This window comes from Pristiophorus japonicus, chromosome 7 (assembly GCF_044704955.1).
Source record: "Pristiophorus japonicus isolate sPriJap1 chromosome 7, sPriJap1.hap1, whole genome shotgun sequence".
Taxonomy (NCBI): Eukaryota; Metazoa; Chordata; class Chondrichthyes; family Pristiophoridae; genus Pristiophorus; species Pristiophorus japonicus.
Genome location: NC_091983.1, coordinates 225,814,186 through 225,958,364, shown reverse-complemented (window position 1 = coordinate 225,958,364; position 144,179 = coordinate 225,814,186). Strand labels below are relative to the sequence as shown.

General features: G+C 43.5%; 1 protein-coding gene across 1 annotated transcript; it reads left to right on the top strand.

Moving 5' to 3' along the window:
- The first annotated feature begins 37,832 nt into the window (after positions 1-37,832).
- LOC139267482 (EH domain-containing protein 3) lies at positions 37,833-140,057 on the top strand. The gene is made up of 6 exons (XM_070885863.1): positions 37,833-38,239; positions 43,923-44,099; positions 72,964-73,061; positions 119,292-119,704; positions 131,674-131,838; positions 134,785-140,057. Exons 1-6 carry the CDS (start codon positions 38,013-38,015, stop codon positions 135,310-135,312), a joined length of 1,608 nt encoding a protein of 535 aa, XP_070741964.1. The 5' UTR covers positions 37,833-38,012; the 3' UTR covers positions 135,313-140,057.
- Positions 140,058-144,179: the final 4,122 nt, after the last annotated feature.

Genomic DNA, 144,179 nt, shown 5'->3' with positions numbered 1-144,179 from the left:
TGTGAGGTTATCCACTTTGGTGGCAAAAACAGGAAGGCAGAATATTATCTGAATGGTGACAGATTAGGAAAAGGGGAGGTGCAACGAAACTTGGTTGTCATGGTACATCAGTCATTGAAAGTTGGCATGCAGGTACCGCAGGCGGTGAAGAAGGCAAATGGTATGTTGGCCTCCATAGCGAGAGGATTTGAGTATAGGAGCAGGGAAGTCTTACTGCAGTTGTACAGGGCCTTGGTGAGGCCACACCTTGAATATTGTGTATAGTTTTGGTCTCCTAATCTGAGGAAGGACGTTCTTGCTATTGAGGGAGTGCAGCGAAGGTTCACCAGACTGATTCCCGGGATGGCAGGACTGACATATGAAGAAAGACTGGATCGACTAGGCTTATATTCACTGGAATTTAAAAGAATGAGAGGGGATCTCATAGAAATATAGAAAATTCTGACGGGATTGGACAGGTTAGATGCAGGAAGAATGTTCCCAATGTTGGGGAAGTCTAGAACCAGGGGATACAGTCTAAGAATAAGGGTAACCATTTAGGACCAAGATGAGGAGAAACTTCTTCACTCAGAGAATTGTGAACCTGTGGAATTCTCTACCACAGAAAGTTGTTGAGGCCAGTTTGTTACATATATTCAAAAGGGAGTTGGATGTGGCCCTTACGGCTAAAGGAATCAAGGGGTATGGAGAGAAAGCAGGAATGGGATACTGAAGTTGCATGATCAGCCATGATCATATTGAATGGTGGTGCAGGTTCGAATGGCCGAATGGCCTACTCCTGCACCTATTTTCTATGTTTCAATGTTACAAGACATCATGGCAACAGCCCCGCTCCAAGCATTGGCACCTGCTCGACTATGTCATCGTTCAAGCAAGGGATCGCAAGGACGTGCACATCATCTGCACCATGACAGGAGCTGACGACTGCTGGACGGACCTCTGCCTAATCCGCTCCGTCATCAACATGAATTTTGCCCCAAAGCGACGATGGCAGTGCCACAGAAAAATCAACGCCGGGGCACTCAAAGACCCAGCTAAGACAGCCCTATACAGCCAGCGCCTCACTGCTAACCTGGTGACCCTTGATGGCCACGAGACGCAGAATGCCCACAGCCCTTTGTCTTCCCTCCAGGCCACCATAACCAGTGCCTGGTCACTCAACCAGGAACCACCAGTACTGGTTTGATGAGAATGACCAGGAAATCCAAGAGCTAATAGATCTCAAGCGCAAGACATTTCTGAACCTAAAACTACAACCCAACTCGGGAGCAGCAAAGCAGCTTTACGGGCAGCTTAAGGTCGAGGTCCAACAAAAAACCTGCGACTTAACGAGTAGATAGTGGGTGGAGAACGCACAGGAGATTCAGCAGCTGACCGACAGCCATGATGTACGAGGATTCTTCACCGCAGTCAAGTCAACCTATGGCCCAAGCACCCAAGGCCCCACCCCACTGCTGGCCAAGAATGGGGAGACACTCATCAAGGACACCGACGCAGTCAGGGCCCGCTGGAAGGAGCACTTCGAAGATCTCCTTAACTGAGACTCTGCCTTTGACATGAGTGTCCTCGACTCCATCCCGCAGCATGCTACCCACCACAATCTCAGCAAAATCCCAATCCTGCACAAGGTAGAAAAGGCCATCCGCCAGCTCAAGAACAAGGCACCGGGAGCGGATGGAATCCCCGCTGAGGCACTAAAGTATGGCATAGAGGCACTATTGGCACAAATGCATGACCTCATCTCTCTCATCTGGAAGGAGGAGAGCATGCCAGGATATCTCAGAGATGCAGTAATCGTGACCATCTTTTAAAAGGGGGACAATTCCGACTGCGGCACCTACAGAGGAATCTCCCTGTTGTCAGTCACTGGAAAGTCATCGCTAGAATACTCCTCAACCGTCTTCTCCCTGTGGCTGAGGAGCTCTTTCCGGAGTCACAGTGCAGATTCCGTCCACTACAGGATACAACGGAAATGATCTTTATGGCGTGACAACTGCAAGAGAAATGCAGGGAGCAGCACCAACCCTTGTACATGCCGATCTTTGACCTTACAAAGGCCTTTGACACTTTTAATCGCAAGGGACTATGGAGCGCCCTCCTCCGTTTCGGCTGCCACCAAAAGTTTGCCGCCTGCTCCACGATGGCATGCAAGCTGTGATCCTGACCAACAGATCCACCACAGACCCAATCAACGTCTGTAAGGGATATAGCAGGCAAAGAGCAGACAGATAGGTGGTCCGAACACAATGATGAAGGTAGTGAACTACTCAGTATTAGGAAGGTCTGAAGAATCTGTGATGATATGGATTATAATTGCCTATTGTATGTAACACTTGTTTATGTAGGTATAACACACTTATAACGGATTAAAACTGTATTGGTAATTCATCCTTAACATTAGTAACACATAACAAAATAGCAGGTCAGCAGTTACAATTTTGATTAGAAGTCTCTGAGGAAGAGATAAGAAAGCCAGTATTTTGGAACAATTACTTCAGGCATCATATAGACTATGGCAAAGTGCAAATCACGGAACAAACACAATTAACATATGATGGGAAATGGACAATTGCATGTACCACTCAGAGCCAGTCTGATAAGAGATGACAAATCAATGTAACTCCGCTGATAGTAATAAACCTATCGATGATTTTGTAGGAGGGTAGCTCCTCTCCAAATTGTACTTATACTTGAAACCTCTTGAATTTTGAAGGTTCCACGATTGAACCTTCCCTTGCATTTACTCGAAATAAAGTCAGTTGAAACTCAGGTTTCGTTTGTTTGATTCCGTGGTCATTATACGGAGGGCAAAGGGCGTAGTGTCGATTACCTCTATCAGGTAGTCCGTCCCGAGGAAGAGAAGTCTTCCTTTTGCCCCAACCTAAAGGGCAGGTGTCGACTTCCTATATCAGGTAGTCTGCCTCAAGGGAGAGAAGTCTTCCTTTTACCCTAACAACGTCCGAACCAGGGTCAAGCAGGGCTGCGTCATCGCGCCAACCCTCTTCTCGATCTTCGTTGCTGCAATGCTCCACCTCACACTCCCCGCTGGAGTGGAACTAAACTAGAGAACCAGGGGGAACCTGTTCAACCTTCGTCGCCTCCAGGCCAAATCCAAGACCGTCTCATCCTCTGTCGTTGAACTACAGTAGGCAGACGACGCTTGCGTCTGCGCACATTCAGAGGCTGAACTCCAAGTCATCGTCAACATTTTCATCGAGGCATACTAAAGATTGGGCCTTACACTAAACATCCGTAAGACAAAGGTCCTCCACTAGCCTGTCCTCGCTGAACAGCACTGCCCCAGTCATCAAGATCCACGGCGCGGCCCTGGACAACGTGGACCATTTCTCATACCTCGGGAGCCTATTATCAACAAGAGCAGACATTGATGACGAGGTTCAACGCCTCCTCCAGTGCGCCAGTGCAGCCTTCGGCCACCTGAGGAAAAGAGCTCATGGTCTACAGGACTGTAGTAATACCCACCCTCCTGTATGACTCAGAGAAATGGACCATGTACAGTAGACACCTCAAGTCGCTGGAGAAATACCACCAATGATGTCTCTGCAAGATCCTACAAATCCCCTGGGAGGACAGATGCTCCAATATTAGCATCCTTGACCAGGCCAACATCCCCAGCATCGAAGCACTGACCACACTTGATCAGCTCCGCTGGGCAGGCCACATTGTTTGCATGCCAGACACGAGACTCCCAAAGCAAGCACTCTACTCGGAACTCCTTCATGGCAAACGAGCCAAAGGTGGGCAGAGGAAATGTTTCAAGGACACCCTCAAAGCCTCCGATAAAGAGCAACATGCCCACCGACACCTGGGAGTCCCTGGCCAAAGACCACCCTAAATGGAGGAAGAGCATCTGGGAGGGCGCTGAGCACCTCGAGTCTCGTCACCAAGAGCATGCTGAAAACAAGCGCAAGCAACGGAAGGAACGTGCAGCAAACCAGACTCCCCATCCACCCTTTCGTCCAACGACTGTCTGTCCCACCTGTGACAGAGATTGTAATTCCCATTTTGGACTGTTCAGCCACCTGAGAACTCACTTTTGGAATGGAAGCAAGTCTTCCTTGATTTTGAGGGACTGCCTATGATGATACTCACCTTTCATAGAATCATAGGGCTAGACTTTCCACTTCCAGGCTAAGGCCGAAAAAAATGGGCCTTATTCCAGCGATGTGGGACCTATTGCCCGTGCTGATCGCCGGCTCAAGGCCCATTTGTTTTTTTGCGATTTTCCACTCGGCCTTACCCCAGCAATGTCAAATGGGCGATGTGATTTCTCGGCGATCTCACGATCGCCCAAAGAAAACGGAAGTGAATGAAAAAAAAAAGCTTCCCTAGCAACGCATTACTGCGTATGTGCAGGTTGATTTTTTTTTTCAAGTTGATGCTCCTTCCTGCGTTTTTGGAGGTCAGGGGTCATCACACATGCTCAGAAGCTCTGTGAGGGTCGGGGAGAGAGAGAGACAGGCGAAAGCATTTTGTGTTCTGAATAATCTCATATTAATCGATAACGGAGGCATCATTTGAAAGGAGTAGGGCCAAGCCTTTCAGCGAGGAGGCCAATGAGGCCCTGGTGAATGTTGTCAGCACCAGGTGGGAGGATCTGACACGGGGTGGGCATGGGAGGATTTGGGCAGAGATTGCCGCGTCGTCACGTCGGCATCTAATGAAGCCTGGACACCGGACCAGTGCCGCAAGTGTTGGAACAGCCGACTGGCAGCTGCAAGAGTAAGTTGAAATTTATATTTATGTATTATTTAATGATCTAAATAGTAACTAGAATCTGCAATGTTATTTGGTTACATTTAAACATAACTAAATTATGAATAAATTTATGCAACCCAGCATAAAGTTAAATGTTGTAGTGTGAAATATGCAACGTAATGCTAATTTGTAATAGAACATTTAAATCTGTCAGACTTAAATGTCTTCAATGTCTTAAATTGCCTGATCCATTTGCTTATTCTATGCAATGTCATCGTATCATTTACAGAAGAAGATCTCGATCAATAATCGGGAGCAACGCAGGACGGGCGGAGGCTCTGCCATGACGCACAGTTTAAGTGCTCACGAGAAGCTCGCGGTGGCCTTGGTGGGGCCAGAAAGCCGTTCGGTCACATCCAGTGGTGTGGCAGAACCCACCCTTGAAACATGTGAGTAATGAGAAATGTGCATTGTTCAATGTGTGAATCATTAGTAAATACTGAAAATATCGTAGTTACGCATGTAATGTTATGCAATTAAAATGTAACTTGATGTTATGCAATGTTATGCAATTACAATGTAATGTTATGCAATTATAATATAATCTGATATATAATGGTGATGTACTATAGATGTTCAAATTAGGTCATGTTAGGTCATGTTAAACCTTGTGATCATCTGTACATATGGGGTAATGGAAAGCATTGCAATGTTTTGAGTTCGAGAAAAATTGTAATGCAATGATTTGAATAGTTAATCATTGTTTATCAAATTAAAGGTCAAGTGGTCGTCGAGTCAGTGCAGTCCACTACCACTGAACCGTCTCCAACATCACAGGAGGCTGAAGAAGAGGAGCCACTGCAGACTCCTGCTGCTGTGCTTCAGCAGGAGGAGGAGGAGGAGGAGATGGAGACGGAAGAAGAAGAGATTTTTTTTGCGGGGGAAGGGGGGGGAAACAACCTGTGACCATATCGGTTGAGATGGAAGAAGCACCGGGACCAAGCGGTGTGCAGGTGGCGACGCCATGGCATGTCATATTGCAAACGCCGACCCCACGGAGATCTGGTCAGCATGGCGAGCAATCGCCTGCCTTGGAGGCCAGACAGAGAGCTTGATTTCCCTGTGCAGGGAGACGGTCGCGATTGGTCGCGACCTTATCCAGGGGTTCGAGGGATTCTCTGCGAACTGGAGCCAGTTCTCTGTGAACTGGAGCCAGTTTCCAGCATCCTGGAGCAAGTTCTGCCAGAACTTCCCCAACTGGTCTTCTGAGCAGTCACTGACTGCAAGGGAGACCTTGGAGGCTATTTGGCAGCAGACAGTCGCAACCAATGCCCGATGGCATGCGTTGCTGGCTGGACACGGCGCTGCACCCCAAGGTGTCGTGTCTGCTCGCAGCGAAACTCCGAGCACGCAAGCGAGTACAGAGGGCACAGTTCCTCCGGACTCGGAAGTAGAGCCTCAGGCTTCCGCTTCCTCTCCATTACCTCCACCACGGCAGGAAGTCTTGACATCCCACTCTGCACGACGTCTTGGTGTAGGTCTGTGTTGACCAAAACGGATGGGTGGGGTGCGAACACGGGGTGGGACAGGATCTGGAGGGAAACATGGCCGCAGGTAGGGAGGGGAAAGTCCTTTTCTATGTAGTTCACTTGTTTTAAAATGTTCATTTGCTGTTAGCAATTTATTATACTATTGTTATTGTTATTGTTATTGTTATTGTTATTGTTACTAAATTGGCCAATTGCATTCAATAGTTAAATGTTCACTTGTTCACTTTTTATCATTACTTAACTGTTCACTTTCCATTCTTTCTGAAATGGTCACTTTTTAGCGTTACTGAAATGGTAACTTGTTAGCATGACTTAAATGGTCACTTGTTGTCATGACTGAAATGGTCACTTGTTTCATCACTGAAATGGTCACTTGTTATCATCACTGAAATGGTCACTTGTTCTTTAAAATGTTCAATTTATTCTTCTTCAACGTTTTGGGGATTTTGAGGGAAGGGTGGGTTGGTACGGGGGGTGGGGGGGGTTGGAGGGAGGGTGTTGTTCATTAGTTCTTAAAAAAACATTTTTATTTTTGTTAATAAAAAAAAACTTTCTACAACTTTTTTACCTTCTCTATTATTTACATAAGTTTTACAATATACAGTTCTTCATGCAGATTTGTTTGTTTATTCTGTTTCACCACTGTAGGGGAGGACGAAAACCCCCTCATTTTACCCAGAAGGAAAAGGGCTGTGAGATCAGTCTGTGCTGTGAATTGAAACCGATACGGTTTGACCTTGGCAGAGCAGTGATTGGACGGGGGAGGACACCGGAGGGCCAATGGTGGGACAGAGTCAGCCCGAAGCATGTGGCTTTCAAGCCAATGGGAGAGCACTTGCTCGAAAACTGTGGGAGTGACCTATAGCCATTATCGGGCTATTGTCTTCCCCATGTTTACACTATGGAAGGAAATTATGTAGACCTTTTGAAAACTAGGGAACCCAAAACAAACCAAGGGCCTACACAATCGCTACAGGAGGCCAACCCAATTAACACCTACTCAAACCTTGAGTAGGTTAGAAAACCTGAATTGGAGGAAAATTATGCAGACCTTCAGAAACCAGGGAACCCAAAACAACCCAAGGGCCTACACAATGGCTACAGGAGGCCAACGCAATCAACACCCATTCAAACCTTGAGTAGGTTAACATCAGTGGAAAAAACCCGCAATAATCTAAAACTGCTGCATTTTTCAAAATCACAAAGCCCACCAATGGGAAGAATCGATTTCAGCAGGAGAGGCGGACTGGATAATCTGGCTATAAAAAGGGGTTTCTGACGTAGTGTGTGTGGTTCCCTGCCCTTGTGATCCAACAACCAGCAAGCCCTTCGACACTGAAGGAAAACCAGTGTCCGAAGACACCGAAGATAGAAGAAACAAACCACCAGACCTGCAGAAGGCGCAGTAGTGAGTATAACCTCTGGTTCCCGGAACTCCCAACTCAGTTAGGCCAGGAAAGGTGGGAGGTTGGGCATTGTACTGCTAAACTTGTGTAAAGATTTTCGTTGTGTCCGTTTAGTGGGATTTAGGGGGATTGTTTTGTTGGTGTATTGCTGTTTGTTGAGATACACCTTGTCAAATAAATTGGAAGCCTAAGTTCCTCTTGGAATCACCTTGTCTCAGTTCTATTGTATTACATCTCCTGATCGTGAGTCTTATGTCAGAACAGTGTAAGGGAAGCTAGGAGCGCCTCGAAAACGCTCAACTGTGTATCACAGGCTAGGGAAGAAGGGGTTAGGAGTGTTTGACACTCACAGGTGCCTCACAGGCTAGGCATAAGCTGTGGGGATGCACGAGTCTCAAAACCCCCTTCATAAGCTGTGGACACAGTCTCTCCAGGGGTGCTCTTGCAGCACTCAGGGTACCTCACAGACCAGGCATAAGCTGTGAAGGCAGAAGCCCAGAGAGAGGCACCCAAGGCACAACAACACTCCCTGAGAACCCCTTACACCACGGAATATCATTACATAACTTCAGTGTGTAAAAACTATTTATTAAATAATTCCACTATATCATGAGATCTATTTAGCATAGATAATGTGATAATACCTATTTACATTCCCTGTCCCAAATTTCTGAGTACAATTTGCATCAATTTTACTCTCTAAATAACTCAGAACAATTCTCTACCCTTCCTCAGAGGTTAAAATTGGCGCCCGTAGTGCCCATTTCCCTCTCTAAAGCCCTGAAAAAGCAACTATTTTTGAGCACTCTTTTGGGCCTTGCATCGGCCCAGCGAAGTGCATGCTAAGTGCTGAAACTTGAGATGGGCCTTGTGTGGGCCATCATTTGGGCGATCATCTCAGCGATCAAAGTGGAAACTTGGGGGCCTATTTTTCCGGTGATATTTTGGGCCTAGTTTCCAATTTTTGCTCAAAATGGGCGATAGAGGTCCATTTTGGGCGATAGATGGACCATAGATGGGCAATGTGAAGTGGAAAGTCTAGCCCATAGAAATTTACAGCACGGAAGGAGCCCATTTCGGCCCATCATGTCCATGCCAATCGACCAAGAGCTATCCAGACGACTCCCACATTCCAGCTTTTGGTCCGTAGCCCTGTAGGTTACATCACTTCAAGTGCACATCCAAGTATTTATTTTAATACTTTCATCAGTTTATCCACACGATCGTAGAGATCAGCTACCTTGGCCCTTGGAAAACAGAAGAAAAACAGAAGACTGCTCTCAACAGAGCCTTAACTCTACAAAGGGTGCAGTCTGTGTGCCTGATGATGGAGTCCCCGTTGCCCATTGGATTGTCCGTTGCCTCTTGTTTTTCCTTGGCTGTTCAAACGGGGACACATTTACTGCAAATGAAGGTCCCACAATGTTTCACTTTGACCCCATTTCTCTGTAACAATACCTTCAAGGTGTGCATGGTGCACACATCACATTGGAGTCATCCTCCTTTCTTTTGGGTCCTGCGGTTCGCCATCCTTCTTTTTCCAAAGAAAGCAGAAAAATAAGAGAAGCAGCAGAAGGAACAGACAGAAAAAGTAATCCTAACCCTGGAACTCCCTCATTCTCATCTCTCAGCAAATGATGCCAACACTCTGCTCAAGCCACACGCCGCAGAAGTCACGCTCCGCATTTCCAAGCCCAGACCTTTAATATATTCAGATACAAGCTCAAATTTAGGACACCTCACTGAGCCACCTGACTGCTCCCTTACCATATACAACTGTTTTCCACTACCTCTAACTACCATCGAAATTCAACCCCAAATAAACTCTATCAATCAAGATTCTTTTCTCTCAGCTAATCTCTTAACCATTTACAATACAAATAATAGATAGGACAGATAGAACAGATATTAGCCAGTATTACTATACGCTGAACACAGATGGGTGGTAGTAGGAGAATGTGCAGCAAAGAAATTAGCAAAATAAAGGGAGAGAGAGAGATTGAGCAGAGGATGAAGCAGTGAAAGGTTTGTTGATTGGCTAACGGCAATGTGAATGTTGCGAGCACTCTATGGTGGCAGCATAAGCCTACTGCTCCTAATATTCCCAGGCTGTCTCCCATCCAAGTACTAACCAAGCCTAACTTAGCTTCCAGAGATCAGACGAGATTAGGCGTCCTCAGACTAGTATGGCCATAGGCTTTTGCCTGCGGACGTTCTCTTTACTTAAAAGCCCACAGTCGCTTATTCCTTTCTGTCAGCTTATACATGAATGCAATCAAACAGCACAGAAGCATTTGTACTTCATTCTTTTCCTTTTACCCCCCTTTCCCAACTTGCTCTCTATCTCTCTTGGCACTATCTCCCCCACACTTGCACACAAACTACAAGCCCGAGCCTTCATTGCCATTCCCAAGACAGCACAGATACCTCCAAGACCTTATCTCAAACTTCAAACGCAGTCTTAGACTGTCCAACTCCTCTCGGCCACTGCCAATCACCTCCAACCCAACGTTCAGCTTTGCTCTGCAGGCAAAGCTGCTTCCCTCCCCACAGCCCTCATGTATCATCATCATAGGCAGTGACTCGGATTCGAGGATGATTTGCTTCCACACTAGAAATGAGTTCTCAGGTGACTGAAGAGTCCAATGCGGGACCGATAGTCTCTATCACAGGTAGAGCAAACGGTGGTTGAAGGAACAGGTGGTTGGGGTGCCTGGGTTGCCGCGCGCTCCTTCTGCTGTCGACGCTTGGTTTCAGCTTGCTCTTGGCGAAGAGACACGAGGTGTTCAGCACCTTCCCGGTTGCTTTTCCTCCACTTTGGGCGGTCTTGGGCCAGGGATTCCAAGGTGTCGGTGGGGATGTTACATTTTTTCAAGGAGACTTTGAGGATGTCTTTGAAGGGTTTCCTCTGTCCACCTGGGACTCGCTTGCCGTGTCGGAGCTCCGAGTAGAGCACTTGTTTTGGGAGTCTCGTGTTGGGCATGTGGATGATGTGGCCCATCCAACGAAGCTGATCGAACATGGTCAGTGCTTCAATGTTGCGGATATTGGCCTGAGCGAGGACACTGACGTTGGTGCGCCTATCCTGCCAATGGAGTTGCAGGATCTTGCGGAGACAGCGTTGGTGGTACTTCTCCAGTGTTTTGAGGTACCTGCTGTACATAGTCCATGCCTCTGAGTAATATAGGAGGGTGGGTATCACCACTGCTCTATAGACCATGAACTTGGTGCTGGGTTTGAGGTCCTGGTTTTTAAACACTCTCTTCCAAAGGCTGTCCTGGCACACTGAAGGTGGTGTTGGACCTCGTCGTCGATGTTGACAGTAGGCTCCCAAGGTATGGAAAATGGTCCACGTTGTCCAAGGCCTCGTCGTGGATTTTGATAACCAGAGGGCTGTGTGGTGGGACAAGTTCGTAGAGGACCTTTGTCTTACGGATGTTTAGTGTAAAGCCCATGCTCTCGTATGCCTCGGTGAAGGTGTTGACGATGGCTTGGAGTTCGGCCTCAGAGTGTGCGCAGATGCAGGTTTCGTCTGAATACTGTAGTTCGATGATGGAGGATGGGACGACCTTGGATCTGGCCTGGAGGTGGCAGAGATTGAACAGATTCCCGCTTGTCCTGTAACTTGGCTCCACTCCAGCGTGGAGCTTGCTCAGGGTTAGATGAAGCATTGCAGCAAGGAAGATCGAGAAGTGCGTTGGTGCGATGACACAGCCTTGCTTGACCCTGGTTCGAATGTGGAATGGGTGTGTGGTGGATCCATTAGTCAGGATCACGGCTTGCATGTCATCGTGGAGCAGATGCAGAATGGTGACAATCTTTTGAGGGCAGCCGAATCTGAGGAGGAGGCTCCATAAACCCTCACGCTTGACAGTATCGAAGACTTTTGTAAGATCGAAGAAGGCCAAGTATAGAGGTTGGTGCAGTTCCCTGCATTTCTCTTGTATCTGCCACGTGGTGAAGATCATGTGCATTGTGCCCCTTAGTGGGCAGAATCCACATTGCGATTCTGGGAGAAGCTCTTCAGCCACAGGAAGAAGGCGATTCAGGAAATATCTCCCTGCTGTTGACCACCGGGAAAGTCATCGCAAGAATTCTTCTGAATCGACTTCTTCCTGCGGCTGAAGAACTCCCTCATGCACAGCCTGGATAAAAGCAGCTGGTGGTCCCGATTTGGCCAGTGGGCTGATGGGGTAGGACATTGTTCTGCAAGCAAATGAGGCAAGGAAAGTGAGAGAAAAAGGGAGAGAGAGAGTGAGAGAGAACGAGAGAGAGACGCATAGAAATCGTAGCAACGAACAGCAAAAGGACTGCTGAATGAAGGCAACGAATGCCTCGACTGATAGGAAAAGCCTAGTGCACCTGGTATTAAAACTCCTGTCCAAGTACTAATCAGGCCTGTGTCTACTTAATATATGAACTGAGATAGGATGGGGTAGTTTGAGAGTATCATAGAATCATAGAAATTTACAGCATGGAAGGAGGCTATTTTGGCCCATCGTGTCCGCATCGGCCAACCAAGAGCAATGACGACAGGTCATCGTCCTGAAACATTAACCCTGCTTTCTCTCCACAGATGCTGCCTGACCCACTCAGATTTCCAGCATTTTCTGTTTTTATTCCAGATTCCAGCATCAGCAGTATTTTGCTTCTGGAAGAGCTATCCAACCTGATCCCACTTTCCAACTCTTGGTCCGTAGCCCTGTAGGTTATGGCACTTTAAGTGTACATCCAAGTATTTTTTAAATGTGGTGAGGTTTTCTGCCTCCACCACCCTTTCAGGCTGTGAGTTCCAGACTCCCAGAACTCTCTGGGTGAAGAAATTTCCCCTCATATCTCCTTTAAACCTCTCCCCAGTTACTTTAAATCTATCATCATCATAGGCAGTATGCCCCCTGGTTGTTGATCTGTCTGCCAAGGGAAACAGGTCCTTCCTATCCACTCTATCCAGACCCCTCAGAATTTTATACACCTCAATCAGGTCTCCCCTCAGTCTCCTCTGTTCCAAAGAAAACAGACCCAGCATCTCCAATCTTTCCTCATAGCCAAAATTCTCCAGTCCAGGCAACATTCTTGTAAATCTCCTCTGCGCCCTTTCCAGTGCAATCACATATTTCCTGTGCCATGCCTCGACTAGTAAAGGCAAGTATTCCATGCCTTCTTAACCACCTTACCTACCTTCAGGAATCTGTGAATGTGCACTCCAAGGTCCCTTTGTTCCTCTTCATTTTTCAATGTCCTACCATTTAATGTGTATTCCCTTGCCTTGTTAGACGTCCCCAAATGCATTACCTCACACTTATCTGGATTGAATTCCATTTGCCACTGTTTTTCCCACCTGACCAGTACATTGATATCTACCTGCAGTCCTCAGCTTTCTTCTTCATCATTATTTTAGTGTCATCTGCAAACTTCTTAATCATACCCTCATCATTCAAGTCCAGTCATTAATATATACCACAAAAAGTAAGGGACCCAGCACTGAGCCCTGTGGAACGCCAGTGGATACACCCATCCAGTCACAAAAACACCCATCAAGCATTACCCTTTGCTCCCTGCCTCTGAGCCAATTTTGGACCCAACTTGCCACTTTGCCCTGGATCCCATGGGCTTTTACTTTCGTGAGCAGTCTGCCATGTAGGACCTTATCAAAAGCTTTGCTAAAATCTATATACACTACATCATACATACTGCCCTCATCGACCCTCCTGGTTTCCTCCTCGAAAAATTCAATAAAGTTAGTCAGACATGACCTTCTCTTAACAAATCCATGCTGGCTGTCCTTGATTAATCCACTTCTTTCCAAATGAAGATATATCCTGTCCCTCGGGATTTTTTCCAATAATTTTACCACCACTGAGGTTAGCCTGACTGAGCTGTAATTACTCAGTCTATCCCGTTCTCCCATTTTAAACAAAGGTACAACATTAGCAGTCCTCCAGTCCTCTAGCACCACATCAGTAGCCAGGGAGGACTGGAAAATGATGGTCAGAGCAGGACCTGTGGGTACTTGTGCATGAAACACAAAAGGTTAGTATGCAGGTACAGCAAGTGATCAGGAAGGCCAATGGAATCTTGGCCTTTATTGCAAAGGGGATGGAGTATAAAAGCAGGGAAGTATTGCTACAGTTATACAGGTTATTGGTGAGGCCACACCTAGAATACTGCGTACAGTTTTGGTTTACATATTTACGAAAGGATATACTTGCTTTGGAGGCAGTTCAGAGAAGGTTCACTAGGTTGATTCCCGAGATGAGGGGGTTGACTTACGAGGAAAGGTTGGAAGGAGGTTTTAAGAGGTGCAAGAGTTGAAAGAGAGCCAACAGGTTCACTGATATGAAGCTGGAGACACTGATGGATGGTGTGAAGGACAGAAGAAGAATACTGCTTCCTGACGTGGGGAGACCTGACACACCGCCAGTACATAATGCATGGAGAGAGATTGCAGGGGAGGTGTCAGGCACCTCCATGTATGTGAGGACGCACCAGGTGCTGGCCAGTCTGCACCCGGCCCTTCCAAGATAGCAATGGATCGATGCCTCCTAGCTCTGGGGTGACGGGGATCCTTCTTCTCCTCCTGCGCCTCCTCCTCCTCAGGTAGTACTGCTGGCTCGACCTCCAGCGGCTGTCCCCTCATGATGGCCAGGTTGTGCAGCATGCAGGAGACCACGACGATTATGGAGACTCGTTGAGGAGAGTACTGCACGGTGCCACCAGATCGGTCCAGGCACCAGAATCTCTGCTTAAGGATGCCTCTGCACTGCTCAATGATGCACCTGGTGGCACAATGAGCGTCATTGTATGCAGGCTCTGGCGCTGTCCTGGGGTTCAGCAGAGGAGTGAGCAGCCACAGGGGATATCCCTTGTCCTCAAGCAGCCAACCGCAATCCTGATTCGGGCCGGTGAAGACGGCGGGCACACTGGTCTGCCACAGAATGATCGAATCATGGCTGCTGCCTCCCTTGCCCGCTGCCTGTCTGCATGGTGCTGACGGCGACACATTCTCCTGCGTGCCACCCTACTTCTGAGCAGATGTACCAGGTGTCGCCCTCCCAACACTCCTCCCATCCTCAGGGTGAACCCTGCCAAGCAACTCTCTGAGGCCACTAAAGAGTCAGACCTGAAAGTTATACAAAAGTACAGAGGTATGTGAAAACCTCTGAGCAGCACTCAGCAGGTTTAATGGAACCAAAACAATTAATAATACAATATCAAGAGATAAATACTGCGGTCCATGGAAAATGAAATAAAAACAATAATAAGTAATAAAACTTATTCAAAAGATAAATACTGCGGATGCATGCTGAAAAATGAAATAAAATCAATAGTAAGTAATAAAACTATTTACCTTCCAAAGGGCCCCAGCGATGTCACGTTCGAGCACCGCATCGAAAACCTCGAGGGGCACTGCCGGGAATAATCCTACCGTTTCCTCGGTGAATTTCGCTGTCCTGGTGGCTTTTCAGCAGCCTGCCCACTGCTTCCCTCTCCGCTGGAAACTTACCTTTACAGCGGCTTCACCACGCCCTTCCTGGCGCAGGAGAACACCGCTGAAATCCTCCCCGAGCTGAATATGGCTCGGGGAGGAAAAAGTACCCAACTGCGGCGGCCCATCGATTTTTTCAATCAACTGCCCAAACTCCCCTTCGGGGACGGTGAATTTCGGGCCCACCAGCACAGATACTGCATTGTAAGAATACAAAATAAAAAACCCTCTACATACAAGTGACAAGTATTCCCAGGTGAGGTATTGGCTGGCTTCACACACAGGTTAAGATCGGGTCAAGTTGTCACATCAAAGGCGGACCCTTATGGCATCTATCGAAGAAGCTCCCAGTAGATGGTTAGAATCTCACCTTGGCAATATCCTGGACTGATGGGATCCTCAGTAAAGTTCCTCACCTTTACAATCATTGTTGAGGCTTCTTGTTTCATCTCATCTTTGACATTGAGGGTCTTGGTCCCACCAGATCTGTTCTGTGAATCCAGCGACATTTCTCCAGTCCCAGTTAGTGTGATGATGATTCGAATCCTCTCTCTCCACCTTCCTGAGATACTGTTCACTCCATGAACATTTTAATATAAAAACTAATATTCATTCTCGAATCTGTAATTGTAACACAGTGGGACTTTTTTGTGACTATGATTATATTTAACGTGAATATATTGATAATTAATGACATTTGGTTGCCTTTACCTTAATATTAAATTGTTCTTTCCTTTCCCATATTTATATGGACTAAACTCACTCCCAGTGTCAGCTGCCAAGTGCAGCTCCTCCCATGTGACTCCCACTGATGCTGTGTAACCAGGGGCGGAAACCTGTCTCCAGGTGACATCACAAAGGAGCCAGGACTCATGTCACAAAGCAGCCCAAGCCCCTCCCACTCTATGCATTACATGGTCACATGACCAGGCTCTGCTCCTGGTGTGCAGTCTCACTGGGCATGAACGCAGGTTGTACATTCAGTCCCGTCGCCAACACTGCTCCCTTGTACTGAGACTCCAGGCAGGGAGCACTGACTCTCAAAATTACCACTTATAAATTATCACTCCTGTAATGTCCTTACACACTATTATAAATTCACACGAGGCACATTCTGCAGACAAGGTCACTCTGTGACCTGAACCTTTATTCCCAGGACCAAGAAATGATGACCCTGCGTGGGGCCTCCCTTTATATACCTGGATGACCAGGTGAGGAGTGTCTCCCACAAGTTCACCCCCTGTGGTCAAGGTGTCCATTTGCTAGGTGTGTACAGTATGCAGTGTTGTTATGAAGGTTACAGTTACATGAAGGTTACATACATGACATCACCTCCCCCCCAACGTCTTATGGGGTCAAAGATTAAGTCTTTCAGGCGGTCGACGCTCTCTTGTGGAGTGCCGCAGTTAGGGCTCTGGTTGTTGAGCCTTGGCATGCGTGTGGTGATTCCGGCTTGTCGAGGCTGCCGCAGGGACTGTGCATGCTGCTTAATGTTCTTGTTGCTCGTTCACTGGCGGTGGTATGGGCAACATCTCATGATCTTCCTTAGGTTCCTCAGTGTTCATGCTGATCCTTTTTTTTACTTGGTCCAGATGCTTGCGGCATATCTGTCCATTGTTAAGTCTGACCACTATGACCCTATTCCCCTCTTTGCCAATTACAGTACCCTCAAGCCACTTGGGCCCCAAAGCGTGATTAAGAACAAATACAGGGTCATCGATTTCTATACATCTCCTCTTTGAGTTACAGTCATGGCACTCATTTTGGGACTGGCGCTTGCCCTCAACAATGTCTGACAGGACAGGAGCTTTAAGTGTACGTTTCATGAGTAGTTCCGCGGGCGGGACTCCCGTGAGCGAATGCGGTCGAGACCTATAGGCCAGCAGGAGGCACGATAGGCGGCATTGAAGGGAGGGTCCTTGAATCCGGAGCATGCCCTGTTTTATGATTTGGACCGCACGTTCCGCCTAGCCATTGGAAGCCGGCTTGAACGGTGCCGTCGTGACATGTTTGATGCCATTACCCGACATGAACTCCCAGCATTCATAGCTAGTGAAACACGGGCCGTTGTCGCTGACCAGGATGTCCGTCAAGCCATGGGTCATAAAGACCGCACGCAGACTCTCCACAGTGGTGGATGTCATGCACAAATTCAATATGATGCACTCGATCCATTTCGAGTACGCATCAACAACAATGAGGAACATTTTCCCCATGAACGGGCCCGCGTAGTCTATGTGAATACGTGACCATGGCCTGGTGGGCCAGGGGCACGGGCTGAGTGGGGCCTCCCTGGGGACACTGCCCAACTGGGCACACGTCGTGCAGCTGCGAACACAGTGTTCCAGGTCTGAGTCAATTCCCGGCCACCATACATGTGACCAGTAGGCAGTCGGCTTGGATGGAGAGCTCATTCATCTGTCTGTGGAACGGTCTGACCTCCTCAGGGCATGCTCCATGTGCGGGCGCCCAATCCCCAGTCAGGACACATTTCTTAATCAAAGATAGGAGGGGCTCTCTGTTGGTCCAGATTTTGATCTGGCGGGCTGTGATGGGGGAGCCTGCATTGTCAAAGGCTTCAACGGCCATGACCATCTCAGCGATTTGCTCCACTGCCCCCTCAGTGGTGGCCAGTGGAAGTCTGCGGAGCATATCAGCGCAATTTTCGGTGCCTGGCCGGTGCCGTATGGTGTAGTCATACGCAGCCAGCGTGAGAGCCCATCGCTATATGCGAGCTGACGCACTGGTATTGACAGCTTTGCTGTCTGACAACAGGGACGTTAACGGTTTGTGGTCCGTTTCTAACTCGAACCTTCTGCCAAAAAGGTACTGGTGCATCTTTTTCACCCCGTATATACATGTGAGTGCTTCCTTTTCAACCATCCCATATCCCCGTTCTGCTTGGGAGAGCGACCTGGAGGAATAAGCCACAGGTTGGAGTTGGCCCTTATCATTACTTTGCTGCAACACGCACCTAACCCCATAGGATGATGCATCACATGTCAAAACCAATTTCTTACAGGGGTTGTACAGAGTCAACAGCTTATTTGAACAAAGCAGGTTCCGCGCCCCCCCCAAAACCAATCGCAACCCTTACAATCCAATAATGTGCTCAAGTTCAGCAGAAAATTCCCGAAATAGTTCAAGAGTTCCAGAAATGAATGCAACTCCGATGCGTTGCCGGGCCTGAGCGCACGACAAATCGCCTCCGTTTTGGATTCGGTAGGCCGGATCCCGTCTGCGGCAACCCTCCTGCCCAAAAACTCGACCTCTGGCGCCAAATACACACACTTGGACTTCTTTAGTCACAGGCCTACCCGGTCCAGTCGGCGTAGCACCTCCTCCAGGTGGGTCAGTAGCTTGGATTCTTTGGTCAGTTCCTGGGTCATGTAGGCTGAAGTGAGGTCCAACTTGGTGAACAGCTTGCCGCCTGCCAGCGTGGCAATAAGATCCTCCGCTCTCGGAAGCGGGTATTGGTCTTGCAGTGACACTCGGTTGATAGTGGCCTTGTAGTCGCCACAGATCCTGACTGAGCCATCTGTTTTTAGGACAGGGACGATGGGGCTTGCCCAGTCGCTCAATTCAACGGACAAAATTATGCCCTCTCTTAGCAACCTGTCCAACTCACTCTCAATTCTCCCAGATCACATACGGCACAGCTCTGGCTTTGTGGTGCACTGGTCTGGCGTCCGGGGTGATGCGTATCACTGATTTGGTACCTTTGAAAGTCCCGACACCAGGTTGAAATAGTGACTCAAATTTCTGTAGGACCTGTGAGCATGAACTTTGCTCCACAGATGAAATGGCGTGCACATCCCCCCATTTCCAGCTCATCTCGGCTAGCCAGCTCCTCCCCAAAAGCGCGGGACCATTTCCTGGGACAATACAGAGTGGCAGCCATTATGTGTGGCCACCAACATTGCACTGCCTAGCACTGGAATGATCTCTTTGGTGTATGTCCGTAGTTGCGTTTCAATGCGTTCTAGTTTGGGTCTGCTAGCACTGAGTGGCCATAGCTTCTCGAATTATTGGACACTCATAAGTGACTGGCTGGTCCCTGTGTCCAGCTCCATGTGTACCGGGATGCTGTTTAATAGGACTTTCATCATTATAGGTAGTATTTTGGTATATGAGCTGTGGGTGTTTGCCACATGAACCCGCTGAACTTCAGTGTCCATTGCTTTGTCCCAAGCATCAACCTGCCTTGCAGACCTCTCTTCTGGTTCATCTGCCTCGTAAATTAGCCTTGCTGTGGGCTTCCTGCACAGTCTGGCTAAATGTCCACTGAAGTTACAATTTCTACAGATAAATTGTTGAAACCTACAGGTTTTTGCAGCATGTCTGCCCCCGCACCTCCAGCATGAGCTGAGATCATTATGAACAAAAGGGCTGTTACCAAGCATTCCTCTCTGACTGTCTCTTTGATTACTCTTGAGCACTCTGTTAATGGGTGTCAATGGCCCCATCCCGGGACGCATTGTCCACCGTGATGGCGTAAATGTCCATTCAACCTGCCATTGTCTCTGTTGAGGACCCACTCTAGAGTCTGTTGCTTCCTGGGTGGTGTCGAATTGCCCTTGCCTGCCTGCGGGGTTCTGTGTCGCGTTTACAATGTTAACTCCCTGATCCATCGCCATGTTGGAAGCAGAGTTGCACGCGTATATTATCTTGGTTTCCTCCTGCCCCGCCATGAAGGTCTGAGCCATCAACGCCGCCGCTTCCAAGGTCAAGTGCTTGGTATCAATTAGCTTTCTGAAAATCCCAGCATGACCAATGCCCTCAATAAAGAAATCCCTTAACATCTCCCCCTGCAGGCGTCTGTGAACTTACAGAAGGTGGCCAAGCGCCGAAGGTCCGCAACGAAGTCCGGTATGCTCTGTCCTTCCCGACGTCGGTGTGTATAGAATCGGTGTCGGGCCATGTGTTTACTGCTCGCCATTTTGAGGTGCTCACCGATCAGCTTGCTGAGGTCCTCAAAGGTTTTGTCCGCCGGCTTCTCGGTTGCGAGCAGGTCTTTCATCAGCGCGTACGTGTTAGGTCCACAGCTGGTCAGTAGCTGCACCCTTAGCTTGTCAGTCGCTGCATCTCCCAGCCAATCCTTCATGACAAAGCTCTGCTGGAGCCTCTCAACGAAATCGTCCCAGTTCTCACCAACACAGTACCATTCCTCTGTGCTGCCGGTGGCCATTCTTGTGAGTTGTTGATTCCCGTTTCTCGTCGCCAAATGTAATGTCCTTACACACTACACACACTACTATGAATTCACATGAGGCACATTCTGCAGACAAGGTCACTCTGTGACCTGAACCTTTATTCCCAGGACCAATAAGTGATGACCCTGCGTGGGGCCTCCCTTTATATACCTGGATGACCAAGTGAGGAGTGTCGCCCACTAGTTCATCCCCTGTCGTCAAGGTGTGCATTTCTTTGATGTGTACAGTATGCAGTGGTGTTATGAAGGTTACAGTTACATGAAGGTTACATACATGACAACTCCCATCCTACTAACATGACATCCCACTGTTCAATGGTTCCCATGTCTACCTTTGCTTTATACACCAGAAAGTCTCTGCTCTCTTTATATCAGCCAGTGTGTCTTCCTCCTGCTTTGGCAGAGAGAGGCAGTTCGTGGGAATGGTGTATGCGATGAGGCAAGGATATTACAACATCCTTTGTGCTCTGAAACAAATCTGTTCCCTGTAAAAGGAAAGGCATCAGAGGCAATAAGTGAAGGGATCTTCAGGGATATCAAAGAGTGAGATCATCAGAATATTAATTGGAAGGTGCATCATAGGCAATAATGGGTACAGTTCCCTCTGTACTTGAATTAGACTTGAATGTAGGGGGTATGATTAACAAGTTGCAGATGATGCTAAATTCAGCTTTTTGGTTGATAATGAAGAAGAAAGCTGTAGAATGCAGGAAGATATCAACGAACTGGTATGGAATTCAATCCGGAGAAGTGTGAGGTAATGCATTTGGTGAGGGCTAACAAGCCAAGAGAGTACACATTAAATGGTAGGACACTGAGAAGTGTAGAGGAACAGAATGACCTTGGGGTGCAGTTCACAGATCCCTGATGATAGAAGGCTTGGTAGATAAGGTGGTTAAAAAGGCATACGGAATACTTGCCTTTATTAGCCGAGGCATAGAATACAAGAGCAGGGAGGTTATGTTTGAACAGTATAAAACAGTAGTTAGGTCACAGCTAGAATACTGTGTGCAGTTCTGGTCACCACATTACAGGAAAGATGTGATTGCACTAGAGTGGGTACAGAGGAGATTTATGAGGATGTTGCCTGGACGGGAGAATTTTAGCTATGAGGAAAGATTGGATAAGCTGAGTTTATTTTCTTTGGAACAGAGGAGGCTGAGGGGAGATTTAATTTGAAGTGTATAAAATTATGAGGGGCCTAGATAAAGTGGATAGGAGCATGGACAGGGGCATGGTCAGCTCTCCTGCTGTGTAACTTTCCTTGGTCTCCACAGTTGAGGAATGTGTGACTGTCACTATTTCTTTTCAGACAGAAAACCATTGAAGGTGTGGATGCCTCTTTTGATGTCATTGTCTGTGTGGGATTGGATCAATGGCAGATATCATTGTCTCTCATGATGTCTGATGGTTTGACTGCAATGTTTGAATTAACCCTTTCCTGCCCAGCTCTTTTTGCGGGCTGTAATGCAGTTCCGTGTTTTATATTTAATAGTCCATTTTTTACCGTTGGTGGGAGGAACGGATCCTACAACTGACTGTGCTAAGTTTGATTTTAACAACGGGAACCTGGTTCGTGGCTGTCATTTGAGAAACAACTCTGCTGGTGCTCTACCACTAGTTGTATGAGGAGTATTACGATACGTAATTAGAAAATTAGCCTATTTGTGGTCCAACGACAACTGTCGTTTCTTTGGATTTGGATCCAACTTTTGTTTGATGAGGGCACGTTTTACAATTTGGACTATGCACTCTGCTGCACTATTTGAAGCAGGGTAGTACGGTGGAACCTTGCTAAGTTTCGCACCATTTTTGCTCATGAACTATGAAAATTCTTCTGAATAAAATTGTGGTCCATTATCAGACACGATTTCTTCTGGGAGATCATATGAAGAAAACAATCTTCGGAAAATGTCTAATGTTTTACTTGTTAATATTTTTCGCATTGGAAACACCTCTACCCACTTCGAATGGCTATCAATCACAATGAACAATTGCTGTCCTTATAGCTCAGCAAAATTGATATGTAACCTTTGCCACACCCTGGAAGCCATTTCCATGACTGTAACGGTACTGATGCTGGTTTTTTGCTTACCGATTGACATGTTGTACACTGACTAAATATGTACCCTATATCTTTATCTAGTGCTGGCTACCATAAGTAACTGCGTGCAAAACTTTTGGTCAAGCACATTCCCAGGTCCTGGTCATGAAGATTTCCAAATAACTGGACCTGAATTTATTTGGTATAAACACTCTTGCACCTCACATGATACAATCTTTATCCACGGACAATTCATTCCTACGAATGAAGTATGGATTAATATCTTTCTCTGATACATGGTTTGGCCAGCCATTTGCGATGTAATCATACACCTTTGACATAACCGGGTCACGTTTGGTTGCTCTATCATTCTCTTCAGCTGTGACTGGCAGTTCATCAGTGTATAAAAAATAGGACACTTCTTCCCTATCTGGTGTAACTTGTGATGGGGAAGACAATCTAGACATAGCATCAGCATTACTGTGATCAGCTGATCATCTGTACTCAATATCATATGTATATGCTGACAAAATCAAAGCCCATCTCTGCATTTGTGCTGCAGCTAATGTTGGAACTGGGGACTTTGGATGGAGAATTGCTGTCAGGGGCTTATGGTCCGTAACAATGGTAAACTTATGACCATACAAGTATTTGTGGCACTTTTGACCCCAAAAATGAATGCCAAAGCTTCCCTTTCAATTTGCGCATAATTACGCTCACTGGCACTGAGTGCGTGAAGCAAAAGCAATTGGTCTCTCCTCCCCACTATGTAGTACATGAGAGAACACTGACCCAACTCCAAATGGAGAGGCATCACATGCTCATCATAGTGCTCGTCATCATCATAGGCAGTCCCTCGAATCGAGGATGACTTGCTTCCACACCAAAATGGGATGAATTCACAGGTGTTTCAATGAAGGACCTAATATTCCAGATCCCGAACTACATCTTGAAGGGTGGAAGATGCCTATGCGTAGATTTTTTTAACGTGCGGTGGCCATTGCACACCAGCCACCACACGGGCTTGACAGAGCTAGGTCCAGTGGCAAGGATTACCCAAGATGACTGGAGACCTGCTCTGCTGCACGGACCTAGTGCGCACACACATCGCAGTGTGGGCTGGCCTGTGCTGCCCCTGGGCCCGCGGCTCTTCTGGGCCCCGATCACATCCCTCTACAAACTCTTGCCACTCCTTTGGCCCGACCTCACCACCTTGCTGTACCTGCCCACACTGCAATCAGCGACCTGGCTTCGCAGCTGTCACCCTCCTGCAGCAGCACGCGCTGCTCCTTCCAATGGCCCCGGCCTGCTGATGGTCTTGCAGGCAGGGACCGCGCCGATTTCCGGGCCGGACTGCTGCACGCTGCTCCCTCCAATGGCCCCGGCCTGCTGATGGTCTTGAAGTAACAAGGTGCTCTCTAGCAATTGGCTTTTAAACTCCTTGAATGCTGCATTGCATTCTTCTGACCACTTACAATGGACCTGTTTTTTCAACAGCTCATTCAATGGATGCAACACTGTAGCCAAATTTGGTAGGAGCGTCCTATAATAGTTCAAAAGATGCCAAAAATGATCGAAGTTCAGCGGCATCCTTGGGAGTGGTGCATTTCTGATTGCATCCAGCTTTCCCTTGGTTGTATGTAAACCATCTTTGTCTACTCTGTGCCCTAAGTACTCCACTGAGTTTTGAAATAACTCACACTTCGAGCTGTCACTCATACTCTGTGCTTCTCCAGCCGTTTGAGCTATTCATTCAATATGTTATGCATTTGCCTGTTTGGTGCTGAAATTAGTATGTTATCTAAATAACATACTACCACTTCAATATCTTACAAAATCTGGTTCATCACCCCTTAAAATATGGCAGAGGTGGAAGACACTCCAAATGGTAGCCTAGTAAATTGATATAGGCCTAGATGAGTATTTATAGTCAAGCATGACTTGGACTCCTCATCTAGTTCAAGTTGTAAGTAGGCATTTGTGAGATCTAACTTTGAGAAGATCTGACCATGAGATCTAACTTTGAGAAGATCTGACCACCTGTCAGTGTTGTGAACAAATCTTCTACATTTGGCAATGTATTAGGGAGATTACCCTCTAGAAGTTGGTTTACGGTTACTTTGTAATCACCACACAACCTTACCTTACCATCTGACTTAGGTACAACAACAATGGGTGTAGCCCAATTACATAGATCTATCTTAGAGATAATGTTCTCAGTCTCTTGCCTTTTGAGTTCTTGCTCAACTTTCACCTTGAGTGCATATAGTATGGGACGTGGCTTCCAGTAAACTGGTCTAGCGTCCTTCTATACCCTGACACTCGCCTTGAAGCCTTGGTTCAACTTCCTGTTTCACAGAACACCTTCGGATACTTCTTTGATGACATCATCCTTCGATGCAAATCTCACTTCAATCCCTCTCACAAAAAATCCCTCTCCAATCCAGCTTCGGTGATCCCAACTAATTTCTTCCTCGTAAGGCAGGCTTGTCTCCTGCCACTACTAAGAGAGGCAAGCTCTGAAATTGATTCTTGTATTACACCGGTACGGTTATACAACCTACCACAGAAATGTTCTCTCCAAACTAGCTCCATCTTGGATGTCTCCAATGCGAAATCACGCAATTTGTCGAGATATTACGATTCCGGTACTATGCTCACGGATGCACCAGTGTCGATTTCCATGGGTATCCTGGTTCCTGCAACATCTATTTGGATGATGATATTTTTCGAATTGCTGTTGGGTACCCTTGTGTTCCTGATGATGTATCTCTTCATCCTGTTGCCTTTCTTCCATGCTATGTACTCTCTGGGGATTTCCACTTAAAGCTTTGAAAGTTGGTTTACTCTTCAATCGGCATGCCTTTGCAAGATGCACAGTTTTCATGCAGAAGAAACATTCTGCCTTTATATGGACAACTTTGAGCAATGTGTTGTCCCAGGCACCGATACCATGACTTCGATGCTCTGTTACCATTGCCAGTTGCTGAGACCTTGGGGCCCAACTGCCTTGTACTTTTAACCTGTAGGCGATTCACCTTGGTTGACTGACTGGAAATGATATGAAATTCTCGGGAATATTGGTCGGCCATATCAATTGACACAGCTGATTGACAAGCTAAATCAAAAGTCAAGTTCGGAATTGTCAAAAACTTCCTTCTGATCGCTTCATTTTTCATCCCACAAACAAAGCAATCCTGAAAGTTTCAAAAATGACAGTGAATGGATAGATTTTTAATGCTACAATGTACTCACTGATATTTTGTTGCCATGTTCCATGGTAGAATGGTAGCATAAGGGCAATGCGTATGAAGTAGTGTATATGGATTTTAGCAAGGCTTTTGATAAGGTCCCACATGGTAGACTGGTCACGAAGGTTAAAGCCCATGATATCCAGGGCAAAGTGGCAAGTTGGATCCAAAATTGGCTCAGAGGTAGGAAGTAAAGGGTAATGGTTGATGGGTGTTTTTGTAACTTGAAGGTTGTATCCAGAGGGGTTCTGTAGGGCTCAGTGCTGGGTCCCTTGCTTGTTGTGGTATATATCAATGACTTGGACTTGAATGTTGGGGCTATGATTAAGAAGTTTGCAGATGACACTAAAATAGGCTGTGTGGTTGATAATGAAGAAGAAAGCTGCGGACTGCAGGAAGATATCAATGTACTGGTCAGGTGGGCAGAACAGTGGCAAATGAAATTCAATCCGAATAAGTGTGAGGTATTGCATTTGGGGAGGTCTAGCAAGGCAAGGGAATACGCATTAAATGGTACGACATTGAAAAGTGTAGAGGAACAAAAGGACCTTGGAGTGCGGGTCCACAGATCCCGAAAGTTAGCAGGCCAGGTAGATAAGGTGGTTAAGAAGACATATGGAATACTTGCCTTTATTAGTAGAGGCATGGAATACAAGAGCAAGGAGGTTATGCTTGAACTGTATACAACACTGGTTAGGCCACAGCTGGAGTACTGTGTGCAGTTCTGGTCACCATATTATAGGAAAGATGTGCTTGCACTGGAAAGGGTGCAGAGGAGATTTACAAGAATGTTGCCTGGACTGGAGAATTTTGGCTTTGAGGAAAGATTGGAGATGCTGGGTCTGTTTTCTTTGAAACAGAGGAAGCGGAGGGGAGACCTGATTGAGGTGTATAAAATGATGAGGGGCCTGGATAGAGTGGATAGGAAAGACCTGTTGCCCTTGACAGAGGGGTTAACAACCAGGGGACATAGATCTAAAGTAATGGTGGGGAGGGGGGGTTTAGAGGAGAGATGAGGGGAAATTTCTTCACCCAGAGGGTAGTGGGAGTCTGGAACTCACTGTCTGAATGGGTGGTAGAGGCAGAAACCCTCATCACATTTAAAAAGTACTTGGATGTGCACTTAAAGTGCCGTAACCTGCAGGGCTACGGACCAAGAACTGGAAAGTGGGTTTAGGCTGGATAACTCTTGGTCGGCCGGTGCGGACACGATGGGCCAAAATGGCCTCCTTCCGTTCTGTAAATTTCCATGATTCTATGATTCTACTTAGGGCCTAAGCGGAATTTCTTCCATAAACTCATCCACCTCTCCATCTCTATGTGAAAGAAGCTCCTAAAAAAAACATTTGAGCAAGCTTTTGGCTCCCATCATAATATCTCCTTCTTTGTCTTGTAGAATCATAAAATCTTACAGCACAGTTGGAGGCCATTTGCTCCATCATGCCTGTGCCAGCTTCTTCGGAAGAGCTATACAGTTAGTTCCACATCCTTGCACTTTCCCCATGGTCCTGGAAATTTTTCCTTTTCAAGTATATACCCACGTCCCATTTGAAAGTTACTATTGAATCCGCTAACACCATGCATTCCAGATCATACAGATCATAACAACGCAGAGTAAAAAAAATTCATATCTTCCCCTGGCATTTTTTTGCCAATTACCTTAAATCTGTGTTATCTGGTTACTGACCTTCCTGGCAGTGGAAACTTTTGCCCTATCTACTCTATCAAAACTCCTCATACATTTATTATTTATACCACTATCAAATCTCCCCTTAACCTTCTCTGCTCAAAGGAGAATAATCGCAACTACTCCAGTCTCTTCACATAAGTGAAGTCCCTCATCCTTGGTAGCAGTCTATGCACCCTCTCCAAGGCCTTGACATCCTTTCAAAAGAGTGGTGCCCACAATTCTTTGTCTTGACATCTATTTTTGCCAGATTCCATCTCCGTGAAGTGCGTTTTACTATGTGAAAGGTGCTATAAAAATGTAAGCTGTCGTTGTTGTAAGGTTTCTGCCCACCTCTGCCCCAGCCCCACTGGATTTTCCACCACAGTCTCTGCTTAGCACTAGCCATGCCATGGCTGCCCAGAGCGGAATTCCAGTCCTTTAGCGAGCAGTTCACATTTAAAAAAATTTCCAAACTGCCCATTCACAAACAAACACACAGTCCAAAGCTTTATCTGGAACGGCCTGGATTTATTGTTAGAGATAAAAGTGACTAGAAACCACTTGTGAGTTTATCTTGCCTCATTGCTCTGTAATTTGGAGAGATAACAAAATCAACCACAATTTAAATGTCACTGAGTTTTAATAAATTTGTTCCTGAGATGTGGGCTTCGCTGACAAGGCTGGCATTTATTGCCCATCCATAATAGCCCTTGAAAAGGTGGTGGTGAACCACCTTCTTGAACCGCTGCTGTCCTTGTGGTTAATGTTATGTATGTAAACCTGTAAATACCATGTCTAACCACCAGAGGGCTTATCCCCTGGAGTCCCAAGGGAGCTCACAATCCCTTGGGAGCACCTGTATATAAGGAGGCCTCACAGGCTGGAGAGGCACTCTGAGATCTGTATAAAGTACTAGGGTCACTCCTTACCTTGAGCTGGCAGCATCTAGTCTCACTCTTTATTCAAGACATAACAACTGGCGAATAGATACAAATGACGAACCCCACTGCAACAATGCAGAGAACTGTGGGCATCCTGGAGAAATTTTCGGAGGGAGATGATTGGGAAACGTTCGTGGAGCAACTTGACCAATACTTCGTGGCCAACGAGTTGGAAGGAGAAGCAAACGCTGCCAAACAAAGGGCAATCCTCCTCACCGTTTGCAGGACACCAACGTATGGCCTCATGAAAAATCTGCTCGCTCCAGCGAAACCCACAGACAAGTCATACAATGAGTTGTGCACACACCAGAAGCATCTAAACCTGAAGGAAAGCATTCTGATGGCGAGGTATCGGTTTTGCAGGTACAAGAGGCCTGAAGGCCAGGAAGTGGCGAGCTACGTCACAGAGCTAAGGAGCCTTGCAGGACATTGCGAATTTGAAGAACTCTTGGAGCACATGCTCAGGGACTTCTTTTTACTTGGCATTGGCCATGAAGCAATACTTCTCAAACTTTTTACAGCAGAGATTCCAACCTCGAGTAAAGCCATAGTGATAGCCCAGGCATTTATCGCCTCCAGTGACAATATCAAATAAATTTCTCAGCACACTAGTGCTGCTGCAAGTACTGTGAACAAAGTAATGTTGTTTTCGAATCGAAATGTACAGGGCAGGACTTACACACCTGCAGCTGCATGTCCGCAGATGACTCAACGTCCACCATCAAGGGTGGTGAATACAAGGCCATTAACACCTTATTGGCGCTGCGGAGGTGATCATTGTTTCCATTCATGCCGCTTCAAAGGATATGTTTTCAAGGGTTGTGTAACAATGGGACACCTCCAACGCATGTGCAGGCGAGCTGCAAACCCTACAAACCACCATGTTGCAGAGGAGGACAGATCCACAGTGGATCACGACGAACCAGAGCCTCAGACCGAGGAGGCAGAGGTATATGGGGTGCACACATTTACCACAAAGTGCCCCCCGATAATGCTGAAGATTGAATTAAATGGACTCCCGGTGTCCATGGAGCTGGATGGGCATAAGCCAGTCCATAATGAGCAAAAAGACTTTCGATAAATTGTGATGCAGCAAGGCCTCAAGGTCAGTCCTCACTCCCATTCGTACTAAACTAAGAACGTACACAAAGGAACTGATTCCCGTAATCGGTAGTGCTACCGTAAAGGTCTCCTACGATGGAACGGTGCACGAATTACCACTCTGGGTGATACTGGGCGATGGCCCCACGCTGTTTGGCAGCAGCTGACTGGGAAAGATATGCTGGAACTGGGACAACCTCCGAGCGCTTTTGTCCGTCGATGACACCACATGTGCCCAGGTCCTAAACAAGTTCCCCTCGCTGTTTGAACCAGGCATCATAGAAAAATAGAAACATAGAAAATAGGTGCAGGAGTAGGCCATTCGGTCCTTCGAGCCTGCACCAATATTCAATAAGATCATGGCTGATCATTCACCTCAGTACCCCTTTCCCTCTATACCCCTTGATCCCTTTAGCTGTAATGGCGATATCTAACTCCCCCTTGAATATATCCAATGAACTGGCATCAACAACGCTCTGGATAACCTCATATTTATCCACATTATACTGCATCTGCCACTCGCTTGCCCACTCTCCTAACCTGTCTAAGTCACCCTGCAGCCTTTTAGCGTCCTCCTCACAGCTCGCACCACCCCCCAGCTTAGTGTCATCTGCAAACTTGGAGATATTACACTCAATTCCCTCATCCAAATCATTAATGTATATTGTAAATAGCTGGGGGCCCAAGGGTAACATCGGGAAGTTCCAAGGAGCAAAAGTGCAGATCCATTTGATTCCGGGGCACGACCCATCCATCACAAGGCGAGAGCGGTACCTTACATGATGAGAGAGAGGGTGGAGATCGAGCTGGACAGATTGCAACGAGAGGGCATCATTTCGCCGATCGAATTCAACGGGTGGTCCAGTCCGATTGTTCCAGTCCTCAAGGGAGACGGCACCGTCAGATTCTGTGTTGATTACAAAGTAACTTTCAATCGTTTCTCCCTGCAGGCTCCCCGCTACCAAAGGCTGACGACCTATTTGCGATGCTGGCAGGAGGGAAAACGTTTACGAAGCTGGACTTGACCTCGGCCTACATGACGCAGGAGCTAGAGGAATCATCGAAGGGCCTCACCTGCATCAACACGCACAAAGGTCTCTTCATTTACAACAGATGCCCGTTTGGGATTCGATCGGGCGCGATGATATTCCAGAAGAACATGGAAAGCTTGTTGAAGTTGGTCCTGCGCACCATGGTCTTCCAGGACGACATCTTGGTTGCAGGTCGGGACACCGTCAAGCACCTGCAGAACCTGGAGGAGGTTCTTAGTCGGCTTAATCGTGTGAGGCTCAGGCTAAAACGCTCGGTGCGTTTTCCTAGTGCCTGAAGTAGAGTTTCTGGGGAGAAGAATCGCGGCAGACAGCATCAGGCCCACCGATTCAAAGATGGAGGCAATCAAGAATGCATCGAGACCACAGAACGTGACGGAGCTGCGGTCGTTTCTAGGACTCCTGAACTATTTTGGTAACTTCTTACCGGTTCTTAGCACATTGTTAGAACCCTTGCACTCTTTACTGCGTAAAGGAAGTGAATGGGTATGGGGTAAAAGCCAAGAAAATGCCTTTGAGAAAGCTAGGAAGCTGTTATGTTCAAACAAATTGCTTGTGTTGTATGATCCATGTAAGCTTTGACACTAGCATGTGATGCGTCGTCATACGGGGTCGGGTGTCTATTGCAACAAGCTAATGAATTTGGGAAATTGCTTATGCATCCAGAAGTCTGTCTAAGGCTGAGAGGGCCTACAGTATGATCGAAAAATAAGCAAACTGACCATAAGCCGCTTATATCCCTCTTTTCTGAAAGCAAGGGGATAAATACGAATGCATCGGCCCGCATCCAGAGATGGGTGCTCTTGGTGTCCGCATACAACTATGCCATCCGCCACAGGCCAAGCGCAGAAAACTGTGCCGATGCTCTAAGTAGGCTGCTATTGCCCACCACAGGGGTGGAGATGGCACAGCCCGCAGATTTAGTCATGGTAATGGAAGCATTCGAGAGTGAGCAACCACCTGTAACCGCCCGACAGATTAGAACCTGGATGAGCCAGGATCCCTTACTGTCCTTAGTAAAAAACTGTGTGCTCCACGGGAGTTGGTCTAGTGTCCCGTTAGAGATGTTGGAAAAAATAAAGCTGTACCAGCGGCGCAGAGATGAAATGTCTATACAGGCAGACTGTCTCCTATGGGGAAATCGGGTAGTGGTGCCAAACAAGGGCAGGGACACCTTCATTAGTGATCTCCATAGCACCCACCCAGGCATCGTAATGATGAAAGCGATAGCCAGATCCCACGTATGGTGGCCCGGTATCGATGCAGACTTCGAGTCCTGGGTGCACAAATGTAATACATGTTCACAGTTAAGCAATGCACCCAGGGAGGCGCCACTAAGTTTATGGTCCTCGCCCTCCAAACCGTGTTCCAGGGTCCATGTCGATTATGCAGGCCCATTCTTGGGAAATATGTTCTTATTGATTGTGGATGCGTATTTCAAATGGATTGAATGTATGATAATGTCGGCAAGCACGTCCGCTGCCACCATTGAAAGTCTATGGGCCATGTTTGCCATGCACGGTCTGCCTGATGTCCTTGTAAGTGACAATGGGCCGTGCTTTACCAGTGCCGAGTTCAAGTAGTTAATGATCAGCAATGTGATTAAACATGTCACATCTGCCCCGTTTAAACCAGCGTCCAACGGTCAGGTAGAACGAGCAGTTCAAACAATTAAGCAGAGATTGAAAAGGGTAACTGAAGGCTTACTGCAGACTCGCTTATCCCGAGTCCTACTTAGTTACCGCACAAGACCCCACTCGCTCACTGGGGTCCCTCCCACTGAACTGCTCATGAAAAGGGCACTTAAGACAAGGCTCTCGCTAGTCCACCCTGATCTACACGAACAGGTAGCGAGCAGGCGGCTTCAACAGAATACATATCATTATCACGCAAATGTGTCACGCGAAATTAAGGTTAATGATCCTGTATTTGTGCTGAACTATGGACAAAGTCCCAAGTGGCTTCCTGGCACTGTTTTGGCCAAAGAGGGGTGTAGGGTGTTTGTGGTCAAACTCTCAAATTGACTCACCTGCAGGAAACACTTGGACCAAACCAAACTCAGATTTACGGACTATCCAGAACAACCCACCCTCCAACACACACACAAGTGGCAACCGATCCAGCGGTTGACCACGAAGCAGAACGCACCACCCCCAGCAGCCCAACAAGGCCAGCTGCGCAGCAGCCCAGCGAGGGCCCAACAAAGGACTCACCAAAACCAGCATTTGCACCGAGACGATCAACCAAGGAAAGGAAGGCCCCAGATCGACTCACATTGTAAATAGTTACACTATTGACTTTGGGGGGGGGGGGGAGGGGCGGGGTGCGATGTTGTTATGTATGTAAACCTGTAAATACCATGTCTAACCACCAGCGGGCTTATCCCCTGGAGTCCCAAGTGGGCTCACAATCCCTTGGGAGCACCTGTATATTAGGAGGCCTCACGGGCTGGAGAGGCACTCTGAGATCTGTAATAAAGGACTACAGTCACACCTTACCTTGAGCTGACAGCATCTAGTCTGACTCTTTATTCAGGACATAACAGTTAAGGTATTCCCACAGTGCTATTAGGGAGGAAGTTCTAGGAGTGTGACCAACTGATGATGAAGGAAGGGTGATATACTTCCAAGTCAGGATGGTGTGTGACTTGGAGGGGAACGTGCAGGTGATGATGTTCCCATGCGCCTGCTGCCCTTGTCCTTCTAGGTGGTAGAGGTCGTGGGTTTGGGAGGTGCTGCTGAAGAAGCTTTAGCAAGTTGCTGCAGTGCATCTTGTAGATGGTACACGCTGCAGCCATGTTACGTCGGTGATGGAGGGAGTGAATATTTAAGGTGGTGGACGGGGTGCCAATCAAGCGGGCTGCTTTGTCTTGGATGGTGTCAAGCTTATTGAGTATTGTTGGAGCTGCATTCATCCAGGAAAGTGGAGAGTATTCCATCACACTTCCTGACTTGTGCCTTGTAGATGGTGGAAAGGCTTTGGGGAGTCAGAAGGTGAGACAGTTACTGCAGAATACCCAGCCTCTGAGCTGCTCTTATGCCACAGTATTTATGTGGCTGGTCCACTTAAGTTCCTTGTCAATGGTGACCCCCAGGATGTTGATGGTGGGGGATTCGGCGATGGTAATGCAGTTGAATGTCAAGGGGCGGTGGTTAGACTCTCGCTTGTTGAAGATAGTCAATGCCTGGCACTGAACACTGTGCAGTCACCAGTAAACATCCCCACTTCTTTCCTTATGATGGAGGGAAGATCATTGATGAAGCAGCTGAAGATGGTTGAGCCTAGGACACTGTCCTGAGGAACTCCTGCAACGATGTCCTGGGGCTGTGATGATTGACCTCCAACAACCACAACCATTTTCCTTTGTGCTGGGTATGCCTCCAGCCAGTGTAGAGCTTTCCCCCTGATTTCCATTGACTTCAGTTTTACTAGGACTCCTTGATGCCACTCGGGCAAATGCTGCCTTGATGTCAAAGGCAGTCACTCTCACCTCACCTCTGGAATTCAGCTCTTTTGTCCATGTTTTGACCAAGGCTGTAATGAGATCTGGAGCCAAGTGGCCCTGGCAAAACCCAAACTGAGCATTGGTGAGCAGGCTATTGATGAGTAAGTGCTGCTTGATAGCACTGTTGACAAAACTTTCCATCACTTTGCTGATCATTGAGTGTAGACTGATGGTCTACAGGGCTGTAGTAATATTCGCCCTCTTGTATGGTTCAGAGACATGAGTCATGTAGAGTAGACACCTCAGGTCGCTGGCAAAATACCACCAACGATGCCTCTGCAAGATCCTACAAATCCCCTGGGAGGACAGACGCACCAACATCAGTGTCCTCCACCAGGTCAACATCCCCAACATTGAAGCACTGACCACACTTGATCAGTTCCGCTGGGCAGGCCTCGTTGTCCGCATGCCAGACACAAGACTCCCAAATCAAGCACTCTACTCAGAACTCCTTCATGGCAAACGAGCCAAAGGTGGACAGAGGAAATGTTACAAGGACACCCTCAAAGCCTCCCTGATAAAGTGCAACATCCCCACCGACACTTGGGAGTCCCTGGCCTAAGTAGAGGAAGTGCATCGAGGAGGGCGCTGAGTGCCTCGAGTCTCATCGCTGAGTGCATGCAGAAAACAAGTGCAGGCAGCGGAAAAAGCATGCGGTAAACCTGTCCCACCGTCCCTTACCCTCAACGACTGTCTGTCCCACTTGTAGCAGGGAGTGTGGCTCTCGTATTGGACTGTTCGGCCACCTAAGGACTCATTCTAAGAGTGAAAGCAAGTCTTCCTCGATTCCGAGGAACTGCCTATGATGATGAGGGACGGTAATTGGCTGGATTGGACTTGTTCTGCTTTTTGTGAACAGAACATTCCTCGGCAGTTTTCACATTGTTGGATAAATGCCAGTGTTGTAGCTGTATTGGAACATCTTGGCTAGAGGCGCAGCTATGTCTGGAGTACAAGTCTTCAGCACGACAGCTGGGATGTTGTCGGGGCCAATAGCCTTAGCTGTATCCAGTGCGCTCAGCCATTTCTTGATATCATATGGAATGAATCGAATTGGCTAAGACTGGCTTCTGTGATGGTGGGGACCTTAGGAGTAGGACGAAATGGATCATCCACTTGGCACTTCTGGCTGAAGGTGGTTGTAAACGCTTCAGCCTTGTCTTTTGCACTAACGTGCTGGAGTCTGCCATCATTGACGATGGGGATATTGATGGAACCTCCTCCTCCCGTTAGTTGTTTAATAGTCCACCACCATTCACGACTGAATGTGACAGGACTACAGAACTTTAATCTGATCCATTGGTTTGTCTATAACATGCTGCTTCCGCTTTTTAGCATGCATGTAGTCCTGTGCTGCAGCTTCCCCAGATTGGCACCTCATTTTTAGGTACGCCTGGTGTTGCTCCTGGCATGCTCTTCCACACTCTTCATTGAGCCAGGGTTGGCCCCTGGCTTGATGTTAATGGCAAAGTGAAGGATATGTTGGGATATGAGGTTAGATTGTGGTGGAATACAATTCTGCTGCTGGTGGTGGCCCACAGCGCCTCATGGATGCCCAGTTTTGAGCTGCTAGATCAATTCTGAATCTATCCCATTTAGCACGGTGGTAGTGCCACACAACAAATGGTGTCCTCAGTGTGAAGACGGTACTTTGTCTCTACAATGACTGTGCTGTGGTCCCTGCTACCAATGCTATCATGGACAGCTGTATATGTCCTTCAGGCCTCGGCTAGCATTGGTGCTTCCGAGCCACTCTTGATGATGAACATTGAAGTCCCCCACCCACAGTACATTCTGTGCCCTTGCTACACTTAATGCTTCTTCCACGTGGTGTTCAATATGCAGGAGTACTGATTCATCAGCTGAGGGAGGGCGGAAGGTGGTAATCAGCAGGAGGTTTCCTTGCCCATGCTTGACCTGAAGCCATGAGACTTCATGGGGTCGGGAGTCAATGTTGAGGACTCCCAGGGCCACTCCCTCCTGACTGTATACCACTGTGCCGCCACCTGCCAGAGGGACAGGACATACCCAGGGGTGGTGATGGAGCAGTCTGGGACATTGGTTGAAAGGTATGATTCTGTGAGTATGATTATGCGAGGCTGTTGCTTGACCAGCCTGTGTGACAGCTCTCCCAATTTTGGCACATGTCAGTGAGAAGGACTTTGCAGGGTCGGCTGGGCTGGGTGTGCCGTTATCGTTACCACTATGCTACCGTTTCCGTAGCAGGGGAGGGGAACTTGCAGATGATGGTGTTCCCATGCTGCCCTCATCCTTCCAGGTGGCAGAGGTGCAGGTTTGAGAAGTGCTGTTGAAGAAGCCTTGGCGGGTTGCTACAGTCCATTTTATAGATGGTACACACTAAGGTGGTGGATGGGTATCAAGTGGGCTGCTTTATCCTGGATGCTGTCGAGCTTGAGTGTTGTTGGAGCCGCACTTATCCAGGCAAGTAGAGTACTCCATCACACTCCTGCAGCGATGTCCTGGGGCTGGGTTAATTGACCTCCAATAACCGCAACCATCTTCCTTTATGCTAGGTATAACTCCAGCCAGTGCAGAGTTTCCCGCCTGATTCCCACTGAGTAATATGTATCACATAAGCACTTTGTTTTAACACTTTAAATACAGCGTTTGTGGCAGGGAGTGGGGCAAGGAAAAAGGGGGGGGGGATTGGAAGGTAATGATAGTTAGGCATTGGCTCACCTTGTGCAATTCCTGTCATAGGATTGATATTATTTATACTTTGAAGAATCTTGTACGTGTGAGAGTCAACGCTTCGCTGCTTTAGAGTGTCTCGCCTCTGAGTCAGAAGGTTTTGGGTTCAAGTCCCAATCCAAAGAATTGAGCACAAAATCTAGGCTGACACTCCAGTGCAGTGCTGAGGGAGCGTGGCACTGTCAGAGGTGCTGTCTTTCGGATCAGACGTTAAACCGAGGCTCCATCTGCTCTCTCAGGTGGATGTAAAAGATCCCATGGCACTATTTTGAAAAAGAGCAGGGGAATTATCCCCGGTGTCCTGACCAATATTTATGCCTCAATCAACATAACAAAAACAGATTACCTGTTCATTATCACATTGCTGTTTGTGGGAGCTTGCTCTGCACAAATAGGCTGCCCATTTCCTACATTACAACAGTGCCTACACTCCAGAAGTACTTCATTGGCTGTGAAGCATTTTGGGATGTCCGGTGGTCGTGAAAGGCGTTATATAAATGTAAGTCTTTCTTTATTTTTCTTTTATCATCAGCTAGGATATTGAAGGGATTTTTGTGTCACTCTGAAGGTTGACTTGGTTAACTTGATTGAATAGGTTGACTGGGTTGGTTAACTTGATTGACTGGATTGAGCAGGTTAGCTTGGCTGAGTTGGTTAACTTGATTGACTGGGCTAACTTGATTGATTCAATTGAGTTGGTTAACTTGGTTGAAGTGGTAAACTTGATTGACTTGGTTGAGTTGGTTGACTTAGTTAACTTGGTTGTGGTGGTGAACTTGGTTGAGGTGGTGAACTTGGTTGACTGGTCGAGTTGTTTAACTTCGCTGAGTAGGTTGACTTGGTTAACTTGGATGCCACGTTGAATTGATGACTGGGATAAGTTGGTTGAGTTGGTTAACTTGGTTGAGTGGGTTAACTTCGGGTGAGTAGGTTGACTTGGTTAACTTGGATGCCAGGTTGAATAGATGACTGGGATAAGTCGGTTGACTTGGTTAGCTTAGATGCCAGCTTATGTCGGTTAACTGGGTGGAGTTCGCGTCAACCGCCGTCTCGAGCACCAATTGATTCCCGGGCTGCGCGCGGCCCGCGGTGACGGTTGGTTTGCGTCACTGGAAGTGGGCGGGGCGCGCGAGCCGGACTCGCTCATTAACCCAGCCGGGCGGCAGCGGGCGGAGTGCGCGTGGGGTTTTCACTGAGTGCGCCACATATCCTCTCAGAAAACAGCCACCAATTGTTTTTTTTTTATATAAAAGCAAGAGGTTCATTTTTGAAGATTAAACAGCTCCCAAAGAAGATTATTTTAAAAATCTAATTAAAAAGTATATAATCTGATAGTTTAAAGCCGGAATCCGCGGAGATCGGTGGCCATGTTCAGCTGGCTGGGGAGGGAGGAGCGGGGGAAGAAGGATCCCGAGGTGTTTCAGACGGTGACGGACGGCCTGAAGAAGCTCTACAAGACCAAGCTGCTTCCCCTGGAGGAGCATTACCGCTTCCACGAGTTTCACTCGCCCTCCCTGGAGGATGCGGATTTCGACAACCAGCCCATGCTACTGCTGGTCGGCCAGTACTCCACCGGCAAGACCACCTTCATCAGGTACCGAGCTGGCTGCAGCATCGCAGGGCAGGCATTGCACCGCCAGCAATGTCCCCGGCTTATTACAGTCTGCAGTGTGCGCTCAAACTCTGCATATCAGGAATGTGCATCAGCTTGACTCGGCTGCTACTTCTCTGCACCCTGGCTGGGCAAATTGTGGGCTTCAGTTCTCCTCTTCTTCCTCCTCCCTGCCATTCGGCCCCTTGAGCCTGTTCCTCCATTCACTTGGTTTCTGACTGTTCTGTACCTCAACTGCATTCACCTGCCTGAGCTCCATATCCTAGAATTTACAGCACAGGAACAGGCCATTTGGCTCAACTGGTCCACAGGAGCCTCATTGGATATATTTAAGAGGGAGTTAGATATGGCCCTTACGGCTAAGGGGATCAAGGGGTATGGAGAGAAAGCAGAAAAGGGTACTGAGGTGAATGATCAGCCATGATCTTATTGAATGCCTGCACAGCCATTCAAGGGCCAAATGGCCTACTCCTGCACCTATTTTCTATGTTTCATCCCACCCCTCTTCTAATACATTTATTTCTCCCTCATGCACTTATCTAGCTTTCCCTTAAATATCATCTATACTATTTGCCTCACCTCAATGTGGTAGAGTTCCACATTCATCCCACTCTCTGGGTCAAGATGTTTATCCTAAATTCCTTATTGGATTTATTTGTGACTACCTTATATTTATGGCTGCTAGTCTGGTACCTTTGAGTCACTGCACTTTTAAAGTGAGAATGTCAATTGCTATGATGAGGGAGCTATATTTTACATAGGATATACAGCACAGAAACAGGTCATTTGGCCCAACCTCCTGTCTTTCCTCATCTAAATCTCAGCATAACCCTCTATTCCCTTCTCCCTCATATGCTTGTCTAGCATCTCCTTAAATGCATCTTTACTGTTTCAACCACTCCGTGGTAGCAAGTTCCACATTCTCACCATTCTTTGGGTATACAGTTTTCTTAATTCCCTTGTGGATTTTTTAGTAACTATCTTTTATTGATGGCCTTCTGCTATGCTTTTTCCTTCATAAATGCAACTTTTGCCCTTCATGCATGCGGCATATCAAAGTACCTTCAGAATTGTTTGCTTTGTAATATACCTTGAAGATATGTTTAAAGTATTATAGGATTCTTGTACATAGAGAGGAGAAAATTGTATAATAGATGAAATAGTTGGAAGAATTTTGATGATTCAGATCTGTACAGAATAGATGCCTTCAATATGTAACAGGACATTGAGGACTGTAGGGTTATTCTAGACGGATGAATTAAAATTTGGTGAATGACCTTTCTGTTAAATATCTGACTTATATTTAAAATTTGTCCATCTTTTTGAATTTGATGTACAAATTGAGATTCTTTTAAACTGTTATTGGTATAAAGACAATGCAGTGAATTTCCTTTTAACTATACTTTCACTCATATATAGGGGAAACTAAAACTAGGGGACATAGTCTCAAAATAAGGGGCTGCCCATTTAAAACTGATGAGGGGGAATTGTTTGAGGGTTGTAAATCTGGAATTCTCTGCACCTGAGAGATATGGAGGCTGAGTCTTTGAATATATTTAAGGTGGAGATGGACAGATTTTTGAGCGATAATGGAGTAAAGGGTTATGGAGAGCGGGCAGGGAAGTGGAGCTGAGTCCAGGATGAGATCAGCCATGATCTTAAATGGTGGAGCAGGTTTGTGGGGTTAGGTGGCCTACTACTCCTATTGTTTTTTTGAAGATGCTGCAAATTGCTGCTTGTACATTCAGATAAGTAGCTGCCATTATAAGATACAAGAGCAAAATACTGCGGATGCTGGAAGTCTGAAATAAAAACAGAAAATGCTGGAAACACTCGGCTGGTCAGACAGCATCTGTGGGGAAGGAGAGAAACAGTTAACATTTCAGGTCGATGACCTTCCATCAGAGATAATATACTTGTTAGAGAAAACATTGTAAAATTAAATCTATTAATTATGAACTTCAACTGTCTCTGTACATCTAAAGCTATTTTAATTACTCATCATTGGCAGTCCCTCGGAATTAAGAAAGACTTGCTGCCACTTTAAAAATGAGTCCTTAGGTGGCTGAACAGTCCAATACAAGAGCCACTGTCCCTGTCAGTTAGGACAGATTACTGTTGAGGGTAAGGGAGGGTGGGATTGGTTTGCCACACGCTCTTTCTGCTGCCTGCGCTTGATTTCTGTATGCTCTCGGCGATGAGACTCTAGGTGCACTTAGGATGGTGTTTGGCTGGGGACTCCCAGGTGTCGGTGGGGTTAGTATTTGATGTGTTTAAAAAAAATATATATAAGCTGTGTCCATGATTGATGTACCATCTGCTGAGCTATACACACCAGAAAGATCCCAGGCTGTGTCCCTAGTCTGCTGTTGGTTGGTCCTGGCTAAGCAAACAGTAAGGGGAGCAATAGTTGGCCTTGGTAGCCTTGGGCTTGGGAAGTGACTATGAATTCAGTGATCTCTGCCACGAAAGGTGTATTTTTGTGAATATCTGGTAAAGGCAGCTTTGTGTTCTTTGATGCTAGATGCTGACATGAAAAGTGAAGTGTTGGAGGGCTGCCATTGCCTGGGAAACTGTAGCCAGCATCTGACATTCAGAAAAGGTTGGGGGGGGGGGGGGGGGGGGGGCAGGGAGAAATGGTACATACAGATTTACTACCCAAAATGGTGGTCATTCATTGCTATACAAGTACAATAATACTTGAATTTTAAAAAGAGTACATTTTACTTATCACCTTCCCCGTTCCTCCACTGAGAAACCCATCACCGTCGTCTCCCTCCAGCAAACTGAAAAATGTTTACGTAAAATTTGTTTGCCTGATATAAAATGCACGCTATCCCTGTAGGGACACTCTGCTTAACTAAATTCAGAGGTGAAGATAGCAAGCTTAGACACTCCCAAAGTGTATGCAGGGATAATGCTAGACTTTAACTAGCTAAACTTATGTAGCCGACGAGAAGAATAGCTTCCTGCTGCTTACCCAATTAAAGCCACCATACCCATTAGGACAAACCTGTCAGCTGTGGCTCAGTGGTAGCATGAGTCACGGTTGTGAATTGAAATCCCACTTGAGAAATGAGTTCCTACTCTATGCTGGCACTTCAATGAAGGAGTGCTGCGCTGTTGGTGCCGTCTTTCAGTTGAGACGTTAAACTGAGACCTGTCTGCCCTCTCAGATAAACATAAAAGATTTCATGGCACTATTTCAAAGAAGAGCAAGGGAGTTTGCCAGTTCTCTTGGCCAACATTTAACCTACAATCAATACCAAAAAATTATGATCTGGTCATTTATTTAATTGCAGTTTGTGGGACACTGCTGTGTTAATTGGTATTTCCTACATTACATTTCGGGAGTTTTGGCTGAACAGGAAACCTCAGTGGTGGAGTCCAAAGTAACTTTTTTTCCTTCCAAGCCTGCTACATTCACCACATGTCATGTCTCAAATTATTTGTACACTCTATCCTAACATTTTCTGAAAGATCTGTCTCATTTTATATTTAAATAAATCAATAACTGCTTCCAGCATCTCCCTTGGGAGTGGGCTTATTATTTTTGTTGTCATGGCCAGGTGTACATTAGGGCAGCACATGCTTTTAAAAAGTGTTAAAACAGAGTAGGTAATCTTGTGGAATAGCTGACCTTTGATGCATTACATACTAAACAATGAAAGATAATGGACCTGACAAAGTTGACCACCTACAGCAGTCCCAGTAATCTGATGTTTGAACAAAGCAGGTCACTGTTGATAGAAGATTGACCAACTTGCTTGCTCATGAATGGGATCTGGAGGAGTAGCTCTGTCGCTGGAACCTGGGATTCTTCGAGGTGGTGCCAGAAGATCATTGGCTTAACTGTTGGGATGGTCCCAGCTGTTTCAACAGCAGGAATTTTAATGGTGCTCTGCTGATTAAACTCCACCAATGCCCTTGTGTGCACTTGAGGGCTTGAGGATCATAGGAACACCAGAACATTAGTATGCCATTCCATCCCCTTGCACCTATTCTACCACTTAATTAGGTCATGACTGACCCACATCTCAACTCCATTTACCTGCTTTGGTTCCATATCCCTTAACTAACAAATCCATCAAACTCAGTTTTGAAATTTTCAATTGACTTGGCCTCAGCAGCTTTTTGGGGGCAAAGTTCCAGATTTCTGCTATCCTTTTGAAGAAATCCTGAATGATCTAGCTCTAATTCCCAAACCCTCGGCTCTTGCTTACACGGACGGAGAAACCATGTAACTACAGATCCATAAATTGTGAGGAAGCTACTAGAATCTATCGGACAGAGTGGCTGTGCACGGACAAATTTGAGCTGATCATATTGAGTCAGCATGGCTTTTTGAAGGGTAGATCATCTGACTAATTGAATTTTTTTTGTTTTGAGTTAGACGAGTAGGGATAAAGGACATGTTCTGATTGGTGTGATGAAATGAGTGGTCACCAGATCAGTACTGGGCCCTCCACTTTTCACCATATATATTAATGACTGATGAAGGAATAGAGTTGTGTATATAGTTTGCAGATAATACTACATTAGAAGCACAGTAAGTTGTGTAGATGGAAACATGATGTTACATAGGGACATAGACTAAGTGGGCAAAACTGGCAGATGGTTATTGTGGGGAACTGAGGTCATTGACTCTAGGAGACAAATTAGAATTGTTTTAATGGTGCAATCCTAGGTGCTGTGGACGAGCAAAGGGATTTGGATTCCCTATACATGCGTCACTAAAAGCTAGTGCATAGGTACAACATTTAATCAGAATTGGTAATGGAATGTTGACCTTTATCTTGGAGGAGGAAGTGATGCCTTAGCTGTACAGAGTCTTGGTCAGACCTAATTTCGAGTACTGCATTCAGTTTTGGGCACTGCACCTCCGGAAAGATGTATTGATATTGAAGTGGGTACAGCACACATTCACCAGAATGTTACCTGGATTTAAAGGGTTAAATTATGAGGACCAGTTGCATAACATGGCTTGTGTTCCCTTGACGATAGGAAATTAAGGATGGATCTAATTGATGTATTTTAAAATAAGATTTGATAGGGTAGATATGGATGGGGAATCTAGAATAGGGGTAATGGAAGCCTGAAACCCTCCTTCTCTCTCTTCCACCCCCCCCCCCCCAAAAAAAAAGGCTGTGGGTGCTGGGTCAATTGACATTTTCAAGTCTGAGATTGATAGATTTTTTGTTAGCAAGGGCTATGGAGCAAAGGCAGGTAAATGGAGTTGAGCTACATGCTGGTCATGATCTAATAGAATGGCAAACGGGCACAGGAGCTGAATGACCTATTCCTGTTTCTATACTCTTTTTTTTTTAAAAATAAATTGCCCATTTAACAATGCTTCAGGAAATCCTGGGTCTTTCCCTCCTACAAGTGGGTTTATAGGAAACTAGTATTGCAAAGACTATTTGGGTTGTGGGGGTTGGGGATGTAATGTGTGTTATATATGAAAATTGGGTCTACAAACTTGCTATTGTGCTTGCTAGGAGTGGAGCGTTTCAAAATAACCCCCATGTGTAAGTTGTATTGTGACAGCACCAAAAGCTGAAGTATGGTGACATCTAAATTGTCAGTTATATACATGTTGCTGTAGTATCTGCATCCTTTAAATTTAATTGCTGCAAATGTTGATGTTCTCCTGGTTCTGATTCAGGTACCTTCTGGAACAAGATTTTCCAGGAATGAGGATTGGACCTGAACCGACTACTGACTGCTTCATTGCTGTAATGAATGGGGATGTGGAGGGTGTGATTCCAGGAAATGCTCTGGTGGTGGATCCAAAAAAGCCATTCAGGAAACTTAATGCTTTTGGCAATGCATTTTTGAACCGGTAAGTACATCTCGATCACTCTGCAAGTTAGCAATAATATTGGGGTGGGGGGGGTGGTGTGTGCGGTGGTGTTGAGATGTAAAGCAAGCAAGATCAGTGATTTCTTAATTTAAAAAAAAAAACTAACTACTTTCCTGGAGTTGAGTGCTGGGGATGAATCTCTGAATGTATCAAGTTTACTGCAATGACTTCACATTTTATGCTTGATTGGTTATGGAGGAGGAGTTGTGTAGAGGAAGTGGAAACTTGCAGAAAATTGAGGCCTGCCTATTGGTCTAGAGCAGTTCCAAGTTTAAAGGTTTAAAAATAGGAATTGATGAATACACCAGTATCTGATGGATTAATTTGCGATATCCAAACCTATTGATTTAAAAAAAAAAATTTAGCAAAGCCATATTTAGCACTCATCTCGGACTGCAATAACCTGTCCTTTCTACGCACTGAGCAGCGTAAATAGACACTTGCAATGTGATCAGCAGCATTTGACACCCTAACACTGACACTTGCAGAAAGAGTATCTCAATCAAGCTGAATCCTTCCATTACATTGTTACAGGAGCACCTGTACACTTAGTCAATCAAATCCATATTGCTCAAGTAGATTAATTGCTTAGTGATTTCATTAGTTTTTTTTAAATCAGACTTTATAATTCAGGTGTTTAATTTTGTATTTTCTTTCTGAATTTAACCAAATTCTCTTTTTAAGATGTTAACTTTGAAATTGGGTTTGAAAATCCTGGTTTTTGTATTGGTGGGGCTTCTCTTATCCAACTGAAACTTCCAGAATGCTTCTAGTAATAGTATGTAGTTAATTTTCCCAATGTATTTTTTCCCTGAAATTTCTGTTTTCAATTCAATTTTTATTTTAGCCTAAACACAACTTAATGTTATGTATTATGTACAGGGTACTTAGATTTTAAAATCGGGTTTTCGCAGGAGAACATGAGGTTATCCTGCCAATTGGTTGTGTACAGCCATACAGTTGATACATTATAGATGGGTCTGGAAAGATGGATCTTTTAAAATGTTTATCAAATGTGTTTGAACAAGGGTAAAGGAATCACATTAGTGAGAGCTGAAAAAAAATAGAGAAATGGAGTGGAGGTAATTGTAATTGTGTGCTGGGTGAAGTAATAAGACATTGATTTTTGTGCTGGTCAATTAAGTGGTTTTGAGTTGGCGCTGGTTTAGTCAGTTTAATAAAAAATGATTCCATTGCAGTCTATCCCTTGGTTCAGTGTTTTTGCTCAAAAATGTCCAAATTGTACAGTCACTTAAATTAAGCAACTTAATTTTTTTAAATTCGTTGGCAAGGTGAGCATTTATTGACCATCCTTAATTGCCGTTGAAAAGGTGACCGAGCCACCTTGAACTGCTACAATCCGTATCGTGAAGGTACTCCCATAATTCTGTTGGAGAGGGAGTTCCAGTATTTTGAGCCAGTGATGATGAAGGAATGGCGATCTATTTCAAATCTGTATAGTGTGTGATTTTGGAGGGGAAGTTGGGGGTAATGGTGTTCCCATGCACCTGCTGCCCTTGTCCTTCAAGGTGGTAGAGGTCATGGGTTTGGGAGGTACTATTGAAGCCTTGGTGAGTTGTTGCAGTGCATCTTGTAGATGGTACACACTACAGTCACGGTGCACTGGTGATGGAGGGAGTGAATGTTTAAAGTGGTGGATAGGGTATCAATGGGGCTGTTTTGTTCTGGATGGTGTCGAGCTTCAAGTGTTGGAGTCACACCCATCTGTTCTCAAAATCCTCATCCATGCCTTTGCCACCTCCAGACTCCCATTCCAATGCTCCCCTGGCCAATCTTAAATACTTTGTGTGGCATTTGTAAATTTCAACTCATTAAAATTCTGCTGCCCCTCTCCTATCGTGCTCCAAAGCTGCCTACTCTTTGTCCTTGCCAACCTATATTGTTTCCAAATCACAACGCCTCATCCTTTTTTAATTCCTTCAGAACTGAGTGGAAGCAAGTCTTCCTCGATTTGAGGGACTGCCTAAAATGGATGACCTTTGTGACCACCTCCAGCCATACAACTTTCAACCTTCCCCCCCCCCCCCCCCCCCCCCCCACCCCAAACTATTTGTTCCTCCTGCATCCTCCCTGCCCCATTCCACTTCTGGCAGCCATAAGAATGTAAGAAATGGGAGCAGGTGTAGGCCATTCAGCCCCTCGAACCTGCTCCGCCAGTGTACTGTTGTAATGTGGGAAATACAGCAGCTAATTTGCACACAGCAAACTCTCTCAAACACCAATGTGGTAATGACCAGAAACACGGGAGCCGGCGAATGTGGGGGGGGGGGGGGAAGGGAAGGGAAGGGAGGGGAGGGGAGCCGACTAACACGGGAGGGCGAGAGCCGACCGAACGCGGGGGGGAAGGGAGCCGACCGAACGTGGGGGGGGTGGTGGAGGGAGGGAGCTGACCGAACGTGGGGGGGGGGGGGAGGTGGTGGGAGGGAATGGAGCCGTTCCAGACAGCTGGCGGGAAAGATGAAGGCTGCAGGAAGCCTCAGAAATTGAGGAGCCATTTCCTGACGGCAAAAGGAGGAGGTCGTCGGGAAACGGCTGCCTCAACTTTGAGGCTTCCTGCACCCTTCTCACTGCTACAAGAAGCCTCTGTGCTGATGGCAATGTACTTTTATTAAAAAATGTTCAAAAACTAAACCGCTACAAAGAACTACAAAAATGGCCGAGTGCCAATGTTTTTTTCACACTGAGCATGCGCGAACGCTCCAATGCGCACGTGCAGCATTGCCGGCAGGAAAAAAACTAATTTAAATAGTACCCGCCCCCTCCCACTTACAAAATCGGTGCGAGTGTAGGCTCCGCCCCCCTGGGCGCTGCGCCAAGCAGACAAGGAGCTGCAAAGCGCTCCAGAATCGCTCGTTTTTTTTCTGGCGTGATAAACGGACGCCCAGCTCGGAGGGGCGCCCGTTTTTTATCATGTGGAAACTTGGGCCCAAAATTCCAGACTGGAAAGTGTTTCATTAGTAAATATCAGTGGGGTACTGAGGAATATTCCTTTGACTTTGAAGGATTGCCATGTTTTTGCAATGCTCATCAACTGCAACAATGTATTTGTGTGGATGGCAATATATTTATAACTAACAAGTGCTCTGAACGTCTTGTCAAACGGTTGTTTTTGTCAGGGTGGTATTAATTTTATATTTGATGTGATGTTTAGTCTGAAGCAGATTGCCAGTTTGATAAGTTTCCTGCAAGTCCTGGCTCTGGATGCTTTTGCCTCGTATTTCATACAACTGTGTTTTTAAAGCTGAGACTCTAATGATGTTGGTTTTTCCGATGGAGGTTTGAAATTGCATTACAGTAACAATTTTTCATTCAGCCCTGTTATTTTGAACCTCCAGTAAACCTGTTGAGAAAGCTATTTTTCTCTTGCTTTACAAAAATGTTTGACTGCTAGGGACCCTATTTCACAAAATCACAAGATAATTATGGATGAGGGAGACCATTCAGCCTATCAATCAGAGATTCTAAGGGGTCTCTTTTCCCCCACCCCTTTTATTTCAGTGGCTAACTGTGCAATAAATCCTGGTTTGTAGGCTGCACTATGCCCTGGAAATCTCTTCCATGCATTAATCACTCTAGAATTTCCTGACTGGTCCCAAGTCTAGTTTCATTGGATTGAATCTGGGCCTATTCTAACCCCTCATAATTTCATTTGTGATATTCTGGATTTACTGTTTCCATTTCTTCCCCCCCCCCCCCCCCCCCCCCCCCTCCTCCACCTCCCACCTAAAATCTTAACCTCGGAGATCAATTCTCCAACACCTCCTTTCCAGGCTGAAAATCCCAGGCCACAATCGTGGCTTAGTTCTTTGACATTAATGGTCAGATACATGGGGGTCTCCACTGCTTCTTGAGGTTGAAGTACCTTTGAGTTTTTCTAATTAGAATTAAGATGGGCCAAATTACCTTCCTCATCCATAATTATTTTGTGCAGAAGGGTTCCCAGTAGGTAAACATTTTTGTTGACTACAATAAATACATCAATTTTGTTTTGTATTTTTCCATTTGAGCCAAAAACTCTTGTTGTTCCAGTCACTTTCTCCTTTGAAAAGGCCCAGAGCAACATTTGTAAACAAATGAGATTTTATCTAGGTAATTTAAGTCTTTTAATTTAGTACACATCCATCACACATCACTTCAGTGTTACTTGTACATGCTGTGTCACTGTCGTGTGCACTCTATTAGCCCAAATATTTATTATACATTTAAGATGGAAAGTGGTCCAATGTTCCAAAGGAACTGCACATGTAGGTGGTGCTCTTGAGATCACTGATCCATTAAGTAGTGGTGCTCAGCTGATAGTTCCTATACTGTCCTTGAGCTTCAGAAGTTGGAATAATGATTTCTATGACCACCTGATTGCCTTTGGACCAACAACTTATATTCATATAATGCCTTTAACATAGTGAAACGTCACATGATGCTTCATAGGAGAGTAATCAAACAAAAATCGAGACAAGACCGATGACAATGTGGTCAGAGGTGAGGTCTAGAAAGAGAATTCTGGAGTTTGGGACCAGAGTTCCCTTCAGCACTCTGGAGCTCTTGCGCAGCTGGCTCATCGGCTTTTAATAAGGAAAAACCGCACTTGCATGGTATTTACAATGGGGCCGCACACCCAAAAAAATTTAAAGGAACATCACTTCAGACCTAAGCTCAGGGACCATCTTCTTAACATCCGTGAGTAGAATCTAAAGGATACTGCAAACCCTGTAGCTTGTTGTGGTAACTTGTATGTCTAATTGCAGCACAAAAGTATCTTACTGTACTAATTTATATATTTTAAAAAGGGTGGGGTGGTAATGAGCGTGAAAGTGTTACTGGAAATGTTCTCTCCACATTACTCTGCAGTGGACTGTGACACTCTGGCAATGCACCATCCCGCACGAGAGAAATTCAAAGCGGGGGAAGGTGAAGGAGCCTTGCATATCTAAGAGGTTGGCGATATATCGGCATTCACAACCTCCGAATGTCCCAAAGCACTTTTCAGCCAGTGTCGTAATGCAGGAAATGCGGCAGCAACCTTTGTGCACAGCAAGCTCTCACAATTAGCAACGATGTACATGACCATGTAATCTGCTTGGACATAGGTTGAGGTATAAATGTTGGCCAGGATGCCAGTCGAACTTTACTGCTTTTTGAAGTAGGTTCTTTTATATGCACCTGAGGGGAGGTTCCTCTATTTAACATCTCATCTGAAAGATGTTGCCTCCCACAATGCAGCACTCCCTTAGTAATCAACTCTCAATTTTGAACACCTCTTAAATTTTCATTGTTCTAATGCTGCAGTTTGATGGGATCTCCTTATAAAAATTAAAATTTAAACAGCTGTGGGAATGAGTCTAAGTGGTTAGCTCTTTTCAGAGAGCCACTAGATGTGCAAAAGGCTAAATGGCCTGTTCCTGTACTCTTGAGTTCTGCTTCTATGGAGCTTAAGTGACCTTGTGATTGCTGAGGAAAAATTGAGCTTTAGATGTACCAATTTTGGAATTCTGTTTACAGGCAAAGACAAATATTGAGACAACCATTCTATTCAAGACAATGCTGTTTTGCAAATGTTTGTGTAGGTGATGAATAATAAAACTGATTAGTAATGGGAAATTAAATTTACAAATAAAATCTTGATCTTTGAATTCTTGTCAGAACCTAAACTGCAATGTAGCAATTTCTGAATCATTACTCTAACCACCCCAGTTTTTTTTCCTCTAATTTGATGCTAATTCTATGATGTATCCTCCTTGGACTCTACTGTCTAAACCCAGGATAATTCTAGTGAGTTGGCTGTCATCTTTCAATCATTTAATTCAGTATTTGAAGGAGCCATGTTTTCAATGTTTCCTGGCAGTGCAGTAATTTTTGAAGTAGTTTAATATTCCAAGGGAAAAGCTTGCTTAAATTGCATTTGTCAGCAGTTTTATCATTCTATGCCCATTAGTTAGTCTAATTCCCATCACTGATACTTCAAGTAATCTTTCTAAATCCTGCACTTTAAACTAGAGTAACTTTAAGCCCATTATAATTATCTAAAAGCTCCTCCCTCAGATGATCGATGTTCTGAAACAGAAGAAAAGCAACGTATTTGGCATTTTACTCCCATTGGAATTGATTCGAGGTGGTGGCAAACTTGCATTTGTCAGCGTTGCTCTTAAGTGGCGTTAAATGTGGTCTCTAATAGAAAATATAAACCTAGAAATCTACAGTGCAGAAGGAGGCCATTTCGGCCCATCGTGTCCGCACCAGCTGACAAAGCTGCACAGGCCCCCTGCCAGCAGCCCTAAAGGCCACATACAAACCCACAAACAATGACACAAAGGCAAAGAGCACCCAGCCCAACCAGTCCACCCCACACCATTGCAGCACCCCTACACTAAAAAAAATGCACACTCCACCCCAACTGAGCCATGTGATCTCCTAGGAGAGGCAAAAACCCAGGCCAATTTAGGGAGAAAAAAATCTGGGAACATTTTTCTACGACCCATCCAGGTGATCGAAACTAGTGTAGGAAATCACCCTGGCCATATTCTATTCCTTGCAGTACTTGCTGTTATATCTGTGCTGACCAACAAAAAGTCACCTAGTCTAATCCCTGCAGATTGTGGCTCTTTAAGTGCCCATCCAACCATCTCAAGTGGTGAGGGTTTCAGCATTCACCACTCTTCCAGGCTGAGAGTTCCAGATCCTCACAACCCTCTGTATAAAGAGCCCCCCCCACCTCAAATCCCCCCTCAACCTTCCTCCAACCACCTTAAAACTATGCCCCCTCATAATTGACCCCTCCATCAATGGAAATAGACCCTTACTATGTCCAGGCCCCTCAATGTTTTGTACACAGAGGTCTCCTCTCAACCTCCTCTGTTCCAATGAGAACAAACCCAGCTTATCCAATCTGTCTTCATAACTAAGATTCTCCATTCCAGGCAGCATCCTAGTAAATCTCCTCTGCACCCTCTAGTGCAATCACGTCCTTCCTATAATACGGCGACCAGAACTACACGCAATACTCCAGCTGTGGCCTAACCAAAGTATTATATAATTTAAGCATAACCTCCCTGCTCTTCTATTCTATGCCTTGGCCAATAAAGGCAAGCATTCTGTATGCCTTCTTGACCACCTTATCCACCTTGCCTGCTACTTTCAGGGATCTGGACAAGATCCCTTTGTTAGCACAGCACTGCTAGCTACCTTAAGCAATGGCCTTGTAGTTTATTTTATGGTGATGTGACCATGGTATATTCATCTTTCCCACCCAAGAAAACTTTTTAAAATGAAACTGCGGAGACTGTTGAAAGTGAGAAGTTTTCAGTACTTTCAATAGATTTGTGGCTAGTCTTTAGAGCATAAGATTTTTACATTTCTAAATTGTTACTGTGGCTACCTAGAGATTCATAATATGGTGATCCATATAAAGGTAAACCATTAGATTTATGTATCCTTATAGTTGTCTTGTACATTATAGGTCTATAAATTGAAAGCACACACCAATTACACAACAAAGCTTTAAGACTTTAGAAATCAAATGTCTTGCCTCAATAAGAGGCACAGTTGTGAAATAAGGCTGCAAAGAGAAAATGCATAACTCTGTTGCAGTGGGCACAAAATCACTTGGGATGTTTTGATTCCAGTGTCAAATGAAATCTAAGAACATAAGGCCATCTAGCCCCTCGAGCCTGCTCCGCCATTCAAAAAGATCATTTCTGATCTGGCCGTGGACTCGGCTCCACTTACCCGCCCGCTCCCCATAACCCTTAATTCCCTTATTGGTTAAAAAATCTATCTGACTTGAATACATTCAATGAACTAGCCTCAACTGCTTCCTTGGGCAGAGAATTCCACATATTCACAACCCTCTGGGAGAAGAATAATCTTTGTCAAGTCCAAAACTAAATATAATTCATTAAATGATGAATCTGAGCATTCAGGATTTCAACTTTAGGAATTTTTTGAGCGCTTGAAACAAAGCACATGACTGGTGGAACAGCTCTCAGGACTTTTGATTACAGAGGGAAAAAATCCTCAATGGCAGAAAAGAACAGCAGACAAATGAAATACAAGTGGTTGTATTTATGACTTATAAAAGTTTTTATCGGCCTTGTGCTCTTTCTCCCTTGCCTTTTAAATCTGAACATTCAAATGCAATTTTTTAAGCAGCTTCTGCTTTTTATTGGTGTGCTCTCCTTTCCAGCCCCAACACATGTTTGCTGTTTTCCTCATGTCTGAGGAGAAATTGGGAGGTGTGTTTTAAGAGGTGCAGAGGGGTTTGGGGAAAGAATTCTAAACAGTGGGACCCAGGCAGCTGAAAACATTGCTGCCAATAGTGGAACCGGGGAGGAGGAGGAGGAGGAGGAGGGAGGAACTGGACTTTACAAGTAATTACACTTCAAAAAGTTGTAATGAAATTGTGGCAGCCAATATGTGCACAGCAAGCTCTCCCAAACAGCTTGATGATCAGATACCCAGTACTCTGCTTTTGAGGGACAAATATTGGTCAGAACACTAGGGATAAGTCTCCTGCTCTTGTTCAAAATAGTGCTACGGGAAGTCCACCTCAGAGCAAACGAGGCCTCAGTTTAATGTCTCATCTGAAAGATGGCATCGCCAACAGTGCAGCACTCACTCCAGTGCAATACTGAGGATCGGCCTAGATTTTTGCGTTCCTCTGTCTCTCTGCCACCCCACAACCCTGAGGTTGGAGACTCCTGAATCGGAGATCAGAATGGGGGTTTTGTTGGGAGGGGTGTATGGCTGATGCAATAATATAATTGGTCTGCATTAACACCAGCCCTAGCCTTCATAGCTTCTGGCACTAGACATCCATGTTTTTCCCCAGAAATTGGTTGAGGTTGAGCCACACGTCTGGCTTATCTCTGGGATGAGAAGGAAAAGCTATAGGGAGAGAAAGTATGTAATGCTTATAGTGGGTAGAGGATAGACACAAACATACCCACACAACTCAATGTGTCCCCTACAGAAAATGGAGACTCTCGAGACTTGCAGAAAGGGAGGGAGGAAGTAGAAAGTAAGTGCTGGTCAGACAAATCAAAAGGCAACAATAAGAAAGTGTAACAAAGAGCAAGATAGGAGAAAGAGAGGGACCACAAGCAGCAACTCAACAAATGGCCAGATAATCTGTTTCAAGTGTTGGTTGAAGTTAACTCAAACTTTCACTACAGATTGTTATAGTTTTAAAGTATAATTGTTTTTAGACTGTTGAAAATATTTTTTTTTCTATTTCTTTTGGTGTAACATTTTATGGCCAGTACTGATCAGTCCAATGCAAGAGGAGCAAAAGACCTGAGGATATTGCATCGCCAGGGCTGTGATGAATTGTGTGCTGGCCTTTTCAAGGAATGTGAGCTTAGCTCATGGAATATTTGTGCCATTCAAAATATTCAAATAAACTGACCTCATTATCTAGTGAAGTCAACTCTAGTTAATTTGTTGAATTCCTTATAGGGCACTCGGGGGTGGGGTGGTGGTGGAATAAGCAAGTGAGTTGACTAATCTCTCATTTACTGCTACAAGAGGAATGGGAAATGTGTCCCAGCTGGTTTTTTATTGACTTCAGAGTTCTGAGCCAAGATCAGCATTAGGACAGAAAGCATAGTGTGAATCATTTCCCCTTCTCCCATAAACACCCCTTTCCCCAACCAACTTGATAATGAACTGTAATTAGAACTGATAACCGATATACTGGCTGCACATTTGGTCTGAGTGAATCTTTTGACCAGAATGTCAGATGTGAATGGCCTTTATCAGGCTGCTCTTTCACCAACAATAGGCTGCAACAAGAGGCAGCTTCTTTCCCATAGCTGGGGTAATGTGGATGGTAATAAAAATAGAAAATGCTGGAAATGTGTGCTGGGCAGCATCTGTAGACTGAGAAACAGTTAACATTTCAGTTCTGACCTTTCATTAGAACTGGAAAAAGTTAGAATTAACTTGTAAGCAAGTACTGAGGTGGGGAAAAGTGGAAGGCCTGTGATAGGGTGGCAGGCAGGAAAGATTAAATGACGAGGTGATGGTGTAAGGCAAAAGGGGATGATAATGGGGCAAAAAGAACCAAAAGATGGGTCTAAAGGAGCTGTAAATGGGAATAGCAGAATTGTTCTACCCTCCTCCACCCTCTTACTTCATCAAAGACCTCAAATCAAGTTAGTCAAACACTATTTCCCTTTAACAAATCTGTACAGATTTTCATTTATTAATGCATATTTCTTGTGCCAATTAATTTTGTCCTGGATTAATGTCCAATTTTCCCCACCAGGAATGTTGGGCTGATTAGCCTGTAATTGCCAGGTTCATCTCCCTCTTTTTGAACAGGAGTGTAACATTTTGCAGTCTGGCATCATGAGCCTCTGCAATTTTTACCCTGGTTTCCCTCAGCAACGTAGTATGCATTCCATCTGAACTGGGTAACTTTTCTTTGCATGCTGCCAATCTTTTACATACCTCTTATCTATTTCTATCCTATCCAATTTCTCTTTCTCTCTCTTCTTTCATGTAACCTTGTCAGCATCCTCATCTCTAGTACAGATAAATGCATAGTACTTATTTATACCTCAGCCATGCCCTCTGCATCTACAAGATCATTTTTTGGGGTCCCTAATTGCCCCACCCTTCCTTTTGACTACCCTTTTATTATTTATACACTTATAAAAGACTTTTGGGTTACCTGCTAATCTGTAACAAGAGCATAAGAAATAGGAACAGGAGTGGGCCATACGGCCCCTTGCGCCTGCTCTGCCATTCAATAAGATCATGGCTGATCTGATCATGGACACTGCTTCACTTCCCCGCCTGCTCCCCATAGCCCCTTATCCCCTTATCGTTTGAATAAATTTAAGACAAGACAGTTTCTTAATGTTCCAGCTTCCAGCTCTGAAGCAGCGAATTCCACAGATTTACAACCCTCAGAAGAAATTTCTCCATCTGTTTTAAATGGGCGGCCCCTTCTAAGATCGTGCTCTCTAGTTCTAGTCTTCCCCCATCATTTGAAACATCCCTTCTGCATCCACTTTGTCAAGCCCCCTCAATCTTCTACATTTTGATAAGATCACCTCATTCTTCTGAATTCCAACCTATTCAATGTCTCCTCATAAGTCAACCCCCTCATCCCTGGAATCAACCTAGTGAACCTTCTCTGAACAGCCTCCAAAGCAAGTATATCCTTTCGTAAATATGGAAACCAAAACTGCATGTAGTATTCCAGGTGTGTACCTTGTATAGCTGTAGCATTCTTGTACGTTCTCTTTTCCTTTTCAGTTCTCCCCTGTACTTTCTGTATTCATCTTGGGTTCATAATTCAGTAGAGAACTAATAGCAATGTGGTGGAGGAGGATTTCCTGGAGTGTATTAGGGATGGTTTTCTAGAGCAATATGTCGAGAAACCAACCAGGGAGCTGGCCATCCTAGACTGGGTGATGTGTAATGAGAAGGGACTAATTAGCAATCTTGTGCAAGACTCTTTGGAAGAGTGACCATAATATGGTAGAATTGTTTTATTAGGATGGAGAGTGACAGTTCATTCCAAAACTGGGGTCCTGAACTTAAGGAAAAGTAACTTTGATGGTTTGAGGTGTGAATTGGCTGGAGCAGACTGGCAAATTATACTTAAAGGGTTGACTGTGGATAGGCAGTGGCAAACATTTAAAGATCACGTGGATGAACTTCAACAATTGTACATCCTTGTCTGGAGTAAAAATAAAACTGGGAAGGTGGCTCAACTGTGGCTAACGAGGGAAATTAAGGATAGTGTTAAGCCAAGGAAGAGGCATATAAATTGGCCAGAAAAAGCAGCAAACCTGAAGACTGGCTGAAATTTAGAATTCAGCAGAGGAGGACAAAGGGTTTAATTAAGAGGGGGAAAATAGAGTAAGAAAAGAAGCTTGCCGGGAACATAAAAACTGACTGCTTAAGCTTCTATAGGTATGTGAAGAAAGATTGGTGAAGACAAACATAGGTCCCTTGCAGTCTGATTCAGGTGAATTTATAATGGGGAACAAAGAAATGGCAGACCAATTGAAATACTTTGTGTCTTCCTTCGTGAAAACCGAACCAACTAATCTTCCGAAAGTACTAGGGGACCGAGGGTCTAGTGAGAAGGAGGAACTGAAGGATATCCTTGGGTGGGAAATTGAAGGCCAATAAATCCCCAAGGCCTGATGGTCTGTGTCCCAGAGTACTTAAGGAAGTGGCCCTAGAAATAGTGGATGCATTGGTGATCATTTTCCAACTGTCTATTGACTCTGGATCAGTTCCTATGGACTGGAGGGTAGCTAATGTAACACCACTTTTTTAAAAAAGGGAGAGAAAGCAGGTAATTATAGACCAGTTAGCCTGACTTCAGTGGTAGGGAAAATGTTGGAATCAATTAAGGATGAAATAGCAGCGCATTTGGAAAGCAGTGACTGGATTGGTCCAAGTCAGCATGGATTTATGAATGGGAAATCATGCTTGACAAATCTTCTAGAATTTTTTGAGGATGTAACCAGTAGAGTGGACAAGGGAGAACCAGTTGATGTGGTGTATTTGGATTTTGAAAAGGTCCCACACAAGAGATTGGTGTGCAAAATCAAAGCACATGGTATTTGGGGTCATGTACTGACATGGACAGAGAACTGGTTGGCAGACAGGAAGCAGAGAGTCGGGATAAATGGGTCCTTTTCAGAATGGCCAGCAGAGCTCAGTACTGGAACCCCAGCTCTTTACAATATCATCAATGATTTTGGATGAAGGAATTGAGTGTAATATCTCCAAGTTTGCAGATGACACTAAACTGGGTGGTGGTGAGGGGGATGCTAAGAGGCTGCAGGGTGACTTAGACAGATTAGGTGAGTGGGCAAATGCATGGCAGATGCAGTATAATGTGGATAAATGTGAGGTTATCCACTGGGGGCAAAAACACAGACAGAATATTATCTGAATGGTGGCAGATTAGGAAAAGGGGAGCTGCAATGAGACCTGGGTGTCATGGTTCATCAGTCATTGAAATTTGGCACAGGTACAGCAGGTGGTAAACAAGGCAAATGGTATGTTGTCCTTCATAGCTAGGGGATTTGGGTATAGGAGCAGGGAGGTCTTACTGCAGTTGTACAGGGCCTGGAATGTTGTGTTCAATTTTGATCTCCTAATCTGAGCAACAGTGTTCTTTCTATTGAGGGAGTGCAGCAAAGTTTCACCAGACTGATTCCCAGGATGGCCGGACTGACATGGAGAGACTGGATCAACTAGGCCTTTATACATTGGAGTTTAGAAGGATGAGGGGATCTCATAGAAGCATACAAGATTCTGACAGGACAGGTTAGATGTGGGTAGATTGTTCCTGATGCTGGCGAAGTCCAGAACCAGGGGTACACAGCCTTCGGATAAGGGGTAGGCCATTTAGGACTGATGAGGAGAAACTTCTTCACTGAGTTGTTAACCTATGGAATTCCCTGTCGCAGAGAGTTGTTGCCAGTTCATTGGATATGTTCAAGAGGGAGCTAGATATGGCCCTTACGGCTAAAGGGATCAAGGGGTATGGAGAGAGAGCACGAAAAGGGTACTGAGGGAATGATCAGCATGATCTTATTGAATGGTGGTGTAGGCTCAAAGGGTTTAATGTCCTGCTGCACCTATTTTCTATGTTTCTATGCTTCTATTTATTATAAGCTTTTGTTTCATTTTACTCTAGTCATCCAGAGAGCTCTAGCTTTGAATGACTGCCTTCCTTTTCCCCCTAGTCATGTGCCTAGTATGTACCTGCACGATCTCTTTGAAGACCTCCCATTATCATTTACTGTTTTACCTGCTAATCTTTGATTCCAGTCCATAAGAACCTAATTAGGAGCGGTCCATATGGCCTCCAGGCTGCTCTGCCATTCAATATCATGGCTGATCTTTGATCTCAACTCTACTTTCCTGCCTGATCCCCATATACCTTGATTTCTCCTAGTCTAGAAATCTGTGCTCAGCCTTGAATTCACCTGGGCCAGGTCCCTTTTCAACTTGCTGAAATTAGTCCTCCTCCAGTTGAATATTTTCACATGATTTTTTTTCTTGTCCTTTTCCATAACTACTGTAAACCTAATATTGTAATCACTGCTTTCCAAATGCACTCTCACTGAAACATGTTCCACGTGCCCCATTCATTAGCCAGAGCTAGATCCAGCACTGCTTCCTTCCTGGGATGGGAACACACTGAGCAAGGAAAGTTCTCATACACATTTCAGGATTTCCTCCCCCTCTTTGCCCATTACACTTAATAATTTTTGGATTTAGAGAGCTGTCCCCAGACACTGACTATCAATGACTATCATATATTCAAAAAAACTTCAATTTACACTGTAGTCTCTAACATCAGCTGCATTTTCTGTTGGTTAACTGAGGTTACTATGAAAGTAAGTCACCTTAGAGACTTCTAGGGCTCAATTTTGGCCCAGCCTGTTTTTCGGCACACTTACTGGAGATGCGCCGCTTTTCTCTGTTCAGAAGTGTGCCGAAAAATATCCTTCCCACTTTGGCTGCTGTCTGGCCTCCTCCCTGTGGTTGCGCAACGTGGCCAGTCAAGTCGGGGGTGGAGCTAGCGTCCTGTGCCGGGACATCTGCACATGCGCAGTGGAGTGTCCACGCATGCGCAGTAATTCCTCGCCCCCAGCCTCTGTCTTGCTGCAGCTGCTGTGTGGGACCCAGCCAAATGTTGAGTAGGGGTTATGGGCCCAAGTTTCGGGTGGAGTTGCTCCTAGTTTTTTGGAGCAACTAGTTTAGTTTGGAGTATGTTAGAAATTGCAATTCTCGGATATTAGTTTGTTCCAGTTCTAGTGAGTTAGTTTAGGTTGACTTTAGGTAAGTTACTTTTTTTTTCAAAAGGGGGTGTATCCAGCCACTCAGGCCAGTTTTGCAAGTTTCGGCAGTGAAAACTTACTACAAACTAACTTAGGATGGAGTAAGTGTCCACTTTTGTAAGTTCTGAAAAACCTTGCCTATAAAGTTTAGTGCAGGCACAGCCAGAGACAGTAGGTGGGAAGCATTAAACACAAAGGACACATCAACATCACAACAGCGGGGGGATAAGGGAAGTTGGAGGATTTTCCATAAACACCTTCACAACAACATTAAAGAAGCAAAGTACATTTGAAGCACAAAGTAATCAATTCATTAATAAAAAAAATAGAAGTCCTACCTTTATGTGAAGGGGTGTTGTGTGTGGCTGGAAGGCGGCACCCCTGCTCTCTCCTCCAGCCCTTTGATCATTGAGTGCCCCCCCCAACCCACCCCCTCCATCCCTGTTGCCATGCTCCCCCGCCATCCCTGTTGCCACACTTCTTCCTCCACCCCCCCTCCTCCCCAGGGAGACCGGAGAATTGCTGCAGAATATTCCGGCGCACCTTCGAGCCTAGGCAGGTCACGTAAGTCTCGGAGGTGCGCCGTTTTCACCAGATGCCGAAACTTCGGCCCATTGAGTGGCAATTGCACTGACTGCTTAGTTCTATTTGGCTGGAAAATGCCTATTTATGGACTTAAATTGGAAAATACATTGCTTATTGGGGAGCTGTGTGTGCATTGACAGATCATGCAGTTTGTTTAAGTAGCATGTTTCTTTAGATACATTGAAAAGCCTTAACCCTAATTTGGTAAATGCATCAATTTGAAGCTTTAGTCACTTTAATCTTAGAAATCCCACCGGTTGGCCACTCGGCCAGGGCTAGAGGTGGGCAGGAGAACTGCACCTGCCTGTATGATTTCTATCGGTTCTCCTGCCTGCCCCTAGCCCAGACCGAGTGGCCTCCTGCACAGGCCAGCCCAGTGCTTTCCTGGGCTGAGTTTTAAGATGAAGGTAGGACTTAATTCAATTTTTTGTGTTGTATTCTTAGAACTTTTGTTTCCAAGGTTTGGCGGTTTGTAAGGTTTGCTGCTTTAGGTGCAGCTTCCCTTCCCGCCCCTATCCCAGGCCGAATGGCCTCCGATGTACCTACCTGCGTCGATTTCAGAACTCCAAGGGTTTTCTGAAGTGGCCACATGCTGGCCTAAGTAGATTTGGAGTAACTATTAACTGGCCAAAGTTGCCTGAATGGGCAGAACTGGCATAGGTGGCTGGTAAAGCCCCCTTTTTGAGGAAAAAAATTGTAACTTACACTGGTGCAAATTGATTGTGGAAAATGGGGATTTTTAAGTTATGCCAGAAAAACCAAGTTACTCCAAAAAAAAAAACAGGGCAACTCCTGGCAAAAATTGAGCCCGAATCGTATTTAGGTTATTCATAGATCAACTCCATTGGTAAAAGTCTAACAATTCAGATTTACAATTTATCATGAGGCCAGCAGGAACCAGATGGCTCCTTACTGAATGTTTACAACTGCATTCTTCAGTGATATTGGGTATCTGCATTAAATAAAAGTGCTAATCTATAAAACAACTTGTATTTATATAGTGCCTTTAACATAGTAAAACATCCCAAGGCACTTCACGGGAGCATGATCAAACAATTTGATGCCGAGCCAGAGATATTGGGGCAGACAGGTAGGTTTTAACGAGTGTCTTAAAGGAAGAAAGATAGGAGGAGGGGTTTAGGGAAGGAATTCTGGAGCTTGGGGTCTTGGCAGCAGAAGGCACGGCCACCAGTGGTGGAGCAATTAAAATTGGGATGTGCCAGAGGCCAGAATTGGAGCACAGATATTTGAGGACTGGAGGAGGGGTTGGGGGTGGGGGGGAAGAGATTTGAAAACCAGGATGAGCATTTTAAAATTTAGTTTAATTGGGAGACAAAATAGATCAGCCAACACGGATGATGGGTGAATGTGATTTGGTGTAAGTTGGGACACAGGCAGAAGAGTTTTGGATGACCTCCAGTTTAAGGAGGGTAGAAAGTGGGAGGCCAGCCAGGAGAACAATATAAACAGAACTTGCTGCTTTAAGCAGTAACTGCCTTTTGATTCATTATTTTCTTCAGTAGCTTTAAGCTGGCAGATACTGTTGAATGAATAAAGTTGGAGCAAGTACTGGTTTTGCATTGTAACTTTTCGCTTAGTTAAGTGATAAGAATGAAATTGAAAGATTGTCATTCTAAACATATGAAAATGTTAAATTTTCTTCAACAGATAGTTAGTCTTTGCCATTGTTGAACTATATAAATGTACAATAAGGTGGACAAAAGATTAATTCATATGGAAGTAGCATTTCCCAGTACAACTGGTGGATCCAAGCCCACCATAAATTTCTTGAGGTGGAACCATTGAAGTTCACAGCTCAGGAGACCATTTGGCCCATCGTGTCTTTGCTGCCTTTTTGCAAGAGCAATCCAAATTTAATCCCCACTGCTCATCCTTTCATCATAGTTCAGTATCTTCCTCTGCTTCAGATGTTTATCCACTCTTCCCCTTTAATAGATACAGTAGTCTTTGCCTCAACCATCCCCTGTGATAAAGAATGCTGAGACAATTTTCTATATATTGAGATATCTATATCTTTTTTAGAATTCAGCAAATTTCAAGATGATAAAAAATTCTTAAGCACCAAAGGAGGAAATCTGGATAGATTTGTTGGCAATTAAAATACAATGGAAAAGTAACTGGTTGCATAGTAATTTGGGAAAAACACCTTTAATTTAGATTTTGAAGTAAATGTTCCACTACCCCCCACCCCCAACACCAGTTTCCAACTGCAAGGGAAACCTGTGCTTACCACTCCACTTGCCTATTTGGAGCTATTCAAGAGCAGTCCCAGTGTATGTTCTTTGCCCTCCTTGAGTGGAAGCAACCAGTTGTCTTTTTTTTGTCGGTGCCTCCTCCCACCTGCCCCTAATGTTGGAATCAAAAAATTGTGGTAAAGCAATTGTTTAGACCTAGGCTCTATAACCTGTCTGAACTTCTGCCTTATTAGACCACCCAACAGTATACCCTGTAAAATCCAAATTTCAGTTCTGACAAGCTAAGTTTGCTTTGTGATGCTTCAGTTGGGAATATTAAATTCAACATCCTCGGGTGATTGAATTCTGTAACTTGCATGTAGAATGGAAGTTTGGGCAAGGTAATGGAGGACTGTTGGCATCAATAGAACCATACCCCAGCATGAGTCCACATCCTCCGACGGAAGGGTAGGTGGAAATTGGAAGGGAACCGCATTTGATTTGAATCCTTTTTATAATTTTATAAATTATATCTAAAATACAAACTTGGATGATGGCATAAAGTCATCTATCCAAATTTGCCTATGACACAAATAGTGGCATTGTAGGCAATGTCGATGAAAGCATAAAATTGCAAAGGGATATCGATGGATTTCAATTAAAGCAATTGAGATCATCCACTTTGGACCTAAAAAATGATAAAATAAGGTAATTTCTAAATGGTGAAAAGCTAAGAACAGTGGTGGTCCAAAGAGACTTGGGGGTTCAGGTACATAGATCATTAAAATGTGATTAACAGGTACAGATAATAATCCAAAAGGCCAATGGAATGCAGGCCTTTATATCTAGAGGGTAGCAGTTATGCTGCAGCTGTACAAAACCCTGGTCTGACCACACCTGGAGTACTGAGAGCAGTTCTGGGCACCACACCATAAGGATATATTGTCCTTGAAGGACTGCAGTGTAGGTTTACCAGAATTATATCTGGACTTCAAGGTTTAAATTATGAAGAGTGTCACACATTAGGGTTTATTCCCTAAACTATAGACTTAAGGGGTGACCTGATCGAAGTTTTCAGGATATTAAGGGGAACATATAGGGTAGATAGAGAAACTATTTCTGCTGGCTGGGGATTCTGGTACAAGGGTGCATAATCTACAAATTAGAGCCAGACCTTTCAGGAGTGAAATTAGGAAACTTCTACACAGTGTGATAGAAGTTTGAATATCTCTTTTTAAACAGCAATTGATGCTAGATCAATTGTTAATTCTAAATCTGAGATTGATAGCTTTTTGTTAACTAAAGGTATTAAGGGATATGGAATGGCCTACTCCTGTTCCTATGTGCCATCACAATTTTGGTCACCAAATATAGGCTTTGATCCTGTAGCTGGCTACTAAACATTCAGACCAGTTGAGATTCATTTGCAGTGATTTTTTTTTTAGTATTAAGTGCCATTGGTTTAGATTTACACTGCACTTTGTTTTAAAATGTATAGATTATACTTTCACGAACTATTGATGTCAAACAAATTTAGAAGCTAGTCTGCACCTCAACCCTCAGTAGAACTCCTTAATCACTTGAAGCTATTTCTTGCTCCATTGATATCCATATGTACAGTATCATTGGCTTACTCTTGCTCCTTTCAGCCCCTCCTGTTCCACCATTCAATTGGGTCATGGCTGATCTGTATCTGAACTCTATCTATCCACCTTGGTTCCATATCCCTTAATTCCCTTGCCTCAATTTATCAGTCTCCATTGTGAAATTTTCAATTGACTCCTTGTGTGAGGAAGCACTTCCTGACATCTCTGAACAGCCTAGCTCTAATTTCAGTTATGTCCCCTTGTTATAGACTCTCCCATCAGAGGAAATAGTTTTCAACTAGTATCCAAGAATTGAAGCTTGTGTTAAAATTACTGTTCAGTACATTCTGGTATTCAAACCACAAATCTTGTTGGCTTTTCATTGTGAACTTTCCTCTGTTAATTGAATTATTTTGCAATTGCACAGGATGAGAAGCAGTTGAAGACATTACAGGCTTATCCCTACAATGAAGTAATTTTTAGAAAGATGATGGGAAATAAATTCCTCTAATGGGTTCTAAAATTCAATGAAGCATCTTGTGAAACACATTAGGAATGGAATTGCCATGAGTCACATGCTGCTCAAATAAAATATTATATATTGACTTTTTGCAGAGTATGAAATTCATGTTTAATATCCAGTACAAAATAATAATTGGGGGGGGCTTTTGAAGCTTTTACCACCCAATGTAATGGCAGCAGGAGCAACATCTTATCTTGGATAGAGGTGAGCCTCAGCCTCACACTTCCTCTTAGTCTGAGTTCTATGCTCCCTAGTCCAGGTAATGCATTGCACAGCTTTACAACCCTCCTATTAAAATTTCTCCTGCTCTGTCCTAGAGTTTGCATTTAATCTTGTATCGATGTCCCCTTACTGTAGGCCCCTGAATCACTGTTTATTTCTATACCAGGCAGTCAGTGAGTCTGCACTGTAACCTCTTACTTCAACAATATACTTCATCTAGTGTGAAGTGCAAAAGTGCATGCACTTTCAATTGCAGTTTTGCTAAGATTTTATGTTGATTCACTATTATATCTAGACTTGTATATTTTATATCTCTTGCCTTAAAACCTGGTCTTCCATTTTCTTTTTAATGGCCTTATCCAGTTGAGGGACTACTTTTTTAATGTCGTCGAATCATAGAATGGTTACAGCACAGAAGGCGGCCATTTGGCCCATCCAGCCCGTGCTGCTCTTTGCAAGAGCACTTCAGCTGTCTTGTGAACCTGAACCTTCAAATTCCTCTGCTCTTCCATAAGACCAGCTTCCCCCATTCCAAGTTACTTCTCTAGCCTAATTTCATAACCCCTAATAGTCTCTCTTGTTTGGTACTGTCAAACAATGGCTTTCAAAAAGTCAATGTACATCACATCCACTATTTTCCCAACCTTGGCTTAGTGGTTGTGCTCATCTGAATCAGAAAGGCATGGATTCAAACCCCACTCCAGCAATTTGAGTACATGATCTAGGCTGACACTTCAGTGTAATATTGAGGGAGTGCTATGCTGTCAAACATTTTCTCAAGGTGAGTTGTTAAACCAATGCCAGATCTGCCCTTGGGTAGAGTAAAAGATCCCACTGCACTACTTGAAGAGAAGGGGAATTCCCCTACGGATAAATGATCAACATGTATCCTTCAACAAACACTAGTAAAACTGATTAACTGATCATTTATCTGGAATTTACAAGACATTGCCCTGTGCACATTGCTGTGTTAAGCTACATTGGTGTGACATTTATTGCCCATTCCTAATTGCCTTTGTGATGGTGGTAGTGAGGAGCTGCTGCCTTTAACCACTGCAGTCTGCGTGGTAAAGGGACTACTGTAGTGTTAGGGAGAGTTCTAGGATTTGGAACCAACAACTATGAAGGAACAGCAATTTGCTTCCAAATCAGGATGGTGTGAGACTTGGAGAAGAATGTGCAGGTGATGGTGAACCTGCTGCTCCTTGTCCTTCTAGAGATTGTGGCTTTGGGAGGTGCTATCTAAGAAACCTTGGCATGTTGCTGCAGTGCATCTTGTAGATGGGTACACATTGCAGCCACAATGGTGGACGGTGTGAATCATGGATGGCTACATCATGAAAGAAGGCCATTAGGCCTGTCGAGCCAGTCTTCAGCTAGTCCCACTCCCCTTTCTCTGTAGCCCTGAAAATGTTTTTCCTTCAGCTACTTATCCAACTCTCTTTTGAAAGCCACAATTGAGTCTGCCTCCACCACCCTTTCAGGCAGTGCATTCCAGATCCTAACCACTTACTGTGTGAAAAGGTTTTCCCTCTTATTGCCTTTATTTCTTTTGCCAATCACCCCAAATCTGTCCTCTGGTTTTTGACCCTTCTGCCAATGGGAACAGTTTCTCTATCTACTCTGTACAGACCCCTCATGATTTTGACCACCTATCAAATCTCTTCTCACTCTTCTGCCCTAAGAACAACAACCCCAGCTTCTCCAGTCTCCAAGTAACTGAAGTCTCTCATACCTGGAATCATTCTCAAATGTTTTCTGCACCCCCTCAGGCCTTCACATCCTGGCTTAACCAGTGCTTTATAATTTTCACACTTTTGTACACTCTACCTCTCCATGTAGCCCAGGATCCCATAAGCTTTTTTAACTGCTTTCTCAACCTTCCCTGCAATTTGCAACGATTTGTACACAAAAATGCCTAGGGGTCTCTGTTCATGCATTCCCCTTTAGGATTGTACCCTTTAGTTTATATTTACTCCTCTTACATTTTGGTAAAAAGAATATCACTTCACACTTTTCTGTTAAATTTCATTCCACCAGCCTATCTACATCCTCTTGAAGTCCATCACTCTTACTCACTGTTCACTATCATTCTAATTTTTGTTGCATGCAAATTTTGAAATTGTGCCCTGTACATAAAAACATAAATAGGGACAGTGGTAGGCCACCATTCAATAAGATCATGGCTGATCTGATCATGGATTCAGCTCCACTTCCTGCCCACTCCCCATAATCCCTTATCCCCTTATTGTTTAAGAAACTCTGTCTTAAATTTATTCAAAATCCCAGCTTCCACAGCTGAGGCAGCAAATTCTACAGATTTACAACCCTCGGAGGAAATTTTCTCAATTTTAAATGGGTGCCCCCTTATTCTAAGATCATGCCCTCTAATTCTAGTCTTTCCCCATCAGTGGAAACATCCTCTGCATCCATCTTGTCAAGCCCCCTCATAATCTTGTGCATTTTGATACTACAGCCCCTTTGTAATAAAGGCCAAGATACCATTGGCATTCCTGATCATACTATCCTTTTGTTTCATGCACAGGTCCTGCTGTACTGTGGCACTTTGCAATCTTTCTCCATTTAAATAATAACTTACTTTGATTTTATTTTTCTGCCAAGTGCATGACCTCACTTTCCAACATTATACTCCATCTCCAAATTTTTGCCCACATTAAGCCTGCCTGTCCTTTTGCAGATTTTTTTTGTCCCCCTCATTGCTTTTCCTCCCATTTTTGTATCATCAGCAAACTTGGCTGTTACACTGTCCCTTCTTCCAAGTTGTTAATAGAGATTGCAAATTTGTTAAATCATAATATATATCAAGAAAAGCAGTGGTCCTAGAACCAATCCCTAAGGAGCACCACTGTCTCCTCCTTCCAGTCTGAAAAACAAGTCACCACTACTCTTTCCTCACTTAGCCAATTTCATAGCCATGCTGCCACTGTCCCTTTTATTCTATGGCTTTCAACTTTGCAGGCAAGCCATTATGTACCACTTCATCAACACCTTTTGGAAATCCATGTCAACCGCATTGCCTGTGTCAACTCTTTTGTTACCTCACCAAAAAACTTGATCAAGTTGGTTAAACACGATTTGCCTTTAACAAATCTGTGCTGGGATTTCCTTAATTAATCCACACTTGCCCAAGTGACTTAATTTTGTCCCTTACTATTTCTAAAAGTCCCCACTACTGAGTTAAACTGATTGGCCTGAAGTTTCTGGATTTATCTTTACACCCTTTTTTGAACAAGGCTGTAAATTGCATTCCTCTGGCACCTCCCCTGTTTCTAAAGAGGATTGGAATTTTATGGCTGATACATCTGCAGTCTCTTCCTTCACTTCCCTTTGTCCTAGAATGCATCCCATCTGGTTTCAGGTGGTGGATGGTGTGCCAATCAAGTGGACTATTTTGTCCTGGATGGTGTAGTGCTTGAGTGATGTTGGAGCTGCACTCAACTGAGCAAGTGGAGAGTCTTCCATTGCTTTTCTGACTGCCTCGTAGATGGTGGAAAGGCTTTGGGGAGTCAGGAGGTGCGACACTCTCTGCAGATTATCCAATCACTGAACTGCTCTTGTAGCCACTAATGTGGCTGGTTCAGTTCTGGTCAATGGTGACTGCCCCCTCTCAGCTGATGAATCAGTACCCCTCCATGTTGAAAACCACGGTGAGTAGGCAGATGCAGTATAATGTGGATAAATGAGGTTATCCACTTTGGTGGCAAAAACAGGAAGACAATATTATCTGAATGATGACCGATTAGGAAAAGGGGAGGTGCATTGAGACCTGGGTGTCATGGTACATCAGTCATTGCAGGTACAGCAAGCGGTGAAGGCAAATGGCATGTTGGCTTTCATAGCTAGAGGATTTGAGTATAGGAGCAGGGAGGTCTTACTACAGTTGTAGAGAACCTTGGTGAGGCCACACCTTGAATATTGTGTTCAGTTTTGGTCTCCTAATCTGAGGAAGGATGTTCTTGCTATTGAGGGAGTACAGCGAAGGTTCACCAGACTGATTCCTGGGATGGCAGGACTGACATGAGGAGACACTGGCTCAACTGGGCTTGTATCACGAGTTTAGAAGAATGAGGAGATCTCATAGACATATAAAATTCTGACGGGATTGGACAGGTTAGAGCCAGGAAGAATGTTCCCGTTGCTGGGGAGTTCCAGAACCAGGGTTCCCAGTCTAAGAATAAGTGGTAAGCCATTTAGGACTAATGAGGAGAAACTTCTTCACCAAGTGGTTAACCTGTGGAATTCTCTACCGCAGAAAGTTGTTGATGCCAGTTTGTTGGATATATTCAAAAGGGAGTTCCGGCCAAAGGGATCAAGTGGTATCGAGAGAAAGCAGGAAAGGGGTACTGAGGTTGAATGATCAGCCATGATCTTATTGAATGGTGGTGCAGGCTCGAAGGGCTGAATGGCCTACTCCTGCACCTTGTTTCTATGTTTCTAAGCACTGAGGGATGCAAGGGCACAGAATGCACTATGTAGAGGACTTCAATGGCCATTGCCAGACTGGGCCTGCAGCAGGTGTTGAGAATCAACACTGAGGAGAAAAACCTACTTGGGCTTGTCTTCACCAATCTACCTGTCGCAGATGTATCTGTCCTTGACAGCATTGGTAGCAGTGGCCACCTATGTTGCAAATCCACTTTTTTAATAGAACCCTAAAGTGCCATTTTTAGGTCCTTTGCTATTTTTTTTTAGAATCCTTGGATGTATTCATTCACTTAACCAGTGCATTGCTTCAGTATTAAGTATCCCTGCCAATTCTGCTTAACCTCTACTAACTCACTATTCTCCCTGTCTGGTCCTATCTCACATTTCACAATTTTTTTTAAACTGATGTATTGGCAGAATATTTATTGTTTGTATTTTAAGATTCTTTCTTCCTCCTCTGCCTTCCTTCTCTCATTTTCTTCTCTCCCCTCAATCCCTTTCCTTATTTCCTCATTCTCCCATTTCTATCCTGCCATATGATCCACAATATCTTCTTACATTTCACTTCAGCTTGTTCACCTTTTTTCTTAAATCTGTCCTCTCCCAATCTAGTACCCAATTTTTTTTGCTAACAACTTTCCCCTTTCAGTTTGGACCTTAAACCACATATCTTTTTTTGTTACTCACAACTAAAGACAACAACGCCTCTCCTCGTGTGGGCGCATGCACATACTGCTCGAGTCCGACATGTTTTAGGAATTCTATAGCATTTCTCTGCTTACTCCCTACTTGCCGATGAGTGGGTATTTAAAATCTGAAACATTAATTGTATTCATATCCATTTCCCTGATCTTTGTACAGATTTCCTCATCCATTTCCCTCCTGGTTAGGGGTCTATGGTGCAACAACACTAGTTTAATAATCTCTCTCATCTTTGATCTCTTGCCATATTGACTGAACCTTTTTTGCATGTGTCTCTACAGTATGTATTCCCTCTAACACAAATAATGCCTCTCCTCCTTTTCTTTCTTAGCCGGTCCTGAAAAATGTTATAGCTCAATTTTATTTTTCCACTCCTGCCCAGTTTGTGGCCAAGTTTCTGTTGGCCCAACTACATGTATTTCTTCCTGTGACATGATTGCTTCTAATTTACCATGCTTTGTGCATTGCAATACATGCATTTTCTCTTCATATTCAAAGCTTTTTTCCCTAAGCTAACACCTCACTTTTTAGTTCCATCTTTACTTATTAGTTTGATTTGCCTACTCCTATGTCTTTGTATTCTGCATTCTATTTTTTTTAATCTGTGTTTATCTCAGACTTCTACTTCCTAATTTATTTCATTTTTCCTGACTCCTTCCTAATTTAACACTACTTTTCCTTAATCTGTTTGTCCAGTTTGATAACTCCCTTCCTGTTTTGGATGTATCCCATCTGTATGGAGCAGCTCCCCTCTTCCCCAGAACTGGTGCCTGTGCACAGTGCTCCATAAAATGGAAGCACCCTTCCGAACACCATCTTGTGGCAGCATATTGAGCTTCCCTATTCTAGCTGGAAAAGTAATTTGATTATCCTTCCCTATGGTAGCTGGAAAGGTAATTCAATAATTAACACTTGGAGTCCTGCTCCTAAACCTCCTACTTAAAACTCCTTTTGCATGACTTCTCGCCTTTGCTTTCTTGCATATTTGGCTCCCAATTCATTTTTCCAATCTCTTACCATCACAACTGGGAGGCAACAAAGCATTTAGGTCTAGTGCTCGGACTCAAAAGATAGTATCCACTCCTCTAACAATAGGTTCCTATTGCTACTACAGTTTTAACCCCGGGCCCAACACCACCACCACTCGGCCAAAAATGCAATCCATCTGATGGTCCAGCCTAGTCGTCTTCCTCCTACATAAGCCAATGCTTTGAACTTGTTGGAGAGCCATTTCCTCTGGAAGATTCAGCTCTGGTCTGTCCCTCTTCACTTTTCCTGACCTGTGGCACACCCACCTACCTGCCAGTGGGGTTACTGCCCTCTGAAACTGGCTCCAGAAACCTTTCTCATGTATAGGATTGTTTCCAACTCCACCTCCAGTTCTGTGATCTGAGGGAGACACTTTCAGCAGATGTATTTGTTCGAGTTGACATCTGCTACTCCACTTGCACATCCTGCAGGAACTACGCATCACTGTCTGTTCCTGCACTGCAAGTCTCGCTGTGAAGAAAATTGGTTAAGTTTTAATATATTTAAATTTCAATTGAACTACTCTGCTCCTCCTTCCTGTGCTCTGAATCCTACCTCATGCTGAATTCCAGTTTTGAAAATACTGTTTTAATTTTGATCCTACCTGTTACATTTACTCTTGTCCTTTTTTGCTCAAATTCTTGTATTTTTTTCAACTCCCTTGCTGGTGTCCTGTGCTATGGGGTTTGTCCTTTTAACCAGATTTTTCAAATGTAAAATTAATTTTAAAAGTGCACATCGATAGCAAAATGTACTGGTATAAATTTTAGATGTGCTTGCTAATTTGTCACTGAATCACAGGATATGAATCATGTCATGTGTTTGACTATTTGGGTAATCTGTCAAGTCATGGATGTGATTTTGAGCAATAAGGAGTCGAGAGTTATGGGGAGCAGGCAGGGAAGTGGAGTTGAGGCCAGGATCAGATCAACCATGATCTTACTGCATGGTGGAGCAGGCTTGAGGGGCCAAATGGCCTCCTACTGCTATTATGATTTGCTCCCTTACACACGAGTTCAAGATGTTTTCACTAATGAGGTAGGAATTCCATGCTGGAACTGCAACCCTCCACATGGTTGCCATGTTTTATTCTCCAGGGTTTCAACACACTCTCTCTCGGGTAGAGTTTACATGGAGGTTTTTCCAATAACCTGCTGTAAATTCAGCAGGAATTCCCAGAGAATAGGCAGAGACAGCTGCTTATGAAGTTTCTCTGGTTTCACTTAAGTTGCACTGGTGTAAATTCTATCCCCATGAGTTTTTCTTTGGCCCAATGTGTATGCACAAATGTACACAATGACTTGGATTATCAATGCCTTTGGATATGGAGGAGAAAATTGATTTCATGGATAAACATGCCTGGAATTTCCACTGGGGTTTTTCCAAACAAAATGAAGCATGCAGAAGAGTTAATTGCAAGGCTGCATTCTAATCCAGGGATTTGGATCTGAGAAATTGAGAATTGTTTCCAGTAAATGTCTTCACTAAAGTGAAAAAATATATATAGAGAAGTTGAAGCCCATATTGTAGGGTGATACCATTGTTTAAAAAAAAAAATTAGATGAGAAATCATAAATATGGAAGTTCTTTGTTCAAAAAAATATATATTCTTGTGATCTGTCGCTGGCCATTCCTTTGATGCCATTGTACTGTACAATGGAGTGGTTTGGGTCGGTTAAGTGTTGTGTATTTAGTGTGGGTCTGGAATCGTATAAGCCAGGTAAGGATGTTGGGTTTTTCATTAAAACATGTTGCTAAATCAGTTGACAACAGGGGTCACTTTTACTGGTACCAGCTTTTTATTTCTAGATTTGTAAAAATTGAATTCAGTTCTCAAATTGGGATTTGAATTCATGTTCTCTGGATTATTGGTCTAGACTTATGAATTATAATGTCCAGTAACATAACCATTACTCTACCATACCCATGTCCTCACTTGCAGAGAACATAAAAGGGCTTTCCTGGCCTACAACAATTAAAAAAAAAAAAAAAAAAATATGGTCGCTAGTATAGAGATGTGCAAGGCAGCCCACAGTTCATCAATTTTTTTTTTTCCCACCCTCACCAGTGTTGAGCACCTAGCCTGTGCTAGTTTGTTAATGTGATGGCTCAAGAGGTTGTAACTTGCTGTATAAAGATTCAGACAAAACCAAATTCTAGCACTCTATATCCACCTGACTGAAGATTGTATTTTATAAACTATGCTATGATTGGAATATTTCATTTCCAAATAAATTATTTACATTATTGTGCCTTGTAACTTAATAAATTCTGCCTAAAATGCAGCTTCTGTATCCCTGCACATCTTCATACAAGATTAGACCTTCTAGCCACATGGCAAATTAGCAGGAGTGGAGTCCTCCAACCATAAAACTTAATGAGATGGGGAAAAAAAAAATGAAGATGATCATTTGGCCATGGTCTTGTCATTATAAACCTCTTAATATTGAACAACAGGATCTCAGGAGTTCCAATGAATACACAAACCATTCGTCTTTCAGGTTGTAACCTTATCAAAACAAAGTAATGCAGACCTATCCATTCCAGTTCTTCTACTCTTTAAATGCCTATTCTAATAGTATTGCAATCTATGAATTAAACCCCATTGTGTGTGTATATATATTTTACAAAATTATTCATTGTGAAATTGCAGCATTATTTCATGAAGTCTTAATAGTTAATGGGATTTGAAACACAAAATTGTTTGTCTTCTAGATTTATGTGCGCCCAGTTGCCGAATTCTGTGCTTGAAAGCATTAGCATCATTGACACCCCTGGTATCCTGTCTGGAGAGAAGCAGCGCATCAGCCGAGGTGAAATTTTACTTTGAATTGGTTGTTTTTTAGTACAATTTCAACTTGAGAATTATGCGGATGCCAGTTTATTGCAGGGTCCTTACTCAAGGTACCAACCAGTATCAGTAAATAAACTTTTTAAATGCACTTGGCAATATGATATTCTAACTCATTGTATGATCAATTCAATAATACAAGTTGTTTCATTTAAGGAAGATGGAAAACTATTGTCCTCAAAGCTATAATTAAAAGCAGTACAAGGTATTCAGTACTTTTTTTTTGTAACACTTATTTCCACATTATCAGACTCTAGATATATTATCAAGTTTCCATAAAAGGTGCAGAGAACTTGTACAAGGTGGGAGTTATCGAAAATAGGTGTAGGAGTAGGCCATTTGGCCCTTCGAGCCTGCGCCACCATTCAATAAGATCATGGCTGATCATTCTCTCAGTACCCCGTTCCTGCTTTCTGTGGGAGCAGCGTCGGAGCGGCCTATATAGGCCCAGCAGGTGTTCCACAGGCAGCGGCAGTAGGTGAGAGGCGGGAGTGCGTGGTGTCGGAGCGGCCTATAAAGGCGTACCGGTGCAGCTACAGCGGGGAGAGAAGGCAAAAAAGTAGTAGAAAGTAATCAAAAGGTGACATCACAGCCAAGGGGGTAAGTGATTGGCTGGTGATTGGTGAGTAGCTTTTCTTTTTCTTTTTTATATTAGTAAGTAAACTAACATTGTTACCAATTTAAGGGTATCTAAGGGTTAAGGCATGGCAGGAGAGCTTGGTCACGAGTTATGCTCCTCCTGTACCATGTGGGAACTCGGGGACACTTCCGGTGTCCCTGACGACTATGTGTGAAGTGTATCCGCCTCCATCTCCTGACGGACCACGTTGCAGAATTGGAGCTGAGGGTGGATTCACTCTGGAGCATCCACGATGCTGAGAATGACATAAGTGGCACGTGTAGTGAGTTGGTCTTGCCGCATGAGAAGGATCCACAGCCAGCTAGGGAATGGAAGACCAGCAGGAATAGTACAAAAGGTAGTGCAGGGGTCCCATCTGGTCATCCCCCTGCAAAACAGATGCACTGCTTTGAGTGCTGTTGAGGGAGATGACTCCTCAGGGGAGAGCAGCAGCAGCCAAGTTCATGGCACCGTGGCTGGCTCTGTTGTACAGGAGGGCATGAAAAAGAGTGGGAGAGCGATAGTGATAGGGGATTCAATCATAAGGGGAATAGATAGGCGTTTCTGCGGCCGCAACCGAGACTCCAGGATGGTATGTTGCCTCCTTGGTGCAAGGGTTAAGGATGTCTCCGAGCGAGTGCAGGACATTCTTAAAAAGGGAGGGTGAACAGCCAGTTGTCGTGGTGCACACTGGTACCAACGACATAGGTTTAAAAAAAAAAGGGGTGAGGTCCTATGAGACGAATTTAAGGAGCTAGGAGCTAAATTTAAAAAGTAGGACCTCAAAAGTAGTAATCTCGGGATTGCTACCAGTGCCACGTGCTAGTCAGAGTAGGAATTGCAGGATAGCACAAATGAATATGTGGCTTGAGTAGTGGTGCAACGGAGGGATTCAAATTTGTGGGGCATTGGAACAGGTTCTGGGGAGGTGGGACCAGTACAAACTGGACGGTCTGCACTTGGGCAGGACTGGAACCAAAGTCCTAGGGGGAGTGTTTGCTAGTGCTGTTGGGGGAGTTAAACTAATATGGCAGGGAAATGGGAACCAATACAGGGAGACAGGGAAACAAAAAGGAGACAAAAACAAAAGACAAAAGAGATGAGTAAAAGTGGAGGGCAGAGAAACCAAAGGCAAGAGTATGAGAAGAAGCTTGCAGGGAACATTAAGACGGATTGCAAAAGTTTCTATAGATATGTAAAGAGAAAAAGGTTAGTAAAGACAAATGTAGGTCCCCTGCAGTCAGAATTAGGGGAAGTCATAACGGGGAACAAAGAAATGGCGGACCAATTGAACAAGTACTTTGGTTCGGTATTCACGAAGGAGGACACGAACAACCTTCCGGTTATAAAAGGGGTCGGGGGGTCTAGTAAGGAGGAGGAACTGAGGGAAATCCTTATTAGCCGGGAAATTGTGTTGGGGAAATTGATGGGATTGAAGGCCGATAAATCCCCAGGGCCTGATGGACTGCATCCCAGAGTACTTAAGGAGGTGGCCTTGGAAATAGTGGATGCGTTGACAGTCATTTTCCAACATTCCATTGACTCTGGATCAGTTCCTATGGAGTGGAGGGTAGCCAATGTAACCCCACTTTTTAAAAAAGGAGGGAGAGAGAAAACAGGGAATTATAGACCGGTCAGCCTGACATCGGTAGTGGGTAAAATGATGGAATCAATTATTAAGGATGTCATAGCAGTGCATTTGGAAAGAGGTGACATGATAGGTCCAAGTCAGCATGGATTTGTGAAAGGGAAATCATGCTTGACAAATCTTCTGGAATTTTTTGAGGATGTTTCCAGTAGAGTGGATAAGGGAGAACCAGTTGATGTGGTATATTTGGACTTTCAGAAGGCGTTCGACAAGGTCCCACACAAGAGATTGATGTGCAAAGTTAGAGCACATGGGATTGGGGGTAGTGTACTGACATGGATTGAGAACTGGTTGTCAGACAGGAAGCAAAGAGTAGGAGTAAATGGGTACTTTTCAGAATGGCAGGCAGTGACTAGTGGGGTACCGCAAGGTTCTGTGCTGGGGCCCCAGCTGTTTACACTGTACATTAATGATTTAGATGAGGGGATTAAATGTAGTATCTCCAAATTTGCGGATGACACTAAGTTGGGTGGCAGTGTGAGCTGCGAGGAGGATGCTGTGAGGCTGCAGAGCGACTTGGATAGGTTGGGTGAGTGGGCAAATGCATGGCAGATGAAGTATAATGTGGATAAATGTGAGGTTATCCACTTTGGTGGTAAAAACAGAGACAGACTATTATCTGAATGGTGACAGATTAGGAAAAGGGGAGGTGCAAAGAGACCTGGGTGTCATGGTACATCAGTCATTGAAGGTTGGCATGCAGGTGCAGCAGGCGGTTAAGAAAGCAAATGGCATGTTGGCCTTCATAGCAAGGGGATTTGAGTACAGGGGCAGGGAGGTGTTGCTACAGTTGTACAGGGCATTGGTGAGGCCACACCTGGAGTATTGTGTACAGTTTTGGTCTCCTAACCTGAGGAAGGACATTCTTGCTATTGAGGGAGTGCAGCGAAGGTTCACCAGACTGATTCCCGGGATGGCGGGACTGACCTATCAAGAAAGACTGGATCAACTGGGCTTGTATTCACTGGAGTTCAGAAGAATGAGAGGGGACCTCATAGAAACATATAAAATTCTGACAGGGTTAGACAGGTTAGATGCAGGAAGAATGTTCCCAATGTTGGGGAAGTCCAGAACCAGGGGTCACAGTCTAAGGATAAGGGGTAAGCCATTTAGGACCGAGATGCGGAGGAACTTCTTCACCCAGAGAGTGGTGAACCTGTGGAATTCTCTACCACAGAAAGTTGTTGAGGCCAATTCACTAAATATATTCAAAAAGGAGTTAGATGAGGTCCTTACTGCTAGGGGGATCAAGGGGTATGGCGAGAAAGCAGGAATGGGGTACTGAAGTTGAATGTTCAGCCATGAACTCATTGAATGGCGGTGCAGGCTAGAAGGGCCGAATGGCCTACTCCTGCACCTATTTTCTATGTTTCTATGTTTCTAAAAAGGGCCACTGAATATAAAAGGGCTGCAGGAGAAGTCAAAACTAAAAATCATGGTTTAAAAACTAGGATGAAAGCACTCTACCTAAATGCACGCAGCATTCGAAATAAAGTAAATGAGCTGACGGCACTAATCATTACAAATGGGTATGATTTGGTGGCCATTATAGAAACATGGTTGCAGGGTGGCTAAGACTGGGAATTAAACATACAGGGGTATCTGACGATTCAGAAAGATCGGCAAGAAGGGAAAGGAGGTGGGATAGCTCTGTTAATAAAAGATATCAGGTCAGTTGTGAGGGATGATATTGGCTCCAATGAACAAAATGTTGAATCATTGTGGGTGGAGATTAGAGATAGTAAGGGGAAAAAGTCACTGGTCAGCGTAGTTTATAGGCCCCCAAATAATAACTTCACGGTGGGGTGGGCAATAATCAAGGGAATAATGGAGGCATGTGAAAAAGGAACGGCAGAAGTCATGGGGGATTTTAACCTACATATCGATTGGTCAAATCAAATCGCACGGGGTAGCCTGGAGGAGGAATTCATAGAAAGCATACGGGATTGTTTCTTAGAACAGTATGTAACAGAACCTACAAGAGAGCAAGCCATCTTAGATTTGGTCCTGTGTAATGAGACAGGAAAAATAAACGATCTCCTAATAAAAGATCCTCTGAGTGATCACAATATGGTTGAATTTGTAATACAGATTGAGGATGAGAAAGTTGTCAAACGAGCGTACTATACTTAAACAAAGGGGACTACAGTGGGATGAGGGTAGAGTTGGCTAAAGTAGACTGGAAACAAGGACTAAATGGTGGCACAATTGAGGAACAGTGGAGGACTTTTAAGGAGCTCTTTCATATTGCGCAACAAAAATATATTCCAGTGAAAAAGAAGGGCGGCAAGAGAAGGGATAACCAGCCGTGGATAACCAAGGAAATAAAGGAAAGTATCAAATCAAAGACCAATGCATATAAGGTGGCCAAGGTTAGTGGGAAACTAGAGGATTGGGAAAATTTTAAGCAACAGCAAAGAATGACTAAAAAAGCAATAAAGAAAGGGAAGATAGAATATGAAGGTAAACTTGTGCAAAACATAAAAACAGATAATAAAAGCTTTTACAGATATATAAAATGGAAAAGAGTGACTAAAGTAAAAGTTGGTCCCTTAGAAGATGAAAAGGGGGATTTAATAATGGGAAATGTGGAAATGGCTGAGACCTTAAACAATTATTTTGCTTCTGTCTTCACAGTGGAAGACACAAAAACCATGCCAAAATTTGCAGGCCACAGGAATGTGGGAAGGGAGGACCTTGAGACAATCACTATCACTAGGGGGGTAGTGCTGGACAGGCTAATGGGACTGAAGGTAGACAAGTCCCCTGGTCCTGATGAAATGCATCCCAGGGTATTAAAAGAGATGGTGGACGTTATAGCAGATGCATTTGTTATAATCTACCAAAATTCTCTGGACTCTGGGGAGGTACCAGTGGATTGGAAAGCAGCTAATGTAACGCCTCTGTTTATAAAAAAAAAAAGGGGGCAGGCAAAAGGCAGCTAACTATAGGCCGGTTAGTTTGACATCTGTAGTGGGGAAAATGCTTGAAACTATCATTAAGGAAGAAATAGCGGGACATCTAGATATGAATAGTGCAATCAAGCAGACGCAGCATGGATTCATGAAAGGGAAATCATGTTTAACTAATTTACTGGAATTCTTTGAGGATATAACGAGCATGGTGGATAGAGGTGTACCGATGGATGTGGTGTATTTAGATTTCCAAAAAGCATTTGATAAGGTGCCACACAAGGTTACTGCAGAAGATAAAGGTACGCGGAGTCAGAGGAAATCTATTAGCATAGATAGAGAATTGGCTGGCGAACAGAAAGCAGAGAGTCGGGATAAATGGGTCCTTTTCCGGTTGGAAATCAGTGGTTAGTGGTGTGCCACAGGGATCAGTGCTGGGACCACAACTGTTTACAATATACATAGATGACCTGGAAGATGGGACAGTGTAGCGTAACAAAATTTGCAGATGACACTAAGATTAGTGGGAAAGCGGGTTGTGTAGAGGGCTGAGAGGCTGCAAGGAGATTTGGATAGGTTAAGCGAATGGGCTAAGGTTTGGCAGATGGAATACAATGTTGGAACGTGTGAGGTCATCCACCTTGGGTGGGGGGGGGGGGAGAAACAGTAAAAGGGAATATTATTTGAATGGGGAGAAATTACAACATGCTGTGGTGCAGAGGGACCTGGGGGTCCTTGTGCATGAATCCCAAAAGGTTAGTTTACAGGTGCAGCAGGTAATCAGGAAGGCGAATGGAATGTTGGCCTTCATTGCGAGAGGGATGGAGTACAAAAGCAGGGAGGTCTTGCTGCAACTGTATAAGGTATTGATAAGGCCGCACCTGGAGTACTGCGTGCAGTTTTGGTCACCTTACTTAAGGAAGGATATTCTAGCTTTGGAAGGGGCACAGAGACGATTCACTAGGCTGATTCCAGAAATGAGGGGGTTACCTTATGATAGATTGAGTAGACTGGGTCTTTACTCCTTGGAGTTCAGAAGGATGAGGGGTGATCTTATAGAAACATTTAAAATCATGAAAGGGATAGACAAGATAGAGGCATAGAGGTTGTTTCCACTGGTCGGGGAGACTAGAACTCGGGGGCACAGCCTCAAAATACGGAGGAGCCAATTTAAAACCGAGTTGAGAAGGAATTTCTTCTCCCAGAGGGTTGTGAATCTGTGGAATTCTCTGCCCAAGGAAGCAGTTGAGGCTAGCTCATTGAATGTTTTCAAGTCAAAGATAGATAGATTTTTAACCAATAAGGGAATTGAGGGTTACGGGGAGAGGGCAGGTAAGTGGAGCTAAGTCCACGACCAGATCAGCCATGATCTTATTGAATGGCGGAGCAGGCTCGAGGTGCTAGATGGCCTACTCCTGTTCCTAATTCTTGTATTCTTATGTTCTTATGTTCTCTCCATACCCCTTGATCCCTTTAGCCGTAAGGGCCATATCCAACTCCCTCTTGAATATAGCCAATGAACTGGTTGCAACAACTCTCTGCAGTAGGGAATTCCACAGGTTAACAACTGAGTGAAGAAGTTTCTCCTCATCTCTGTTCTAAATGGCCTACCCCTTATGCTAAGACTGTTCCCTGGTTCTGGACTTCCCCCAACATCAGGAACATTCTTCCCGCATCTAACCTGTCCAGTCCCGTCAGAATTTTATGTTTCTATGAGATCCCTTCTCGTCCTTCTAAACTCCAGTGTATAAAAGCCCAGTTGATCCAGTCTCGTATGTCAGTCCTGTCATCCCAGGAATCAGTCTGGTGAACCTTCGCTGCAATCCCTCAATAGCCAGAATGCCCTTCCTCAGAAGACCAAAACAGAACACAATATTCCAGGTGAGGCCTCACACAGGCCCTGTACAACTGCAATAAGACCTCCTTGTTCCAATACTCAAATCCCCTAGCTATGAAGGCCAACATGCCATTTGCCTTCTTCACAGCCTGCTGTACTTGCATGCCAGCTTTCCATGGCCGATGTACCATGACACCCAGGTCTCATTGCACCTCCCCTTTTCCTAATCTGCCACCATCCAGATAATATTCTGCCTTTGTTTTTGCCCCCAAAGTGGATAACCTCACATTTATCCACATTATACTGCATCTGTCATGTATTTGCCCACTCACCTAATCTGTCCAAGTCACCCTGCAGCCTGTTGGCATCCTCCTCACAGCTCACACCACCACCCAGTTTAGTGTCATCTGCAAACTTGGAGATATTACACTCCATCCTTCATCTAAATCATTGATGTATATTGTAAAGAGCTGGGGTCCCAGCACTGAGCCCTGCGGCACCCCACTTAGTCACTGCCTGCCATTCTGAAAAGGACCCGTTTATCCCGACTCTCTGCTTCTTGTCTGTCAACCAGTTCTCTATCCACGTCAGTACATTACCCCCAATACCATGTGCTTTGATTTTGCACACCAATCTCGTGTGGGACCATGTCAAAAGCCTTTTGAAAGTCCAAATATACCACATCCACTGGTTCTCCCTTGTCTACTCTACTAGTTACATCCACACAAAATTCCAGAAGATTTGTCAAGCATGATTTCCCTTTCATAAATCCATGCTGACTTGGACCAATCCTGTCACTGCTTTCCAAATGTGCTGCTATTTCATCTTTAATAATTTATTCCAACATTTTCCCCACTACTGATGTCAGGCTAACCTGTTTTTTTTTCTCTCCCTCCCTTTTTTAAAAAGTGGTGTTACAGTAGCTAACCTCCAGTCCATAGGAACTGATCCAGAGTTGATACGGTTGGAAAATGATCACCAATGCATCCACTATTTCTATGGCCACTTCCTTAAGTACTCTGGGATGCAGACTCAGGCCCTGGGGATTTATTTGCCTTCAATCCCATCAATTTCCCTAACACAATTTCCCACCGAATGAGGATTTCCTTCAGTTCCTTCTCACTAGACCCTTGGTCCCCTAGTACTTACAGCAGGTTGTGTTTTCCTTTGTGAAGACAGAACCAAAGTATTTATTCAACTAGTCTGCCATTTCTTTGTTCCCCCATTTATAAATTCACCTGAATCTGACTACAAGGGACCTACGTTTGTCTTCACGAATCTTTTTCTCTTCACATCTATAGAAGCTTTTGCAGTCTTTATGTTCCTGGCAAGCTTCCTCTCATAGTCTGTTTTCCCCCTCCTAATTAAACCATTTGTCCTCTTCTGCTGAGTTCTAAATTTCTCAGTCCTCAAGTTTGCTGCTTTTTCTGGCCAATTTATATGCCTCTTCTTTGGATTTAACATTATCCTTAATTTCCTTTGTTAGCCACAGTTGAGTCACTTTCCCCATTTAATTTTTACACCAGACAGGGATGTACAATTGAAGTTCATCCATGTGATCTTTAAATGTTTGATGTTGCCTATCCACAGTCAACCCTTTAAGTATCATTTGCCAGTCTATTCTAGCCAATTCATGACTCGTACCATCAAAGTTATCTTTCCTTAAGTTCAGGACCCTAGTCTCTGAATTAACTGTCACTCTCCATCTTAATAAAGAATTCTACCATATTATGGTCACTCTTTCCCCAAGGGGCCTTGCACAAGATTGCTAATTAGTCCTTTCTCATTGCACATCACCCAGTCTAGGATGGCTAGCCCTCTAGTTGGTTCCTTGACATATTGGTCTAAAACCATCCCTAATACATGCCAGGAAATCTTCCCTCACCATATTGCTACCAGTTTGGTTAGCCCAATCTATATGTAGATTAGTCGCCCATGATAACTGCTGTACCTTTATTGCACGTGTCCCTAATTTCTTTGATGCAGTCCCCAACCTCACTACTACTGTTTGGTAGTCTGTACACCTCCCACTAGTGTTTTCTGTCCTTTGGTATTCTGCAGCTCCACCCATACAGATTCCACATCATCCAAGCTAATGTCCTTCCTTACCATTAATTTCCTCTTTAACCAGCAATGCTACCCCCATCCTTTTCCTTTCTGAATGTTGAATACCCCTGGATGTTAAGTTCCCAGCCTTGGTCACCCTGGAGCCACTGTGATGCCAGTTATATCATATTCACTAATTGCTGCCTGTGCAGTTAACTTGCCCACCTTATGAATATTTCTCGCATTGAGGCAGAGCCTTCAGGCTTGTCTTTTTAACACACTTTGCCCTTTTGGAATTTTGCTGTAATGTGGCCCTTGGATTTCTCTGCCCTCCACTTTTGCTTTTCTTTCTTTCTATCTTTTGCTTCTCCCCCATTCTACTTCCCTGTGTCTCCCTGCATAGGTTCCTATCCCCCTGCCATATTAATTTACCCCCTCCCCCAACAGCACTAGCAAACACACTTCTCTTCCTCTCCCCCCCCCCAAGGACATTGGTTCCAGTCCTGCCCAGGTCCGGTTTGTACTGGTCCCACCTCCCCCATAATTCTGGTTCCAATGCCCCAGGAATTTGAATTCCTCCCTTCTGCACCACTCCTCAAGCCACATATTCATCTGAGCTATCCTGCAATTCCTACTCTGACTAGCACTTGGCACTGGTAGCAATCCTGAGATTACTAGCTTTTTTGAGGTCCTACTTTTTGAATTCACTCCTAGCTCCCTAAATTCATCTTGTTGGACCTCCTCCTGTTTTTTACCTATATCGTTGGTATCTATATGCACCACAACTGGCTGTTTACCCTCCTGCAATAAAATGTCCTGCAACAGCTCAGACATCCTTGACCCTTACACCAGGGAGGCAACATACTATTTTGGAGTCTTGCTTTATCTGAGGGAATTTTTCTTGGATGAATTCATTTTGTGGCAGTTGCTATGATGAATAAAATATACTAACTAGCATTTCCTTTGAATAAATTGTGTGGAATGACCTGATGTCCCAGCAAATAGTCCTTAAATAAATATTTTCATGTGTACTGGGTGAGAGTCATATTATTCTGTTATTTCTTTAATTCCCCTGTGCAGCTGCAGTTTTAATCTCTGCTTTTTCCTTTTTATACCAACTTGAATGTTTTTTTCCATTTCCCTGTTCTTTTTTTTTTAAATGATGCTCATCTGTAATATATCCTCACCTTCAGGAAGGGCCAATGGCTGGAAACACTGATCAGTTTTTCTATGGATGCTGTCTGACCTGAATCTTTCCAACTTTTTCTGTTATTGAAGGGTGGATTTGTTTTAATAGCACTGGTGTTGCATACACAGCGAGTGGTACTATTTGTTCAGGAAAGGTGAGTGGTCATCATGCAGTTCTTGGGCCAGGGGGTTGTAAAGCTAATACCTTGACTGTTAGAATGTCCAGGTCGTGCGCTCACGCTCCTTTTTTCCTCCCACCCTACCAGGCAACCTCTTGCTTCTCGATAGCAAGTGATTCATCATACTCTGCAGTGGGATAGGGTGTGTGGAGTGGTGGGAAAGAGGAAGAGGCTGAGCATAAAAACTAGTGCTAGTCATTTACACTCCAAAGCCAGAAACTGGCAGAAGGGAGTTCACCTGAGATGACTGGCAGAAGGGAGTCTACTGTGACCCCAGAAATGCAAATAGAATTGAATATATCCTTGTTGCTTCCCTGAAAAAAATATAGTGGAAGTTGGATGTAATTACTTGCTCCTCAGCATATAGAATACCACTGGAGAAGAATGCACATAAATCAGTCATAAAATGACCAGGGCAGTGGACAAGTTCCAGAGATTGTACAGATTATCCAGAACTCTTGGGACCTGGCCTGATCTGGATAAGGGATTTTTCTGGATGAGATGTGGTCACGTTAAATTGGATGGTACAGGTACTGAGCAAGGTGATATCGGGGCTGGCTTGCTTAGGGCTGGGAGTGTGGCAGTGAGATCATGAGGTGAACCGCGGGGTCAGGCCAGCGATTGCGGGAGTCGGCAGCGAGGAAGGATTCAATGTATTCATGTTGGAGTTCTGCACATGTACCACCCGGTGGCTGGGAATGGTTCCAGATAAGGGAGGTTCAATCTGTATTCAAACTCTGGCATTATTTCTTCAAATGTGAAGGCTCTGATTTACAGAGACATTGGTAGGCATATTTCAGACAGGGAAGAAATCAGGAACTATTCGGCCTAATCTTTTCATGCAGCTAACTTAAGGAGCATTGGGCTGAATCTGCCCCACTTGAGTGCTTCCACATGAAGAAATCTTCAAAGGCTAATGTGTTGCCCTTTTTGTTTGCTGAGGAAGAATGCCTTGTTGGGCCTGCCATGCTTTGTTTTTTGCACAGTGAATTGATCCTGGTCAATTTTCCCATGGTTGGGTCCATATAATGTCTGCCTGCCTGCCCCAGACATGGGAGCCTGTCTGGAAGCAGTGAGAACAACAACAGCAGGCTTTTGGCACCTCCTGCAGTGTAGCAAGGGCAATGGCCTTTGTGGCTCGGCACAAAATGCCTTGGCCTATCAGTCTTGTCCAATTACGCAGGCTTTGTTGCCCTTCAACTTTCAACCACCCTCACCATCAATAGCTATGCTGGACACCAGGTGCACACCAGCAGTCTTTGAACCCTGCATAGTTATGGGTATGAATGACCATAGGTGGATTGTATGGCGCATTTACATCTAATATAAAACCTACCTATCTTTGGGCAGATGCATTGTACACCACCTGTCTCCTTACTGCAGAATGGGAAGCCAGCAAAATGACTTCCAAAGAGCTTCTTGGCCCAGTCTGAGTTATGTCCATTAAATTGAGTGGGAAATCAAGGATAGCCTGTAACTAGAATATGCCTGTTCTGAATCAAACATTTAAACCTCATTGAATATTTTCTTGGCATAACAATCAGCTGAATGATGCATATGTTTGGCATGGTGAAGGCTTTGATTAGATTATCACTATGATAAAAAATACTTTCCTCCAGTATACTGGAGAAGTTTCATTGCTGTCAGTAGAAACTGGGCAATGTTGAAGGAGTTTACTTTAAAAAAAAAATCACCATGCCAAGTTTTTATAGCTCTTGGGGAAACTAAATAAAATGCTCTTGAATTGCCTCCACAACATTTTTGAACTGCTGCCAGTAATGTAATAGTGAATATATTTTATATCAAGTCTTAATCTTGCAAAAGTGTATTTTTTAAATGTAATTGATCTACAGTATATGATACAATGTTGACCTTATTTGTTCTCTAGCTAATACTGATGAGGTTGTATTGTCCATCCCCTGCTGCCCTGAAGGTAGTTGTGGGCCACCTTCAACTGCTGCAATCCTTGTGCTGATCCTGAGGTTTAAGATGGGATGTTTTGAAGATTATTCCCATGATGATATTGTGTGGGTGGTGGGGAAGAGAAAGGGTAACTTGGTGATTTCTTGAAGTGTATTCTAACTGTAACTGCAGTTCACTGGTGATGGAGAGAATGGATTTTGAGTCCAGTGGCATGGGTACCAATTGGTCTGGCCCAGTTGGGCTTCTTGAGCAATGTTGTGCAAGTACCCATCCAGGTGAGTGGCACGTTTCATCACATTCCTGACTTGAGTCTTGAGGTCAGATGGTGAACCATTTCAGAGTAGCCAGCCTCAGCTCTGCTCTTCTAGCCACGGTGTAGATACAGTTGGTCCAGTAAAGCTTCTGGTTAGTGTTGATCCCTCAAATGTTTATGGTGGTGCCACTGAATTTTAGGGGAAATCGCAGGTCTATCTCTGAAATGATCATTACCTGGCACTTAAGAACAGGAGTAGGCCATTTGGCCCCTTGAGCCTACAGAACTATTGCATAAGATCATGGCTGATCTGATCATTGACTGAGCTCCACTTCCCTGCCTGCTCCCCATAAGCCTTTACACTCATTGCTCAAAAATCTGTGTATCTGCCTTAAATATATTCAATAACCCAGCCTCCACAGCTCTGGGGCAGAGAATTCCATAGATTTACAACCCTCAGGAAATTTCTTCGTCTTAGTTTTTTAACCCCTTATTCTATGTCTTAGTTTTAGTTTCCCCTGAGTGGAAATATCCTCTCTGCATCCACCTTGTCGAGCCTCCTCATTATCTTATGTTTCAATAAGATCACCTCTCATTCTTCTGAACTCCAATGTGTATAGGCTCAACCTATCTTATCAACCTCCTCATCTCCAGAATCACCTAGTGAACCTTCTCTGAACAGCCTCCAATGCAAGTATATCCTTCCTTAAATATGGAGACCAAAACTGAATGCAGTACTCCAGGTGAAGCCTTACAACTGTACAAGGTATTGGTAACAGGACTTCTCTGCTTTTATGCTCCATCCTTCTTGCAATAAAGGCCAACATTCCATGTGCCTTCCTGATTACTTGCTGTACCTGCATATTCTGTGTTTCATGCACAAGGTCCCTCTGTACTGCAGCACTTTGCAATTTTTCTCCCTTTAAATTACAATTTCTACTTTTCTACTTTTTCTGCTGCAGTGGATAACCTCATTATACACCATCTGCCAAATTTGTGCCCACTCACTTAGCCTGCCTATATCCCTTTGCAGATTTTTGTGTCCTGCTCACAATTTGCTCTCCCACCCATCTTTGTATCAGCAAACTTGGCAACATTACACTGACTCTTCTTCCAAGCCATTAATATATATTATAATTAGTTGAGGACCCAGCACCGATCCCTGCAGCATCCCACTAGTCACTGTTTGCCAACTGGAAAATGACCCATTTATCCTGACTGTTTTCTGTTTATTAGCCAATCCTCTATTCATACTGATATATTACCCCCAACCCCATGAACTTTTATCTTGTGCAGTAATCTTATGTAGCACCTTATCAAATGCCTTCTGGAAATCCAAATACACCATCTGTTTCCTCTTTATCCACCCTGCTCGTTACATCCTCAAACTCCAGCAAATTTGTCAAACATGATTTCCCTTTCATAAAACCATGCTGATTCTGGTTGGTATCATGCTTTTCCAAATGTCCTGCTACTGCTTCCTTAATGGACTCCAGCATTTTCCCAACGACACGAGGGCTAACTGGTCTATGGTTTCCTACTCTCTTTCTGCCTCCTTTTTTTTTTTAAAAATAGTGTTACATTTGCGGTTTTCCAATCGGCTGGGACTGCCCCATAATCCATGGAATTTTGGTAGATCACAACCAATGCATCCAATATCTCTGCAGCCACTTCTCAAGATTGAGGATGTGAGCCATCCAGTCCAGGGAACTTAACTGCCTTTAGTCCCATTATTTTACTCAATACTACTACTTGTGATTGTGATAAGTTCCTCTCTCCCTATAGCCCCTTGATTATTCACTATTGGGATCATTTTAGTGTCTTCTACTCAAGATTAATACAAAATATTTGTTCAACATCTCTGCCATTTCCCTGTTCTCATTAATTTCCCCAGTCTCATCCTCTAAAGGACCAATATTTACTTTAGCCACTCTTTTCCTTTTTATGTACCTGTAGAAACTCTTGTTTTTATATTTCATGCTAGTGTACTTTAATCTATCTTCCCTTTTTTTTAAGTCATTCTTTACTGGCTTTTAAAAATTCTCTGCCTCCCACTAGTCTTGGCCACATTGTATGCCCTTGTTTTCAATTTGATACATTCCTTATTTCCTTAGTTAGCCACTGATGGTTATCCCTTCTCGTCTTTCTCATTGGGATATATTTTTGTTGCAAGTTATGAAATATATCAAATGTCTGCCGCTGCTCATCAACTATCCCCCACTTGTACAACACGAATGTTACCTGTCACTTGTGAGCCCATGGTTGATTTTCTCCTGTGCTACTGTAAGCTGGCATGTGCAGTTACAAATGGTGCTGAACACTGGAATTATCAGTTATTAGGCCTGTTCCTAACCTTAAGATGGGGAAGATCATTTGAAGCAGCTGAAGATGGTTGGGCCAAGTGATGTCCTGGTACTGTGATGAATGGCCTCCAAAAACCACAGCCATCATCTTTTGCACCAGATTTGATTCCAGTCACAGGTTTTCTCCTTGACCTCACTTTTGCTAGGGCTTCTTGATGCAATACTTTGTCAAATACTGCCTTTATGTTGAGGGCAATTACTACATCTCTTCTCTGGCACTTAGCTCTTGTATCCATTCTGGATCAAGGCTGTGATGAGGTGTGGAGCAAGTCCTTCTCTGAACCCAAATGGAGCATTGGTGAGTAGGTGTTCAGTGGCATTTATGATTCATTAACTGATGATTGGGAGGAGGCTGGTGGGCAGTAATTGGCCAGAAAGACTTTCCACCCACCAGACCAGGCAGCATTATTAATGCTGCAATAGTTTGGTCTGTCTTTAAATTTGCAATGGTGACTGTTGGTGGTAGGGTGGATGTGAAGGCCAGCAGCAGAAGTGATGAACACCAGCCCCCAAGTTCAAATCATTTGCCTGAAAGTGGCATCCAAGAAAGAACCATGCAAGGATGCTGTATTAAGGTTGTTATATTTTTGAGAAACGCTTACAAAATGAGAGCTTTTGACTCGACGCTGAATGGTAAGAAGGAACCCTGAAAGATTTAGAAAGCTTCGTTGACATTTGTTCCACTGGTTGGCAAACCACTCTGGGGCATTGATTCACAATTAACATGAACAGAATGAAAGGAGAAGTGAAGATTTTTTTTTCATAAGGTTATTAGAACATTGACCAAGTGACTGAGGCAGGGATGGTTTAAAAGGGAATCTGGTATGTAGTTGAAGGGAAAAATATAAAAGGATATAGGGAAAAAATGGGATACTGGAGTGACACAAACAGCTCCAATAAAAGAGCAAATGGCTGCATCCTGTGCTATAATTCCTACAATTCTGTAGTGACTGCCTAACAGGGAATTTTATAGTGGCAAATTGAGGCTAAATTTGGCCTGAAATCAATTTGAAGCTTTAACTCGGTCTTGTAATGCATTCTGGATTTCTGCCAGCAAAACCTAGACCAACTGCAGGAGTAGATCTAATGCTGCTGACAATCCATTTGTATGTTGGCCTCCAGTGCTAATGCTGCCTCCCAAGTAGCATGTTTTCTTATGCCAAGCAGTTTTTTCCCTTCAACTCTGACCCCTCTCAAAGCTCAATTCATTCAAGGTTTTAATACTGAACAGGAGATTGAGTTTCAATGAGCTGAATGGCCTTTTGTCATTCTTGACTAAGTCATATTTATCCCATTGCTGTTTATGACCAGTGCGTTCCTTGTCCCTTGCATGTTGTCTCATCCAATGTGTTGCTTGCATCTCCTCCCGCTCTCAATTTAACCCTTTTCTTCTGCAGTCCCTGATGTTTAAGCTGCTTTGGAAACCATGTTGATTTTCAGTTAACAATATTCTAACTGTTCCTGGCCTCAAATACTGGGCATTTCAGAGTTTGTGCTCAAGAAAGACAGACTTGCACTTGTACAACAAGGATGTCCCAAAGCAATTTACAGCCAATGAAGTACTTTTGAAGTGTAGTCACGGTTGCAATATAGCAAGCACAGCAGCCAATTTGCGCACAGCAGGATCCCACATGAAATACATGATCAGATATGCTTGTGATGTTTGTTAAATATTGGCCTGGATACTGGGGAGAATTATAATTTGTTTCAAGTGCACAACGCTAGAGAGCAGAACTTGATTTTTTGCCATTTGTCTGCAGGGAGGCTTGTCATTTGAATCTGACCATGGCTTAATTTGGTAATTGTCAATAATTGCAGCTGAATTCTGACATTTTAATGTGCTGATTTTTTTTTTTTTCGTCATGGAGGTTGCCAAGTTTTTCTTGCCAAGTTCTCCATCAGCTTGCTGAGGTGTAAAACTACAGGCATTAATTGACTTTCAGTATTTTGCTCAAGAAGCTATTTCTTGATGGTGAGTCTTGCTGGGCTATTGTACCAGAGCCCAATCCTATCCTTGCCTGATACTAAAATGTGCAGATTAGAAAAGGTTGATAAGTTGACAGAAGTGTGAAGCTTGCTGATTTCCCTTCCCAATTCATATAATTGGCCAAAGTATCCAACGCCTTGCCATCAGTAATTAAAACTGGGAGTTGCCTAGTCTGTATGGCTCGGCCACTCACTGCCTAAACCTACTGAGTCCTGAATACCAGTTCATCTCTGAATAGATGTGCTCTGTCGCTTACAACCTAAAAGGTCAATACTGCTTTCCCCTTTCCATACCTGTTACCCTCCGCTTTAAAAAGTGGAATTCTAAAGTTATCAATTACTAATGCTTTGTTTTCAGTGCTCAGCCACCTTTTTTGATTATACAACTGAATATTACAAGGAACCACAACCATCTTTTTTGAATGCTGGCCTTGCTTTCTAGGCTGCTATTGCAATAACTTTGACATGGCTTCCATGGAAAAAGCTACCATCTGTTGCTGTTCTCTTTTTTTTTTTCAGTGGTTGATGTTTCATGTACTTGCTAACATGGAGGTATCTAAAGATTCTTCCTGAGGAAGTGTTTAGATAAGGCAGTTAGCCCATTTCTTTGAAGCACCGGTCACAATTTGCATCCACTATACTGATGCAGCATACTAAATAAATATACACTTTCGTTGATTTAATAGCTTGGTTTGGGCAAACCATTCCAGAGATTGTGTACATCATGCAGAACTGCTGGGTAGACCATGTATCTTAAATTGGGTGTTTCTCTCAAACTGATGATTTTATTGAAATTATTGTAACATTGCTTAATGCCTGTCATAGTTCAGGAATCTGACCATTTTTTTCAAGACACTTGGACATAAATGTGTTTAGTGTGTTTTAGGCAAAAGTTTGCCCAGGCAGAACAATGCTAGTTTGGCCATCCATAGGCAGAGGGGAAAAAAACTTGAATTTATATAGTGCCTTTCATAACCTCAGGATGCCGCAAGGTGCTTTATAGCCAATGAAGTACTTTTGAAGTGTAGTCACAGTTGTAATGTTGAAAATACGACAGCCAAGCTCCAACACAAATGCGATGATGATCAGATAATCTGTTTTTTACTGATTGAGAGATAAATATTGGCCAGGACATCGGGGATAACTCCTGTTCTTCGAAATAGTACCATAAGATCTCTTGCATCCATAAAGGATCGCACCTCTGACTGTGCTGCATTCCCTCAGCAATGCACTGGAGTGTCAATCTAGATTTTTGTGCTCAAATCTCGAGTGGGATTTGAACCCACAACCTTCTGATTCGGAAAATGCTATCCACTGAGCCACAGCTGAGATTGAGGTGGTTTTAGATGCGGGACAGGCAGTCTTTCACAGACCCCAAATAATACCTTGTTGTTTAGCAATGTCTGGTGGTGTCAGCCACTCCCTTGTGTGGTCTGGTTGTCTGCCTATTTATGGGAGTTAACTCCCACTGCCCTGTATCTGCCAGCACCGCAACGGGAACCAGGAATATAAAATGAAATGCCTGTGATCTGAATCAGATCACAGCATCTTGAGCACATGCATTCTTTAATCTCTCAAGGCATACTAGGTAAGGCACTGTTTACTTCAGTTTGTAAGCTGCTTTATTCTACAGTAGGCAAAATGTACCGAATGCTGTATATAAATATTACATGGGATATACGACACAAACAGGCCATTTGGCCCAACCAGTCCATGCCAGCAAATAGTCACTTAGCACAATTAGTTAATCGTCCAAGGTGCTAGATGGTCTCCTGGATGAAAGATTAAGGAATACACATGCTGACCTATATTGGCTCCTGGTTAAGCAATGCCTTGTTTTCAAATCCCTCCATGGCCTTGCCCCCCCCTCCCCCAGTAGTCTACTCCAGCCTATCCACATCCCTGCCCCTTCTGGAGATATCTGCGCTCCTTTAATTCTGCCCTCTTGAGCATCCCTGATTATAATCGCTCAACCATCAGTGGCTGTGCCTTCAGCTGCTTGGGCCCCAAGCTCTGGAATTCCTTCCCTAAACCTCATAAAACCTACTACTTTGACCAAGCTTTTGGTCATCTGCTGTAATTTCTCGATGTGGCTTGTTTTTTTCTGTCTTGTAATATTTGTGAAGCACCTTGGGATGTTTACTACGTGAAAGGTGCTATATAATTGCAAGTTGTTGTAAGATGTTGTGATCTGATTCAGATCACAAATATTTAATTTTATACACTATTCCTGTTATGCTGGCAGATACTGGGCAGCAGGACATAACTCCCATAAATGGGCAGACAACCAGACCACTAAAGGGAGTGGCTGATACCAGTGAGCCCAAGTAGATATCTGGATGACCTACAATTTGTAATGGGCTGAGTTACAATAGTGCAGTGTAATTTTGTATAAATGCATGAAGCATTCACACAGGAAAGGTGCCAAATGTAATTTCTACCCTACAGTTTCAAACAGCAAGTGCTTGAGCACTTCATTTTGAATGTTAAAATGACCTGGGCTCAAGGGTACAGATTCCTTGAGCAGTATGTAACAGAACGAACCAGGGGACAGGCTATCTTAGCTCTAGTCCTGTGTAATGAGACAGGATTAATAAACCATTTCCTAGTAAAGAATCCCCTTGGAATGAGTGAGTGATAGCATGGTTGAATTTCAAATTCAGATGGAAGGTGAGAAAGTTTGATCTCCAACCAGCATGCTGAGTTTAAATAAAGGAGACTATGAAGGTATGAGGGCAGAGTTGGCTAAAGTGGACTGGGAAAATAGATAAGTATAGGATAGTTGATGAACAGTGGTGTACATTTTAAGGAAATATTTCACAACTCAAATATATTCCAGTGACGAGGAAAGGGTGTAAAAGAAAAAATAACCATCTGTGGCTAACTAAAGAAATTAATGACAATATCCAATTTTTTTTTAAAAAGGGTATAATGTGGCCAAAACTACTGGGAGGACAGAAGACTGGGTAGCTTTTAAAAGCCGGCAAAGAATAACAAAAAATGATTAAGGGAAGATAGACTATGAAAGTAAACTAGCGCAAAATATACAAACAGCAAGAGTTTCTGTAGGTATATAAAAAGGAAGTGTGGCTAAAGTAAATGTTGGTCCCTTAGAGGATGAGACTAGGGAACATGGAGATGGCAGAGACTCTGAACAAATATTTTGTATCAGTCTTTATGGTAGAGGACACAAACAATATCCCAACAGTGGATAATCAAGTTTCCCCCCGCCCCCAAAAAGCCCTTAACACCATCATAGGTGGTCCCTCATGTCGAGGATGACTTGCTTCCATGCCAAGAAGGGATGAGTTCACATGTTTCAATGAAGGACCCGAAGATCCCAAACTACATCATGAAGGGTGGAAGGTGCCTGTGGATTTTTTTAATGTGTGGTGGCTGTTACACCAGCCACCACATGGGCTTGACTGATCTAGGTCTTAGTCCAGTGGCAAAGATTACCCAAGACTAACTGAAGACCAGCTCTGCTGCACAGACTGAACATGTGCACATATCGCAGTGTGGGCTGGCCCATGCTGTCTCTGGGCCCCAGATTCACACCTCTCCTGGGCCCTGGTTACTTCCCTCTACGGACTCTTGCCGCCCATTCACCCCCTCCTGCTGTGCCTGCCCACAATGGAATTAGTGACCTGGCTTCGTAGCCGTCTCCCTCCTGCAGCAGCACATGCTGCTCCCTGCACAATCACAATCACAATAACTAAGGGGGTAGTACTCAGTAAGATAATGGGGCTAAAGGGCGAATAAATCCCCGGGACCTGATGGCTTGCATCCTAGGGTCTTAAAAGAAGTAGCGTCAGGGATTGTGGATGCATTGGTTAGAATTTACCAAAATCCCCTGGATTCTGGGGAGGTCCCAGCAGATTGTAAAACTGCAAATGTAACGCCCCTATTTTTAAAAAAAGGAGGCAGACAAAAAGCAGGAAAGTATAGACCAGTTAGCCTAATATCTGGTTGGGAAAATGTTGGAGTCCATTATTAAAGAAGCAGTAGCAGGACATTTGGAAAAGCATAATTTGGTCAGGCAGAGTCAGCATGGATTTATGAAGGGGAAGTCATGTTTGACAAATTTGCTGGAATTCTTTGAAGATGTAATGAACAGGGTGGATAAAGGGGAACCAGTGGATGTGGTGCATTTGGACTTTCAGAAGGCATTTGACAAGGTGCCACAAGGTTACTGCACAAGATAAAAGTTCTCGGGGTTGGGGGTAACATATTAGCAGATAGAGGATTGGCTAACAAGAGAGTCAGGATAAATGATTCATTCTCAGGTTGGCAATCAGTTACTAGTGGGGTACTGCAGGGATCATTGCTGGGACCCCAACTATTTACAATCTATAAACTACTTGGAAGAAGGGACGGAGTGTAATGTAGCCAGGCTTGCTGGCGATACAAAGATGGGAGGAAAAGCAATGTGAGGAGGACACCAAAAACCTGCCAAAGGACATACAAGCTAAGTGTGCAAAAATTTGGCAGATGGAGTATAATGGTGGAGGTCAGTGAAGGGATATCAGTGGGGAGAGTACTTGGATGACAGTGACCATAATTCAGTCAGATTCAAGTTGGTTATGGATAAGGACAATAGGCCTGGAATAAAAGTTACGAATTAGGGAAAAGCTAATTTTGCTAAGTTAAGGAGTGATTTGGCCATGGTGGACTAGAAACAGCTACTTGAGTAAATCAATGTCTGAACAGTGGGAGGCATTTGAGGAGTTTTCGAAGACTCGGGCCAAGCATATGCCCTTAAAGAAGGCGGCTGGGGAAAATAACTCTAGCCCCTTGGATGTCTCGGGACTTACAGGGGAGGATTAAGGAAAAAAAGGGCTTATGTCATATCAACGGCTAAATACTGTAGAATCTTTAGAGGAATATAGAAAGTTGAAGCAAAATTAAAAAATGTTGGGAATGCTGAGTAAGAGAAATTCTTGGTCAGTAAAATTAAGGGAAATTCTAAGATGTTCTTTAAATATATTAATAGTAAGAGGGTAACTAAAAGGATAGGGCTTATTGGAGACCATGAGGGTAATCTTTGTGGAGGTGGAAGATGTTGGGAGGGTTCTTAACATATACTTTGCATCGGTTTTCGCAAAGGAAAGGGGCAAAGCAGATACTATCAAGGAAGAGTGTGATATTCTGGATGAAATAAAGAGGAAGTATTAAGGGGTTTAGCAGCTTTGAAAGTAAATAAGTCCCTAGGCTCGGATGAAATGCATCCTAGGCTGTTGAGTGAAGTTAAAGAGGAAATAGCAGACCATTTTCCAGTCATCTTTGCATCTGGGCATGGTGCTGGAGGATTGCTAATGTAGTACCCTTGTTTACAAAGAGGGATAAAGGGATAGAAACAGAAATTAGGTGCAGGAGCAGGCCATTCAAGTCTGCACTGCCATTCAGTAAGGTCGTGGCTGATCATTCAACCTCAATACCCCTTTCCTGCTTTCTCTCCATACCCCTTGATCCCTTTGGCTGTAAGGGCCATATCTAACTCCTTTTTGAATATATCTAACAAACTGGCCTCTGACTGAGGTAAGGAATTCCACAGGTTAACCACTGAGTGAAGAAGTTTCTCCTCATCTTGGTCCTAAATGGCTTACCCCTTATTCTTAGACTGTGGCCCCTGGTTCTGGAACTCCCCAGCAGCGGGAACATTCTTCCTGCCTCTAACCTGTCCAATCGAGTCAGAATTTTTTTTGAGATTCCCCCCTCGTTCTTAACTCCAGTGGATAGAAGCCCAGTTGATCCAGTCTCGTCATCTTATAGAAACATTTAAAATAATGAAAGGGATAGACAAGATAGAGGCAGAGGTTGTTTCCACTGGTAAGGGAGACTAGAACTAGGGGGCACAGCCTCAAAATATGGGGGAGCCAATTTAAAACCGAGTTGAGAAGGAATTTCTTCTCCCAGAGGGTTGTGAATCCTGTGGCATTCTCTGCCCAAGGAAGCAGTTGAGGCTAGCTCATTGAATGCATTCAAGTCAGAGATTTTTAACCAATAAGGGAATTTAGAGTTATGGGGAGCAGGCGGGTAAGTGGAGCTGAGTCCACGGCCAGATCAGCCATGATCTTGTTGCATGGCGGAGCAGGCTCGAGGGGCTAGATGGCCTACTCCTGTTCCTAATTCTTATGTAATTGGCCTGGGTTTTTGCCTCTCCCAGATCACATGGCTCTGGTTGGGGTGGAGTGTATAATGTTTTGGTGTAAGGGGTGTTGCAGTTGTGGTGAGGCAGATTGGTTGGGCTGGGTGCTCTTTGCCTTTGTCATTGTTCATAGGTTTATATGTAGCCTTTAGGGCTGCTGACCAAGTGCAGGGTGGCTTTGTCAGTCGGCACGAACCCGAATGGCCTCCTTCTGCGCTGTAAGTTTCTATGCACTTTGGCAGGAAAAAAATCAAAGAGCAAGTTATTAGAGATTAATTGCTAAGTGTTGCAGTACAGTGGGACCTGGGGGTACTTGTGCATGAAACACAGTTAATATGCAGGTACAGCAAGTGATCAGGAAGGCCAATGGAATCTTCCCCTTTATTGCAAAGGGGATTGGAGTATAAAAGCAGGGAAGTCTTGCTACAGTTATACAGGGTATTGGTGAGGCCACACCTGAAATACTGTGTGCAGTTTTGATTTCCATATTTATGATAGGATATACTTGCTTTGGAGGCAGTTCAGAGAAGGTTCACTAGGTTGATTCTGGCAATGAGGGGGTTGACTTATGAGGAAAGGTTGAGTAGGTTGGGCCTCTACTGATTGGAATTCAGAAGAATGTGGTGTGATCTTATCGAAACGTATAAGATAATGAGGGGGCTTGATAAGGTGGTTGCAGAGAGGATGTTTCCACTGATGGAGACTAGAACTAGGGGGCATAGTCTTCGAATAAGGAGTCGCCCATTTAAAACTGAGATTTCTTCTGAGGTTTGTATATCTGTAGAATTTGATGCCTCAGAGCTGTGGGATCTGGGACATTGAATAATTTGAGACACAATTTCTTAACGAATAAGGGGTTATGGAGTGCGGGCAGGGAAGTGAACCAGAGTCCATGATCGGGGATCAGCCATGATTGTATTGAATGGTGGAGCAGGCTCGAGGGGGCGTATGGCCTACTCCTGCTATTATATTATGTTCCTGTTTTCTTATGATGCATTTCCAGTTCAACAAAGTATTTGCATTTTAAATGTAGCTTCAATATAAATATAATTTTCTCACATGCTCTTCTTGGATTTGCCCAAGGTCATTGCAGGAATTGAAACTGTAGTGATGTCAACTCTTCCATTGTAAGTTGTGAAATTGACCTATGACTTTGAAGCAAGACATTAAAAGGTCAATGAGCCTTGTCAGGAGATGGGGACAAATTTTGCTGAAGTGGGTTACTATTGGCATGTGCCGTTAAATATTTTTTTCTGCACCTTTCCAGTTCAAATTTTTGGCACAGTAACTTGCTGGAAGTGTGAGCTTCTAACTGTGGCAAAGGTGATTGGGCATCTAGGACCTCTGAATGGTTGGTTAAGGAGATACTGTTTGTCCTGTCAATGAGATTTAAGGATTGAGAAAGAAACCGAGGAATGGCAGGAAGGAAATAGGATGAACTCAGGAGACCATTGATCATCTTTTGAAGATGAGCTAATTGTGTGAATTGAACTCCGTTCCTGTTGCCAGGCTGGCAGATACATGCCAATTACTGGGCCAGAGAAGTTGATCATGTCATTAAAAAGGTACAGCAGAATGGCAAATTGACCAAGTTCTCGATTTGCAACTCAACATATATCAATGTCCTGAATTGCTGGTCGACTTGTGCATTAATAACATCGTGCATCCTTGCAGCAAGATTTGGCCCATTATTTTTTTGACTTCAGTACTGTCTGTGTACCTCTAACTTTTATGCTTGCTGAAGCAATCTCTGCTTGCCTTTCTAAAAGAGCATTAAACTTTTACAGTTTAATAATTTGCTTTATTTATACCATTGTGTTGGCTGCCAATTTATCCCCTAACAAAAACTTACAAATTATGAATACTCCCTACAACCTCTGGTTTTTCTGATTTTTGGCAAGTTAGAGCCATGTATTTCAACATGTTTAGTCCTTGTTCAGCATGCTTAAGCCTATACATGGATATTTAATTTTGTTTTTATCAAATAGTAACCCTAGCATTATAGAATAAAATGAGACTAACCCCAGCATCACAGGATAGTGGGTACCAACCCTAGAAATCTAGGAGAGTAGCATCTGTAGACTTCCTTTTTCAAAACCTGATAGCTGGTGGAATGATAAAACATGTTGTCTACCTTTCTGTGGGCAGTTCCCATACCCACTTATTACCAACACTTGGCAGTTTAACATGGATCTCTTGTTTCACCCATGGATACAAGCTCACCTGACATACTACCATAGAATTCTTTTTGACAAACTGGATGTTTGCAGCCTCCCAATCAAATGTAGGTTTATTTCAAACTAAGCAGTTATAAGCTAGGTGTTTATCTAGTGAGCAGTTCGTGTTCTAATACAATTACCTTGCAGCAAACCAATAATAGTCAACAGCTAATCTGTAATTTTGTTCTTTGCACCAGAGGCTGTTTTCCTTACTTGGATAAGAATCCATTTTAATGTTGAGGATAGGTTTTTCTCTGGATGTGAAGTGGCAATCATCTTTGGTCTCGTTCCATTAATGAGATTTGTGCTAAATGGATAATGGCTGTAATGACATCTATTTGGAGGCCATTCAAAAAGCAACCGGTGTCATCCACCAGGAACTTCTCTCGGGGATTTCAAAGGAAACCGATCCTATTGTGGTGTCCTTGACCCAAGTTTAAAATGTTTAACCTACTGTAACAAAATGTTGGCTAGAATGATCCTTAAAAGAGCATTGGAGTGGATTTTATTGCTCAAAAATTAATTAGTGCAGATCCTGAATCCTGATTTTTTTTTTAGATGTTTTTTGACTATTGAGAGAGACTGGAGAGTGATCTGTCAGAAATTAACTTTGATAGTAACTAGAATCATAAATCCAAGTTCAATTCTGTGGGGACATAAAAAATTAATCTGTCGGTCAGGGTTTGAATAACATGATTTTTAATTTGACTTGGCTTCAGAAGTGAAGGAGCAGATTTCCAAGAGTAGTCGCTCCTGGATTCGGCCCCATCCTCCATCTGTCTATACCTATTTCCAATAAAACTGAAATTCTCATCTTGGTCACTCCCATGCTTAATTTCTCAACACTTTCCTACCAGTCTTCCAAACTTCAACCTATATGAACCCCAGCTCATTCAAACTTCACCACCCACTCCTATCCCATAGAAGTAGTACTTGCCTGTTGCTCCTGATCTCCACTGGCTCCTCTTTCAATGACTTTTTGCCCTCATTTAAAAATTCCTTTATGGTCTCCTCCACCCTACCTCTGCTGTCTTCTCTAACCAAGTCTAAGCTTATATTCTGCACTCTTCTGACTGCCCTTCTTAGGCCCTCATATCTCCTTGTTCCACTGTCTGTGGCAGAGCCTCCAACCATTTTTAAATTAAAACTCTACCTTGCTACAATTCTCTTCCCCCCCCCCCCCCCCGCCCCCAATCCCCAAAAATATCTAGGCATGCTTTATAAAATAAAGTAGGGTCCAAAGTTCACATTGGGGGCCCTAGAAGTGTACCCCAGTTCCACTGCAAATCTGTTGCATGTCTTTCAACCTGCCATTTTTCAGTTAGGTGAGAATGTGTAAAACTTCCTTCACTTGCCTCCATGTCAGTGTGTTGGGGAAATTAAGCCTCCCCCCCCCCCCCCCCCCCACCCCTCTGAAGCACCTTGGGATATTTTAGAGGTGTTTGTGCAAGTTGCAGCAAGTGATGGGTGTTCATTTGAAGGTTCCTCCAAGTACAGGCTGAACTGCAGTCACCTGCAATTCTGTTTTCTCAGGAGATTAGATATGGTAGTGAATCCATGAGAATGCAAATGTTAAAAAATCATGACTAGCAGTTATGCTACTTTTGGCACCAATACTTTGTGGTGGTCTGATGTTTTCAGTACAGGTAGTATTTAGGACAACACCATGAGTGTGAACTAAACTCTTCGACTCATTTCAGCAGTTGTTGACATGCCTTTAGCTCTCGGTGTACTATAACAGGAGTATTCATTTGGAACATGATTTTGGCCCATATGGGATGATGTGCATCTGGGCGAGTGATAATAACCCAGCCAAGACCCATAATTAAGTGTTGAAACCAAAAATTTGAGTTGCACATCAGCTGTACCAGTTCCTAAAGTTTCCAACAAAACAGCCATTTGATGCATCATGTATGTACTGTAGCTTCAAACAGAACATTCAGTTTGTATCGCAAAGGAATCTTATCTATGGGAAATGAGCAAACTCTTTGATAAGCCCCTGATGGTTGCTGGTAATGACAGCATGTAGCTGAGGAATACAGGTCCATAAGTGCAATCTGTGCTGAGCTAGCCAAGCACAGCAGTGGTAGCAGTAAGGGTGCTACAACTCCTCATCCCAAAGGGGATAATCATCCAGTGGTCCCATTCCTGATTTACTTTGGATGAGATGTTGAACCAAGGCCTCCATCAAGTGAATGTAAAAAGATCCCTCGATACTATTCGAAGAGCAGGGGAGTTCTCCTGGTGTCCAGGCCATTTAACCCTCAACCAACAACAAACAGACAATCTGGTAGCTTTTTTTGTTTGAGATCTTGTTCTGCATATATTAGCTGCCTGTTTTATAGTAGGAAACCTATGACTACATTTCAAAAAATATTTTGGAAAGTGCTTTGGAATATCCTACAGTTGCAAAAGATGCTATGTAAATGCAAGTTCACGCTTTCTTACAGTGCTCTAACCCCTGGTGACTAAGAACATGGTATCTTTCACACACAACTCAATAGCCTGCCAATTGTCATTGTCTAGGTTCACCAAGACCATGTGAATAGTCACTTAGATGAGGTACTAAAGTGCCTAGGGAATGTCAGCTGTGGCTCAGTTGGTAGCACCCTCGCCTGAGTCTCAGTTGTAGGTTTAAGTCCCACTCCAGAGACTCGAACAAAAGTCGAGGCTGATACTGCAATACTGAGGGAGTCCTGCACTGTCGGCAGTACAGCCCTTCAGATGAGATGTTAAACCGAGGCCCTGTCTGCTCTTTCAGGTGGACATAAGAGCCTATGGCACTATCGAAAAAGAGCAGGGGAGTTATCCCTGGTGTCCTGGCCAATATTTATCCCTCAACATAAAACAGATTATCTGGTCACTATCACATTGCTGTTTTTACTCCAGTCTAGTCTCCTCCTGTCTTTCCTCACCTAAATCTATCAGCATAAATCTATTCCCTTCTCCCTCACATGCTGGTCTAGCCTCTCCTTTAAATGCATCTGCTATTTGCTTCAACCACCATCATAGGCAGTCCCTTGGAATCGGAAGACTTGCTTCCACTCTTTTTCAAAAAAAAAGTCTTTAGGTGACTGAACAGTCCAATACAAGAACCACCATTCACATCGCAGGTGGGACAGATAGTCGTTGAGGGAAAGGGTGGGTGGGACTGGTTTGCTGCACGCTCTTTCCGCTGCCTGTGCTTGATTTCTGCATGCTCTCGCCGATGAGACTCGAGGTGCTCCGTGCCCTCCCAGATGCACTTCCTCCACTTAGGACGATCTTTGGCGAGGGACTCCCAGGTGTCAGTGGGGATGTTGCACTTCATGGAGGCTTTGAAGGTGTCCTTGTAACGTTCCTTTGCCCACCTCTGGCTCGCTTGCCGTGCAGGAGTTCCGAGTAGAGCGCTTGCTTTGGGAGCCTCTTGTCTGGCATGTGAACGATGTGGCCTGCCCAGCGGAACTGATCAAGTGTGGTCAGTGCTTCAATGCTGGGGCTGTTGGCCTGGTCGAGGATGCCAACATTGGTGCCTCTGTCCTCCCACCCAGGGGATTTCTACGATCTTGCGGAGACATCGTTGGTATTTTCTCCAGTGACTTGAGGTGTCTACTGTACATGGTCCATGTGTCTCAGCCATACAGAAGGGTGGGTATTAATACAGCCCTGTAGACCATGTAGTTGGTGGTGGATTTGAGGGCCTGGTCTTCAAACACACTTTCCCTCAGGTGACCGAAGGCTACATTGGCACACTGGAGGCGGTGTTGAATCTCATCAATATGGCGATCAGAACTATATGCAGTACTCCAAGTGAGGCCTAACCAAGGTTTGATACAGGTTTAGCATAACTTCACTACTTTTCAATTCTATACCTTTTTAGAAATAAACCCAAGTGCTTGGTTTCCTTTTTTTATTGCCTTGCTAGCCTGTCGCAACTTTGATATTTGTATTCCGAGATCCCTTTGTTCCTCAACCCCATCTAGACTCTCCAAGTAATGTGATCTCCCTATTCCTACCAAAGTGTAATACCTCACATTTATCTGTTGAACTTCACTTGCCAGTTGCCCATTCTGCAAGTTTATTTATGTACTCTCTGTAATTTGCTGCAGTCCTCAGTATTGACTATCCCCTCCACCTCCCATCCCCCTCCAAATTCAGTGTAATTTGCAAATTTATAAATTGTTTTTTATTCCAAAGTCAAGTCTAAATCGATTAAATATAAATTGTAAAGTGGTCCCGGCACTGATCCTTGTGGAACACCACTAACTACCTTCTGTCACTGAATAGCTATATTTTACCCCTATTCTCTGCATTCTGACCTTATTATGTGGTACCTTATCGAAGTCCTTTTGAAATTCTAGATAAATGGTTCTGCGGTAGATATCATTGTCTATTCTCTGTTACTGCTTCAAAAAATTCAATGAGGTTGGTCAAGCAAGATTTTCCCTTTTGAAATCCCTGCTGACTATTATTTTTGGTATTAAACCCATTTTCTTATTTATTCACTCAATTCAGTGTTACAGAACTTGGTCAGGGCGTCAATTGTTCTGGTTACAGTCCATCTTGCTTTTTGTTAAGGTAAGATGTGCCTCCAACTTTAATTTCTAGGTGTTGGAAGTTAAAGAACAGCCCCAATCAATTCCCTTTGGGACCCCCACCCACAAGCTAAAGTAATTGTTGGCACGAGCCACTTGGATGCAGGCTGGATATGGGTGGAATAAGAACTGTACTAATATTGTTTTCAACTGAAGACCTACTTACAATGCCAAAAAGCAAAATACTGCAGATGCTGAAAATTCAAAACACAAATGCACCGGACACTCAGCAGGCCAGGCAGCCTTGGCTGAGAGCGACCCTTCCATGAGCTGAAGAATATTTCAGTTACAAACAAGAGTCTGCTGCTTTGTTTTCTCAGTGGATCCTGGCCAGCCTACCGAGTGTCTCCAGTGATTTTGATTTTGTTTCTATTTACGATGGTGCTCTTTTCTCTCTCCCCCTCAGGCCAGCCTTGTGCTGAAAACAAAAGCATCAGATGTGAGGAATGTAAAGTTTTCCTTGGCCTATTCTCATTTTCTCACCTTCCATTTCCAACGCGGTTTTAAACAGTGGATTACCAATTGCTCACAGGCTGGACTTATGACTTTTTAATTCAATGAGGAATCTGAAGCAGTCATGTCAATATGCAAAAGCAGCTGACTGTTCAGTGGCATGGTCCTGCTAACCCCTGGGGTCACACACAAATAGAATGTATTTACAGGTAGGTGCAAAAAGGATTAAAATAAACACATAGCGGAGATGAGGAAAGTAGTGAACTATTTTGAATTGCTCTCGAACTTCAGGGATTCTGCTTGGCGACGAGAGTATTTAATTTTGACACTTTAGTGTGAGATTTGTCATTTGGCAATAGTTATTACTGCAGGAACTTCAAAGTGGAAATCTGATACGGAAATATTGTCAAGGATCATGCACATTTTGAAAGTTACACCATGTATTCAAAAACTTGGCATTCGAGTTTTTCCTGCAGCAGCTGTGGAATATGTGCATTGGTTGGTATCCTGTGGCATTAATCATTGTTAAAGAAAATTACTCTCTCGTCTATCTCCTGGCTTGTTTCACAGTTTTCTTTGTCCTCTCCAAAGGAAAGTGGATACATTTTTGAAAACCAAATTTCACAGGATTTGGGGAAAGAGCAGGTGAATGGGACAGATTGGATAATTGAGAGCAAATACAGGTGTGATGGGATGAATGATCTCTGCTTTAAAACTAGGGGCAGGGGGTAGGAATTTTGACTTTCTACAAATTTGCCTAGTTTTATAGATGTTTTTTCTTGTGTTCTTTGTGCCTTACATACTTTTCTATTTTCTTTCCATTTCTGTGTCTCCTAATCTGTCTCTTTCCTGTCCACACATTTCTCGAGCCTAATTTTAGTCTTTGGTCACAAATATATTTTTTCTGGCAGGAGGTTGTGGTCTTTCCCACCTCCAGGTCATGGACTGTCTTTCCCACTTCTCTCAGTCAGGAAAGAGGGAAGGTGGCTGCTGTAGGGAAAGAATGAGTAGGGGGGGGGGGGCAGGGTAGCAGTGACAAGTGGTGCCTATATAGATGTACCAATGATGGTACTCTTGAAAAAATATTATTTTTCAAGTAAATAACACATTCAGGTACGGATGGCATTGATGCTGGAGTTCAGATCTGTGCTGTGAGGATGCCAGTTGACTGCACAGTGATGTGTGCCAGGAGTGTTGGGATTGATCCTTGATGATGTAACATAATACATTTAATACTCATGATTAAGACAGACAAGACTATAGGGATAGACTGAGCAAACAGCAGTCAATGCCAGTAGGACTTGTCCCCCCTCTAAGTGGTTCATTCGGTAGATTAGGATTCTGGTACAGTCTGTCTTGGTGGCCATGCTCGTTCCTGGGATTTCCCCGCTCATTTTATTTTCCACTCGCCCAACATTTCAATTTTGATCCAGTGTGCTTTTTTTAAATTCCTGTTTTTCTTTGCCCACACCTAACCGTGAAGGGCATCAGCTGGTACATTATGACTTGATGCTGCTGTGATTACATACTGCAGTCTGCTCATCCACAGTTTAAATTTTTAATCTCATTTTACAAACTCTTTGCAGCACAGAAACAAGCCATTCAGCCCAACCAGTCCATGCCAGTGTGTTTATGCTCCATGAGCCTCCTCCCACCCCATTAACATATTCTTTCATCCCTTACTCCCTCATGTGCTTATCTAGCTTTCCTTTAATACACTATTTGCTTCAACTGCTCCTCCTTGTGGTAGCAAGTTCCACTTTCTGGGTAATGAAGTTCCTCCTGAATTCCCTATTTGATTTATTGGTGACTATCTTTTATAGCCCCTAATTCTGGACTTGCCCGCAAATGGAAACCTCTTGTCCACGTCTACCCTATCAAACCCTTTGATCTTGTACCCGTGAGGTTTTTTAAAGAGCCCCAGCCTGTTCACTTTGATATAACCTTTCTGTCTTGGTATAATTCTAGTAAATTGTTTTTGCATCTTCTCCAGTGCCTCTATCCTTTTTATAATGGGACCAAAACTATTGCCAGTAATCCAAGTGTGATCTAACCAAGGTTCTGTACAAGGTTAACATAACTACTTCACTTTTCAATTCAATTCCTCTAGAAATGAACCCTGATGGCCTTATTGATCTGCATTGCTACTTTTGTCATTTATGTATCTGTACCCCCAGATCCCTCTGTTCCTCTACCCCATTTAGACACTCCTCCAAGATGTATGTGACCTCTTTATTCTTCCTATCAAAATGTACTACCTCATGCTTGTTTATATTGAAATTTATTTGCCAATTACCTGTCCATTCTGCAAGTTTATTGATGTCTTCCTGTATTGTCAGTCTTCCCCTGTATTAACTACACTCCCTAATTTGGTTTTGTGCAAATTTTGAAATTATACTTTCTGATTTTAAAAAATGACAGTATAGGCATATTAACTTGAGGCCAGCTGACAATAAGACCAGGGGGTCCTGCATTTAAATCAAGAGTAAGGACAGGCTAGATGTTGGGTGGTAGTTCTTTCCCAGAGATTAGTGAATGTGTTTCTGGTGCTTGTTGTAAGCTGACTCTGACCCTCCAAAAGGGAGTTAGACCAGTTCCTGCCTGCGGTAGAGATCACTTATTATAAAAGGTAAGTGGATTAACAGTTGACTTACAAAAGGTCCATGTGACTTGGACTGGTTTTGATCACATCAGGGATCTGAGAGGAATGTTCCAGATTTTTCCCCCTTTTTGGCCCTGGGTTTCTTTTCTGTTTTTAGTCTCTCTCGGTTACCTGGCTGCTGAGGTGCAGGATATCTAGTTGTGTGGATCAGGCTTGAACAAGCTGGTCTCTTCCATATGTTCATGAATGATCCCTGGGTGACAACTACAATAAGAGGTCATAGTCTTCATGCTTTGAAAGCCCCTCCCTACCACAATCAAACTACAGAAAGTTTCTCAAAGAATGTGAGCTAGGGAGGAAGCTGGCAGAGGAGGGGTCAGCTGTATTCAGCAGAGTGGCTAATATTTGCTCATATAAACTGACTGTGTCACGAAGGATTTCTGGGGCTGGCACTGAAGGGGATATAACATGGCTAGGTGGTGAAGGTCTAGGTCATCATAGGTGATCCCTTGTATCGGATGACTTGCTTCCATGCCAAAAAGGGATGAGTTCACAGGGTGTTTCAATGAAGAACCTGATATTCCAGGTCCTGAGCTATGTGTTGAAGGGTGGAAGATGCCAGTGTGTGGACAGTGAAGGTGTGAGGTGGGCCTGCAAGTTAGATAGGTAGCAGTAATTGAAGTTGCAGAAGGTTTAGCCTAATTGTTGAATAACAAAGGTAGAGAATAGCCATTAAAAATGTGAAATCCCACATTACTTAGCTGGTGAAGAAAATTGACCTGACTGTCGCAGCATTGAGAAGCTGTGGCTGAATTATCTAACAGCCTTGAACTATTTGCAAAACCAATAATTTTGAGCTATATGTAACTTAAATTTAAGTAGGGCAGTTTACATCTTCAAGCTCAATCAGATGAATCCATATTTAACAAACTTATTGGAGTGACAGAAATGTAAAGAATTTAATCAACAGGGTCATGAATTGGACAATAAGGGTGAGGAAATACTAAAGAATTTAATCATAGATTCAGAAACCCACAAGATTTAACAGTCATGTCTTAATCCATCAGAATCTACTGAGCACTTCCAATATTAGTCTGGGAGTGTACTTGTCAATTTGATTTTCTTAATCTTAACAGGGCAGCTATTGCTTCAAGGACTGCGACTCCTCAATGTAAAGAGTAGCACAAGAAAAGCATTCCCCAAAACCTGATCAAACCTTATAAAATATTAAAATGCTAAAGGCTTCAGATTTTTTTTCTCCTAAACCACAGATTGAAAGTAAAAGCTTGAGATTGGCATAGCAAACGAATTAACATACCATGTATGTTCAAGCAATGGTGCCTAACCTACCATTGATGAATGCTGATTGATGAATGCTGAATGAGAGTATTTCCATTTTGATGGCAAAAATTTTCTCCCAAAATCAGCAGTTTTCTGTCTTTCTGAAGCTGTAAAGTAGAGTACTAAATAGGTTGCTGGGTGAGTGTCATTGGCAGCAACATTCTACTATCAATGTTTGTTTTTAAAGCTAGAAAGTCTCTTGAATTACTTCGAACTATTTATACAGCCTGAACTGGAAGGGGTTTAATACAGTCTTCAAATGTTTCTTGTCTGTCCGTTTTTCCTTTTCTTCATAACCATCTTTTATCTTTGAGCAGAGCAAGAGGAAGGGTACAGCTGGCTCCGTAGATGTCCATATGGAGGTACTTGAAATAAAAGCAGCATAGCTTTCAAAAATAAATCTTGCTCCGACTTAATGAACGCTTGCATCACTGATACAAGGCTAAGCACTGGCTTGCAGTTTGCCTGCTTCTGTGTTTAAAAAATCCCTTGCTGTATGAATTGGTTATTGAGGAAGGTTTTGGGGCTTAAATTCCAGTGACCTTTCCTGAATTTTCATGATGTCTATTCTATACTTCAACACACCTCTGGTCCAATTTTTCTTCCAGGAAACAATACATATTCTGTTCCTGTTCAAGGTGAACATATTCACCACAAATCAATCATTTTTCAATCTTCTGGCTCAGCATGAGCTAAGCAGATGTTTAGTGACATTGGCAGACATTCAAGAACCTGCCCACCTAAAAGGAGATGGAAAAAATGACTAGTTAAAAATGTAATGTCAAAAGGAGATAAGATAATGGGCTAGAATTTCCTATGGATGACTGCCTGATTTCTGGGCAGCATTGGCCATTGTGGGCGGTAATCAGGTGAGTGAGAAATTCCTTACCTGAGTTACGCCGGCGGTTCTGAGGATATTGCTGGGGAGCAGACTGCTGGTGTGCACTATCCTGAGATCACTGAGCCAAATATCGCCCCAGGGCGATGACCTGTAGGTGAGTATAAACAAAACAAGAAAAAGGCTAGTGATTTTTGTTTTTTACTAATTATTTTAAAATCTATTGTGATTTAGTTTAAAAGTGTCTTGGGAATGTGTTAATTTTTCTTTTACATAAGAACATAATAGGAGCAGGCCACCTGGCCCCTCGAGTCTGCTTCACCATTTAATAAGATGGCGGCTGATCTGTTCATGGACTTGGCTCGTTCCCCATAACCCTTTATTCCCTTATCGCTCACAAATCTGTGTATCTGCCTTAAATATATTCACAGGTCCAGCCTCCACAGCTCTCTGGGGCAGATAATTCCATAGCTTTACAATCCTGAGGAAATTCCTCCATCTCAGTTTTAAATGGGCAGCCCCTTATTGAGACTGTCCCCTATGAGTGGAAATATCCACTCTGCATCCACCTTGACTAGCCCCCTCATTATCTTATGTTTCAATAAGATCACTCTCTGAACAGTCTCCAATGCAAGTATATCCTTCAATATGGAGACCAAAACTGCATGCAGTACTCCCAGGTGTGGCCTCACCAATACCCTGAGTTGTAGCAGGGCTTCTCTGCTTTTATACTTTTTTTTTTCCCTGCCCCCCCCTTTTTTCCTTTCCTTTGCAATAAAGGCCAATTTGCCTTCCTGATTACTTGCTGTACCTGCACACTGTTTCATGCAAAAGGACCCCAGGTCTGTCTGTACTACAGCACTTTGCAATTTTTCTCCATTTAAATTATTTGCTTTTCTATTATTTCTGCCAAAGTGGATAACCTTACATTTTCCCACATTATACTCCATCTTCCAAATTTTTGCCCACTCACTTAGCCTGTCTATATATCCTTTTGCAGATTTTTTTGTCTTCCTCACAATTTGCTTTCCCACCCATCTTTGTATCAGCAAACTTGACTACATTACGGGGAACAAAGAAATGGCGGACCAATTGAACAAGTACTTTGGTTCGGTATTCACTGAGGAGGACACAAACAACCTTCCGGATATAAAAGGGGTCGGAGGGTCTAGTAAGGAGGAGGAACTGAGGGAAATCCTTATTAGTCGGGAAATTGTGTTGGGGAAATTGATGGGATTGAAGGCCGATAAATCCCCAGGGCCTGATGGACTGCATCCCAGAGTACTTAAGGAGGTGGCCTTGGAAATAGTGGATGCATTGACAGTCATTTTCCAACATTCCATTGACTCTGGATCAGTTCCTATGGAGTGGAGGGTAGCCAATGTAACCCCACTTTTTAAAAAAGGAGGGCGAGAGAAAACGGGGAATTACAGACCGGTCAGCCTGACCTCAGTAGTGGGTAAAATGATGGAATCAATTAAGGATGTCATAGCAGTGCATTTGGAAAGAGGTAATATGATAGGTCCAAGTCAGCATGGATTTGTGAAAGGGAAATCATGCTTGACAAATCTTCTGGAATTTTTTGAGGATGTTTCCAGTAGAGTGGACAAGGGAGAACCAGTTGATGTGGTATATTTGGACTTTCAGAAGGCTTTCGACAAGGTCCCACAAGAGATTAATGTGCAAAGTTAAAGCACATGGGATTGGGGGTAGTGTGCTGACATGGATTGAGAACTGGTTGTCAGACAGGAAGCAAAGAGTAGGAGTAAATGGGGACTTTTCAGAATGGCAGGCAGTGACTAGTGGGGTACCGCAAGGTTCTGTGCTGGGGCCCCAGCTGTTTACACTGTACATTAATGATTTAGACGAGGGGATTAAATGTAGTATCTCCAAATTTGCGGATGACACTAAGTTGGGTGGCAGTGTGAGCTGCAAGGAGGATTCTGAGGCTGCAGAGCGACTTGGATAGGTTAGGTGAGTGGGCAAATGCATGGCAGATGAAGTATAATGTGGATGAATGTGAGGTTATCCACTTTGGTGGTGGTAACAGAAAGACAGACTATTATCTGAATGGTGACAGATTAGGAAAAGGGGAGGTGCAAAGAGACCTGGGTGTCATGGTACATCAGTCATTGAAGGTTGGCATGCAGGTACAGCAGGCAGTTAAGAAAGCAAATGGCATGTTGGCCTTCATAGCGAGGGGATTTGAGTACAGAGGCAGGGAGGTGTTGCTACAATTGTACAGGGCCTTGGTGAGGCCACACCTGGAGTATTGTGTACAGTTTTGGTCTCCTAACCTGAGGAAGGACATTCTTGCTATTGAGGGAGTGCAGCGAAGGTTCACCAGACTGATTCCTGGGATGGTGGGACTGACCTATCAAGAAAGACTGGATCAACTGGGCTTGTATTCACTGGAGTTCAGAAGAATGAGAGGGGACCTCATAGAAACGTTTAAAATTCTGACGGGGTTAGACAGGTTAGATGCAGGAAGAATGTTCCCAATGTTGGAAGTCCAGAACCAGGGGACACAGTCTAAGGATAAGGGGGAAGCCATTTAGGACCGAGATGAGGAGGAATTTCTTCACCCAGAGAGTGGTGAACCTGTGGAATTCTCTACCACAGAAAGTTGTTGAGGCCAATTCACTAAATATATTCAAAAAGGAGTTAGATGAAGTCCTTACTACTAGGGGGATCAAGGGGTATGGTGAGAAAGCAGGAATGGGGTACTGAAGTTGCATGTTCAGCCATGAACTCATTGAATGGCAGTGCAGGCTAGAAGGGCCAAATGGCCTACTCCTGCACCTATTTTCTATGTTTCTACACTTGGTCCCTTCATCCAAGTCATTAATATAGATTGTCAATAGTTGAGGCCCCAGTACCGATCCCTGCAGCAACCCACTAGTTACTGTTTGCCAACTGGAAAATTACCCATTTATCCTTGCTGTTTTCTATTAGTTAGCCAATCGTCTATCCATGCTAATATATTACCCCCTACCCTGTGAACTTTTATCTTGTGCAGTAACCTTTTTTATGTAGCACCTTATCGAATGCCTTCTAGAAATCCAAATACACCACATCCACTGGTTCCCCCTTATCCACCCTACTCATTACATCCTCAAAGAACTCCAGCAAATTTGTCAAACATTTCCCTTTCATAAAAACATAGAAAATAGGTGCAGGAGTAGGCCATTCGGCCCTTCAAGCCTGCATCACCATTCAGTATGATCATGCAACTTCAGTATCCCATTCCTGCTTTCTCTCCATACCCCTTGATCCCTTTAGCTGTAAGGGCCACATCTAACTCCCTTTTGAATATATCTATGCTGATTCTGCTTAATTGAATTATGTTTTTCCAAATGTCCAACTACTGCTTCCTAAATACTGGACTCCAGCATTTTCCCAATGACAGATGTTAGGCTAACTAGTCTATAGATTCCTGCCTTTTTTTTTTGTCTGCCTCCTTTTTAAATGGTGGGTGTTAAATTTGCAGTTTTCCAATCTACTGGGACCTAGATCCAGGAAATTTTAGTAGATCACAACCAATGCATCCACTATCTCTGCAGCTACTTTTAAGACCCTAGGATGTATACCATCAGGTCCAGGGGACTTGTCTGCCTTTAGTCCAATTAATTTACAGAGTATTACTAATTTAGTGATGGTGATTGTACCCGCCCTTAAATGTTTTTTGAAATATTGGGCCCAAGTTTCCACAAGAAAAAAAAACGGGCGCCCCTCCGAGCTGGGCGCCCGTTTTCGCGCCTAAAACGGCGCCTAAAAAAATCCTCTCTTCTCCGCCTACTTAAAGGTCCTGTGGCCCTCGGCGTAGCCAGCACGAGCTGTGGGGGGGGCGGAGCCAGGTCCTGGCGCTGAAAACAGTGCCGGGACCTCTGCACATGCGCGCTACAGTCGGCACGCAAGTGCAGTAGCTCCAGGCGCCGAACTGTGGGAGGGGCCCGAAGCACGCAGCCCCTAGCCCTGGCCCAATGGACTCACGGGCTGCGTGAATGAGGCTCCTCCCATGGCCAGCTCCTGCTCCCCGCCCGACCAGACCCGACACTCGCTTCCACCCGACCCCCGAGACCCGCTCCCCCACCGACCTGACCCGCCCCCCCCCCCCCGGCTCCTGTTCCCCCCCGCCCCCCCCCCCCCGGCTCCTGTTCCCCCCCGCCCCCCCCCCCCCCCGGCTCCTGTTCCCCCCCCGCCCCCCCCCCCCCACGGCTGAAGCACTTTCTCACAGGTCGGAAGATGGTTTATTTAATCTTTTCTTGGCTTATAAATGTTTATTCAGGTTGGATTTATTTGTAGAAGTATAAATAAGGATTTATTGTCGAATTTAATGACTTCCCTTCCCCCCCACCTCGTTCTGGATGTCTAATTTGTAACCTGCACCTTATTTTTTAATGTGTAGAACAGGTTTTTTCAGTTCTACAAAAATCTTCACTGGCTCCATTCTACTTTAGTTTGGAATACATTTTCATTGTGGAAACTTTCAAATCAGGCGTCAGTGGCCGGACGCTCCCCTTTTGAAGAAAAAATTCTGTTCTACCTGACTAGAACTGCAGAAAAAAAAATGTGGAGAATTGCGATTTCTAAAATAGTCCGTTCCCCACCAGTTGCTCCTAAAAAATCAGGCGCGGATCATGTGGAAACTTGGGCCCATTATTTTTCTGCTATTAAACCCAACCTGCAATCTTGGGATAAATTTTTATTTAATGGCCATTTTGTTTAGGAACCACCCAATCGACCCTAAATTGCATTTTTGCCCAGATTGGGGGTGCGAGGCCCATGTTTTTTGCTCGGTGGATTTTATTTTTTTGGAGGAAGTTTTCGCTGGCGCTCTTCCCAGTCTTAGTGGTCTTTTGGGCATCAATCGAGTGCTGGTGGGCTGATTGGAAATTCTAGCCCACTGAATTTCTCCAACAGTTCCTTGATTTTAAAGGCTCCTGTTACTGGTCAGTTCCTCATCCAGGCTTCAATATTGCAAACTGATTCATTCCTATGCCTGCATTGTAGAATTATGTCAAACAACCTGTATTCATAATTCCAAAAAATGCTCATTAATATATAGAGGCTTTTATATAATTTACACCTTGTTCCAAAATAACTTCCAAGCTGATTGTGACTGATTCATGAAACTAAAAGGTCTGTAATCCTCTGCCAGATTACATTAACTAACTACTGTTCAAGACCAACTTTGTATCATCATGACACTAACCTGTGATACTCTGATACAATGGTCTGTCTAATTAGAGTACTGTTTCATTTAAGAAACGGAGTGACTCCTGCCAACGAACCAGAAGCTGCGCAGAAGCATTCTGCTTATCACTGTCGGGTCTCAAATTTTAAAAATAGCATTCACCTGAACAGACACAGGCTTTCTCACTAGTCCGCACCCTTCGGCTTTTTAAAAATGTTCCCGGCTTTCTCAGCAACCCATCTCCCTTCCTGACTTTTTGAAAAAAAAATGAACTAACCCACTCCCATGACGTATGACAGCGCACATGCACAGACCACTTCGGGTTCGTTGGCAGCAGTTGTGTCCTTTCAGAAACTACTGGATGCTCTTGAATTGGGGATGCGGGGAGATCAGATTGTAGCTCCTGTTGAGATGGATCAACGAGAATGGGCTTCCTCACCTTTCTTTATCTTGTGTATATCAAAAGCAAGTAACAGAAACTGGCTGTGACTTTTGAGCTGTTCAATAAATGAAGTTTCACTTGGGTATGTTTGTGACACTGGGCCAGGAACCTTGAGGTCATGAATGCAAATCCACCATGAAAAGTTCTGAAATTGAATTCACTAAATCTAGATGCTAGAAAATGGGAAAAGAATCTACTGCCCACACATGCCTACGTGTGACTCCAGACCCATACTGAGGTTGAATCTCCGTGCTCTCCAGGCAACCAGGAATGGGTAATCTATACTGCCTTGCTGCTGTTGCCCGCACCAAGAACAAATTTAGAAAAGTAAACTTTCTTTCCCACCCCCTCCAAACAGAAATTTTTATTTGCAGCTTTACTTTGCAGGTAATGTTCAGCTGTTGATCTGTGTTTCATACAGGGAAACCTGATGTTTACTCAGTGAATATTGAATGATTGATTCACTTGCTTTCTATAACATGATCTGGTATTGTATTTGTTTTTATGTTTGCATTTTTTATACATTTTATATATGAAACCATGTATTTGACATACAGTGGAATCTGCTGGATGAATGGATGGATAACCTTTTTCTATACAACACGTTTGAGTGTCCTAATGAACAACTTGGAATTTGGTGTAAACAATTTTGGTGGTAAGGCTGACTATATGTGGACTCTGCACTACAAAACAAACTAGGATTAGAATGCATCTGGCGCACTATTAATCGTCACTTGGCATGTGATGCAGGATATTCATTGCATCCAGATTTACTCCAATGAATAACCAATCAAAAAATTGTTTACCTCACCAAGCAACCTATCCCAAAATCTCATTACTTCAGCTCAGCAAATACTGGGATTTCATCAGTATCCTTTTATAGAAATCATGATTACAAAAAATTGAGTGACATTATATATTGCTTTTCTGTGCCTCTTCACCACTTCTAATTTGCTGAAATGATTGATTATTGATTATAATTGGAGAGCAAGAGAGAGCTCATTATTATACATGGTTCAGAATGGTGCAATTGCTGAGCTGTCTGCCTTCATGACTATCTCAGCTAATAATCCACGTCAACCATTCAAGTCAAGAACATTGGAATGGGAGTATGCTGTTCAGCCCCTTGACCCTCTTCTGCCATTCAGTGAAGATCATGGCTGATCTGTATCTTGACTCCAATCATCTGTCTTGGCTCCATATCCTTATGCCCTGTTTGGCAAAAATATTGCTCTGATTTAAAATTATTAATTGAGCTAGCATTTACTGCATTTTTTTTGTGGGAGAGTTCCATGCTTTTACCAACCTTTTGTGAAGTGTTGTAACTTCTCTCCTGAATGGCCTGGGTCTAGTCAAGGTTATCCTTGTTTTAGACACTCCATTCCTCCTGCACCCCCCACACCGTCTGTGTGTGTGTGTGTGTGTGTCTCTCTCTCTCTCTCTCTCTATCTCTCTCTCTCTCTCTCCCATTTAACACAAGATATGGTCCAGCAGACATGACTCAAAGATTAATGTGGTTACATTTGCTCAACCATATCTTGCACTGAGCAGATGAGGCATGTCCCCTCTGCAGTTGTTGCTGTCTAATGTTCTGGAGTAATACACTTGTTTGGCATCAGGGAGTAACATAAAATGAAGACAAAGCCATTAAATGTGTTTGAGTAATCGCTCACTAAACTGAGTGTTTACTATTTGAAAGGAACTGCCTGTGCAATAGCTGTCTCATTCATAAAATTGTCATCCTGTTAGTTTTCCTCTAGTGAAGTACAACTGAGACAATATTTCATCATGCATGAATTTATTTTTATGCACTTCTCCAGCCTTGCTTGAAACTTTGGAAGAGTTGTATGTTTGACAAATTTGCTGGAGTTCTTTGAGGATGTAACAAACAGGGTGGATAAAGGGGAACCAGTGAATGTGTATTTGGACTTCCAGAAGGCATTTGACAAGGTTACTGTACAAGATAAAAGTTCACAGGGTTGGGGGTAATATATTATGAACAGAGGATTGGCTAACAGTCAGGATAAATGGTTCATTCTCAGGTTGGCAATCAGTAACTAGTGGGGTGCTGCTGGGACCCCAACTATTTATAATCTGGAACAACTTGGAAGAAGGGACTTAGTGGAATGTAGCCAAATTTGCTGACTATACAAAGATGTGAGGAAGACACAAAATCTGCAAAAGGGCATAGATAGGCTAAGTGGGCAAAAATTTGCAGTTGGAAAGTATGAGGTTATGCACTTTGGCAGAAAGAATCAAAGCAAGTTATTTAAATGAAGATTGCAAAGTGCTGCAGTACAGCAGGACCTGGGGGTACTTGTGCATAAACACAAGGATAGTATGCAGTTACAGCAAGTGATCAGGAAGGCCAATGGAATCTTGGCCTTTATTGCAAAGGGAATGGAGTATAAAAGCAAGGAAGTCTTGCTACAGTTATAGTGAGGCCACACCTGAAATACTGTGATGTTTTGGTTTCTATATTTGATTTGGAGGTAGTTCAGAGGGATCACTAGGTTGATTTCAGAGATGGGGAAGTTGACTTGAGAAAAGGTTGGGCCTCTACTCATATTGGAATTCAGAAGAATGAGAGGTGATCTTATCAAAAGATACAAGATTGAGGGGGCTTGATGAGGTGGATGCAGAGAGGATGTTTCCACTGATGGGGGAGACTAGAACTAGGGAGCATAATCTTATAAGGGGCTTCCCATTTAAAACTGATGAGGAATTTCTTCTGAGGGTTGTAAATCTGTGGAATTTGCTGTCTCAGAGCTGTGGAGGCTGGGTTATTGAATAAGTTTAAGGTAGAAATACAGTTTCTTAACTGATAAGCGAATAAAGGGTTATGGGAAGCAGGCAGGGAAGTGGACCAGAGTCCATGATCAGATCCGCCATGATATTAAATGGCGGAGCAGGCTCAAGTGACTGTGTGGCCTACTCCTGCTATTTATGTATTTGCAGAATATGTTGATTTCAGAAACTTGAACCATTCCGTTACAAATACCAAGTTGATGCAATGCAAACTTTTGTTTTACTTATTACAAAAGTAAATTAATTTTAGCAGCTGAATGCACAAAACATTTACCCTTAAGCTAAAATAAAAAATGTAAACCTATTGTAATTTCACTTCAATCTGCAACAGTATTGCTGGTAGTCATCTTATTGCATGAAAAATTAAGTTGTGTTCTCCTGCATATTAGGAATTGTCTGGAGATACAGGCCCTGAAATTCCAGTCGGAGGCTTCTTTCAGACGAACACCACCGACCGGAGAATTTTTCTGAAAGTACCTGGTGGTCCCAGAGGATTGTGGAATCCTGTTGGGGAGGCTTTCTCTTCCTGTGCTGCAAAGTGTGCTCCCGTCCTCCAGGTTCCCACACCAGGTGCAGTCACGTTTGACTGCTCAACCAATCGGGTACAGTATTCTCATTAATAGCAATGGGAGCTCCGTATCTGAGTTCTCATTGCTATTAATTGAGAAAAAAAACCCTAACGTCAAATACACACCTCACAACTTTAATGAAAAAAAAAAATCTGAGTTTTTAAAGTTTTTTTAAATTAGTTTCAAATAAATTTAGTGTAGTGGGCAGGGTTTTTAAGGAGAAATGTAAAATTTTGAATGTTTTGTTTTAAAACTCTTGCTTGTAAAACTAGGCTATGCGCCTGCTTTTATCAGGTGTAAGACTTTTGAGCACATTTGCTGGGCAAGATATGGGTAACTACAATCTTGCCCATGCAAATGTCTTCACTCCCAATATGCAGATGATCTGTCAAGCTTGGAGCTTGACTGATCGGAAAAGCTAGTTTTCAGTGCATGTGCATTGTGAAGAGAACCAGTCTGCAATGCCTTCCTGGGTCTGTACACACTATACAGACCTGGGGAGGCTGGAATTTCTGAGCCATTAAGGTTTGGTATTTATGGTTATCTTGTAGAGATCATGAACGTTACCAGCAAGTGAACCCTGAGAAAATGCTTGCCAAGACCCTGAAGGCATGAAATGTAGCTGTGAAGAGGGCAGGTGATTGGCTAGATCAGATGTAATTAATTCACACACTGGACAGTTCATGATTGGAATGGACTGCAGGGGAAGGTAATCAAGGCTAATAACCAACAATAACTAACGAACTAACTTGCATAATCTATATATAGTCACTTGTAGGGCTATTGGAGATTAGAGATGGAGAGATTTTAAATTTGAGGCATTGCACCAAAGTTGCGAACAGTCTGGTTCAGCCTCAGTTGCCAGGGAGAGGGATGGAGTTTGTAGCAGGGACCAAAGACCAATGCTTCTGTCTTCCCAATATTTAACACCAGTACGAGCGAGTTCCACAGAACATTTGGCAAGAAAATCAATTGAAAGCAGCAGGTTGTGAATTCTGAAGTCTGAGGCCAACCAGTGATCTAAAATAGTCTTTTCCAATGAATGTACATTTCTATGACGAGTCTTGGCTGTAAATCAAAAGTCAGCATACATGTCTAACTGCTAATTTAATTGAGTGGGAACTGAGCTCGGTCAGCCTTGAGTGCAGGGGTGTGGTGCAGAGAAAAAAGATGAAGCAATCCGAGGTGAGCAGTGCGAGCTTTACACCTGCATTTGAGTAAGTGTATGTGAATTTCAGTTTCCTTCCACTGATTGGATACTACATTCTGAAACCTCAATTTTCCAAGCCTTATTTGTATTTACACATGCCAAGCAGGATCCTAATTGTCCCTTCAACATTCAGAACCTAAAATCCTCCCTGCACCCCCCCCCGGGCATATTGAGATGTTCTGACTGGTTAGTTAAGATTGAAATTGAGCAACAGCAGTGCCACCGAGCTGGACTATGGAGAGGACGTTTGAGGAGGATGGTGTGACTAGCTGTCGCAGGCTACATGAGGTGATGAAGAATGTGGGTGGATAGACAGTCATGGTCACAGCCACATATAATGTTTTGTTACTTTGGAAAGGGCCATTTTGTTGCTGTGGAAATTGTGGCTACCTGAATAAATGTTTGACATGGTGAGTATAGTGAAATTTGCTGTTGACCCCACATTAATGGGCACAGCTAACTGCATGTTAACCTGCAGGTTGAGTGAGCAGATTTGACATTTTATTTTTTTAAACACCTTAAAACTCCCAAATGTACCTTTTGCTCAATAGAAATCTAATTCCATTTGACTTTCACATGTAAAATGTAATAAAGCTACATTTCATTTGCTAACTATTAGTGACTGATGAATAAGTATTTCAAATCCAAGCTACATTTAACTTGGCTCTTTTGTAACCCAGAGGGGAGATATCAGCTGTCACTGCCTTCCATCACAAGTTTTTCTGGTGCATTATAGTTTTCCTTTTTTTCCTTTCCCCCTCAACATGAAAAATTGAAGCTGATTTTGTACTCTGATTTTAAAACACAATAAACATTTTTCCCTTTTGTCACTTGCAGGTTATGACTTTGCTGCGGTATTGGAATGGTTTGCGGAGCGAGTTGACCGTATCATCCTTCTGTTTGATGCTCATAAGCTGGACATTTCTGATGAGTTTTCTGATGTTATCAAAGCACTGAAGAATCACGAGGACAAGATCCGTGTGGTGTTGAACAAGGCAGACCAGATTGAGACCCAGCAGCTAATGCGTGTTTATGGTGCGCTCATGTGGTCTCTGGGCAAAATTGTCAATACTCCTGAAGTGATTCGGGTGTATATTGGCTCGTTCTGGTCTCACCCTCTGCTGATTCCAGACAATCGCAAGCTTTTCGAGGCAGAGGAACAAGATTTATTTAAAGATATCCAAAGTCTCCCTCGAAATGCTGCTTTACGAAAACTCAATGACCTGATCAAGAGGGCACGTCTTGCAAAGGTTTGTACATGTTATATAAAACATTGAAGGACAATTCTTTAAGTAATCTGAAAACTGTCCATTATTTTCCTCCATGTCTTTGTGTGCATCATTCAAGAATTTTAAAAGACAAAAGATCATTTGGCCTGTTGAAGCTTGTCCCTAGCATGCTCATAATATCATCTATCTGTGCCTTGGGTAACAGAGCAAAAACATAATTTTAAAATAAAAAAATTAGCAGTAAGTCCATCTGGTTCAGCGTCAGATCAGGAGAGAGAACCTTCTGGGATTAATGTTCATTTTAGTCACCCCGATGTGTGAGAGTGGTGTGGAAAGGCTGAATACAGCTTTCAGGGGAATGTCAGAGCAGGTCTGACCCCTCTTCGCATTCTTCCAGCTCGAACGTCACATCATATATGGAAGACGATTCCAGACACATTACTCTTTGAATAAGGAAGGTTTTCCTCATGTTTTAAATTTTTGACTATTTTCAAATGATGTCTTGATCTTACTTTGTGGGTTACTTTGAAGTGATAAACTTGAAGAAAGCAAACCCAAATTCTCAGCTGTATTATATACATGTACTTCATTCAGTCCCCCTACTTAACCACCACCTTTCTAAATTGTAAGGCTTAAACTCAAATATTTCCTCCTGGCTTTTTCCACGTTATACTTGCTACCTTTTTTGTTCTTTCAATGCATGTTTTACTTTTTGTGACCAAACCTGAACCATGCTTTAAGTGTGGTCTAACTAATTCGTTTTAACTGTTAGCTCGGCTCTTTTGCTGCACTTTTGCCTTTTTGAGAAGATTGAGAGTATTGTTTAAACAAAATTGGGATGGGCGAGGTCCGGAGGTTGGAAGCGGAGAGGATGAACGAGGCGCGGAGGAGCCGAGAGGTCAGAGCCCAAAGGTGGAGCACCATAGACAAGACCAAGGGAAGGCGCAGCACGGGCCAATAGTGAGGCTGAGGTAGTGTGGTTCACATTGCATACTATGAATTCCACAGAGGGGTCCTGTGGGAAGGAGAAAGGAGGATGTTTGAGTTTGTGTGTGTGTGTATTGGCACATGTGGCAGAGCCTGGTCTCCAGTTGTCTTGGATCCCCTTGCCACTGGACCAAGACCTTGCTCTGTGAAGTCCGTGCGGTGGCTGGTGTGCAACGGCTACTCCACGTTAAAAGAATTCACACAAGGCATCTGCCACCGTTTAAAATGAGTTCATCGCTCACCTGAGTACTCATTTTTGGTGTGGAAGCAAGTCATCCTCGACCCTGAGGGATTGCCTATGATAGTTTAGACTGATGCATCAACAACCACCACATACATTTCTATAGTTCTCTGTATAAAATGAAGTTTTGAGGCAGACCAGTAGTGCATTTTGAGTGCTGAGCCAGGGGATAGAGGGCAAAAAAGAGGGAACCCAGTTGAAGAGGATGTTGATGGGATGGTGTGAGGTAGCAAGACAGCAACACGGAGTTCCAGGGGACAAGGGAAAGATGGGTATACTATACTACAGATGTCATTCATTGCAAGTGAAATGCTTTGAGGCATTTAAGATGTGTTGAGCACTATGTAAATCTCATCGGCAGTCCCTCGAAATCAAGGAAGACTTGCTTCCACTCAGTGAGTTCTCAGGTGAACAGTCCGTTGCGGGAATTAGTCTTGCAGGTGGGACAGACAGTTGTTGGAGGAAAGGGTGGGTGGGGAGTCTGGTTTGCCACACATTCCTTCTACTGCCTGCACTTGTTTTCTGCATGCTCTCTGCGATAAGACTCTGTGCTCAGCGCCCTCCCGAATGCTCTTCCTCTACTTAAGGCGGTCTTTGGCCAGGGGCTGCCAGGTGTCCGTGGGAATGTTGCACTTTATCAAGGAGGCTGAGGGGGTGTCCTTGAAAAGTTTCCTCTGCCCACCTGGGGCTTGCTTGCCATGTAGGAGTTCAGAGTAGAGTGCTTGCTTTGGAAATCTTGTGTTGGGCATGTGAACAATGTGGTCTGCCCAACGGAGCTAGTCGAGTGTGGTCAGTGCTGTGATGCTGGGGATGTTTGCCTGATCAAGAACACTGACATTGATATGTCTGTCCTCTAAGAACATAAATGGGAGCAGGAGTAGGCCACCTGGCCCCACGAACCTGCTCTGCCATTTAATAAGATCATGGCTGATCTGATCATGGACTCTGCTCCACTTCCCTGCTTGCTCTCCATAACCCTTTATTCCCTTATCACTCAAAAATAAGTCTATCTCTGCCTTAAATATATTCAATGACTCAGCCTTCACAGCTTGCTCAGGCAGAGAATTCCATACACTTATAATCCTCAGAAGAAATTCCTCCTCATCTGTTTTAAATGAGCAGCCACTTGGTCTCAGAATATGTCCCCTAGTTTTAGTTTCCTGAGTGGAAATATCCTCTCCATCTACCTTGTTGAGCCCCTTCATTATTTTTATGTTTTGATAAGATCACCTTTTATTCTGCTGAACTCCAATGTAGATAGGCTCAACCTATCTTAAGTCAACCCCCTCACCTCCAGAATCAACCTAGTGAACCTTCTCTGAACAGCCTCCAATGCAAGTATATCCTTCCTTAAATAAGACCAAAACTGTATGACATTAGGTGTGGCCTCACCAATACCCCTGTACAGTTCTAGCAGGACTTCTCTGCTTTTATACTCCATCCCCCTTGCAATAAAGGCCAACATTTCATTTGCCTTCCTGATTACTTGCTGTACCTGCATACTAATCTCTCCTGTATTCCACCCTCAGACCTTCATTTTTCTTTCCTCCTCTCTCTCCCTTTCCCTACCTCCGTACTTGCTGTTACTCTAACTTTTTTCCAGTTTGACAAAAGGTCATCAACCTGAAACAGTGGCTCTTGTTTCTCGTTCCACAGATGCTTGACCCGTGCATTTTTCTGGCTTTATTTCAGATTTTCAGCATGTGCAATAGTTAATTCTTAAGTGGTAATATTCTTTAGGATATCCTGAGGCTGCAAAATATAAATACAAGTTCTTTCCTCAGTTTGTGTACCAAAACAATAACTGGTTGCATTTCATATAACCTTTTTTTTTAAAAAGTAGAAATGTGTCCCAAGGTATTTCACTGAATTTGGGCTACAATGAAATAACCCCATGCTCACCAAGTGCAGCTTCCCTGTTGAGATCCTGGACTCACCCTGTGGGTATTCAGTGAAAGCTGTCTCTAGTTTTTTGTTTCACCATTGTGTTCATGGGGAATTAGAACAGCATCTCCATATCACACAGTATTCAAACTTAATTGCAAAGGGCAACATGAGTCTTAATTTTTAAGTAAGTTTGTAATCCCAACCTGTTAATATATTTGCTACTAAAGAATTTCTGTCCCATCTGGTGCTGTTCCAAGTTTGGGAACAATGCATATTCATTACATAGATAGCTTGGCACTTTTGAGTGTATATATGTAATATATTTAATGAAAACTGTAGAAGGATTTTAAAACTTCTCGTTTTTTTTAAACCAATTGTTCATTGAAACCTTTTCTTAAGGTTGCATAATGCTTTTCATTATTGAGGTCAGAGGATCAATCCACCACTTGTGAGCGGAGTGGGGGGACAGTTGAAAAGATTTGTGGGGAGGGGATTGCAGGCTGGTGGGGGAGGGGGAGATGGAGGCATCTGATCACAGGAGATTAACAGGGTAGCTTGTTGGATTGGGGGGGAAGCACCTGGCCCACAAGCAGTGCTGTAAATGCACTTGCTTGTTCGGTCCAACAATCTCCTCTCCAGCTGCTGGGTTCCAGAGGCCGGCCAGTGTTAAAGTTGGGCGAGAGCGAATCTTCGGCACGCAGCCTCAAATATTTAAGTGAGACCTGCCTCGTGAGCCAGTTGGTTGCCTGTCCTCATCCCATCTCCGTTAAAGCAAGAAGTGGGTGGGTTCGGGTTTCAAATGTTTTGGATTTCCCACCTGTTTTTTGGAGGTTAAAATGACGACTCCGTATCTGATTTATAGTATGGAACACTAGGGAGGAAGATCTCCCTTGTGTAGCACAGTCACAAACAATCATAAAGAACATAGTTCCAATTTAGCTGCACATGGAGCACAAAAAAAATCTGGTTGCAGTTTTCATAGAATCATTTACAGCGCAGCAGGAGGCCACTTTGACCCATCGTGTCAGCACTGGCCAACCAAGAGCTATCCAGCCTAATCCCACTTTCCTGACCTTGGTCCATCCAAATATTTTTTAAATGTGGTGAGACTTTCTGCCTCTACCATCCTTTACAGGCAGTGCGTTCCAGACCCCTACCACCCTCGGTGAAGAAATTTCCCCTCATAGCTCCTCTCTACCACCCGCCAATTACTTTAAATCTATGCCCCCTGGTTGTTGACCCCTCTGCCAAGGGAAATGGGTCCTTTCCATCCACTCTATCCAGGCCCCATCATTTTATACACCTCAATCAGGTCTCCCATCAGTCTCTCCCCTTCCAATGAAGAATGGCTCTGATTTATTATCTAGCTGCATCGAGTTCCAAATGAATGTCAGGAAAAACAGCCGTACCAATTATTTCCCCAGTGTCTGTCTTTTTGATTCTTTATGATCTGGAATAATTTTGGCTTCCACCATTTTATCCTCCTAAAAACAATCATCTACTGCAGTTCAGATTGTGGGACCGGGTGGAGGGAGGGGCAGCAGTTGTCTGGTATCTTGCCCAACTTGTTCTCAATGTGTTAATGGGGGATTTGATTCTGTGGCTCTATGTCCTCCCAGACAACAATGTTCACTTCCAGCAGTGGTCACTGGATAATCATCAGGAGCAGAAATGAGACCCAAGCCTTGGGATGCTGAAACCAACTGTATATCTTCACCTTGTCTTGGCCAAGATTGGTGAGCTTCCCACAGTGTTACCCTATTGAGGTATCTAGGCCTCTTCACACAAGTTGCTAGTCCAGGATTAATAAAGGTTACGCTACCTATCTTGTCCATGCCTTGCATCTTTTGAGGCCTAAACTTCCAATATATTACAGGCTATCTCTTGTATTTGATCCAAGATGCTTCCTGGAATATAATCAACTTTAAAAAAAAATTACCCTTTCCAACTCGCTTGCAAGGTCAAGGTGCTCGGCCTTTGTTAAAAGTGCAACAGTTTCACTAATGAATTATTGAATGTGCATGAGTTTCTGGAGCTTGAATTAGTTTTCCTGTTGCTTGGAAATACTTGTCCTATTCCTACCTGTCCTTCACCCTTTAAGTCTTTAGAACCCTTTTAAAATGTAGTTATGGGTGTTTGTTGTGCTGATGGCCTTGGCCACAGTTACTGGATTTGTTGTTTGCTGGTTTCTGGCTGGCTGTCTAAAGCCCAGTTGAACTCTAGTGGCGATATTCAATCGGATGCTCCATTAGGAAGAGGCAGAATATGTGCCAATCCTGAGGCATTATGCGATCAGTCAGTAAGTAATGCTTGAGAGAGTTGAGCACTTGCATTACATTAGCCTAAAGTTGTTAATATCAGCATAACCTGCTTTTCTGTACTTCATTGATTTAATCGTACATGTTGCCTTTTAAGGATGTGTAGTCTTCATCATAGGCAGTCCCTCAATCAAGGAAGACTTGCTTCCACTCTAAAAATGAGTTCTTGGGTGACTGAACAGTCCAATACGAGAGTCCCTGTCACAGGTGGGACAAGCAGTTGAGGGAAAAGGTGGGTGGGACAGGTTTGCCACACGCTCGTTCCACTGCCTCTGCTTGGTTTCTGCACGCTCTAGGCGATGAGACTTGAGGTGCTTGGCACCCTCCCGGATGCACTTCCTCCACTTAGTGATCTTTGGCCAGGCACTCCCAGGTGTCTCTGGGGATGCTACACTTTATCAAGGAGGCTTTGAGGTCCTTGTAACGTTTCCCCCTGCCCACCTTTGACTCGTTTGCCGTGAAGGAGTTCCAAGTCGAGCGCTTGCTTTGGCGTCTCATGTCAGTAATATAAAGATAAATATAGATAAAGGCCATTCAGCCCATCCAACATGTTCCTTCCACAGAGACCTTTAGCATGTGTTTCCTGCAGCCACCAATAGAAACTTAGGATGGCATATTTTCTTAGAGGGCTAAGAGCACAGCACATCCTGTCATTGACCCACTCGAGCCTATCCATTATCCTCAACAGTTACGACATCACTGCTGTGTGCAGGTGCATTGGCCAAAATGTCCCAGCCAGCCCTGCATACGTGCCCATTGTTAACATTCATGTTGCAGGCAGCTACTTTACAAGAAGACAGCAGCACTATTGGAAAATAAATGTGGAGCAGCTCTTAGCCTAAAGACCCAGTCTGATATGCAAGATTGATAAAAACAATAGAACTTGTATTTGTAGAGCACCTCATTGCCTTGAGAATAATCTAAAGAGCTTCACATCAAATGAATTATTTTTTGAAGTGTTGTGTAGACAAAATTGCCTCTTGAAATATTCTAGTGTTTGCTTTCGGTGCCCTATCCAGTAGCTGCTGCCAGGTATTAATCATACAGCGTGAACAAGTGCGTCCTGGCATCGGGCCTGAACTTGTCTCTCCAGTTTGCACCTTTGCCCCCCTTGTCCTACATTTATGGTTTAATTTCTAATAGTGCTGAGGATTACACTTCTATTCCACTTTGTATCTTGTATATCTTTCATTCACCATCTTGAGGCTGAAGAGCCTTGAGTTTTCCTAAGCTTCCCTCATAACACTCGTCTCTGCAGCTTAAATGTGTGGTCCCCTTGGTACCATTTCCAGGGCTTGAATGTTTCCTTTGTCAGTCATCCAAAATAAAGTGATTGATCTGCTCCCTGACCCCAGGGTATTAGTGTCAGCAGGACAGTTTGATTGATGCTCTTGATTTAGTAATGTAGCTCAGCAGTACCTTTAATACTCTAATTGAGATCCAAAAGTGCAGACTGCTACTTGGAGTGCTTGCTAGGTGGCTAATCTGACTGTTCCGTGTTAAATAACCACCCGCCATACTAGTTTCAATGTCCATCAGTGGACCTTTTACATTAAAGGTCACTTTTTAATCCATATTTAATGAAGGCTTGAGGTGTCTGAAGTAAATTGTTTTTGTCATGTTCACAGGATGCTTAATTTATTCTTGCTCGAAAAAAAATTAGGTGAGCCAGTGAAAGATTGGCGGTGGGGATGAGAAGAGAAGGTTCAGTGCACAAATGCACATCCCAGTGTAATCCTGAGCCATATAGAACAGGAGGATCCCAGGTTCGGTACCCAGCCTGTGTTGAGTAAGCTGATTTCTGGTGGTGTGCAATCGTTTCAGTCCTACAGTCGGGAGAAATGGACTGCCCCCTCAACTGACCTCTGCTGCAAAGTAAATGTGTACTGAGGTACAGTGAGGAAACCATGGGATTAGAATGTGATGCATTTCATAGTGGAATAGTCACTTTCAGCTTGGATACAGGAAGACTGCCAGGGAGTCAAGAGTCAGCACTGTCAAGAGTTCAGACATAAACTTGTGGCAACCATGATTTTGGGTTTGGAAACTTGTTGACCTTTTGAGTGGGAAAGGGGTGTGGGAGGTGGGATGCAGACAAGGTCACAAAAAATATATTTTTTTAGGGTATTGTGATTTCATTTATCAGCAGCAAGATCACATTGGCTTTTGTTAAGGTTTTGTGAAACCTCCGATCTTTAAAACTTTGGGTTCTGAATGTGGGTAACGCCCAACTTGTTCTTGGCCAACCTTGCACAAAATACAGCTGGTTTGCTAATTTAATTAATGATCTGCAACCTTGATGCAGTCAGTCCCAAATGTCTCCAATGGATGCTGTTTGTTCCTGGAACATTGTAAATGTAGGGAAAGTTGCAATTTATCATTCATTACTTGTAGTAAGGGAAGTAAAATTGTAATCATAATTATGCTTTTGTAATGCTAACATTCTAAATCAGTAAGTATGCAATTCAGGTGTGGTTCACATTTGTTCTATTAAAACTATGTATAGTAGCAGGTCTTTTTTTTTCCTAGCCCATTGTAGCCAAGTGCAGTGAAAATGTTGTAATTGTTGATAACTCGGCAGTTTGAAATCATTCATGGACTTCATTTCATTCTAACTAGTGTGAAATGCACAATTGGAATACAAATCTTTTTTTTTCTGCATTCTTACCTGGGTAACTTGCTTTGAAGTTTCTTTACAGGTTGGAGGTATGTTTTAACACCATATACTCATCAGTGATTTACTTCCATGAAAGAAAGTTTCCACTTTGAATAATTTGGGAATGCAGTTTAACTGTTCTCCTGTTATGCAAGATGAGATGTTGGTCTTAAATACTTGGTTATAAATCAATCTCTCCTTCTCCCTTTGTGCTATGTACTGTCTCTGACTGAGTGAGCAGCTGAACTGTTTGTAATCTCTACCACTGTATAGCCACCTTCTAGAAGGTGTACTCACAGCTAATGAAACTTGTTGCCTTCCCTGTTGGCAAACATCTGGCCTCTACTGTAAACTCCCATCTGACCACAGACTTATTGTGGTCATTATCTCCTGATCAGTCCAATGGGACTTCTTCCCCAAAGTGTAGTGAAAACAAGTTTGTACAGTGCATTGGTTAAGAATTAAGTTGCAGAGAGGATGGTATTTGATTCACCAGAGCTTATTCTTTTAGTACAATAGCACACTTGTCTGAGTAATATAAATCCCTTGCAAAGTCATCTTTATGGCTGATTCATTCTGCATTTTTTAAATAAGTGTATTCCAGTATAATCAGTTGAGGAAAAACTCAGCTGTATGATACAGGACCACTAGCAGCACAGAAAATAGCGGATAGAGTGGGTCGAGCCAGGCTGATGTGTGAATAATGCCAAGTATTTTTCTTTTCCTCTAATACACCCGTAGTGTGTTCTGAGCAGAAATTAGTTCAAATATAAGCCACAACCGTTTAAGTCTTAACATCTGCCATGTGTTCTGAGCCATGTGCTGTGTAGAGATTGAACAAGTGACATGGATATTGAGATTTGGGAAAATAAGACCATTTTGTTTTTCATTCAGTAGGTTTGCATTACTGTGAACTGTTAAAGTCTCCACCCCTGCCTCAGCATATCTGTCACTGAAACCCTCATCTAAGTTCTGTTATATCCAAGCTCAACTATTCCAATGCTCTCCTGACCGGCTCCCATCTGTCGCCCTCTGTAAAGTACAGCTCATCCGAAACGCTGCTGCCCATACCCTAACTTGTGGCAAGTCTCGTTTACCCATCACCACATACTCTGACTTCTATTGGCTCCTGGTCCAGCAATGCCTAGACTTAAATTCTCATACTTGTGGCCCCTCCCTATCTAACCACCTCCAGCCCTACAACCCTCCCAATTCTGGACTCTAGTACATCCTTGATTTGTTTCACCCCATCATTGGCAGCCATGCCTTCAGCTGCCTAGGCCCCAAACTGGAATTGATTCCCTAAACCTCCGTCTTTCCTCCTTTTTTAAGACGTTCCTTAAAACCAAGCGCTTGGTCATCTGCTCTAATATATCCTTGCATGGCTTGGTGTCAAATTTTGTGAAGCGCCTTGGGACCTTTTTACTATGTTAAAGGTGCTATTATAAATACATGTTTTTTTTGTTATATATGACATGCCACATGCCCTCTTAAACACCACAGTAATATCACTAACATAGGTTCCAGGCAGGAAAAGACCTTTGCTCCATCTAGTTCATCTATCTACTGTATTTCCTTTGCACATTTCATGATACTGAATCCCATTTATTAACCATAACCCATCTGGTTCCTGCTCAACTCTTGTTTCTTCCTCCACCTGTGCAGGTGGCTTTCCCTTTGATTTGAAAAATAAGTGGAAATGTCCTGAAAGCCCCTGGGGTTTGTTCAGCTGATGTTTACCATCCTCCAAGGGTTCCCCAGCAGCATGGTGGAATTGTATTCATGGAACCAAATTGGTGCAAAACAGAAAATACAGTACCAGTGAATCATGGAATCAGTAGAAGGTTCATGGGCCTAAAGTTGGGTATGTCTGCTGTGTGGAGTTGCTGTTACTACAATGTTGAACTCCAGTTTATTTAAACAGACTTTATTTTAAAATCTTGTCGGCAGTTAAGTTGTTTGTTTTTTGAGCTGAATTCAACCAGTGAAAGGATCACTTGTGTCTCCTGTGTAAATGGCATAAATTCAGTATTCTGAGTACCCACTCAGCCCCAGTCAGTCCTGTAGAAGAGAAAGAAAGTAATGTTGTTTTCTATTTTTACCATCCTCTTAGTCCATTCACTCATTCAGGGATAGAATGGACTACTTTTCCCCTCTGCTTGCATGCAGATGAAGTATAATGTGGATAAATGTGAGGTTATCCACTTTGGTGGTAAAAACAGAGACAGACTATTATCTGAATGGTGACGGATTAGGAAAAGGGGAGGTGCAACGAGACCTGGGTGTCATGGTACATCAGTCATTGAAGGTTGGCATGCAGGTACAGCAGGTGGTTAAGAAAGCAAATGGCTTGTTGGCCTTCATAGCGAGGCGATTTGAGTACAGGGGCAGGGAGGTGTTACAGTTGTACAGGCCCTTGGTGAGGCCACACCTGCAGTATTGTGTACAGTTTTGGTCTTTTAACTTGAGGGACATTCTTGCTATTGAGGGAGTGCAGCGAAGGTTCACCAGACTGATTCCTGGGATGGCGGGACTGACTTATCAAAGACTGGATCAACTGGGCTTGTATTCACTGGAGTTCAGAAGAATGAGAGGGGATCTCATAGAAACGTTTAAAATTCTGATGGGTTTAGACAGATTAGATGGGGAAGTCCAGAACCAGGGGTCACAGTCTAAGGATAAGGGGTAAGCCATTTAGAACCGAGATGAGGAGAAACTTCTTCACCCAGAGAGTGGTGAACCTGTGAAATTCTCTACCACAAAGTTGTTGAGGCCAATTCACTAAATATATTCAAAAAGGAGTTGGATGTAGTCCTTACTACTGGGGGATCAAGGGGTATGGCGAGAAAGCAGGAATGGGGTACTGAAGTTTCATGTTCAGCCATGAACTCATTGAATGGCGGTGCAGGCTCAAAGGGCCGAATGACTTACTCCTGCACCTATTTTCTATGTTTTTATGACCACTGTGACTGAACTTCAAAGGCAATTCATTAGTTGTGAAACATTTTAGGGTGTCCTGAAGATATGATTCTTTTCTTTCCATCAGTGATGGCATCTGATACACTCAGACAAAATGTACTGTGTTCAATGAAATACAGATGTCCCATAGTATTCCACTCCAAACTGCAACCAAGAGAGGCAGACACTCGATACTATTTCTAGTCCTAAGATTTCCAAATTGCAGATATGACAGCAATCTCATTTTGGCTCATAGATGTCATCAATGTGTGTTGTCTGTTCTTGGGATGTGGGCAGTGTTTGCGAAGCCACATTTATTGCCCTGGGATGGTGGTGATTGGCTTTCTCCTTGAGCTTGCAGTGATGGTAATTCCACAGTTGTTAGTCAGGGAATTCAAGGATACTGATCCAGAAGGAACTGCAATATATGTTCGTCATAATAGTATGTGATGAGGAGCCTGATATTCTGGATTATTGCTGATTTTTTTTGAGGGGATTTATATCTCTCTCGTTCTGAATTTGATACAGCTGAGTGACTTACTATTCCACTTGAGGGCATTAAGAGTCAACTATGTAGTGTAGGACTGGAGTAATGTCCAGGCCAGACTCGGTAGGAATGGCAGGCTCCCTTCCACGAGGACATTAGTCAACGGGTGGGGGTTCTTCGAACCATTTGGAAACTTTCATGATCATTTACCTGATGCTAACCCACAAATGGCAACATTTTAAAGAATTCAGTTTCACAACTTGCCATGGTGGCAGTGGAACTTGCAACCTCTGGGTCACTAGTGCAATACTGTAACCACACTTTTTTAAAAAAAATGAAAATTATTCTGCTATTCCTGAAAATGTGGATTCAAGTGCTTTCATAAATGAACTGCTATTAATTTGGCATGCTCTTCCTTTCTTCTCTTTCTCCCCCCCCCCCCCCCCCCCCCCCCAGGTTCATGCCTACATCATCAGTGCCTTACGGAAAGAGATGCCAGCTGTATTTGGTAAAGACAACAAGAAGAAAGAACTCATCAGCAGCCTTGGAGACACCTATGCCAAGATTGAACGAGAACATCAGATCTCCCCTGGAGATTTTCCTAACATTAAGAAAATGCAGGTAGGCCCGAGTTAGCTGGCTTCACGTTGCATTTTTTTTACATATACTTGCACATTGGTATTGCTGGCATTGTACTGAGTGATCCAAATGTGTTGCAAACTAGAATTCTTGTGTTTTGAATGTGTATGCCTGATTATATACATTCACTTTAAGATGGGTAATCTATTTGGTTTGTCTGTTGTGTCTCTGGGAAAAGATGACCAGATTAATGATTCTTCAATCTGTACAGCGTGCTATCCTGATCTGCATTAAGAGAAAAAGTACTTGTCAAGTGCACCAAGCCCTACACTCTACTGATACAATTTTTCACTTTTTATTTTAAACTAGTATTGCTGCTGGTATGGTTTTGTGCTGGGGATTTTAATGGTTTAAAGCAGATTTAGTATTGGCAAGGTTGACTCTTGCATTGTAGGGGTTTCTTCTGTAGTTGAGGTGATGTAGTAATAGGTTTGTGTAGCACAAATGAGGTGACCATCTATGAGGGAGGTTAGAACTGTGACTCCAGTCTGGCAAAGGAAAATGTAGAGCACAAGATTTAAAGCAACTGGCAGAAGACCAGGTTCCATATTTATGTACTGAGCTCCAAAGCCATTTGCAGCGTCACATAACTGCTCAACATAAACCAAGAATCCTAACCCACAATAGCTGTCGTGCACTTTGGATTACATTATTGGAGTAGTTGTGCATTTGAAATGAGTAGCAGAATAAAAATCAATCTAATAAAAGCACTGACATTTTTCAGTATTAGTGTGTGTAAATAGCATAGCCGGTGATGGATTGAATAGACATGGTTTTGCCTTGTAAACTCGCAACTTTGTTGCTACTGAAATGAAGTCGGGCCCAATGACATTTTTGATCTTTTTACAGTTAATGTTTTGTATGATGGGAAAAGCTTGTGATTGGATGTCTAGTTTGGCTATCCTTTGATGGTCTCCTGTGATGCGGAGTGGAGAAATGAGGTGCCTCCTGCAACAGATCTTAGTGGGCAGGTAGATGTGGTGTGTTCCATGGTCTGGGACTCCATGCAATTGGTAAAATTGTTCAACCTGAAAATAAAATTTCCACAGAGATGCATGTTTTTGGTTGCAAGGTTGGTTATGCAAGCTGACGACTGAAAAGCTCAAGTAGCTAAATGAATTGCCATGTTAATTTATTTACAAGATAAATTAAAATAAGATCCTATTGTTTTTTTGGAGTGGTGACAATTTAAAGTTTTGGAATTTTTTTCTTTGATTCTTGAGACACAGCTAGCATTAACAAATTTTAACTGTCTGCAGGCTACAGAGGATACATACAAGTTGTATTGATCCATATGGCTTTCACAAGTCTGAAGGTCCTTTTGAAACAAGTCAATTTATTGTGTGCAGAGCCATTAGTTTCATTCTGTCTAGCTGTATCCTTGCTAGCTGGCTGTTTTTGGTCAATACTGTTCACTTGCCAGTTTTCATGTTTAATAAACTTAGTATTAACTTTCAGCATTGAGGTTGAGCAAACTATGAACAGATTAATGCATTTACAGTACATCTGCAGTGTTTTGAATCCTGTGAATGTTTGACCACTACAATGTAGTTAAGTACCTGCTTTTAATCCCTTTTTTTTTTGTTTTGGGATATCTGCAAAGGAATTTGGGTGTACAATTTTGATGTAACTGCCTTGGGAGGCCTTTCCACATGAAAGGCACTCAGTCAGTAGTGGTGGTAGTATGAAGACAGCAGAGATCTGGTGGCAAAGAGCCAAGAAGTCAAAGGCTCACGTTTCACATGGGGATAGAGCATTTATTGTATTGACTGAGGCAAATAATGAATAATGCAGTATTTACTCAAATCCACTGTTTGTTCAATACTGTTCATTTATCAGTTTTCAGAGGATATGAACTACTGGACAAATGTATTCTTTCACCTACTGATGAATCACATGGTAGTACAAGATGTATTCCAGTGAGTCAGTGCAGGGGCATGGGTTCTCTGTTCAGTCTGAGTCTCGCTGCATCTCCCTAGATATTGGGCAGATAAACGCACACTCATTCATAGTGTGGCCAGTGACGATGACTCCATGGAAATGTGTCTCTTTTTTAAATGGCGGAGAGGAGAGATTGTTCAACCTTTCCTTTATTTTCCCCATTTCTCCTTGGTGGTTATCTCATCTATTCTGCCTCTAGTGCAAGTGAACAATAATTTCCTTTTTTATATATAGTGCTCTTAATGTAGAAATACATCCCAAGGTGTCAGAGGTTTAATCAGACAAAAATAGATGCCAATCTAAAGAGGTGACCAAAAACTTGGTCAAAATGGTGGGCTTTAAGGAGGGGATGCCAATGCTCAGTGCCTAGAATGCTGAAGACATGAGATCCAATGGTGGGGCGAAGAGAGTCTGGAATGCACAGGGCAGTGTTGGAGAAATGCAGAGTTCTGTGGAATGCAAGGCTGGAGGTTAGAGTTGTGGAGGAGCAAAACCACAGATTTAAACATGAGGATGAGAACTTTAAATTTGAGGTGTTGGGCAACCGGGAATCCATGTAGGTCAGCAAGCACTGGGTGATGGGTAAGTGAGATCAGGTGCAAGATAGAATTGAATGTGCTGAAGTTTATGGCGGGAGGAGGATGGGAGCCAGGCCAGGAATAGTCCAATGTAAAGGTGATAAAGGCCTGGATGAGTGTTTCAGCAACAGATGGGCTGAGGTAGGAAAGGAGACTGGCGATTGAAGTAGTGGTTTTGTGAAGGAAACTATATGGGGACAGGATGCCTGTAATAAGTTGTCAAAACTAATACAACTGGTTCCATCAGGGCAAGACTTTATTTTCTGCAGTGATGCGGCTATATCAATAGGTGTCAACTTAACTTAATCTTGGTGCAAATCTTGTATGAATCTGAAAAATGGCGCTTCTACTCATTCAGTTTCTGATTTAAGATGGTCAAGATAACTATTTCTTGTTTCTTGGTTTCCAGGATCAACTGCAGGCGCAGGATTTTGCCAAGTTTCAGCCGCTAAAGCTTAAATTGTTGGACGCAGTAGATGATATGTTGGGAAACGATATCGCTCAGCTCATGATCCTAGTGCGTCAGGAGGAAACGCAGCGGCCTGTCCAAATTGTGAAAGGCGGGGCCTTTGAAGGCACGATAAATGGCCCGTTTGGACACGGGTACGGCGAAGGAGCCGGCGAGGGCATTGATGACCCAGAGTGGGTTGTGATCAGAGATAAGCCGAGCTACGACGAGATTTTTTACACCCTTTCGCCCGTCAATGGGAAAGTCACTGGTGCGAATGCAAAGAAGGAGATGGTGAAGTCCAAGCTTCCAAACACCGTGCTGGGGAAAATCTGGAAGCTGGCAGACATCGACAAGGATGGCATGTTGGACGATGAAGAGTTTGCATTGGCTAATCACTTAATTAAGGTCAAGCTGGAAGGTCATGAACTACCCAGTGAAATTCCACACCATCTGATTCCACCATCAAAGAGAAAGCTGGCTGAGTGAAACTGGCTGGAGAACTCCCTCCTTTCCTCAACTCAAAAGTACAAAGTCACGTTGAGGATTAAAAAGACTGGGAAACTAGGAGTTAAAGTCTTAAACTAAGTTAGGTAGACAAAACATATAACAGCTTTTGCATAGTAAAATACATCTGCTTTCCACCATTTTAGAAGGGGAAAATGCTCATTCTAGACTTTAACCATGGAACAAATGTATTCTGTAAAAATATAAATGCTGAGATGGAGAACATTTCTCTGGTTCAAAAGAGCTTTGTGTTGTAGACTAAAGTCATTGTACATTAAGTATTGCAATCAAAGCATAGGCATCTTTTTACCACTAGGTGTTTGTTTCAGAGGCTGCAAATTCAGTGTTCCAAGGTAGATCCGGCAATATACTGTCAGATTCCAGCATCTGCAGTATTTTGCTTTTGTAATATACTGTAGCTGTTCTCTTGGAGACAGGAGGTCCTTAGACTTGTTACTTTTCCACCGCATCCCTTTCTCTCGTCCTCCTGAGATGTCGTGTACATGTGGAGTGCTACAGAAGTTTGAGTTATCCATTTGTATAATGGCAGGTGGTATTTCTTTATCCAGCTTGTGCCTGTCCACCCTGTAGCTAATAACTTTGTTGGGGTGGGTCCCTCATCTTAAATGGTCAACAGATGGATTCTCAACTGTTGGATGACTAGTTACTGGAAGGATAGTTTGTATTCCACTTAAAGAATGGATGTTTATATGTCGTCTTACATTTTTGCAGCTTCTGAACAATGCCTTAGTGTTTACCCGTTCTGTGGATGGGTGGATTTCGAGGAACTGTGCTAGTGTAGAGGATAAGCGCTGGTTTATATGAAAGCATTAACAGGAATTTCTATGTAATGAAAGTTTGGAAATAATAGCCTTTTTTGTTTCATGAAGAAATGTTTGTTTTGCTGAGTCTTTTCTCATTCCAAACACTATGTGGAGTCTTTGCTGTGACTAGTAATCTGTAGCGATAGATTATAGTTTTTAGGCTTGTGTGATAACTGAGGAAGGTTATGACATTGGCAAAACAAAGCTGAACCAAACTCCATTGTATGGAGTACTGTGAATTGTATAGCAGTATATTGCTTAAGTGTATACTGTAGGCTTATTGATCAGGTTAATCAAACATTATATATTGGGGGAAAATGTTATGCATTCAATGGTTAAGATACATTCATACATATTCTCTGACATGGTACACTGGCCACTTTATCGTGCAGCATCCTTTGTGTGTATGCAGCTGCTGTGCATATGTAGCGGTTTCCATGTGTCACCTGTCTGTTCTGACTTGTGCATGTTTTTTTAAACTGACCTTTAATGATTTAGGAGTTACTATAAAAGACCTTATAAAATGTTTAGTGCAATTTCTTCCAATGTGATTGTATTGAAGACTACTGCACCTGTTTCCAAGGATTGCTTGTGTGGTGTATGAGTTCTTTGTAACTGTAAATTTCTTTATCTTTTCATGTCCTGTAGTTGTTGAAAACTGCCCTAGAGAACCAATTCAGCGAGATGTTGACGTATCTAGTGCAATATATTTGAGTGGTTTGCTGAGTGGGTAATGAGCTTCCGCAGACCTTCCATTATTAGAACATCAGCAGTAAGACTGTCATCTCTTTCCATTCCAACCTGATCTGATATCATCCCAATGGACTGATATTCCTGTTATCCTGAGTGCTGTGTGAAAAGATGCAATTTGTCTATTTAAGGTTGCAGTAGGAATGCATTTATGCAGGTCAAGCGGAGTTTGCTGAATGTTTAACTAGTACAGAAGCAGTTGGAAATCACCATCCACATCACGACAAAAAGAACTGAAAAATTTGGATGTTACCAAAAAGGAATTTTCCCAAAATGTCTAACATTGGTCTAAAATCGCCAACCCTGCCCCCCACACCCCCTTCCCCCCCTCAACTCAAATAATCAATTTTAAAAAGAAAATAGTAAAACTACAAGTGTTCCAGGGAAAGTGGAATGCTTGAGGAAAGCAAGTCCAGGTTTTCTCTCCGGTCATCAGATTATGTAAGAGGGAGCTAGCAGTTTACTGATTTGGGCACCTGTTTAAATTAATGTGAATGGGACAGTTTGACTCATAATTCACAGCATCTTGAAATCATTGTGATTTGTCGGAACTTTAAACTGTTGCACCATTTTAAAGCATTTAAGTTTTAAATTTCAAATGTAGAATAACTTTTTAAATGTTTAAGACTCTTATTGGGATTCCACAGATGTGATTTTTTTTTTGTGTTAAGGGGTGGTGGGAGGAACCTGAAATTTGCACACGCAGTATGCTGCACTTCTAGTTTTCCGATTTAAATAATGTAAGGGAATTTATTTGTACTATTTTGTTGGGAGGGGGCGTGACACATTTTAAAAGTTTAACAAATTTCTGGAATCCATGATTGTAAAGAGGCTGCAGAAGATGCAAGCTTATTGGACCGAGCACCTTTTTCTCAATTCATGCTGTCGAAGTATTTATTTAACGTGATAGTCAATTAGGTTAGCCAAACACTTGTATCACGGCAAGCCCTTTAAAGACATCTTTACAATGTGGATTTGTGCAGCCCAGGTGCTGGGAGGGCATCACCAAAATAGCCTTTGCACTGCTGCTTTTATATTTGAAGTCTGCCACCAATCTAGTGCATTGGATCAGTGAGGAGATATGTTGACAGCTGGTCCAGAGACACATGAGTGTATGTCTACACTGCTGTGTAAAGGTAGGTCAGGCACTTTAGTTAGGGAGTACCATCGACTAAGAGCATTGATGGCACCAGAGTAAAACCAACACCTTTTGGGTTAATATGCAGAGTCTGTTCACTGGTGCTGTATAAGGGGCAACACTTGTATCTTTTGAGCCGCCATGCATTGTATTAAGAGCACTTTCCAGTTAAATAGTTCTGATATATTTGTATGATCCAGATAATTGTGTGGTCTGTAGTGAGAATTGGTAGAAATGTAGGACAGCTCAACTTGGCCTATAAATAAATAACCACTTGGTTATACTCTTGACCAGATGTGCATATTGCATTAGGCCATTATAGGGGAAGGTTTCCTCTGGTTGTTGCAAGTAATGCAAACTAAGGATGAAGATTTCCTCGTTGCTATTGCTAATGAAATTGTCAATTAATTATTTTGGAACACTTCATTGCATATAGAGAACATAAGAAATCTTGGCTATCTTTGCTAAAATATCTCTTCTCTCCCCTCATTTGGTAATGCTCTTCATCATATCATGCTCTTGCCTCCCTGTTTTGGAAGGTTGAGATTAAAGCCACAAGGATTAATGGGTAAATTTTTAATCTTCCAACCACTGGCACACACCCAGCACTGTTCTTCCCACAAATCCCCAGTGTAAACACATTGAACAGTCCCTTGGCTACTCTGGTTACATAACATCAAATAAATAAATACTTACATGCCTCGCTAGTTTTCATGCAGTAAGGATAGAAGAGCAAAATATTTTTGTCTGCTATTAGAGTGCACTGCTAAAGAAATGACACCTTTTAATGTGAAACACTCACTCTGGTCCAGTATATAATAATTTTTATTGTAAGCTTTCTTTAGGATACAAACAGCTACTGTATGAATCATATTTAGTACCACACCAGTGTTGAGAGCAATACCTACTGCACATAGGATTATCAACTAGACTTCAGGAAAACCAGTGTACAATGTACTGTTGTTGAATGGGGGAACTATAGTCGTCTTTCACTGCTGTGGCTTGCATTTTTCAGCAGTGTATTTAATAAGCAGATGTCGCAAAATTAGGTTTCCCAAGTCTCTGATTTTATTGTCTGTCCAATAGTTACGTTTAATCCTGAATTTGTGTTCCAATCAAGTATTCAGTTCAAATGGACCATTTGCTCCATTACACTCCTTACTTCGATGTTTGTGTCCAAATGTCAAAAAATGATTGACACTAAGCATTTATCAAGATGTGTCTGTAGTCCTTGATCCATTTGCTGATGTGTTCTGCTAGTGATATTGCTATGGTGATTTAATCAGGAATGGTATTCGAACCTACATACAGGATATGTGTTGAGTGAAGGGTTAAATTGGGTGCATTGTGTTCCGAGCCCACGTGTTGAGAGTTTAAACAGAGTCTTGCTGAATGCCTATAGTTCTCTAATTAGGAAAATCTAAATTTGCAGCATTGAACAAATTGAGATTTTTTTGCATTTATTGAGGTGTTTCATGACTGAATACTGAGTTTCCTATTTGCACTAATTAAGAGTTTGTTGCCTCTTTATTGGGAGGTTTGGAGTAGTAAAGACCAGCATTGGTTGTAGATTGAGCATCATTCAGGACATTGCAATTTGAGACTACTGTACTTTAAAAAAAAAAAATCATGGTCACACTGCCACTTTCAAGTATGTTCATGTAAAGAGATTGAGTATACCTTGGATATGAAGCCCTCAGTTATTGTGCTTCCAACAGCAGAATGGGAGCAGAAATGGCAATATGATCATTCAGGTATTTATCTGTGGTCTTGCTGTATATTCCAATTATACCAATGCCTTGAAGCGTAGATATTGTATTTTGGAAATTCCATTGTGGCATTCCTGCTGGTTCATAAACTTATCATTCTTCCAAGAGTCTGCCAAAAATGATTTTCCAATATATTTGTCATTTGCCAATAATATGCTATTGTACATTTATAAAATATAGATTGTATTAACAGATTTATGGTGTATAAAAAAAGCTGTAGTTTCCTGTAAACTCTAATAAAATACTGTCAAGTTTTGTTGCATGTTTTTTCAAACTAATTTATGAAGAAATTATATAGCCACCAAATGGCACATGTAAATAAGCTTGGCTATCTTCAGTTTGTTCAGAAAGCTATTGTAAATATTTCATTGTGGGAATTATACAAACTTTACATTTTCTACTTTGGGTGGGAGTAGGAGGTTCAAATATTCTAATTGCACCTCCTGAGACCTGGCATGAATCCAGGTCCAGCAAGACAAAACTGCAGTAGCTTCCCTTTCCATGGCTGTTGATGCAGGGAATTAACAGCAAAGCACATGGGTTATTTGGCTCATCGTCCCTTTGCTAGCTATTGACTCTGGGGCTGACTACTCTAAACCCATTTCTGTGTCATCTTCCTGTATCCTCTTACTTTCTCAGGATAAATGCAATAGAGGTACAAAAGAGTATGAAAAAAAACTTGCAAGGGATATAAAAGCTAACTAGTTTTTTTATAAATGTATTGAGTGCAAAGGGGGATACTGTAATGCATAATAAGGAAATGGTAGACTTATTAAATGAATAGTTGGTATCCATTTTCACTGCCGAGGATGAAGACACAACATCAGTGCAAGGGAACCTAAAAATAAATTAAGGTGTTTGAACTTAATTTAATAAAAGTAAGAAACTAGTAATGGAAAAAATAATGGGACTTAAGATGGACAAATCTCCAGGACCTGATGGTTTCCATCCTAAAAGAAACGGGTGCAGAAATTGTAGCTGCTTTTGTCAATTTTCTGAAGCGCTCTAGATTTGGGGATTGCACCTAGATTAGAAAATTGCAAATACTACTCCATTATTTAAGGAAAGAGAAACTAGGAGACTACAGACATTTTTTGGGGGGAGGTGGAGGTTAAAATGTTTGCACCTCCTAACACCTGGCATGAATCCAGATCAAGCAGGGCAAAACTGCAATAGTTGCTTTCCATGGCTGTTGATGCAAGGGAAATAACAGCAAAGCACATAGGTCTGTGGAGCCAAATAACTATCAGTTTAATGTCAGTTGTGGGGATGTTACTGAAATTTGAGACAAGTGAGCTGATCAGTCACCATGGATTTGCAAGTGGTAGGTTATGTTTGACTAATCTAGTTGAATTTTTTTTAGGTCACGAGCATGGTAGGGGAGTTTCAATGAATACTGTTTATATGGACTTCCAGAAGGCATTTGATAAGGTTCGGCACAAAACTTTTTTAGCAAATATAAAACTATATAGATTTGGAGGTAACCTTGTGCCATGGGTTGGTAATTGGTTGGGGGATAGGAGACAGTGGAAATAAATTCTGCTAAGTAGGATGTGACCAGTGGTGCTCACCAGAAATCTCTACTGGTGCCTCAGCTTTTCATCATATATTAATGACTTGGATGAAGGAATAGTGTGTTGGCTATTGAAGTTTGCAGACACTAGATTAGGAAACTGTTGTGTATGCAATAACTCAAAATAGACTGAATACTGTAAACTCCGAACAGGTACAAACCTGGCTCCACTTTATTGGGACCCAAAGTACATTACAAGATGGCTGGCCTTTTATACCTGGGCCGTGCACATAGCCCAATGACCTCCGACTGACGCCATCTGGTGGCTGGTAAACCCAAACATGAGTGTTGAGTAGAAGGGAGCAGGAAATTAGACTTATGGACAGACTGAGCAAAACTGGCAGATGTAGGGAACTGAGGTTGTCCACCTTGGAACCAAGAAAGATGAATTGATGGACTAGGAACTGTGAAGGAAGAAATAGATTTGGGTGTCCGTGTACACATCACTGAAAGCTACTGCACAGATACAAAAAGTAATCAAAGGCTAATGGAATGTTATCCTTTTTATCTGAGACTAGAATACAAAGGTGGAAGTTATTCAGAATTGAGTAGGTATTGAGCCTAGGTCAGATCCCATCTGGAGTACTGTTCAATTCTGGGCACTGCACCTCGAAGGATATATTGGGCTTGGAGGGGGCAGAATGCAGCTTCATCAGAATACCAGAGCTTAACACGTTAAATTGTGAAGATGGTTTGCAATAACTTGGCTTGTAATCCCTTGCGTTTAGAAGGTTGTGATAATTGTGTCTTAAAATTATAAGAGTTTGATGGGGTTGGCAGAGAGAAGTTATCCTCTGGTGGGGAGGAATCCAGAACAAGAAGGTAGCCAGACCATTCGGGAGTGAAATCAGGAAACTGAATTGTGGAAATCTGGAATTTTACCCCCAAAAAGGCTGTGGCTGCTGGGGGGCTCAATTGAAATTTTCAAGACTGAGATCGATAGATTTTTATTCAGTATGTGTTATCAAGGGATGTGGATCACAAGTGGGGGGATATATTTGAAGTACAGATCAGCCATGATCTAATTGAATGGTGGAATAGATTTGAGGGGCTGAATAGACTACTGTTCCTATGTTCTTTCAATTACCTATCCAATTCCCTTTTAATCTTTAATTTTCTACCTCAGAACTCCATCATAGGCAGTCCCTTGGAATCCAGGAAGACTTGCTTCCACTCCTGAAGTGAGTTCTTTGGTGGCTGAACAGTCCAACACAACAGCCACAGACTCAAGTGGGACAGATAGTTGTTGACGGAAGGGGTGGGTGGGACTGGTTTGCCGCACGCTTTTTCCGCTGCCTGCGCTCGTTTTCTGCAGGCTCTTGGCGTTGAGACTCGGTGCTCAGCGCCATCTTTGATGCACTTCCTCCACTTCTGGTGGTTTTGGACTAGGGACTCCTGGGTGTCAGTGGGGATGTCGCATTTTATCAGGGAGGCTGAGGGTGTCCTTGTAGTGTTTCTGCTGCCCACCTTTGGGTCGTTTGCCATGAATGAGCTCTGAGTAGAGCACTTGCTTTGGGAATCTAATGTCTGGCATACGAACTATGTGGCCTGCCCAGCGGAGCTCAGAGTATGGTCAGTGCTTCAATGCTGGGGATGTTGGCCTGGACACGGACACTGATGTTGCTGGGCCTGTCCTCCCAGGGGATTTGTATAACCAGTGCCTGCAGAGTTGCTCAATTACTCAACCAGGAAACACCAGCACTGGTTTGAGAATGATCAGGAGATCCAAGAGCCAATAGATCGCAAGCACACGGCAATTCTGAGCCTTAAACAACCCAATGCGGGAGCAGCAAAACAGCATTAGAGGTCTAACAAAACAACCTTGGACCTAAAGAACAGGTGCTGGATGGAGAAAGTACAGTAGCTGGTTGACAACCATGATGTGTGAGGATTCTTCATCGCAGTCAAGGCCACCTACGGGCCAAACACCCAAGGCCCTATCCCACTGCTGCCCAAGAACTGGGAAACATCAAGGATACCAAGGCAGTTGGGGCCCGCTGGAAGGAGCACTTCGAAGATCTCCTCAATCGAGACAATGCCTTCGACTAGAGTATTCTCAGCAGAACATTCAGTGTTTGAATAACACTGGAAAAAATTTTCCTAACTTCCTTCTATTCTTGTAGGAATGATCTTTAGTCAGTTTTTTTTTAAATACAATCTTATCGAGCATTTCATCCCTCTTCTCCCCCTCCCACCAACTTATCCAAAAAGTGCCACCTTTTTAAGCTTTTCTTCATAACTTGTGATTGCTGGTATCATTCTTGTGAATCTTTGTATTCTTTCCATGGCTTTCTTACCTTTCCTTTCTATAGTATGGTATCCTAAACTGCCTAACCAATATTGTACAAATTCAATATTGTTTTCTTTTATACACTGCCCTTATGTATAAACTCCAGGTCTTGCCTCGACATTTTTGTATCCACCCCTATATTTCTCTCCCTGCATGGAGTCTTGCTGTTTGGAATGTACTTTATCTTTTTCCCAAAATGTACTCTCTCATTTCTCTGCATTTGCTTCTGTCTGCCCACTCTACTAACCTGTGCTGCTCCTCCACACTCTTCCTTGCAATGTGCTAGGCTCCCCTTATTTTGGTGTTGACTTCAATATCCTTCCCCCTCGCAATTAGCTCTAAATTATTTAAAGGGAAATGAGATGAGGTCCCAGCACAGATCCCAAGAACAAGCTGCTACCCACATCGTCCATACCCCATTCCCCCCCACCCCCCGGCATCGGAATAGCATTCATTTACCCGTCCTGCTTTCAGTCCCTTTTTTAAATCAGTGGTTGTCAACCTC

Coding starts and splice junctions, on each gene's coding strand:
- LOC139267482 (XM_070885863.1), top strand. CDS start 38,013: ATGTTCAGCTGGCTGGGGAGGGAGGAGCGGGGGAAGAAGGATCCCGAG. Junction 44,100..72,963: donor GGCAATGCATTTTTGAACCG/GTAAGTACATCT, acceptor TTTGTCTTCTAG/ATTTATGTGCGCCCAGTTGC. Junction 73,062..119,291: donor GAAGCAGCGCATCAGCCGAG/GTGAAATTTTAC, acceptor TGTCACTTGCAG/GTTATGACTTTGCTGCGGTA.